Genomic DNA, 133,678 nt, shown 5'->3' on the forward strand with positions numbered 1-133,678 from the left:
AAATAAAAAACAACTTCTCAAAGTGAGTTAAAAGCCTGAGAAATAATGAGCAGATTTAAAAACATTTGTTTGATTTGTTATAGCAGCTTATTCTACACAGTTTTGGGGGCAAGCAGCTGAAACTTTGCTTACCTATCAACATTGCTCTTAGACTTTTCTATGGCTGCTGAGATAACCAGCTTTCCCCTTTTACGTTTAAATGATTTACTGCTTTGTTGTAAGGTTTGAGTTAGTAAAAGCCCGGGAGCTTACAGGATCTCTCCCGCTAGCTATTTGGAAATTCTGCTATGTTGATGAGTATGAGTGTTAAAGTTATAACAAACTTTATTCCATAAGGATTTTATAACATTGTTGGGATATTAATGTTGGTGTTGTCTGGTCTGCTCATTATGACCAAATAGAGCTTTAGGCCTTTTTAAATTAGCTTCAAATGTCTGCTAGCATAATGCTATTAGCTTCCTGGATATCATTTGTGTTACCAAGCAACTACTGTTCTATACTGTATTTTTCTTTACTGTAAACATAAGGTTTGCTTTTGCTTCACTCCACCATCATTTGATAATGCTATGAGCGTTATTAACACATTAATATGGAACATTAATGTCGATTTAATGGTGTTTTGTATAACTAGGATTAACCCATTTAGTGACCAATCACTACAGCGACCTCTAGCTTCCCAGAGGAATAATCGCAGTAATAAAATCAAGTGTCCTAAAGCTTCTATACATACTGTATTATTTAACCACAGATTTGCATTTTGAATGGGTTGAAACACTACCAAAATGTTCTAAATTAATTTATTTAATCTCATTCCACATTAAGTAAGATGAACTTTGGTTCACTTAGATCTGCAGTGACCAAGTTCACTGAATCATTCTTATGATGGTGATCAACTATTTTATTTTTTATTTTTGTTTCTTTGTGAGTACAAAGTCACTTAGCTCTTTTTATCTTAATTTTGCTTAGTAGTTTTATTTAAGTTTCACTAGGCTCGTGGAGAGAATTTGATGATTGAAATATAGTGTTAATCCAGATAACCAGCATTATATAGTGATGTTCTCTGGATGTTTATTTATTTCTGTTGATAAATTCTTAAACTTGAAGAGAAGTTGTCACTCCTTTATTCTATCGTGTGCAGAGTTTGCTGTTAAAAGAACATCAGTGCTTGAATCATTCCTTTCAACTATTGTCCTGATATCAGCTGTTTGGGCTGATATTCAACCTACGGACTTGGACCTTAAGAGCCACGCATAGAGCTAGCCACATACGCCATCTAGAGGTGGCTGAGTTAACCAACTTTCCCTTGGAGTGACACACTGGCAACGGGACTCCATCGCCACAACCAGAAAACGGGAGAGGTTCGGCACTGAAATAAACAGAGAAAGTTTTTAACATGGTTTTACTTTATTATTTTTTTTGATAGTGTCTTTGTCTGGCAATGGTCCAATAAGAATTATTGTCTTAATGCCACAAAGAGCCCAACAAATTTTACACTCACAAGTGCAGCATGGACCTTACCAAGCTCCGCCCCCAACTGACCTAAAAAATCTGAAGTCTCACAAACAAAGCCTCGCGGCGCTTTAATTCTATGGAAGTTTTTTATGTAAACACACGGCGTCTTCCACTTGGACTGATTCTTGCGGAGTATTTCCGACTCGATTAGTGCGTCATTTCTGCCTGATTTTGAACAAATATCATCTACAACAATGGACAGAGGAACTAACAAGTTCATGTCATCATTTTTGGATGAGTTAAAGGTATTTGAGCCACGCGATGCCTCCAAAGTTGTGCACGTCACAGCAAAATGCTTTCGGGTCGATGAGGAAAACGGCAGACCCTCACACCCTCAGCATTAATATAGATGTGGACAAGATAACTGATGCCTATTGTTCTTGCAAGGCTGGGTAAGTGTGCATTCATCGTTTTGTCTGTTACTTTTGAAATCAGTGGATGCTCTTTTTCGTGCGCGCCTAGCTGTATGCACTCGCGCTCCGTCTGCTGGTGTCGGATAAGGATGGGACGCTGTTGGCCCCTCCCCGCCGACAAAATGCTAATAAATAAATAAATAAAAAGCAATAAGTATTATGGCTTTGCTTTAAGTATTAAAGCAAAGCCATAATACTTACACCAGCACACACTCCCTTGTTCTTGTTGATCCTACGAAGGTTGAGCTGCTCATGTGGTCGTGCACAAGCTTTGATCCAACCCCGGCATTCTGCTCCTGATTTTGGAAATCTGTGAATTTTCCGACCACAAACACGATCAGGATATTTGACATCACCAGTACAGATACCCCTCTGGTAATGGAGAACCATTATTTTTCGATTGTTGATTCGAAAACTTATGCCGGTATGCTAGTACAGTAGTAGTCTAGCACTACATTAGCTTGTGTTTGTGAGACTTCTTCGCACGTTGTAGCCACTCTATGACGTAGAATGGGCATCAGCCAATGAAAAGCGGCCCCTCTGGTAAGGTCCATTACCGCTTTTTGCCATAGTGCTCTGCTTGTGTCGGTGTGCTTCCTGGGACGTCACTTTCCTGTTTGCGGTAAGGCATATTGTGTCACTTCCCTGTTTTCACTGCGTGAGAAACGGTTTGTTGCTCCAGATTCTCTTGCTTTTATCTTTAAATCTCTTTGCTGTAACATCTGTTTCCTAACACATAAGCACTTTTAAAACATTTTCTGTTGCTGCACATCACGCTTGGGAACTCCTCGTGTTTCACAACTTTTTTCTCACGCTCAATAGTCAGAAACGTGGCACTAGAGACACCAGGGACCATAGTTAAATGCCTGCCAGGGGCCAGAACGGGCGACATAGAATCTTACCTAAAACTGCTGGCTAAGGATAAGCATAAATACAGTAAGATTATTATTCACGCTGGCGGTAATGACACCCGGTCACGCCGATCGGAGGTCACTAAAGTTGGTGTTGCTTCGGGTGTGTGAGTTTTGCTAACAACAATGTCGGACTCCAGTAATTTTCTCTGGTCCCCTGCCTGATCTGACCAGTGATGACATGTTTAGCCGCATGTCATCATTCAACCGCTGGTTGTCTAGGTGGTGTCCTGAAAACGACGTGGGCTACATTGATAACTGGAGAACTTTCTGGGGAAAACCTGGTCTGATCCGGAGAGACGGCATCCATCCCACTTTGGATGGTGCTGCTCTTCTTTCAAGAAATCTGGACGGATTTATTAGTTCTCCTAAATGCTGACAAACCCAGGGTCCAGACCAGGAAGCAGAGCCGTAGTTTAACACACCTCTCTGCAGCTTCTGTACTGTTACCCACCCATTATTCTATTGAGACGGTGTCTTCCCACGGCCAAACTTAACAGATCAAAAACTGATCTAAAAGGAACAAATCATAAAAAACCTAATAAAAATCAATACGGTTCACCTTGAACCTAAAAATAAAACAATTAAACGTGGTCTATTAAATATAAGGTCTCTCCCTCCAAAGACTTTGTTAGTTAATGAATTGATTTCTGATAATCAGATTGATTTATTTTGTCTCAAAGAAACCTGGCTACAAGAGGACTACGTTAGTATAAATGAGTCAACTCCCTCCAGTTATTCAAATTTCCACATTCCCAGATCTGTGGGAAGAGGAGGAGGAGTAGCAACCATCTTTCAGTTTGATTTATTAATTAATCCCAGGCCAATTAATAACTACAGTTCTTTTGCACATTTAACCCTCAATTTCCCTCATCCAAACTGCAAAGTAATAAAACCTCTTGTGTTTGTTGTTTTGTATCGTCCACCAGGCCCTTACACTCAGTTTTTGGATGAGTTGTCTGATTTCTTATCTGATTTGGTGTTAAATACTGATAAAGTTATTATAGTGAGTGATTTTAACATCCATGTTGACACAGAATGTGATAACCTTAGTGTAGCCTTTAAAACTATCCTAGATTCAATTGGTTTTGCTCAAAATGTGCATAAACCGACGCACTCTTGGCTCCATACTTTAGACCTTGTGCTGACATATGGCATTGATTGTGAATAATTAACAGTATTTCCTCACATCCCTGTCCTATTTGATCATTTTTTAATAACATTTGAGTTTAATCTAACTGAGTTCTTCACCCCCAAAAGAGGGTTCCATTATAGTAGATCTTTATCGGATAATGCTGTATCAAAACTTAAAGAGTCTGTCCCCTTTTTAATATCCTCCGTATTGCAGAAATGCCCTGTAGATGGCAGCAATGTTGTTTCTTCCAATTCACAAATAGATGTTCCTTGAAGCACAATGTTAGGAAATTGGAGAGAAAATGGCGCTCCACACACCAAGAGGAATCCTACTTAATCTGGAGGGACAGTCTATTGTTGTATAACAAGACCCTTCGCAGAGTTAGAGAAGCATATTTTTCATCATTAATTGAGGAGAATAAGAATAATCCTAGATTTCTCTTCAGTACAGTTGCCAAACTTACCCAGAGCCACAGCTCTGTCGATCCATCCATTCCCTTAGCTCTTAGCAGTAATGATTTTATGGGATTCTTCATAAATAAAATTGATTCCATTAAAAATAAAATAATTGGCATCCTCCCAAACATGATTACCTCGTCCTCAGTAAGTGAGGCAGCATTGGAGGAATCTTTAGAACCTGCGCAGTGTCTGAACTGTTTAAAAGCAGTAGAGCTTTCTGAGCTATCTAAAATTTTAGCTTTATCTAAACCTTCTACCTGTATGTTAGACCCAATCCCAACCAAGTTGTTTAAGGACATATTCCCTTTGATCAGTGGTCCTATTTTAGACATGATTAATCTATCCTTGGTAAATGGATATGTACCACAGGCTTTTAAAGTAGCTGTTATTAAACCTTTACTTAAGAAACCATCTCTTGATCAAGATGAGTTAGTAAATTACAGACCTATATCTAATCTTCTTTTCTTATCTAAAATTCTTGAGAAAGTAGTTGCTAATCAACTATGTGAACATTTACAAAGTAATGACCTACTTGAGGAGTTTCAGTCAGGCTTTAGAGCTCATCATAGCACTGAAACAGCTCTGGTGAAGGTCACTAATGACATTCTCATTGCCTCAGATAATGGACTTGTGTCTATACTTGTCCTGTTAGATCTCAGTGCTGCATTTGATACAGTTGATCACAATATTCTCCTACAAAGACTTGAGCATACTGTAGGGATTAAGGGAAAAGCATTAGGCTGGTTTAAATCTTATCTGTCGGACAGATTCCAGTTTGTTCATGTTAATAATAAATCTTCCTCGAACTCTAGGGTCACTTGTGGAGTACCACAGGGTTCAGTCCTTGGACCAATTCTCTTTACTATATATATGCTTCCGATTGGCAAAATTATCAGACAGCATGGGATTAATTTCCACTGTTATGCTGATGACACTCAGCTATATTTATCCATAAATCCTGATGAATACAATCAGTTACTTCGACTGCAGTCATGTCTTGATGACATCAAAAGCTGGATGACTTTAAATTTCCTGCATTTAAATTCTGACAAGACAGAAGTTGTAATCTTTGGGCCAGAGTCTTCAAAAAATAAAGTTCTTAATCAATCACTTAATCTGGGTGGCATTAACTTGGCCTCTGGTAATAAAGTTAAAAATCTTGGTGTTGTTTTCGACCAAGACATGTCATTTAAATCCCATATTAAACAGGTTTCCAGAGTTTCCTTTTTTCACCTCAGGAATATCGCCAAAATTAGAAACATTCTGTCCAGGAGTGATGCTGAAAAACTAGTCCATGCATTTGTTACTTCAAGGCTGGACTATTGTAATTCTTTACTATCAGAATGTCCACAAAATGCAATTCGAAGTCTTCAGCTGATCCAAAATGCTGCAGCAAGAGTTCAGATGAAAAACAACAAGAGTGATCATATTTCTCCAATTTTAGCTTCTTTTCATTGGCTTCCTGTTAAATCAAGAATAGAATTTAAAATTCTCCTTCTAACGTATAAAGCCCTTAATAATCAAGCTCCATCATATATCAGAGCTCTGATTACCCCGTATATTCATAACAGAGCACTTCGCTCTCAGACTGCAGGTCTGCTGGTGGTTCCTAGAGTCTCTAAAAGTAGAATGGGAGGCAGATCCTTTAGCTATCAGGCTCCTCTCCTGTGGAACCAACTCCCAGTTTTGGTCCGTGAGGCAGACACCCTATCAATTTTTAAGACTAATCCTAAAACTTTCCTTTTTGACAAAGCTTATAGTTAGAGTGGCTCATGTTACCCTGAGCTATCTCTATAGTTGTGCTGTGATAGGCTTAGGCTACTGGAGGACATCAGGGTCTAATTTTCTCACTCTACTGATTTCTACTGTTCTCCAGTTTTGCATTGTATTACATTGAAATGACTGTCGTCATTTCAGCTTTTAACTTTTTGCTCTCTCTCTTTTTCATCATAGTAGGTACACCTGGTCTGGTGTTCTGTTAACTGTGACATCATCCAGAGAAGACGGCTCACCCGCTACTACCATCTAATGTAGAACAGATTACTAGATCAATGTGTGCTTCTGTGCTTTTTTGTCTCTTGTTGTGTCTCTGCTCTGTCTTCTGTAACCCCCAGTCGGTCGAGGCAGATGACCGTTCATACTGAGCCCGGTTCTGCCGGAGGTTTTCCTTCCCGTTAATGGGTGGTTTTTCTTCCCACTGTCGCTTCATGCTTGCTCAGTATGAGGGATTGCAGCAAAGCCATGTACAATGCAGACGACTCTCCCTGTGGCTCTACGGTTCCCCAGGAGTGAATGCTGCTTGTCGGGACTTTGATGCAATCAACTGGTTTCCTTATATAGGACATTTTGACCAATCTGTATAATCTGACCCAATCTGTATAATATGATTGAACTTGATTTTGTAAAGTGCCTTGAGATGACATGTTTCATGATTTGGCGCTATATAAATAAAATTGAATTGAATATATGTAAATAGTTTTATCATGATTGATGTAGGGAATAATTCATGCTATGTGGATACTACATTGAAAAAGTAGGTGTTTGTGAGAGTGTGCTTGTGTGTGTTATGTTTATCCCTTGGGGAAAATGCTCAATAGTTTTGAAGAGCCTAAGACCACCGCCCCCCCCCCCCCGAAGGGACCCCCAAAGTAAAGGTGCCCAAGAGAAGCCAATGCAGGAAATCCTCCCCCCACCTCACAGAGGGAAGAGGGGAGATGGCCCCCAAGGAAACCCCCCGGCTGCTGCAACGCCAAGACACCAGGAGCCGTGGGGAAGAGCCCGTGGGCTCCGCCAGCAGCCAACTACGCTGAGGCCCCGCGAAACAGCGGCAAGGAGTGATCCGCCCGGGCACCCATCCCCAGACACCGAGTACCACCAATGCACCAGCAGCCAAGGCGCCAGCCAGCGGAGAGGGGCAGGGCAGGGCAGATGGGCTCTGCACTAACCGGAGACTTGAGGTGTCCTTGGGAGAGGGGGCAGCTCAAACCCAACCTGACGTAAGAAAAGTGGGGCAGGACTCCCCCACAACCCAACGTTCCCGAATCTTGCTGCGGTCCCAGCCCCCCATCCCGCACCCGGGCCAGATGGGCCACGGGACAAGACCCCCGAGGATGGCACCAACATGACCCGGACAGGCAAGTCAACCAGAGCCCCCCGCCCCCCCAAATAAATCCTGAATATTCACCACTCCTTCCCCCTCCATGCCCGAACGACACAACCCTCACCCATTCTGATTCTGATTCCCCAAGGGCCTACATGTGTGGCAGCGTGATGGAGCAGGCAGAGGGAGGAGTCGGGGATGGGGAGGGAAACTCTGCTATGCTGATGTAGTATGAGTATTTTATGGTTAAAACAAACTTTATTTCCATAAAGGTTTTATACATTAATGGGATATTGATGTTTGTTTTGTCTGGTCTACTCATTATGACCAAAATAGAGCTTTAGGCCTTTTAAAATTAACTCTGAATGTCCACTAGCATTAGCTTCCTGGATATCATTCATGCATCAGACATGAACAGCTGCAGTTTAAGCTGCAGCACAGGCTGCACTGTTCTCCAAGTAAAACGGTGAGAATACACCCTGGTGCAGATCCATTCTGTACCAGCTGTAGGCCTGGCCTCGTTAGCCTGAGTCATAGGTTTAGGCTTTGCCCCAAACTTCAAACGTTTTGGGAGGCAGTTTTTAGAACAATATAATTTATTTTTAAAAGAAATGTTAAACCGAGTTCTTTAAATGCTATTGATGCTATATGTTGTTGCCCCTCAGCCTGAGGGGCAACAACATTTAGCTGGCATTGATATACCTGAGGGCCTCAGGTATATCAATGCCAGTGAACCACACCAATGCAGCAGCGTTCATATTGCTGAACTGGAAAAAAGCTGCCCCTCCAACAACTCCGCTCAGTCTAATGTGTTAACCAGGTGCAGAATCAATTTTAATCAACTATAACTCGTTTAATGTTGAACTAAATTTCACATTTGTTTTGCTTAAAACTTTAAAACTATAGCTATTATAACATATGGTCCAGTGCGTTTAAATAATCTTAGTGGGGTTAAAAGTAATAGAATATTCTGACAGGATGTATGCATGTTTCAAAACACAGCTACTCATAAGTTTTTTATTACTATATAAACAAACACATTTGTACATGTACACATATATATGTACATATATATATACACGTTCCAAATAAGAACCCGTGATAGGCGAAATCCCTGAAGTAGTAACCTTTATTTTTTATTTTTTTACAATTATTATACAATGAAATACTCCATAGTACATTGAAACCAAAGAACAAAATCTTTTTACAGGCCTAAGCATTTGTTTAACAAATAAAAGTACTGTATAAACGTTCTTTTATTATTATTGACAAATAACTACTGTGCTGTAAAATAATAATTTTAATCATCAATACAAACTGAAGGCTTCACATTGCTGAGATCAGCACCGCCCCACCGCGACCCAAGTCATTGGATTAGAACGGGAGAAAAAGAAAAATGATTATGAAAAAAAATACGAAGTACAGTAGGACAAATAGTGACTCACGTGTATTTCACTGCTCTTCTGACTGAGCCGCTGCATCCTGACTGCGCTCTGTAACGTTTTTTTTTTCTTCTAAAGCCCGCGGTGCTGGTGTGCTTTTTTTCGGGAGAAGAACATAGTTATCGGTAGTTGTTGTCGCTCTTCTTACTTCTGGACAAAAAGATTCTTATAAACCGACATGCCAACACCGATTATTTTTGAGAACTGTAATGAATGAATATATATATATATATATAATTCCCCAATGTCTAAAGCTCTGATGCCCTCACGGAGTAGATGCAATTTTGGAGAGACTAGGTCACAAAAACTTGGACATGTAGAACTGTATCTCTCTGTCTAATATAAGAAAAATCACATTATAAAATAAACAGTATATTTTAATCTTACTTGTGAAAAGTTATCCCTCGAGCCCAGACGTCAATAGTCCATCGATTTAAACAAAAATAAGCCGCACAGTGCTGAGATATCATTAGTGTGTTCAGCTTGAATCAGCAGGTCGACCGCCCCAAGATGGCGGCCGTAATTCCTGCGCCGCGGCAGTCAATGCGGGGTCTACTCTTATATTATGTCTATGCTTCAAACTGCCAACCCACCAGTTCCAGGAAAAACTCCTAGCTCCTCCCCCACTGTCCATCAATCATCTGGGAGATCCAGTTTGTTTTGTGGTTCCTGGTGAAAACATCTGTGGACCAACCTGATCAGAAACTGGGATCTGTTCAGGTTGGGATCTGAAGATTTATTTAGTATTTCCCCCAAAGCGGATGAATTTTACTTTGCCTCCATATCTGACGGTCAAACTGGGATCCTGGCTGAGTTTGTTCCAGCAGCAAGAGCAGCTTTGTGTTTCCTCACAGACCAGCAGACTCTAGCATGAACACTTGACCTAGAGAGTCAGGAGATCTGAACTGGAGCCTCTAGTCAGAGGTTGAAGAAATAGGATGGGAGCACGTAGAGTCAGACTGAGCTGACATTTTGTCTGATAGGAAGCTGATGAATCCAGAGAGTTTTGGCCTTTAGCTGCAACACAGGACACAGAAACAAAGTAAAGCAATCCTTACTGTTGATAGGAGCAGCAGTTAATGGAAACCTGCTATCAGTCTCCTCCTTCACAAGGAGCTGCTCTCCTTCCTGACGGGCCCCGGGTTCCTCCTGTTCCTCCTTTATGTGGAGGGGCTCTGACTCCTGCTGCTCCCCCTCAGGACTCTGTTCTTCAGGAGCCTCTTCTTTAACATCTGCAGCCAACACTGAAACACATTACATGCTTTATCAACAACTAGATCTTTACAATGTTACAACCATGGGAAAGATTCAGTTTAGAGAAAAAGATTTGATCAGCAGTGTAGAGAAAACTGAACCTCAGGAACTGACAGTTTCACCCTAGAAATGATCACCAGTAACTTTAGGGTCATTCTGTTGTGGAAATTTAATTTAATTATTCTGTTAAGACATTTAATAACGGCTAAATTGGATACAATATGACAGTTAAATAAATACAAGATAAAACATGACAGTTAAACATTGATATATATATATATATATATATATATATATATATATATATATATATGTAGCTGATTAATTGAACAGTTGTTGAATAAATGTCTTTTTATTGTTTTGTTGCATTTAACGACACAGTTTTATATTATTAGCAACTTTTTGGCCTGGTATTTATTCAAGTCAGTCATTGATTATTATCCGGTATGTATTCTGAATTATGACAGGATTGGTCCTCCATAGGAAAACGGCCAGAAGAAAACGTTTTTCGGAGGAATTTTTCCAAGCACAAAGAAAAACTTGATACTGAACGGTGCTTCATGCTAAGCTAGCATTAGCACCTCTTATGCTACATGCTAAGCTAGCATTAGCACCTCCTATGCTACATGCTAAGATAGCATTAGCACCTCCTATGCTACATGCTAAGCTAGCATTAGCACCTCCTATGCTACATTCTAAGCTAGCATTAGCACCTCCTAAGCAGAGCTGCAGGCTTAGCCAGTTTTCTGGGGGAAACCCTGCAACGAGTTCTGATGAAGAGGAGGAATCCATCAGCTGCTGAAAACGGCTCCTAAACTTTAGCTCCATCCACACAGTTAGCATGAAGAAGGAAATCTCCAAACCTGATGGGTGCAGCAGAACTCTGGGCTGGAAAACATCCCCCATCATTGGTGTCTCCTCTGCTGCGTCCTGCCGCTCTTTGAGCTCCTGCTTCCCTCCAGTTTCTCCGCTGTGCCTCCAGCTGCTGGACTTCTTTCCAGACTTCATCACCTGCAGCAGCTGCTGCTCTCTTTCAGCCTCACCAACACTCCCGCTTCTGGCCTCACAGCAACACAAGGACAAAGAACCCGGAAGTGATCAACGTGGCTGCGCTTTGAGGAAGAGGCACATAAAAAACGGCCGCCATCTTGGTGCGGTCATTCTGCAAACAGCACCAGGATGCCAGAGGCAGATTCTCAGGATTTCTAATTCAATTCAATTCAATTCAATTCAATTTTATTTATATAGCGCCAAATCATGAAACATGTCATCTCAAGGCACTTTACAAAATCAAGTTCAATCATATTATACAGATTGGGTCAGATTATACAGATTGGTCAAAATGTCCTATATAAGGAAACCAGTTGATTGCATCAAAGTCCCGACAATCAACTTGTTTGTAAAACGAAAGATAATTATGTCAAGGTTGCCTCCTTGCTTTAATTTAAATATTTTTCTTCTTAATATCTGATAAAATAAATAATTTTGCTTATTTTTGTAGTGTTTTTGAGTCATTATATTAGAATCGGTAAAATTGGACACTGGTATTTTCACGTTTTGCACCCAAAAGTATTGTTTCTATGTATATCTTATTACATTAGGGAGATGTTTAACTTTCAGGAAAAAAAAAACTTTCTTTCATCTCAGGCATTAGTTTCCTCTTAGTTTTGATCATCATTTCCAGATGTCGCACTCAAATTCCTCAACTCTGTTATGGAAACTTGGAAGGCTCTCTGAATATTATCATAAAATAAATTGGGATAGAAATTAACATTTTCACATAGATCAAATGTCCCCCATACTAATTCAATCATTTTAAACTGAAAGATGACATAAAATCACACATTTGTGTCCTCTTATTTCCTGAAATGTGACTAATCAGGGAAAGCACTCTTGTTATTTTTCATCAAAAATGTTTTTTAACCTAAGAATTGTAATCAAAATAAATTTTATATCATAGCTTTTAATATCTTGGATAAAAGTCAACAGACATTAAATAATTTTTTCAACATTTAAATTTATTTTTTTTAATGAAATTGTAGGTGTGACGGGGTTGAGACCAGCATAACAGGGTTGAAGATGGTAACGGGGTTAAAGGGACAAATACAATTTTACATATTTACTTCAATGTACAGCACTTTCCGTTGGCATTATACTGTATTTAATTTGGAACCATAGCAAGGACACCAGATATAAATTGCTGTTAAATTGAGCTTTATTAATCTAAAGTAAAAACCAGCATATTACCAACAGTAAAACAATAAGTGAAATGATTAAATGCAACATAATGTGAACTGTGTGTGTAGGTATAACAAAGCCTCATGGGAGATGTGCTAAAAGTAACATCCTCCTAATTCCTAACATACAGTTACACTTGTAATTTGATATATTAATAACAACAATGATCAGACAGTGAAGGATTTTAATGTGTCTGTATCAGTGTTTGTGTCCATGTTAAAGTGATTTTGCATGTGTTCCTGTATCAGTGTGTGTGTCTGTATATATGCATGAATGTGCCTTTTGTTTCAATAAGTTCATATTGTGAGTCGGTTCCACACCTCTTTAAAGACTTCCACATGGCGCTTTGTAACATTTGTGGGGGTGGAATAAGTTCAAGGACTTCATCAAACAGGTACCAGTGAAGATCATCCTGATATGGCCAGAAGAACCGCTTTGACCCAATACCATGCATACATTTGACCTGGACACGTGTCTCTTGTATGTTTAGAATGATACCTGGATACAAATCATCATCATATCTGAGAATACAGCATTTACCAATCAGCTGTGAACTTTCCCACTGCTTTGTTTTCCTGTAATTCCCTCAGCAGCTGGCTGTGATGCAGCCATTTCCATCTTCTGTCTGAAACTGAAACACTGGCTGTTGAAGCACTTGCAGATAAACTGCTGACGTGTTGAACTCATGCAACTTGCATCCAGAAGCATCAGTTCTCCTGGAGCCAGAGTAATGAGCTGCTGGATTCTCATGGTTCCAGGAACAGCCGCTATCTTTGGCATTTCTCCATTGCTTCTTCAACATCTTTTCACAAAGAAGAGTTTAACTCTTGTGTTTGCTTCAGACAAGGTCCTGAATAACTCTTCTGCATCTGGGATGTCACGGCCTTTTGCCACCATCTTGTCAGCTGCTCTTTTTAAGGCTCCCCCAGCACCATCTGCTCCTTTTCCATTGACATTGTTAGGAAGATGTTCTGTTGTTAATACAAACAGGATTCAAACTTGGCATCAGTAAAAGGTCAGGCTGTCTTTTTCATAGCCTTACTAAATCTGGAACTGTCCAATCTACCATAGCAGGTCTGAGATGGTACCATGTAGGGAGTGTTTGCTACCCTGTAGTCCTGCAGCTTGGTCCATTAGTGGCCTGGCTGGCCAGAACCACGCTGACCTCCACTTAAGGTAAAAAATTAACTGGTTTATTTTGTGCACAGGCTGCAGACACCATCATCCCAGCTCTGCTTCAGGAGAAGCTCTCCCAGCTGAATGTGCCTGACTCCACCTGCAGGTGGATCACAGACTTCCTGTCTGACAGGAAGCAGCACGTGAAGCTGGGAGAGACACTCATTTGCACTTTTGGCTCTAAAGTCAGAGAGAAGAGAAAAAAGGAGTCAGTTCCAGTTGCACTGAGCAGCTGAGCAGATTAGTAGATTGTTGTTTTTTGTAAAAACTAGACATCCATGGAGAAATCAGCAGACAGATCCACATGAATAAAGCTAGAAAGTCAGATCAAGGAGAAAGGCAATAGTTTAATCCAGAACACCAGACACTAGCCTTAACCAGCATAGCAGTCATTTTAACACCAAACATTAAAAGAGGCCAAAAGCTTCAATTTTAGCACATTTGGAAAGGTTTGCCACATGAAAGTGAAGCATAAATGCCAATTGTCCATGTGGTCAGCCGTCTTTAGTCTGAAATGTAGAATCCTAAAATGCTGTAAACTGAATAGTGGAATGAAGTGAAAAAAGCCGAGGTACAAAAGGAGGCGGTGGAACGAAGCACATCTAGCATAAAAATCTGAGTCACATCTAAATGACTGAGAGATTTAACAAGGACTCATCCAGGAGGTCCCAGAGGAAGCAGAACAACATGTGAAGCTCTGCAGGACTCACTGCCTCAGTTAAGGTCAGAGGTCAGCATTCAACAATTAGAGAGAAAGTGGAAAAATAGCCTCCATGCGAGAGGTCCAAGACCAGAACCACTGTTGAGCCACAAGCAGCCAAAGAGCCAAAAACATCTGGATGATCATCAAGACTTTTGGGGAAATATTCTGGGACTGATGAGACAAACTGGACCTTTCTGGAAGGTGTGGCTCCGTTCCTGTTGGATTTATTATAGTTATTCTACTTTTAATCTATATTCTAGTTATATTATGTTTCACTTATAACAACTAAATCACTATGCAATCTTATATTTTACTAATAACATTCTTGATCATTTACAATATTATATTATACTTATTACTGAAGTGTTATTTCTCCTTATATCAGAACACAAGCATGCGAGCAGTTGCAGGTTGCACCCAATTGTATCTTGCAGCTGCCTGTGGAAGATAAAGAAGTTACTCCCATAACAATGAATGCTGTTGTTGTGTATTGGTTCCCTGCCTAATAGATTTCAACTGGTTTGTTCCCCTTCCCTCAGCAGTTGAAATCCTGTGTAACTAGGGCGTTCCAATTTTCAATAAAAAGCCTGGCGAGCGGAGACTGCTTCAGAGTGGTTTGGAGGATTGTAAACTGAGCAATCTCCGAGCCCTCTCCTTGCAAGATAAACATAACTGATTCTCTGTGTCTTCTTTGTGCAGGTTGCTGAATAAGATGTTTGGTGTTTAAACCCAACATTAAATGGTCCTTCGAGCCGGAGTTCAACATACCTAACGATCCCAGCAGGTAAAGTGAGGTTCCAGCAAGTCTGTGGCCACAGCACTAAGACCCTTTCCGGGACTGGTCCCTCCTTTACGGGCTGGGATCCGAAGGTTGAAGAATTCCAGGGACACAGAGAATTGTGAGTAGAATTTCGTTAAAGAGGAATGAGTGAACATTTCAGATAAAAAACAGTTAAAGTCCGCAGGAGGACAGACTCCTCTAGTTTAAACTAACTAGTTAAATTCTGTGAAGGACGGCGGAGTCCTCTGTTTTCTGAGAAACAAGATAAAACCCTGACAATCCTAGGCACTATCAGGTAGCAGATAAAAAACAGTTAAAGTCCGCAGGAGGACAGACTCCTCTAGTTTAAACAAACTAGTTAAATTCTGTGAAGGACGGCGGAGTCCTCTGTTTTAAAAAAAAATAGGAAATCTAAACAGTTAAAGTCCGCAGGAGGACAGACTCCTCTAGTTTAAACAAACTAGTTAAATTCTGTGAAGGACGGCGGAGTCCTCTGTTTTAAAAAAAAATAGGAAATCTAAACAGTTAAAGTCCGCAGGAGGACAGACTCCTCTAGTTTAAACTAACTAGTTAAATTCTGTGAAGGACGGCGGCGTCCTCTGTGTTAGATTAAAAGTAAGAGCTCAAAAGTGTGACTGTGTGTGTGTGAGGAAATACAAATACCACTAGGTATTTTATTTCATACCAAAACAGGCAAGAACAAATATGACGAGCTTTTGTGGATGCATGTAGGCAAGAAAACTCCACCTTGAAGGTTGAAGTGAGTTTTACCACAAACAGTTATTGATCGTCATCTTGTCTAAATAAACCCAGTGTTAGAACACAGCAGGTGTTGCAACCCACTGGGTCCAAACATTCACCAAAATGGGAAAGGGACAAAGTGAACAAAAATGCGAGCTACTCAAGAACTTACATGTAAAGATTGGAAAGTTGTTGAGAAAGAGGATAAAGCAGCAATTGTGCCCTTATGTTATTAGATAAAAAAAAGGTACAACTTCAATGGCAAACTATCCACTTCTGGCATAAACGAACTACAGGAAAAAATTAAATTAAAATGCAAAAACAAGGAGAAGCAAATGGCAAAAGAAGGTCTTGCCCAGACCCAAGTCTGGATAAAAACAGCAGGACCCACTCTGATCAAATTTAACATTTAGCTACATGGGTAAAATAATACAATTCAGGTTTAAGAGGTGACTTAACAAACAGAAAATAGCTAAAATTCCAGAAGGCTATCATTAATAAATCGGGAAATTTAAAGGGGAAATACAGAGCAACACTCTGGGAGTTTTTTAGAACAAGGAGGTTTCGTATAAAAAAAAAAAAAAGAGGGAGACGTCTCGCAGAACACTACGCGCAAGCTGTCTGTCTGTCTTGTATAACATATTGTGTCTGTGGAAATGAGATCATTTTGTTTGAGTGAGTGGGGGAGAGACTGCTTGGATCCGCGGAGATTGATGTCTGTGCGCAAATGGGTTTTTGTGTGTAAGTCTGTGTGTGTAGATTTGTGCGTATGACAGAGCTGAGAATAGCAACTGAAGCGTAAGAGAATTACGATGCATTTGATTGAAACTGGGGATAAAGGTTTTGTTTTTGTGTTATTTGGGTGCCTAATTATGGAGTACAGTTAACCAGAGCCGTGGGGAAAGTATTCAGTTACACTATTAATGCACGAAGCTTGTATTTGACAATGGATTCATGACAGCTGTAAAAATAATAGAGTAGGGTCTTTTTATATTATAATGTTATAACTTTATTAACTTGGCATGTGGGGAGATTATATGGGAGAAGTGGAGCTGGATGGAATATGTGTAGGGGAGACTTTTTACACTGATCTGAGGCGAACCTCGGGGGGACAGTTTGACCTAAAGCAGGACAATAGATATGATAAACAAACCTGACCATGATTTAAACATCTGAATGTGTTGGACGAAGAATTAACGGTTCCTGGTGACACCCCCAGGAACAACACGTTATTAGAAACACCCATCAACCATGCGCGTCATCTGTTACTACACCTACAGCTCCAACATCGCTGAAAACAGCCGAGGATTGGTCACTGATAGTTGATATGTCCCGCCTGCTGCTCAGGGCGCAGCCCTCCCCTCTAGAGACAGACTTGCTGTCTCTGCATTTGACAAACTTAGGGACCGCTCAGGAATATGTGTTTGAGAAAGAGAGTAAATAATAAATGAATAATAAAACTTATATCTGTGTTTAGGAGTTAAAAAATATTTCAGCATGAAATATTTATTTATTCACTCATTTGTTTATAAATTGTGTAAACATCAAGGCGTTATGATTTGTGATTTAGCTCATTATTGGCTATAATTCATCATTTTATGGCACCAGAATGTTGTCATTCCAATTCTGAAAAGTACCTAAAAAGAAAAATAGTTTTTGTTTAAGCATAATTTTAACTAGTGTGGTTTATTGCAAAAGTGCATATTAAAATTCCCAAATGAGCTTTTATACTTTCAGAAATAAAAAGATAGAATACGAGATTAATTGAAATTAAAATTTTAATAGTTTGAAAGCCCTAGTTTAAATATAATACACTAGACTTAAATCTGGTTGATCTAAGGAAAGCAGGAATTAGCTCACTAACAACTTCTGCTAATTGTAGGTCTAGGAATCACCAGTTAGCAGAAACAAAAGTTAAAAGTTAAAAAGGAACTTAAAGCTGTTTGGTAAAAGTACAACCCGGTTGATTAGACAGATTTTATCAGCCCTACGTCTAGTCATGTATCAGTTTTACAGTTATCCTCAGATGGAGTTGCTGATGTTTAAGAATTTATGAAGAATGTTACTGGTTTAAATTGTTTTACCACAGAAGTTAAACTTTGCAGAGCGACAGAAATCAACAGGAACAAAAAAGGATTTGGAAAAAATTAAAGGGCAGATCCCAAAGTATTTCTTTAATGTAAACACATTCTCTAAATTAGATAATTTGATGGCGAGCATCATGACTGTCAAGCTTTAGCCGAACAGACAGCCAAAAGCAGGGCTGATCTGAAGGACGTTCCCCTGACTGAGGGAGAAACATTGTTTGTAGATGGCTCATCCAAAAAGGATGACAAAGGCAAAACAAGAACTGGCTACTCTGTAGTCACCGCTGACACAGTAATAAAAGCTTTTTTCTTTGCCACAGCACTACTCTGCCCAAGCTGCAGAATTAGTGGCCTTGACTGAGGCCTGTAAACTCATAAAAAAATAAAAATAAAAAAAAAGAAACTACAAATGTCTGACAGCCTAAAATGGACCCCTGAAGCAGAAGAAGCCTTCTGCAGCATTAAGCAGGCCCTAGTAAGCAGCTGCACGCTTGCTCTGCCTGATTACAACAAACAGTTCATCCTGGTTAACGGACGGTGAAGGTTACCTGCTTCAACAGTGCTTGAACGGCAACCTTTAACTGTCTCAAAGGCCCCAACATTTAAAGCAGCTGTTTCTACTCCGCTTTCCGTCCCGAAGCTGAAACTTTAGGCACCGCCAGCTACGTTTGATCCTCCGCTTCGCCTGAGAGCTAACCTGCTTGTTTTGCTAACAACGCAACCAAGAGCGACGACCTCCTCAAAAGACGAACCATGACTTCCCAGGTGAGACACAACTTCCATCAGGACTGCGAGGCTGCCATCAACAGGCAGATCAACCTGGAGCTGTACGCCTCCTACGTCTACCTGTCCATGGGTTACTACTTTGACCGGGATGATCAGGCATTGCACAACTTTGCCAAGTTCTTCCGTCATCAGTCCCATGAGGAGCGTGAGCATGCTGAAAAGCTGATGAAGCTGCAGAACCAGAGGGGAGGAAGGATTTTCCTGCAGGACGTCAAGAAGCCAGACAGGGATGAGTGGGGCAGTGGTGTCGAGGCTCTTGAATGTGCCCTGCAGCTTGAGAAGAGTGTGAACCAGTCGCTGCTGGACTTGCACAAGCTTTGCTCCACTCACAATGACCCACATTTGTGCGACTTCATTGAGACTCACTACCTTGATGAGCAGGTGAAGTCTATCAAAGAGCTGGGAGACTGGGTGAGCAACCTGCGGCGCATGGGAGCTCCTCAGAACGGCATGGCGGAGTACCTGTTTGACAAACACACTCTCGGCAAAGAGAGCAGCTAAATCCGTCCAGAACTCCATTAGAAAGTCTTCTGTCTGGGGACATTAGTATCTTGCTTTCAGAAACTTAGAAATAAGCCTTTTGCATGAAATTGCTCATTCATTGTTCAACAGTTACTATAGAAACCTTTTGGCTTTGTTGTAGTTCCTGCATGTTTTGCTGTCTTGTTGAAGACAAAGTGTTAACCAAACCAAATAAATCCAACCCTCTGGATTCTCAAAAAAAAAAAGCCAGAGAACCAAGAAGAGTGGGCTACTACAATCCTAAACCTTCCCAAATTATGAAACTATTACAAAATCCATGTAAAGCGTCGAAAGATGACAAAAGAACTGAAGAGCTATATTTTTGTTATCAGAATAATAAGATCCGGACTGTGATTAGTTTTAATAAAGACCAATTCAAGATAGGAGGATCTTTAAATTTTCTGAAACTGGCTGGTTTTCCAAAAGGTTTATGGGTGGTATTTATCGTCAGGAAAATAGTATTACTGGCATCAGTTAGTTTCACCTTTCCTTTCCACTGTCTGGCAATGTTACTCGTACCATATGTGTTTTGTCTCCACGTATGATCTGTTGTCTCAAACACATTTTCCCAATTGTGCCCTGTCTGTTTCATTCCTGTGCCATCTAAATACCATTTGTAACCTTTCCAATCAGAAGCTTTGTAACCTCCTATCTTGAATTGGTCTTTATTAAAACTAATCACAGTCCGGATCTTATTATTCTGATAACAAAAATATAGCTCTTCAGTTCTTTTGTCATCTTTCGACGCTTTACATGGATTTTGTAATAGTTTCATAATTTGGGAAGGTTTAGGATTGTAGTAGCCCACTCTTCTTGGTTCTCAGTTTCTTTTTTTTTTTTTTTTTTTTTTTTTTTTTTTTTTTTTTTTACATCCATTATAACGTTCAGAGATTAGGTAATAAAACAGAACAAGGTTTTGCAGCCATCCATGAACAACTGTCAGCTACCTCTATAATGGCTTTCCAGAACAGAATTGCTGTTTATATGCTCCTAGCAGAAAAAGGAGGCGTCTGTGCCATCTTTGGAGAACAGTGTTGTACCTTTATTCCAAATAACACTGCGGCAGATGGCAGCTTGACAAAGGCCCTAGAAGGCCTCCGTTCCTTAAACAGCAAAATGAAAGACCATTCTGGAGTTGATACATCTATGTGGGATGGCTTTGGAGAAGTGTTTGGAAAATACAAACAGCTAGTGGTATCAATTTTAATGTCTATTGCTGTGTTTGCAGCTATTCTGACCTTATGTGGATGTTGTTGTATTCCGTGTTTAAGAGCATTATGCACTAGAGTGATAACAACAGCCATACAGCCCGTAAAAGAGGAAATGTATGCGCTGCTTGCAACTGAAAAATCATCAGCTGATTCTGAAAATGAAGACGAAGAGACATCTCTTAATTTTCCAGACCTGTATCCTGATCCCGACGACTGTGACGACCTCTGGGTGTAACCTTTAAGTTGTGAATGAATTTATGGTTGAAAATCTGACAAGAAGAGACCAATAGAGGATGAAACATAGCTTAAAGTGAATAAACAGGAGGGTAATGTTGGATTTATTATAGTTATTCTACTTTTAATCTATATTCTAGTTATATTATGTTTCACTTATAACAACTAAATCACTATGCAATCTTATATTTTACTAATAACATTCTTGATCATTTACAATATTATATTATACTTATTACTGAAGTGTTATTTCTCCTTATATCAGAACACAAGCATGCGAGCAGTTGCAGGTTGCACCCAATTGTATCTTGCAGCTGCCTGTGGAAGATAAAGAAGTTACTCCCATAACAATGAATGCTGTTGTTGTGTATTGGTTCCCTGCCTAATAGATTTCAACTGGTTTGTTCCCCTTCCCTCAGCAGTTGAAATCCTGTGTAACTAGGGCGTTCCAATTTTCAATAAAAAGCCTGGCGAGCGGAGACTGCTTCAGAGTGGTTTGGAGGATTGTAAACTGAGCAATCTCCGAGCCCTCTCCTTGCAAGATAAACATAACTGATTCTCTGTGTCTTCTTTGTGCAGGTTGCTGAATAAGATGTTTGGTGTTTAAACCCAACAGTTCCATCTGCTGAAGAACTAGGACAGCGTTTCAGAAGCACACCATCAGGCCTACAGTCAAACACGGTGGTGGCAGTGTGATGGTCTGGGTGCTTCTGCTTCTTCTGGACCTGGAGGACTTGCTAGAACTGAAGGAAGCATGAATTCTGCTCTTTGACAGAAAATCCTGGAGAAGAAAGTCCTGAAGCAGTTCTGGACCTTAGACTCAAGCTGACTGAGGTTCTGCAGCAGAGCAATGATCCAAAGCTCAGCAGCAAAGCCAGGGATGAAGGTTGTGGAGTGGCCTAGTCAAAGTCTGGAGCTAAAGCTGACTGAGATGCTGTGGCCTGACCTTAAACAGGCTGTTCATGCTGGAAAAGCCTCCAATGTGTCTGAATGAAAAAGTTCTGCAAAGCAGAGCGGGTCCAAACTGGTCCAGCTGATGGAAAAGACTGATTAGCAGTTGTCAGAACCACTTGATGGCAGCTGCTGCCGCCATGGCTTGAAGCAGAAATAACACAAGAATGACTTTCAAACGACTTTCTGGATCTACTCAGGTTCTGTTTGTCTGACATTAAAATTCATTTGATGATCTGAAAAGTTTCCATGTGACAAAAACTAGAAGAAATCCAACAAATTCTTTAGATTTCTGTGGAAAACGTCTGAAGACTGAGAGCAAAGTGGAAGCAAAGTCAGATTGCTGGTTTGTTGCTCAAAGGTTGGCAGTAAAGCAGATTATTCTGATTAGTGCGGATGAAGCCTCCAGCTGTCTGCCCTTCATCCTGCTCCATGCTGCCATCACACAGGAACAAGACACCAAAGATCATGTGAACTCCTTGGCTGGAGGCAGAGACTCATCCCTAACCTGGAGGCAACAAAATACAGCAAGTCCTTTCTGTCAACTTTGAATTGACAGCTTGATGGATTCAAAATCTGGCCCAGATCAAATCCATCATTTCTGAGCCTAATTTATGACCTTCTGAGCCTTTTCTCCCTGATGCTCTCCCACATATAACTGCAGCCCTAACCGTGGCCTTAGTGGCTTTTCTGGGCATTTTAGGAGACACATGGAGACAAAGTAGCTCATCATGGTGAAGTGGAGCAAAAGGAAACTAGTTGTTTGTTTCTTCGTGGGAAAGTTTTGGAGAATCTCTTTCTGCTGCCGTTCTAAAGGCTTTACAGGAGGAATCTGATCTGCTGGCTTTCAGTCCACAAACACATCAACTAACTTCTTGGTGATCTCTTTAGTTTTCAGCTTTAAAGTTGATTCAAAGCTGTTAAAGCTGAAGAACATTTGCTCAGATGCAGCAATGGAGAAAATCAAAGCTTTTCTTCTTGGACTGTTTCAAACTAATGAGTCTTCAAAGAAATCTGCAGCACATTTAATCTTCACTTTTATTAGATGGAGTTATTCAGGGGGAAAAGTTTCCACTAATGGATGTGCTGCTTTGTGTTGATCTGCCAAATCAAATGGCAGTAAAATCAGCAGAGTTTGTGGTGGTCAGCTGGTCAGCTGCTAAAAAGACTTTAATGGGGTGTGAATACTTTAGCCTGTAGGGGCCTGTAGTGGAAGTCAGTTTGCTAGCAGGACTCTGCAGCAGCTGATGGATGTTGAGCAGCTGATGTGTGGATGAAAAGCCAGAGAAAATGAAGGTGCTCAGCTTTGAGAAAGCTGTGAAAACTTTGCTAGCAGCAGAATTTGCTGCTGCTGCTGCTGTATTTTAGGAAGAGAAGAGCTGCAGCTCTAGCAGCCCTAATGTCAGAGAAAAGTCCATCTTTAATGCAGCAACTAGAAATCTCTGCTGGTGGGAGTCAGAGGAAGCTGCAAGCTGGCAGCTTGTAGAATGGCAAGCAAAGTAACATGGAGGGAGGCTCTGAGAAATGTTTCCATCCTTCAGCTTTTCTAGCCCACTTCCAGCAGCTCAACATGAAGCCAGATGGAGATTTGGCCAAAGAGCCGAGCGCTTGTCATTGTTGATCATTTAGAGATCAGACTGTGAGGACATGACAGAGCTGCAGTCATCAGAGCCCAGCAGAAAGCAGCAGAAGCCAGAGAAGAAGCAGCAGCCATGCTTGTGTTGTGGATCAAGGTAGCGTGCTCCATGTTTGGCTCATTAAAGCAGAAGCTTCAGAAGCAGACAATGGGCCACTACTGCACTTTACAAGTTTACAGTCCTAGCAGAGTTTCCTTTAAAGACCTTTGGCTTCCAGGCGCTTCTTTCTGGAGGAGTGGCACCCTGGAGCGGGTGGGCTCAGGAAGCCCACTGCAGCTTGGTGACTAGAAGCCACTTTCTAGCAGTGACTTCTGTGCTGCTGCTCGCTTGGCCTTTAACTTTTTCATCTGCAAAGCTGAACAAGGATCAGATGTGCGCTGAGTCTGGACTCACATCTTGACTGAGAACGCTGCAAATGCTGCGCTGAAAGCACAACTTTGGCTCTTTTCTGGACCCAGGGACAAGATTTGCTCCTCAGCGCTGAACCTGACCTACATGGTGGGGGGGGGGGGGGGGGGGTCCCTGTGGGCTGCCGTACTCCTCCCCTTCTACCTGTCCTTGGTCCAAGCCGTCCTGATGATTGTCCTTCCAGCGCTTCAGGCAGCTCTGCAGGGCCAAGGGACAGAAGTGATCTCTGCAAGAAGTAGAAAGTCACCTTCTGCATGTGGAAAAGTTGGAGCCTTTAGCATGCAGAAGTTTGAAGAATCAGTCTTTGTTCCCAGAAAGCCGTAGTGGAGCAAAAACACACAAAGACAATGAGTGCAGAAGAGCAGCTGCAAAAAGGCCTCAAAGAAAGTGAAAAGAAGAAAAGAGCAGCAGCAGCAGGAGTCCGGGTGGCCAGCAGAGCAGCACAGCCACAATTTTCCATCTCAAGCCATGAACTTTAAAGCCAGATAGGATCATGTTTAGCTTTGAAGGGCTCCACAAGCCATCAGAATCAAAGCAGAAGCAGAAGCAGGAGCTCAGCTACTTTTAGCTACTTTGTAGACGGCATTCTGGGAGAAAGAAGAGTTTTCATCCACTTTTTTCCACTCTTGCTGCTCATGTGCATTAATGTGCCACCATGAGAGACGAGGGGAAGCTTCTGCTTCTGCTGCTCACACGCTGCACTCTGGACTCCCCAGCAGAAGAGAAAACAGACTCTGCAATAGTTAGAAAAGCACTTCTCACTAACTTTGCAGCTGCACACCTTGCAGAGGGAAAAAGGCCTGAAAAAAGAGGCAAAGCAGCCACTTGTTCCATCCTCTGATGATTAGAAATGAAAGCAGGAAAATCTGCAAAGTGCTTCTTTAGGATCCTGTTCTACGGCTGCAGCTTCTAGCTGCTAAATATCTGAAGACACTTTGGCTTCAGCAGCTTGTGGAGAGCAGCTCTAAAGGAAACTTTCTCACTATGGGGGCTTTATTTTCTGCTGGAACTTTGCTGCTTTTAGCAGCTTTCTGTCCTCCAACACTTGATGCTCAGACCAGAAGCTTAGCTCTGCTTGCTCCCAGCTCAGAGGATGAAGGACGTTTGAAGGTGAAGACGTGACTTTATGGACATGTTGATGGAAATCAAGGACTATTGTGAATGAAGGAGGAGGAGATGGCTGGTCTTGATGACTCAGCATTTCTTGGATCCTTGCAGGGAGAAGAGCAGCAGTCTGTGGAAGATGTTCAATGTGTTCTAAGCAGACAGAGAAATGTTCTCTTCTAGATGTGGCTGACTAGAGGCAGCCTTCAAGAGCCACTCCCCGACTGAAGCCTGCAGCTTTCCTTTCTGCCTAGCGCTCTCTGTGCTCCTCAGCCTTGGCTCTCTCTCTCAGACTAAACACAATCAGGAGGGATTGAAGACTTTTGTCAGGCTGGCAGCACACAAACTTTTGGAACTTTTCTATCTGAGCAACACATGATTGATTTGCTCCTTTAAATAGTCACAGTCATGCTGGGCTCTGGGAGGTCAAAGGTCAGCTAGGTGCCAGCAGGGAAATCCTGATGGCCAAGTTGCTGAATCTTTGCAGCTTTTCCATCTTTTTCTGCCTGCGTTCAGTTCAGATGATCTTTTAGTTGCTTCCTGCAGAGATGTGAACGTTCCACCATGATTCCTGTCTGATTCCAGCAGAGCAGCAACACACATGATGCTTTAAAGCCAAACTGAAGAGGCAGATGCAGACAGGAAGGATTGCTGGCTGCAGTTAGTTGCTGTGGACAGCAGGTGGCGCTGCTGCATGGCCCACAGAGGGAGAGCAGCAGCGCCACCTGCAGGGACACATGAAGAGCAGCCTGAAGCTGAGCTGGGAGACATGAAGCTTTAACATCTGCTGAACTCTTCAGCTCCTCTTTCCCTCACATCTGCCCTGAAGCAGCTTTAAGGTGGAAAACTGCTGCAGCTGGAGGAGATTCAGCAAAACCAACATGTTGCTTTGCTTTCTGGGCCACAAGCTCCACAGGAGGCTTGGCAGCATCAAGGTGGATGCAAGAAGAAGAAGAAGAAGAAGAAGAAGAAGTGAGAGCAGCAGCAGCAGCAGTCACCTCCACACAGGCTCTGCTTCCTTGCTGAACATCTCCAAGCAACACGTTTCCTCAGCTGTGCTGTTAGGATGCTGCTCTGAAACATCTCAGGAGGACAGGACACTTGGAGACACTTTGGAGAGGAGATCTCCTGGAATCAGACTCACCTAAAGCTGCTGAGAGCCTCAACATCTCCAGATCCTCAGCAGACTGAGCTGAGCTGCTGACCAGTCTGCTGAGCAGAACTTTACTGGACCTGCAGCTCTGACTGGGATCTTCTTCCACTTTGGCTTTCAGCACAAACATCAGCAGAAGATTCCCAGAAATCACACATGAAATCAATCTTTTCTGGGACTCCAAGCTGGGAGAAAGTGAAGCTGACTGTGGCAACATTTGCTGAACACTTGCAGATGATTTCAGGGAGAAAATGAACCCCGTAGAACCAGGACTGAATGTTTTAGCTCAGCGTAGAAAGAAAGAAAGATTAGAGTCCAGCTAAACATGGATGGAGCCTTTTCATGAGCAATCTTTCACCTAGCATAAGAGCAGCTAAACAACTGCTAACACACTTCTATCACTGTTTAACAACCTTTAAATGCTCCACAGCAGATTAGTTTACAACAACAATCATCAAACTGTCACTTATTATGCTTCAAATCCACTTATTGAAGACAGAAAACCAAACTTCATACCTTCTCCCACGGAATGGGAACAGAAAGAGCGATGGAGAGCGTGGGAAACCCTTCACAGACTATAATGGTATGATCCGTTAATTTGTCTTTTTAAACTCCGAACTAACACTCAGAACAACTATCCATCAACTCAATAGGTTCACCGAGAAAGATAATTATTCACATTTTCATTCGCAACACCTTAAATTTGAAAAGAAATAATAATTTAGAAACAGGAAGTTACCCGCTGTTTTTCAATGGATCTGTCGTCTTTTCAAAATAAAAGCTGCCAGTGCTTATATAGTTTCCTACCGGAATAGCTTCTCACTGGACAATCTAGTGTAATAACATCACACTGCTACATTATGGATGTGGAGAATTGTTCAATAAGGTTTAAATAGTATAATAATATAATTATTTCCTGGTGGTTTGTGTAAAAGGATTTTGGAGCTAGTAGAGTCACGTGTGACATAAACACAGAGACTCAAGGTCTTGTTATAGAAATATATAATGAATAAATAATAATAATCTATCTATCTATATGTAGCAGCACAAATAGTACGCTGCCACTTTAAGGCCAATTATGGCTGCTGTATATCAGCAGGTCTCCACAAGGCTGCTGGTGTTGAACTCAGCTGCTTCTCTTTGTTTGTCAAACTGTGCTGGGCTTCTTTGTTGCTCCTCAGACCTCTGGAGCCATCTGTCCTGTTGTTTGCTGGCAGGAAGCTACACTGTGAGGAGGAATTGTGGACTTGTTTACCTGGCATGCTGGGAATTTACCAGTTACAGCCACCTGACCAGCCTCTGATCAGCATTCAACGTGGATTGACACTCGCTGCTGTTTTGCCTATAAAGACATGTTTTAAAGACTTAGCTGAACTTTCATTGGTGGCACCATTTATGGGATGCAGTGCAATATTGTAGTGGCATTGTATCACTGTTTTACTCATATTGATTTAGTTTTGTCTGTCATTTAGGGACTGAGGCTACTGTGGAAGCAGTGGTGAGCCTTGGTGGCGGTGTTTTCGGTTGTGTTGTGTTGGAGCACCCTTTGCTTGTGTTTGCTGTGTTTCTGTAGTGTCCAGGGTGCTCCCTTTTCTCCTCACCACTTTCCCCCCATTGCTAAGCCTCGGTTTCATTTAAAATAAAAATTATACTCAGTTTTCACTGTTTAAACATTCAAGTCCAGGTTATTGTTGAATTAAACCTACTGAAGTTTAATAAAGTTTTGTAGACTTTTCTATATCGTGTCTCATTTCCAGCAGAACTTACCTGGGCCCTTATTACCATTTTCCTGGAGTTATCCCAGGTGGTGCTGTTGGTTTCCCGTATTGTAAACTTTAACATGCGTGTTTCAAAGTAAAAGAAAATCCCCCCTCAGGTTGCCACATATCTAAGGATGGATATATTATTATTGAGGTTTTTAACGCACTAGTGGCTTGTTTCTCAGACAGTGGGCTGACAGCAAAGGGGCTACCAGAGAGGGCAGAGACATGCAGCAAAGGACCACAGGTCAGAGTCCAGCCTGCATCAAACGCCTAGAGGACTAAGGCCTCTGTACATGGGTTGTGTGTGCTAACCACTGTGGCACCCAATCACGCCCATTATTATTATTTTTATTACAGCCATATGCTTTGATCTATTATAGAGCTGCTTGCAGAAAATCAAAGCAGTCAATTATGTCCCTGTAATCAGACACTCTGATCCCGTCTCCTCCTCACACACCTAAGGGTAACTTAGAGTCACCATTTAACCTAACAATCATGTTTCTGGACTGTGGGCAGGAAGCCAGAGTACCCAGAGAGAACACCTGGGTTTACCTGGGTTCTTCCAGGTAAACCCAGATGTTGAACCCAGGATATTCTTGCTGCAAGCTAACAGAGCTACTGACTGCAGCACTGGGCAGCCATTTAGGGCCAGTTTGCTGTCAATGCAGAGATGAGCAGAAAGGAATCTAAACCTTGTTCCACACAGGTAGACTCACCTGTCCTGTGAGAAGGGGCGGAGCCTCAGAGGAGTCAGGTGTGATGAGATCAGGAGAAGCAGGTCTAGTCAGGTTCAGACTGCAGTCAGTTTAGATCAGAGCAAAGAGAAGAACCTGGATCAGGGTGGGCTTAACTTCTCCTGGTTTTCTCTCTGTAAACAGAACCAGAACCAGAACCCAGTCTGCTTCTGCTTCAGCTTTAATTCTTCACATCTTCTCAGGAAACAGAAGATGTTTTTATTCTCTGACAGTTGAACTAGGAAGTTAAACCTTTGTTCTCTCAGTGGGAATCTTGGACCGACCCGTTTGTTCAGATTCTTTAGCTGTGAGCTCACAGTCACTCCCTGTTTCCTCTCAGACTGAATAAAGCCCCAAGATGGAGGAACGTGATCAGAACCAGGAGGACAAAGCTGAGCAGCTATAATATTAAAGTTAATAATAAATCTAATAATAAAGAGGAAGTCATGGTTCTGATCCAAAGCTCCAGATATGAGGATTAAAGATGGAGGCTCAGACACAAAGTCTGGTTCTTTCTAATTAATCGTCACGCAGCATCAAAATGTTTGAACGCACCTTATTTCATCCTCATCATTATTTAGATCTGCTTCTGTTTCCTCTCCAGTCATTTTACTACTTTATCTATCTGATATTAATGCACTCTCACCTGTCAGCATCTTACTGGCTTTGCCTTCTGGGAGGAAAGCTGTTGGATTTTGTAAAAGGACCAACAGAAAATGGAGGAAAAAGAAGGTGAGAACAAAAAGGAGATGGACAGCAGCTCTGCCCAGGGCACAGCTCTGGAAGGTGAATAGAGGAGTTTTGAAAAGTCAATTGGTCCCTGGATCACAGAGCAAATACAAGCACTTTAAAGCTTATTGCTGCAGATTAATTTCTCTTTTTCTCTATTTTTACCCACCAGCCTGGTGAGAAGTGCTCCGTGTAGCAATCAAAAACAAGGAGATGTACATGTATATATATTCTTTGTAAATGTTTCCACTTGTTATTCAGGATTATTCAATATTTTTCCTATTTATTGATCCTCAGTAAATGACATTACTAGAGCTGCACCTTTAACCCATCAGGCTGCTGAAACTAATTAACCAGCCTCCAGTGGAGGAGCTAGGCTTTTTGGTTTGGGGGGCAACAGAATATCTTGGATGGGGGGGGGGGATCTTTTTTCTTGTCTCTCAAAAAGTCCCTTACCACCACTCTATAAGGGTGAGGACCCTATAAAATGTTTCCAGAGAACAAAACTACTGAATGCAATAAAATGTTGACTGGAAATGAGCTGAAGACTGAGAAGAAACCTGAAAAACAGACAAGTTACAACCTGACCTCAGAGTTTTACAGCTCAGCTCACTCCTGATAAAAAGAGAAGAAGAACTGAAAGGAAAGGTGTTTAAACTCAGGTAAACTCACCTTGACAGGGGGCGGAGCCTCAGGTGAGTCAGTTACAGTCAGGTATCAGATCAGGAGAAACAGGTTCTGACTCCATTTAGCAGCAGAACAGAACAGAGAGAAGACTCTGGATCAGGGTGAGTGTGAACTTGTTCTGGTTTTCTCTTTGTGGACTGTGAACAGAACCAGGAACAGAACTCAGTCTGGTTCTCCTTCAGAACCAAGCTGCTGCTTCATGTAACCGTGGTGCTGGTCAGGCTCTGATTTCCTGCTTATCAGCACCAACAAACGCTCAGTTTCCTTCCTTTGTCTCTTTTCTAAAGACAAAAACTGAATGTGAGGAAATGGGAGATGATGTAAAAGCGCCTTTAGCATCGTTTGCTTTCTGAGTGGAAAGTCTAGTCAGACTCATATTTGTGGGAAGACCATCCCACAGGTTGGTTCCTTTGACAGAAAAAAACATTTTTACCAAAAGATGTTTTACTAAATGGAACTTTCCATTCTCCACATGTAGCAGCTCCAGTTGTTCAGTAGAACCGGTACCGGTTCTCTGCTGCTTCTTCCTCATGATCTTAGCTAATGCTGACGTCAGTGACTCACATCCTGTTCTAGATGAATAATTGAGCTGAATCAGGAAAACTGCTTTGAAAACTCTGAAGTCTGCAGATTGTGATTTAGCTGCTGAATAAAAGCTGAAAATCAAACTTTGTTCTCAGTTGATCTCTGATTCTTTGCAGCAGCAGCCGCACCTTTCTGTAAAATCTCTCTAGAGACAGTTTGTCTCCTGCAGAACAACATGTCATGGTTGCTATTTAGTTCTTTTACAACCAGCCTCTGATGACATCACAGCAGGCCACTAATCAGAGTCCTTTAGAATACGGCCATTTGTAGTTTTTCTCTCCTTTTTCTCCTGGTTGTGGATCCAGTTGCTCCTTCAGAGGCGTTTCCTTGTATTTCCTGGTTTCCTGGTTTTCTCTACGGCTGCACCATGTTTGATCCAGATGTGTTCAGTTGTCTAGCATCTGGTTTATTATCGCCTGTTGTCTTTGTTCACATAAATTCTATTTTAATTCAATCTGAAAAACTCACACGGAGAGAAAAAGACAATTAGAAGAATTTTATTGCTACAATTATTTCAAGACTTTGGCGCTCAGACCTCAGCAGGAAACAGTAGCGCTGAATTTTCCTTTAATAAGCATAAGCAGGTGTATGAGAACAGAGATGTTTCCCCCCAGGCCTGAAACTGGTGGTGGAGTGGAGATAGACCAAGTTGGTTCAGTCCATAGACGCTGGTTGGTGAGACCATCTGCTTGAGCTGTATTGGTGAGATCCAGTAGACTGGGAGAGCTGATACTAGTGCTTCACTCAGGGACCCAGAAAGATAGATGTCCAGCTTGGATAAACACAGGTTTGCATGAACCTGTCCATGATGAGCAAGCATAAAGCGACAGTGGAGAGGAAAAACTCCCCTTTGGGAAGAAACCTCTGGCAGAACCAGGCTCAACATGGCGGTCTTCTGCCGGACCCATTGAGATGTGACAGGGAATGCAGTCAGAGTCCAGGAGGAATTACACTCTGATAGGGACGAGGTTGAAGGAGCACCATGGGAAAGCCAGATGGAGCTTGGCTACCATGGTGGAGAAGGGATGGAGGTGGGTTGAATCAGGGTCATCTGAGTCCTAATCAGACATTGTGCAACCACTGCTTGAGCTTTGGCTGGGTAGCAGGCTGAGACGTGATTTGAAGACCTTTGAGATGAACTCTGGATGCTGATTGGGCTTCGTGGAGGTCTGGTTCAAAGCTGATTGGCTTACGTCGGAGGAGATGAGCCTCTGATTGGATGAATGTAAGTAATTCAGTTTCTTCAGTTGAATTTCCACCTAGGCTTCATATAGTTTATTAATACTTTTAAATGCCTGCCCTAATTGACAAATATCAAAGTTTCTATGGATTGAAAAGGAGCCAGAAATGTTGTTCAGCAGTTCATGCAGACTAGTTTGTAACAGCGTCACTTTTAACCCTCTCATTGCCGTTTATTCAGCAGACAGGACTTGCCTGAAGTTTGTTGCTTTGCCCTTTAAACAGTTATTGCTCAGTCAGAAACACAATTAATACTGAATAACTGTCAGATAGTGAAAGTTGAAGAAGTCTTGGACAAAACGGCAGAAGGACACTCCCTGCACAGTTTGGATTCTACAGCCAAAGAAATAAATAGAGAAAAACTTCAGGTCTCCTGAATATAACTTTGGTCATAAAGGAGCTGAAACACCAAGATGTTCCTCCTAAATAAAATATTTTTCAGAGGAACATCTTGGTTCTGATTGAGCTCATCATGGTAAAATCTTCAATCAGATAAATCCATCTCTGCTGTTCTTCTGGAGAATGACCTGCAGGATGGTCCAAGAGAAGAGTTACAAGCTGCAGAAGAGAACTAAAAGGATGTAAAACTTTCTGGAAATGAGTATATTTGTCCTTGATTTGAGCAGCTAAATCAGATTATCTGCCAATGGAATGAGTATTTTAATCCCTAAAATAAGATAATTAGATATACTGACCTTGAAATAAGATGGTGGAGATGAGTTGATCCCATATTAAGTGCTAAATCGTATTCAGTTGGCAGATAGTCCTACTTAGCTGCTTAGATCAAGGGCAAAAACACTCATTTCAATCCAACTTTACTTCCTTTTAGTTCCTTTTAGCAGTGAAGCTGCAGCATCTTTGTTCATCTTTGCGGGCCGCTGTGTTCAGAAACAACACATCAGAACCTCAGAGGAAATGTTCCCTCCTCCATTCACTCTGGATGTTTCTACAGACTGTTATGGGAATTGTAGGTGGAATTCTAAACAATAGTAACTTAGTTCCCATCTTTACTGAATGAGGAGACGGCAGTGATAAAGTTCCAGCACTTTTATTGAGAAACAGAGCAGAGATCACATAGATGGAAAGTAATCGCACCCCACGGTTCCGCTGCGGTCTGTGTCTGCCCAGTCTCTCCCTGTCTCGCTTTTCCGGCTTCCCCTAATACTGCACAGTGGCCTTGGCTTGAGACATAACAAAGACAGTCTATCATAGACAATAATCATTCTATGCAGCATTCAGCCTTGCACACAGCAAACAGTGGATCTTATACACAGCCATCATGTCTCCAGGCCTCCTATGTCCGAGTGGTGTGAGGCCATAGTGACTTCAGAATAATAATAAAAAAATAATAATATTTCTTATACCAAGACCTGGAACAGGATTCCAGTTCAGACCTGAAAAGTTTCACCCTCAGTTTTAGCTTAATTTCTGAAGAAACCAGAACTTCTCCAGATGGTTCTGAGGAGATCACCCAGCAGACATCAGGAGGTGCATGAAGTAGTGAAGGAGAGGACAATCCAGACCCAGATGGTACCTGCTGAACTCAGGTTCCTCTGGTCCTCTACACACATGATGGGAACCAGCTTTCTGCTCTACAGAACACTGACTGGACCTGAACCACTGGGAACTGACTGGTTCTGGTTCCTCTCTCAGGCTGACTGAAGTCCAGGAGATGGAGAACAGAGCAGAACCTCCAGGATCCAGCAGTCCGTCTATCAGGAGTGACCGATCCAAAGAAGACAATCCAGGCTTCAGTGAAGAACCTGGACCCTCAGAGTAAGAAAGCTTCTGCAGCAGTTTGTGTTCAGAGCTTCTTCTCTGGTTTTTATCAGAGTTTCTCACTGATTGATGGTGATCTGAATAACAACATGTTGGTGTTTCAGAGGTCAGAACCACAGACAGAGAGCAGAACCTCCAGGATCCAGCTGTCCGTCCATGAGGAGTGACCGGTCCAGAGGAGAACCTCCAGACTTCAGTGAAGAACCTGGACCCTCAGACTCAGAGTAAGAACCCAGTCTCTAACTGATCCTTGTGATTCCACAGAGATATAAAACATAATATTTACTCAGTCTTCAGTTCATAAAATGAAAGTAAATTAGTTTAGAACTTTAACTTAACTCAAAGCTCCATAATCATCAGCTGTTAGTCAATAAACCAGTAGTATTCACAGAAGAAACATTGGGCCTGGATTATACACACATGTACAATGGTCTTAGTCACATTGGCTGTAGGGAGAATTGTTGGCATGTAAATGTGTAAATATATGTTTAGAAGCATATTCATTCATTTGTTAAAAAATGGACCTTAGAGTTTTATAAACTCGTAAGTAAAGCATGAATTTATGTTAAGATCTAAAGGAAGGAGAAGGGGTGTTATTACTTTTGTTTTACTTCTTCAGACCAGGACCTGGACTGCTGGCAGCCAATCAGAGCAGCTGTGCTCCAGGTGAGACTGAACATCTCCAATCAGAACTTCCTTCTATCGTCTCTGTTGGACTAATTCCTCGTCTTTAGTTGGCATTTGGGAATCTAAGTGTTTAAAGTCTTTCTGGAATCGATTATTTGCCCTGAATCTCTGGATTTCCAGCTGCTGTAATTGTGTCTGTGTTCAACCCAACAACCTATTGGGTTTGCTTTGAAGTGGTTCTGTTTTCAGCCCTTTGTGCTAAATGCATTATAACTGAACATCTCCTTAAAGCTGCAGCTCATTTTGATGGAAACAAAAAGGTGGAGAAAACAACCTGCTGCACTGTTGCTTTACAGAAAGAGGGAAGGAAAGTCTGAGAGACAGAAACCTTTATTTCCTCTGACAATAGATCCCAGATTACAGCAGATATATTTGTAGAAACATGGAATATTTCTATCTGCTGTTTACTTCTAAAGGACCAAATCAGTCCCATGTCATTTCTAATCTGTAATTATTCTCTAAAAACATCCAATCCAGTCTCTGAGGGAGAAAAGCATCTGAAATGTGAACACTACCTGATCCAAGGAGCTGTTTCTCTGGCAGATTAGAGCATTTCCTCCAGATTTCCTTCATTAAGGCTGAAAATGCTGCCAGGAACCACTTTCTTTCTCTCTGCCTCTTCTGTAGCTGCTGTGTTTGTGGGAGAAGGTCAGATAGAACCAGAGAAATGAGGACAATGGTGACCTGATGCTAAAGAGTTCATGTTGCTGAAAGCTGCTGCATGTTTCTGTCAGCATTTCTTTATCTGATCTGCTTTGTGAATCAGATCCTGACAGTGAACAGATACTGGCCACAAAGCAGAGGCACAACTCTGCTGTCTGACCATCTAACAAGGTTCTGCTTCTAAGGATGGATCCCATTGGTTAGCATCACATCATGTGAACTAAGAGACCTTCTAATGATGACACCTCCTGATGTTCCAGATGTTTCTGCTCCAACTTCATCACTAAACCAGGTTTTTCCTTCAGTTGTCTCTTCTTCTCTGTTCCAGCAGATGTTGGTCTGCAGGAGGTTCTAGAGGAACATAAGATCAGTCTGAGGAGGAGATGTGAACGTGTGACTGAAGGAAGTGATGAACCAGGAAGTAGAACCCTCCTCAACAGCATCTACACTGATCTCTACATCACAGAGGGACAGAGTGAAGAGGTTAATACCCAACATGAGGTGAAGCAGCTGGAGAGAGCTTCCAGGATCCAGAACCTCCATGACTCTCCAATCAGGTGCCATGACATCTTTAAAGCCTCACCTGACCAACATGGAGCCATCAGAGTGGTTCTGACCAACGGCATCGCTGGTGTTGGAAAAACCTTCTCAGTGCAGAAGTTCACTCTGGACTGGGCCGAGGGCTTGGAGAACCAAGATGTCCGTGTGGTGGTTCTGCTGTCGTTCAGGGAGCTGAACCTGATCAGAGGTGAGCAGCACAGTCTTCTCACGCTGCTCCATGTTTTCCATCCAACCCTCCAGAAACTCCTAGCAGAGCAGCTGGCTGCCCACAAACTTCTCTTCATCTTTGACGGCCTGGATGAAAGCAGACTTTCTCTGGACTTCAACCACAGTCGGCTGGTTTCTGACGTCACACAGAAGTCATCAGTCGACGTTCTGCTGACAAACCTCATCAAGGGGAACCTGCTTCCCTCGGCTCTGGTCTGGATCACCTCCAGACCTGCAGCGGCCAATCAGATCCCTCCTTCATGTGTTGCCAGGGTAACAGAGGTACGAGGCTTCACCGACGCCCAGAAGGAGGAGTACTTCAGGAGGAGGTTCAGTGATGAAGAGCTGTCCAGCAGAATCATCTCCCACATCAAGACCTCCAGGAGCCTCCACATCATGTGTGGAATCCCAGTCTTCTGCTGGATCACTGCTACGGTTCTGGAGAACATGTTGACCACAGAGCAGAGAGATGAGCTGCCCAAGACCATGACTGACATGTACTCTCATTTCCTGCTGGTCCAGACCAGGAGGAGGATGAACAAGTACCATGGAGGACATGGGAGGAGTCCACAGGAGCTGATGGAGGCTGACAGGGAAGTTCTCCTGAAGCTGGGGAGGCTGGCGTTGGAACATCTGGAGAAAGGAAACATCATGTTCTACCAAGAAGACCTGCAGCAGTGTGGTCTGGATGTCACAGAGGCCTCGGTGTACTCAGGAGTTTGTACAGAGATCTTCAAGAGAGAGAGCGTGATCTTCCAGAAAGCAGTCTACTGCTTTGTTCATCTGAGCATTCAGGAGTTTCTGGCTGCAGTCTACATGTTCCACTGCTTCACCAGCAGGAACACAGAGGTGGTGGAGAACTTCCTGGGAGAAAAATACAGTGAAACATCTCTGGATGACTTCCTGAGGAGAATCATGGATAAATCCCTCAAAAGTGAAAATGGCCACCTGGACCTGTTTGCTCGCTTCCTTCATGGCCTCTCTGTGGAGTCCAACCAAAGACTCTTAGGAGGGCTGCTGGGTCAGACAGAGAACAGTCCAGGAACCATCCAGAGAGTCATCACCAACCTGAAGGAGATGAACACTGATGATAAAATCTCTCCTGACAGAAGCATCAATATCTTCCACTGTCTGATGGAGATGAAGGACCTCTCAGTTTATCAGGAGATCCAACAGTTCCTGAAATCAGAGAACAGATCAGAGGAGCTTTCTTTGTTCCAGTGCTCAGCTCTGGCCTACATGCTGCAGATGTCAGAGGAGGTTCTGGATGAGTTGGACCTGGAGAAGTACAACACATCAGAATCAGGACGACGGAGACTGGTTCCAGCTGTGAGGAACTGCAGAAAGGCTCGGTGAGTCCAGATGTCTTCACTGACTGATGCTGATTCAGCATTATTGCCGTCCGGTTTATTCTTCATTATTCAGTCGGTTCTGGACGTTTTTGGACCTTTAACTACTTCCTTCATACTTTGGACAATTTCAACCATTCAGATTTCTACATCTTCAGCTGATTCAGGTCAGCTCTGCTGCAGCTTTCGGTATTTAGAGATTTTGATCTTTTAGAAAGATTCAATCATCCAGAGACACATTTTAAACTTTAAACAGCTCTTCACTCATTGGGCTGTTACCCATAATTCACCTCTTTAGAAAATCACTCTTTAGGTCAGGGCTATTGAACTGATGGTCTGTGGGCCACTTCTGGTCCCCTGGTGATGGTAATCTGGGCCGTAAATTACTTCTTTGTAAAAACTAAATCAATCAGAGAAGATCAGAAACATTGTGTGAAAAACAGCCCAGATGAACGGCATGGTGTACCAGCCTTGGTTTGTCTGCTGTTCAGTTCCTAACCTCTAAGTAATAGGTTAGCTTTCATTGTTCTCTGAAACAGTCCACAACTATGTTTGTCTCCCAGTGTCTACGACTGTCACTGACATCTTCAACCCTTGGAGTAAGCCCCCCCCCCCCCCACACACACACTTTGTAAAGCCACATAGGTGAGCCCACAAGAAGAGACATTTGGCTTTTTTTGCACTTCAACCATTGGTTAACAAACAGTTGTCTGAAGGCAGGCAGGTTTCTAAAGCTGACTGCAGAACAGAGGATGTCAATAAACAGAACAGACAGGAACTCATGGTGCAGAACTGTCTCTGTCTAAATCCGCCTCTCCAGCACCCCTACACTAAGAAACAGGAAAGGAACAACAGCTTCATTTTTAATTTAGTTTACTATATCCTTAGATTGATCAGACAGAATCAGACATACTTTAATAATCCCAGAGGGATAAATCAATAGTGTTATTAGTAGAAAACTAGAACTGTGTCTCTGGGTTGGGGCAAAGTGGTGGGGGTGGAGGGATGGAGGGGGGTTAGCAGGGCTTTCCAGTCTTGTGGGGCCCAAAGAGCTCTGCTGCCCCTTAAGGGAAGAGTGACATGAGGGGAAAAAACAGAAAAGTAAAAACAAACATTTAGCCTATGCCTGTAAATTCCCCCACCTTTTCAAAAATGTGCAAAAAATACCTATTCTGTTCAAATCTACATTCCTATGAGAAACAGGTTTTTCTTCGTTAACAATAAAAATGAGTAGGGGTCAAGCCTGCAGGTACAGGATGATATAAGTTTCTTACTGTCAACTGAGCGCATCAGGAGCCTGTGCATCTCAGAGAAGAGGATTAATTATGCAGATCATTTGGGGATAAATAATATAGCATGCTGTAAAACTGGAATTAAATCTAAAATGAACAGAAATAAATAAAACTGGCTCATTTTTGGCTTAAATGACATGAACTTCAGTCATTTTCCTTTAATCTGTGAATTTATTTTCAACACGTAAGATGTAGAAAAAAGCTGATACATATTTTCTCACATTACTTTTTCAGTTTCACATAAAGATGAAAGCATTTTCAAACCTCAGTCTTTCTTTGAATTAAACCTTTGAGTTCTGCTAATTACATTTATGATTTGATGCAGTAAAATGAATTCAAGCAGTATAAGGTCATTGTAATACTTTCTCATTTTTATACATGACTAACTGGATGTCCGGCCCCTGAGCTTTAGTCCTTCAGTAACTGTGGCCCCCTAAGCAGTTTAGCTGAATAGTCCTGCTCTACGGGGACGTTAACATTTATATTATCTGCATATTATAATTGTATGATTGATAAAGACGTTTATCTGCTCATTTCCTCCACAGTTTAGGGAAATTAATTAGTTTCAGATCCCTGGCGGTTTAAAAGTTAACCTCCTTTTGTAATGAACCAAAAGCTGGACTCAAGATTTACCACAACAGGTCAGTGACATTCTAACAAAGTTTATCAAAAAACAGGAGAAGCAGGCGTCGGCTCTCGGGGTTCGCGGCTCACGCTCACTGGCAGGAGCCTCCTGGAGGTAGAGGCAAAGGTTAGGACTCAGCACAACAGGTGAATGATGACAACCTTGCTCTGTAACTGATCTTCTAATAAGGAGAGCCGGGCAGTTCGGACACGCTTCTCTGAAAGCTGGATCCGTCCGCAGCCGAGCGAGGCTGGAGCCGTTGAGCGGCTGGATGCAGTCACTCAGAACGGGGTTTTCCGAGAGATGTTTGTCCAAGGGCAGTCCAGGTCCGGTAATGGGGAGTCCAGCAATCCAAATGAAGCACAGGGGGGAAGAATCCGAGTGGGGGATCCAGGTCCAAATCCAAATCCAAATCCGGTACACAAGAAGGCAGTCCAAATGTAGGGGTTCAGGAGACAGGAGACCAGGCAGACAGACACAGGCTGGGAACAGGCGGGCTCAAAAAACAGGCAACAGGTCGGAGTTGGATATCAAACAGGCTTAGTCAATAACGCTGGAAGGTTCTACCGTGAGGAAAGAGACGATCTGGCACTGGAGACTGAAACTGACGGGGCCCTTATGCAGTTGGAGACAGGTGGAGCCAGTAAAGGTTAATGGCAGAGGGGTGGAGAATGAATGGCTGAATTTGAATATTAGAATAATAACTAAAGAGGTGAGAAAGTGTTTGATGCTGTGTGACAATTAATTTCATCATGATACAGATTTCTTCATCCAATCTAATTGGTTAATTTCTCTCCTTTGATCACTAGAAGCACATTTATGTTTCTTTTTACTATCAACCAAACAGAGCTCTTAAAGACAGCGTCACACCTAGCAACGGGGTCAACCACACCTAGCAATGGGGTCAACCACACCTCCTCACTCAGATAAATCTCTCTGTCATTTCCTTCCTCAGAGCGGCTCTCAGCAGCATCTGAATCCCTCTGAAGCTCAGACTCCTAGGCAGGAACCTTTAGGCTAAGAAAGGAGCTCTGAGAGACTCTAAGGATCTTTGTGAATACAGACACTGGTTCTTAGAAATTGATGCATTTCGCTCCGTCATCCGTCACCAACAGACTACATCCATATTTCTGACGGACAAGGAGGAGGGTTCTCTGTCACGGCGTAGCTCCACGGAGCCTGTGGGAAATGCCCTTTAGACCAGAATGGCTTTTATTTGTGACGTAATGGAGAACACGGATGGAGGAGTTTGTCTGAATGAAGGTCAGGCAGAATCAGAACAAACACCCACAAAACAATAATGGTAGGAACACAGTACAGCTTCCTCCAAATATTAAAAACAAGGTTAATAAAACATTTCATTTATTGTCCACTAAAATTTATTCATTAGTAGCTGGACAGGAGGAAACGCAGACAGAGAAGGGGAAGATGTGCAGTAAATGTCTAGGGAATTGCACCCACAATCTCTGCTCCACCTCTGAGGCACTCGGCACCCTTTCTTGAATGTTCTTCAGTACTTTGCTCTGGATTATTCCTCCAGAATCGTCCTCTGATTGTTGATTTCCTATTGATTTAGTTCATTTAACCATTTTCACCATTAGACTGTTTGACTGAAGGTTGATTGATGGAAGAACTTTACACGTTATACATGTTCTGCATATGGACATGTTGTGAGTTCTGAAATAAAGTATTTCATCCTAAAATGTTCTGATTTATTAAATGTAAATGTGGCAGTACATAAAAAGCAGTGGTGTTAACGGAGCTGAGAAAGTGTTCATTAAGAGCGTATTTGATCCTGTCTACAGACACCAGGCTACAGACTTCAGCTGAGATGCTTTAGCAGCTGTCTAAGAGTTACTTGATTATTTTGTGGAGTTGGATTTCATCATCAACCATGACGATTCCTCCAGAATCGTCCTCTGATTGTTGTTTTCCTCTTGATTTAGTTCATTTAACCATTTTCACCATCAGACTGATTGACTGAAGGTTGTAACTCAGGAAATAATAACTGATTACTGAGTTCTTAAATAAAAGGAAACAGTGATTTTATCAGGTTGCAGCAAACAGAAACAGAGCAAAAGTAAAGCCACACTCAACAGCAGCAGCAGAAGCCTGTTGCTCTCCCAGCTCTGCTCTGACCTCAGCAGCACCTTTCACATTGCTATAGGGTAGTTCACGCGTGATGTCCGCGCTACTTCCGGGTCCCGCTTGTAGGCAAACACAGGACTGTTCTCGCATTCTATCATTACAAAACGGGTGAATTAGAGCGTGCTTTTAGTTAGTTTATTTTCGAAATGTAAACAGTGCCTACGACTTGTTGTGCTCCCGGTTGCACACAGAGACATTCCAAATCGTTGGATGTACGTTTCTTTCATTTACCGAAGAAAGAAGAAAGAAATTTATATTTTCAATGAAGAAGGACCCAGGCAGACAATCCCAATCGACTGTGGGAGCCATCATACCCCGACAGAATTTTCAGTCTATTCAATTCAATTCAATTCAATTTTATTTATACAGCGCCAAATCATGAAACATGTCATCTCAAGGCACTTTACAAAGTCAAGTTCAATCATATTATTCAGATTGGGTCAGATTATACAGATTGGTCAAAAATGTCCTATATAAGGAAACCAGTTGATTGCATCAAAGTCCCGACAAGCAGCATTCACTCCTGGGGAAGCGTAGAGCCACAGGAAGAGTCATCTGCATTGTACATGGCTTTGCTGCAATCCGGCAGAAAAACCTCCGGCAGAACCGGGCTCAGTATGAACGGTCATCTGCCTCGACCGACTGGGGGTTACAGAAGACAGAACAGAGACACAACAAGAGAGACAAAAAAGCACAGAAGCACACATTGATCTAGTAATCTGTTCTACATTAGATGGTAGTAGCGGGTGAGCCGTCTTCTCTGGATGATGTCACAGTTAACAGAACGCCAGACCAGGTGTACCTACTATGAAGAGAAAAGAGAGAGAACAGAAAATTAAAGCAGAAATGACAACATAATGCATAATTGAAGAACAGTAGAACTCAATAGAGTGAGAAAATTAGATCCTGATATACTCCAGTAGCCTAAGCCTATAGCAGTAAAACTATAAAGGTAGCTGAGAGTAACATGAGCCACTAGTTATAATTTTTGTCAAAAAGAAAAGTTTTAAGCCTAGTCTTAAAAGTAGACAGGGTGTCTGCCTCACGGACCAAAACTGGGAGTTGGTTCCACAGGAGAGGAGCCTGATAGCTAAAGGATCTGCCTCCCATTCTACTTTTAGAGACTCTAGGAACCACCAGCAGACCTGCAGTCTGAGAGCGAAGTGCTCTGTTAGGAACATACGGGGTAATCAGAGCTCTGATATATGATGGAGTTTGATTATTAAGGGCTTTATACGTTAGAAGAAGAATTTTAAATTCTATTCTTGATTTAACAGGAAGCCAATGAAGGGAAGCTAAAATTGGAGAAATATGATCCCTCTTGTTGATTTTCATCAGAACTCTTGCTGCAGCATTTTGGATCAGCTGAAGGCTTTGAACTGCATTTTGTGGACTTCCTGATAGTAAAGAATTACAATAGTCCAGCCTTGAAGTAACAAATGCATTGACCAGTTTTTCAGCATCACTCCTGGACAGAATGTTTCTAATTTTGGCGATATTCCGGAGGTGAAAAAAGGAAACTCTGGAAACCTGTTTAATATGGGATTTAAATGACATGTCTTGGTCAAAAATAACACCAAGATTTTTTACTTTATTACCAGAGGCCAGGTTAATGCCACCCAGATTAAGTGATTGGTTAAGAAGTTTATTTTTTGAGGACTCTGGCCCAAAGATTACAACTTCGGTCTTGTCAGAATTTAGATGCAGGAAATTTAAAGTCATCCAGCTTTTGATGTCATCAAGACATGACTGCAGTCGAAGTAATTGATTGGATTCATCAGGATTTATGGATAAATATAGCTGAGTATCATCAGCATAACAGTGGAAATTAATCCCATGCTGTCTGATAATTTTGCCTATCGGAAGCATATATATAGTAAAGAGAATTGGTCCAAGGACTGAACCCTGTGGTACTCCACAGGTGACCCTAGAGTTTGAGGAAGATTTATTGTTAACATGAACAAATTGGAATCTGTCTGACAGATAAGATTTAAACCAGCCTAATGCTTTCCCCTTAATCCCTACAGTATGTTCAAGTCTTTGTAGGAGAATATTGTGATCAACTGTATCAAACGCAGCACTGAGATCTAACAGGACAAGTATAGACACAAGTCCATTATCTGAGGCCATGAGAATATCATTAGTGACCTTCACCAGAGCTGTTTCAGTGCTATGATGAGCTCTGAAGCCTGACTGAAACTCCTCAAGTAGGTCATTACTTTGTAAATGTTCACAAAGTTGATTAGCAACTACTTTCTCAAGAATTTTAGATAAGAAAAGAAGATTAGATATAGGTCTGTAGTTTACTAACTCATCCTGATCAAGAGAAGGTTTCTTAAGTAAAGGTTTAATAACAGCTACTTTCAAAACCTGTGGTACATATCCATTTACTAAGGATAGATTAATCATGTCTAAAATAGTGCCACTGATCAAAGGGAATATGTCCTTAAACAACTTGGTTGGGACTGGGTCTAACATACAAGTAGAAGGTTTAGATGAAGCTAAAATTTTAGATAGCTCAGAAAGCTCTACTGCTTCTAAACAGTTCAAACACTGCACAGATTCTAAAGATTCCTCCAATACTGCCTCACTTACTGAGGACGAGGTAATCATGTTTGGGAGGATGCCAATAATTTTATTTTTAATGGCATCAATTTTATTTATGAAGAATCCCATAAAATCATTACTACTAAGAGCTAAGGGAATGGATGGATCAACAGTGCTGTGGCTCTGGGTAAGTTTGGCAACTGTACTAAAGAGAAATCTAGGATTATTTTTATTCTCTTCAATTAATGATGAAAAATATGCTGCTCTAACTCTGCGGAGGTTCTTGTTATACAACAATAGTCTGTCCCTCCAGATTAAGTAGGGTTCCTCTTGGTGTGTAGAGCGCCATTTTCTCTCCAATTTGCTAACATTGTGCTTCAAGGAACGCAGCTCTGAATTAAACCAAGGAGCCAGCTTCCTGTGAATAATCACCTTCTTTTTCAAGGGAGCTACATTGTCTAATGCAGAAAGCAATGAGGAAGTCACATTATTAGCAAAGGTATCGATTTGTGAATGGGAAGAAACAGCAATGCTGCCATCTACAGGGCATTTCTGCAATAGACCCCTTGCAACCACGTGACTCCGTTACCCAGAACCCCTTGCGTGGCGGCCATATTGGTTGGCACGCCATTTGACGAAATGACGAGTTCTCCAGGTATTTTTCTTCTTTAGATAACGTATCACAAGATCGTTTTAAGAGTAAGTTGATGGTTGATGGTATCAGATTGCCAGATCCACACAGCAAAAGCCTGAAGGGACAGAGCGAGTCTGTGAAATGCTGGCCAAGGATTTCATACCGCGACACATACAGCTGTTTTATAAACACGGCAGGCCAGTACGGACAAGAGAGCACGAAAGCCCCTGAAACCACTGGACGGCTGCAATTATTTTATATCTGGAAAAAGGCTCCAGCAATGCCCGCGACGCCATGAGGGATTAAGCGGTCAGAAAATGGATGGATGGATGTTCACACATGTTTGTGCAACAGCACAAAGCAGAGAGGAAGACCCGCCCGGTAGGTTAAAAAAAACATCACTCACTACGGATTATTTAGGTGTTTTTGTCTTGTTAAAATGGGTGGGGGTGTCGGCGACATTGCAGCGTAAACACAGAAGTACTAGCGCCCGTGAACGGGCGGAGGGGAGGTGGCGATCGCTACACGGGCCGGAGAGCCGCTGCTGTCTGCTGCTTCATACAGCGGCGGCTGCTGTAGCGATCGCTACACGGGCCGCTGCTCCGGCTCGTGTAGCAATCGCTACCTCCCCTCCGCCGCTATTTAAGTAGAACAATGACTAGAGCAGAATTAAGTTGTATTTACCGGAGATGAAGTGTAGACTGCAAATTCTGTCGTGTTATGATGGCTCCCCCAGTCCATTGGGAGTGTCTGCCTGTGCTCTTTTCATTGAAAATATCCATTTCTTTCTTCTTTCCTCATCCTTTGGTAAACGACAGAAACGTACATCCAACGATTTGGAATGCCTCTCTGTGTAACCGGGAGCACAACAAGTCGTAGGCATTGCTTAGATTCCAAAAATAAACTAACTAAAAGTACGCTCTAAATCACCCGTTTTGTAATGTAGTAGACGGGCTGTCAGGCTAGCGTGCCCACCAAGATGGAGGCGCGCACCCCCGATCACGTGACTGTGACGTCAGATGCAAGGGGTCTATACTGAGGATATTAAAAAGGGGACAGACTCTTTAAGTTTTGATACAGCATTATCCGATAAAAATCTACTATAATGGAACCCTCTTTTGGGGGTGGAGAACTCAGTTAGATTAAACTCAAATGTTATTAAAAAATGATCAGACAGGACAGGGTTGTGAGAGAATACTGTTAATTCTTCACAATCAATGCCATATGTCAGAACAAGGTCTAAAGTATGGAGCCGAGAGTGCGTCGGTTCATGCACATTTTGAGCAAAACCAATTGAATCTAGGATAGTTTTAAAGGCTACACTAAGGTTATCACATTCAGTGTCAACATGGATGTTAAAATCACCCACTATAATAACCTTATCAGTATTTAACACCAAATCAGATAAGAAATCTGACAACTCATCCAAAAACTGAGTGTAAGGGCCTGGTGGACGATACAAAACAACAAACAGAAGAGGTTTTATTGCTTTGCAGTTTGGATGAGGGAAACTGAGGGTTAAATATTCAAAAGAACTGTAATTATTAGTTGGCCTGGGACTAATTAATAAATCAGACTGAAAGATAGTTGCCACTCCTCCTCCTCTTCCCACAGATCTGGGAATGTGGAAATTTGAATAACTGGAGGGGGTTGACTCATTTATACTAACGTAGTCCTCTTGTAGCCAGGTTTCTGTGAGACAAAACAAATCAATCTGATTATCAGAAATCAATTCATTAACTAACAAAGTCTTCGGAGGGAGAGACCTTATATTTAATAGACCACATTTAATACTTTTATTTTTTGGTTCAAAGTGATCTGTATGGATTTGTATTAGATTTTTAGGATTTGTTCCTTTTAGATCAGTTTTTGATCTCTTAAGTTTTGGCCGTGGGAAAGACACCGTCTCAATAGGATAATGGGTGGGTAACAGTACAGAAGCTGCAGAGAGGTGTGTTAAACTACGGCTCTGCTTCCTGGTCTGGACCCTGGGTTGTCAGCATTTAGGAGAACTAATAAATCCGGCCAGATTCCTAGAAAGAAGAGCTGCACCCTCCAAAGTGGGATGAATGCCATCTCTCCGGATCAGACCAGGTTTTCCCCAGTCTACACTTCATCTTCGGTAAATACAACTTAATTTTGCGCTCGTCATTGTTCTACTTAAATAGCGGAGGAGGGGAGGTGGCGATCGCTAGACAGGGCCGGGATAAGCAGAGTCTATGCAGCAGCAGCAGCAGCAGGCAGCTGCAGACAGTGGAGCCTGGTAGCAGGTGGAGCTTACCTGAAGCTGAGCCAGCCTTCTCCTTTGCGTCCATTTGCAGGTGTGAGTGGCTTTAATGCTCATCTGATGACATCACTGTTTAGTCATCATCTTTTAGTCTGTTTATCAGTGTTTATTAGTCTGATTTAACTACAACTGATCTGATTATTTCTCTCATCACAGACTAGTGGGCTGTAGTCTCTTACCGACTGAATGTGAAGTTTTGGCCTCAGCTCTGAAGTCCAACCCCTCCCTGACTGACCTGGAAATAGATCTGATCTATAATGGAGGAACCTTTGGAGACTCTGAGATGAAGCGTCTCTGTGAGATCCTGGAGACTCCATTCTGTAAAGTAAAGAAGCTGACGTAGGTTTTATCTTCACTGCAACTTTAAAACTTATTTTAATTAATAATTTTGTTGACATTTTTTCTTTACAGACAACCTGCTGTCAAAATGTTTTGCCTTGTCAATTATTTATTTTCTTCTTTGATATTTTCAGTATTGACCATTTAACACTTAAAATGTTTTGGACTGAAGAATTAAACTTAGGAAAATAGGTCAAATGATGTGAATTATTGATGGAGATGTTTTAGTTTGATTTGGGAAAGATTTAGATAACAAGATCAGATCATTTAGCTTTATTTTTAATTTCTTTGTCACATCTTTACATGAAACATTATTTTTTGTTCTTCCAGAGTAGTGCCAGAATCACATTCATACACATAAACAGTAAAATAAACATAAAAAAATAGCATTATCTAAAAAAAATGAATGTTTGAGAAGAACAAAGAGAGAAAATGTAAACTAAATCAAAGCGACGGCACCAGCAGGTTGCATGTTCTCCCTGTGCATGCCTGGGTTCTCTCTGGGTACTCCGGCTTCCTCCCACAGTCCTAAAACATGACTGTTAGCTTAACTGGCCTCTCTAAATCCTCCTTAGGTGTGAGTGTGTGTGTGAATGGTTGGTTGTCCTGTCTGTCTCTGTGTTGTCCTGTGATAGGCTGCTTACCTGTCCAGGTGAAGCCCGCCTCTCAGCCACTGACAGCTGCAGATAGACACCAGCAGCCCTCAGGACCCCAGCAGGGATAAGCCTGTTGGAAAATGGTTGGATGGACGGCACCAGCAGGTTCCAGCAGCTCAGCTTTGTCCTGAAGCTGCTGTTCTGTAGGTGCGGTTCAGAGAGGAACCGTCCTCTTCAGTCTGACAGCTCAATCAGACAGAACCAGAACCAGGACCCAGCAGTGTGGCTATTAAAAAGATATTTATCTATCATTTTAAAGATATAAACAAATGTTTTTAGAGGTCAGAGGTCAACCAGCCCCCCACCTTCTTCAAATCAGACGAAATTGATGTCAATCAACTCGACTCCGTTTGTGCTGGTTTGTGCAGCAAAAATTTTCGTTTGTGCTGCTTTCGTTTTGAAGATATTAATGAAAAGGTAAAGGTCCAAAGGTCAACCAGCCCCCCCACCTTCTTCAAATTAGACAAAATTGGTGTCAAATGTTTGTGCTACATTTGTGCTGGTTTGTGCAGCAAAAATTTTCGTTTGTGCCGCTATCATTTTTTTCCAGGTTAAAATTAAATTATTGTTATTCATAGGTTAGCAACTTATAATTTGTATGAAATTCACATTTTCAGCATGAACAGATGTTTACTGACCTTTGATGACCTCTACAACCTATTAATATCATTAAAATGATAGCTGTACCTAGTACTTGACATGAGGCAGTTTATGACCTCCCTGTCTCCCCATAAACTTTTTAGAAATTTCACCTCTCATGCAGTCCAGCTCACACTCCACCTCCTCGTTAGTTCCACCTGTCGTTTCTAATTATCCAGGACTCAGTACACCTGCCAACACCTCTACTTAAACCCCCCTTAGTCTGCTCTTCCCCACCGGTCAAAATCAGAATTTAAACTGCTGAAAGTACTGTAAATATAAGAATATTACATACTGTTCAATAAATGATAAGCTTTTTAATTAAGAGTCATTTTCATTTTACGGTCCTTTTATGGGGGCAGCCACCTTGGTGAAGAACAGTACTGCCTCCTCCCAGTTTGTGACGTCAGGTCGCGGTATCAGCTGTAGAGCAAGTCCCAATGCCCTATCTGTCCCCTTGTAAGTAAATATCCATTTTCATGCCATTTTTTAACCCCTTATACAAAGATAGACATGATATTAAGTATTTAAATTTAAATTAATACTAATTTTACATTTTAGAGACATAAAAAGACAACGAATAAGCATTAAATACGGTTTATGGGTTGGGTTCTGCAATGTTATCAGGGAGTAAAATCTCATCTTTAGAACCAATCTCTGCTCAAAATGGTGATCTGCACCGCCTAATCTACTTTCAGCAGTTATCATCAGTTATTGCAACCGTAAACTGCAGAAAATACGGCCAGATCGACTCCTTCTGAGTTCACTCTGCTCCTGTCAGGATGAGCTGTAGCGTGTTACGAGGCGGAGGGATATTTCAACGTCACTTAGTTTAGAGCCAAAACAAACAACTTCATTTTCAGAAACAGGCCCAAAAAAACCTGTAACCCGCAACTCATGAAATTTACAAGCGACTGTAAAAAAATTAGACCGAAGTCACATAAAATAAGAGGGCTTCACAACAGTGAGCATCCTTTCAGAGTGCGTCGTATCACTCCGCCATTATTGCCCATATACAATGATTGAGACGACAATTTATGCTTTTATTTTCTTATTGATTAACCCTAAATTCATTAAATCACCACAAACGTTTAATTTTAGGTATAGCTAATGATCCCCTGATTTTTCCTCGTTGACCGGACTTCTCCTTTAAAATGAAAGCGGCACAAACAAAAATTTTTGCTGTACAAACCAGCACAAATGGAATCGAGTTAATTGACACCCATTTCGTCTGATTTGAAGAAGGTGGGGGGCTGGTTGACCTTTGATGACCTCTAAAAACATTTGTTTATATCTTTAAAATGATAGCAGCACAAACGAACATTTTTGCTGCACAAACCAGCACAAATGTAGCACAAACATTTGACACCAATTTTCTCTAATTTGAAGAAGGTGGGGGGGCTGGTTGACCTTTGGACCTTTACCTTTTCATTAATATCTTCAAAACAAAAGCAGCACAAACGAAAATGTTTGCTGCACAAACCAGCACAAACGGAGTTGAGTTGATTGACATCAATTTCGTCTAATTTGAAGAAGGTGGGGGGGCTGGTTGACCTTTGATGACCTCTAAAAACATTTGTTTATATCTTTAAAACGATAGCGGCACAAACGAAAATTTTTGCTGCACAAACCAGCACAAACGTAGCACAAACGTTTGACACCAATTTCGTCTGATTTGAAGAGGGTGGGGGGGCCAACTTCACTCAGGTCCTTCCCTCTGCTCCTCCATCACCCTCCTCCATCAGCCTCCTCCTCCTTCTCCCCTCCTCCTCTCCTCCTCCTCCTCTCCTCCTCCTCTCCTTATCTTCTTTTCTCTCCTCCTTCTCTCTCCTCCTCTCTCCTCTTTCTCTCTCCTCCTCTCCTGCTCCTCTCCTTTTTCCTCTTCTCCTTCTCTCCTCCTCACCGACTGATCAGCAGCTCCTCACACTGCACCTCCTCTCCTCCGTCTTTCCTCCCTCTCTCCTCCCTCTCTCCTCCTCCTCCTCTCTCTCCTTCTCCTCTCCTCCTTCTTTCCTCCTCCTCTCCTCCTCACAGACTGATCAGCAGAGGCTCCACACTGCACCTCCTCTCTCCTCCACGGTTCAGAGGAGTCATGGAGATGGTTCAAGCGTCTCCAGAGCAGAGCGCTGCTCTCCTGTCAGAACTGCTGGAACTCCTGGATAAAGTCGTCATTTCCAGGGTTCTCCAACTGCGGTCAAGTGAGCCCTCACTTGTTTTTGTTGGTCACGCAAACACTAAGGATTACGGCAGAGACGGCTGAGACTACTTTTCAAAATAAAAGCAGCATGTTTGCGGTGTATCGACTACGTGTTTTTACACATATTTACAACAGTTATATGAAATATTTTTCTATGCTTTATGTGACATTTTATGTGACACTCTTTAGCCTCAAACAACTTATTTATTTTACAGCTGACTACGTTAACTTACAGATGACAGATGATGATCTCCAGAAGTTATTCATCAAAGTCCATCTACATGATTTGGGATTTAAAATAACGGCATTTAAAAATCTCTACATTGACTCAATTTGACCTGTTTTGTTGTAAATGTTGCTTCAGAATTGGACGTTTTCTGTAAATACTATTACATCAGCATGACAATAGAAAACCTCCCGATGTCACTCAACAAGTTTCAGACAATTCTGATGTGGAATTTCAAAATAAGAGCCAATTAAAATCTGTATATATTAAGTAATTTTGACCAAACTTCCTGTCACTCTAGCAACTAAACCGTAGATAATCAATCGATGAGTCCACTTCAGCAGGACAGTAGAACACCTCCAGATGTGGCTCAACAAGTTTCAGACAATTCTGATGTGGAATTCCAAAATAAGATCCACATGAAATCTGTATATAATAAGTAATTTTGAACAAAGTTGCTGTCCTTGCAGCAACTAAACCGTATGTAGCCCTTTTATACCGCAATGAAGTAGGTAAGAGCCCCTGAGTTCATTAAACCCATTAACTTATAAATAATAACACTTCCGTGTTTAAACCTTTGTTTAAGTTTCACTTTAGAATAATAATGCTCCAGTACTTTCCTATTCTCGTCACTCAATAATATAGCTTTGACCAAAAATAATATACTCCAAATACTATTCTACAATAAATCAAACACACACCTGTATGAGATTTTGAACATATATTGAACACAATAATAAGTTCACAAAAAAAAAAACACTAGATGTTTCAATCTTTTGGTTTCAAAACCTGTTTTCAATGTGGGCCCACACTTAAATGTTCTCCTAAGCCGGCAATAATTAACTGAGATATAGTCCAAAAAAAATAAACCCGTTGCAGGCCTGATGTGATGATGAAGCGTGGAATTTGGTACCTTACTCCAGAGAAACCCCAAACCTTCTTGAAATTTAACTTGACCTTAGTCCAGTTGGCAAGATGTCTTCAGCTCCTTCACAGGATTCAGGAAACAGCAAGAAAAATCCAGCGCAGACACAGTCCTCCAGCACAGCCACAGACTCAGTGCAAGCTCATCACTAGACTCAATTCTGTAACGCTCCCACAACGAAAACATTAGCTAAATCTTCTGTTAACTGAGTTAGCTCACAGTACTCAATGTCCATTCACTGTGCTAATGAATGCTAAATGCTAATGCGCTAGCGAGCATTGCATATTACTTTCACCTACTGTACAGCGAATTCTGGTTTGGAATGATCACAGTAGCTACAAACAAAAGTGCAGAGTCGATATCAATAAACAGACTGTCAAGTTGAAAACCTGAATATCTACAAAGCACTTATTTCTCATCAACTCCGCCACGTTTTCCAGCGCTTTCTCTCTATCTCTCCCTAGACCCTCCGCCAACCATGGACCAATCAAGTTGCCTTGTTCTACGCCACTTGCTCTTACAAACATAAGCCCTTCAAAATAAAATACGGTGAAGATTACTTTCCTATAAACGGTTTTAAATACATTTCTTTTTGCTAACACGTATTTATAACAATTTTAACATATTTAAGCAAACATGCTTAACACATTCTAAATTATTATTCCTTCCATGAACTTAACTCAATACAAAATACTCTTATTTTGGACTGGGTTACACGTAGATCATAGATGGGCAACTGGCGGCCCGAGGGCTGCACACGGCCCTCGTCATCACTCAGTGCGGCCCGCAAATAGATCAATAATAATTTAATAATAAAAAAAATGTGAATTCTACTTTTGACCGATAGAGGCTCACCGTACCCAAACAATAGCGGGCACGGGCCACTTTGCAACAGCGAGAAAGAGTCAGGAGCCATGGCCATCACAGCGTCTTATGACGTGGCACTCAAACTTGCCATGGCAAAGAAGCCACTGTCGGATGGAGAAGTTGTTAAGAGGTGCGCAGTGAAAATGGCCAAAGCAGTTGGTGACGACAACATAGCTAAAAACTTTGAAGCTGTGTCCTTATCCCGACGTACAGTAACACGCAGGATTTTTGACATCCACGATCACGTCAATGTAAAAATGAAACAAGTCATGCAGGACTGCAAATACTTCTCATTAGCTTTGGATGAAAGTACAGATGTGACGTCTGTCAGCCAACTGCTGGTTTTTGCAAGAACGATTGATAATGCATTTGATGTGCACGAGGAGTTACTGAAATTTGCATCTCTGCACGACACTACTAAAGGCAGCGATATATTCAACGGCGTTACCAGTGCTGTGGGTGAATACGGTGGCTTTGAAAAGCTGTCAGCTGTTGTTACGGATGGCGCACCTGCGATGCAGGGAAGACACAGGTTTCGCGGGGCTGCTCAGGCAGAGCGAAGTAAACTACCCTACACTGCACTGCATCATCCATCAGGTGAGTAGCATCATATTAATTGTGAGATGTAGGCTGCTGTAGAACTGTTGTGCCATGGTTACCTAAAATATACAAACAATATATTTTCTAACCACAACTATTTTTGTCTAATCTTTCCAGGAAGCCCTCTGCACAAAGACATTAATCTTTGGCCACATCATGGATTTGGTGATAAAAGTCAGTAATATCATCCGAGGAGGGAACAGATCGCTACGTCACCAGAGGTTCATCATCTTTCTGGATGAAGTGGAAACCGAGTATGGGGACTTACAACTGCATACGGATATCAGGTGGATGAGTCGTTTTTTTGCACTGTGCTCGGAAATACCAGTGTTCTTGGAGAACAGCATTAGTGGCGATACAAGTGCATACTGCGGGAAGCTCAAAGATACACAGTTTCTTTGTGACATGGCCTTTCTGACAGACATCAGCGCGCACCTCAACACACTTACACCGGAGAGATCAAACAGTGTGTGATCTCTATTCTCACATGACCGCGTTTCAGCGCAAGCTCGGGCTCTTCATTGATGGCTTTTCTTCCCCTCCTGCAAATCTGGCACATTTTCACGCATGTGCTGAGATTCGCAAAGAGAGCCCCCAGTGCGAAATACAAATCCAGAAATACAGAGCAGACCTCGAAAAATTACAGGAGCAATTCAACAATCGTTTCCAAGATTTTCACGAGATGCAACCACGAATTGCACTATTCACAGACCCCCTTTCTGCTGCGGTCAGCGCACAAACATCGGAGCTGCAGCTCGAACTCTGCGAGCTGCAGGCAGACCCGTTTTTTCAAGCAAAGTGCAATGAGAGGGGAATTTCATTTTGGAGACTTCTTCCTGAGGCCCGTTTTCCACGTCTCCGAGATTTTGCCCTCTCAATGGCCACTGCTGAAACCCAAAATGGACACTGCACCACACTTGCATAACTGCACATTTACACATTTGCACATATGCTTCATGCTGCTGAACTGATGAAAGCCACAAAATGGACTCTGGAAGGCTGAAGCCACAAATGGACTCTGTACCACACGTGAATAGCACACCGTCTATTTCCTCTGCATTGTCTGCATTGTCTGCATTGTTACATTGGTTTTCATTTCAATTGTTTACATAAATTGCTGCTGCATCTGGATACGTGAATAGCACACTGTCTATTTCCCATGCATTGTTTACATTGTTACATTATTTTTATTCATTTCAACTGTTTACATAAATCGCTGCTTCATCTTTGTGCTGAAAAATACTGCAATCTACTGTGATTTTTAGAGTGATTTCTAGAGTGACTTTTTTCAAGCTGTATGCAAACGAAATTTCGTTCTGTATGCACTTTGTGCATACAAAATGACAATAAAGATATTTATCTCTATCTCTATCAGTATGTTTGGGAGCACTTACATTTGCAAGAGCAGTTTTTCCACCATGAAGCACATAAAATCCAAAGAGAGAAACAGACTCACCGATGAAACACTGTTTCATTTGATGCGCATTGGGACCACAAAAATTTACATTGACATCCAATCCATTGTGAGCCAGCAGGCCAAACTACAGGTCTCTCATTAGCTTTTATTAATGTTGGGCCTCTGTGGTCTAGTTTTCTGCTATTATTGAATGTGAGCCATTTGCAATCAGTTTTTTAAAACTTTTTTGTTCTTTGTCATTAATGAGTTCAGTTTTGCACTTTTTAAAGCAAATGTTTTGTCTTTGTTGCTTATGAAGGATATGTTAAAATGCATTTATTTTATACACAAACTATTTGCAATCAGTTTTTTAAAACTTTTGTTCTTTGTTATAAATGAGTTCAGTTTTGCACCTTTTTAAGCAAATGTTTTGTCTTTGTTGCTTTTGAAGGACATGTTAAAATGCATTTATTTTATACTCAAACATCAGTTTTTTGATCAAACTTTTTGTTCTTTGATGTTAAAGAGTTTAAATTCCTTTTTGCACTTTTTTAAAGCAAACGGTTTGTCTTTTTCTTAAGGACATATTAAAATACATTCATATGCAGAATATAGTTGTATGTTGGTGCAGTAAAAATACAGATATAAATTTGTATAAAATTTGTTCTTATTGAGAATCATTTGTAGCTTCTTTCATATCAAATTATTTGAAGTGTGTCATGTGGCCCTCCAATGGTCATGCTGAAAAAAATGTGGCCCTCTTTATCATGGAAGTTGCCCATACCTGCCGTAGATCATCAATCGATGCTTTCACTTCAGCATGACATTAGAGCCCCTCCAGATGTGGCTCAACAAGTTTCAGCCAATTCTGATGTGGAATTTCAAAATAAGAGCCAATTAAAATCTGTAAATATTAACTAATTTTGACCAAAGTTGCTGTCACTCTAGCAACTAAACGAAAGATAATCAATCGATGCTGCCACTTGAGCAGGGCAGTAGAACACCTCAAGATGTGGCTCAACAAAGCTCATTAAGATTTGATGTGTAATTTCAAAATAAAAAACTGTTAAACATTAAGTGCATTGGCCATACACTGTATTGCCAAAAATATTTGCTCACCCATCCAGATTATTGGAATTAGGTGTTCCAATCACAGTTGTATAAAATCAAGCATCTATGCACACAGACTGTTTTCACAATCATTTGTGAAAGACTGGGTCGCTCTCAGGAGCTCAGTGAATTCCATCGTGGAATTGTGATACCTAAAGTGTTTGGGAATGACAGCAACTCCGCCACAAAGTGTTAGGCCATGTAAACTTTCAGAGTGGGGTCAGTGACAGAAGGAACAATCTGCAATCACTGTAACATTATGTAGTATACAAACGTTTACTGTTATTTTTCCTTATGAACATAAAATACGTTATTTTTCCGGGTAAGTTATCTTTTATGGCAACCACTATTGTTGTGATTTGTCTTGATGAACCCAGACAGAGCACACACACACTCACGGAGCTTATTTCTGAGAGTTTATTGAAAGAAAGATGAGTAGTGGATGAGCAAACCAGAGAGGCTGTACTGGACTGGAACTAGGGTGTAGATGGGAGCAGGAGCTGGAGGACCAGAGAGAGTTCTTGAGATGTAGGGCTGCTGAAGCACAGGGGTAGTAGACAGTCCAGCAAAAGAGCAGAGAGCAAACCTGGGGCTCAGGGGTAGCAGACAGTCCAGCAAAAGAGCAGAGAGCAAACCTGGGGCACAGGGGTAACAGGCAGTCCAACAGTTAGCAGAGGCCTTATTTGAAGCAGAGAGGTAGCCTGAAATCCAGCAGCGAGCAGATGCTTCACTTGAGACACAGAGGTGGCAGGAACTCCAGCAACTAAACAGGACGCAAAGGAAGCTGACAGACGTTGAGTGAGTGGAGAATGATGACGAACCGCCGGGAAAGAGAATACTGAGGGAGGCTTATGCAGGGAGGCTGGCAGGTGGAGTGAATTCTGACTAATTAATGCCTAACAGGTGTGACTGATTGCTGAGGGAGAGGAAGGTGAGCTAAGTGAGAGGAGGAGGAACTGGAAAATAACAGGGAACAAAACCAGACCAAAACTAAACCATGACAGCTATTAATTCTGTTATCAAGAGTAACTGTATTGCACTACCCCTCCCCTGGACTGCCACCTTATCATGTTGGAGGGGTTTGAGTGCCTCAATGACCCTAGGAGCTATGCTGTCAAGGGCTTCATGACCCTAGTAGGATCACCCAAGACATACAGGTCCTAGATAAGGGACCAGACAAAGAGCAGCCCAAAGACCCCTTATGATGAATGGAACAAATCAACGCAATGTAACGCTTGCGCAGTCGCAGGTCACCGGGGCCCCACTCTGTGGGCCACTCTGGTGGACACCGGTGATGAGGAAAGCTGTCAAGCTGAAGGAGTCCTGTCTGGCCTTCTGGCCTGTGGGACTCTGGAAGCAGGTGATAGGTACCAGCAGCCCAAGCGGCAGGCGCCCGGCTGGTTGCTGAGGCAAAAACTCTGTACCAAAACGGTTTATAGTGGGGGTGATGTGCTGCTGACCTACCCAGGGCGAATCTTAATGATTGCTTTTATTTTAAAATTTTCTCTGAAAACTTACACAATAGTGGCAACATTGACAACTTGGTTCAGAGTGACTAAATGTAGAGATTTTGATTGGCTCTGATTTTTAAACTCCACATCAAAATTGGCTGAAACTTGTTGAGCGACATCTGTGGGTGTTCTACTATCATGCTGAAGTGGAAGCATCGATTGATTATGTACGATTTAGTTGCTAGAGTGACAGCAACATTGGTCATAATGAGTTAATATATACAGATTTAAAATGGCTCTTATTTTGAGATTCCACATCAAAATTGGCTGAAACTTGTTGAGCGACATCTGTGGGTGTTCTACTATCATGCTGAAGTGGACTCATCAATTGATTATCTACGGTTTAGTTGCTAGAGTCACAGCAACTTTGGTCAAACTTACTTAATATGTACAGATTTCAAGTGGCTCTTATTTTGAAATTCCACATCAGAATTGTCTAAAACTTGTTGAGCAACATCTGGGGGTGTTCTACTATCCTGCTGAAGTAGCAGCATCGATTGATTATCTACGGTTTTGTTGCTAGAGTGACAGCAACTTTGTTCAAAATGAGTTAACATGTAGAGATTTCAAGTGGCTCTTATTTTGAAATTCCACATCACATTTAGATGACAGTTGTTGAGCGACATCGGGAGGTGTTCTATTGTCATGCTGAGGTTTTAGTATTCACAGAAAACGTCCAATTCTATAGCAACATTTACAACAACACAGGTCAAATTGAGTCAATGTTAAGATTTTTAAAGGCCTTTATTTTAAAATCCCAAATCATGTAGATTGACTTCTGGAGATCATCAACTGTCATCTGTAAGTGAAAGTAGTCACCTGTAAAAACAAAATAAGTTATTTGAGTAGTTTTTGAGGCTAAAGAGTGTGACCAAAGTATATACTGTATTTCCATTTTCACCAGCAGACCAGAATAATTGAAAAAATGACACTTAAAGCATAAAGAAATATGTCATATAACTGATGTAAATGTGTAAAAACACTTGGTCGATACACTGCGAAAATGTTGCTTTTATTTTGAAAAGTAGTCTCAGCCGTCACTGCCGTAATCCATAGTGTTTACGTGACCAACAAAAACAAGTGAGGGCTCACTTGACCGCAGTGTTCTCCACGGGGTTCTATTTGTTATGGTTAGTTTTGTACAGACTCAAATGCAGACTCAGACTCAGGATGTAAAAATAAATAATAATTTATTTTAACATAAGGCGCTTCCAAAAAGGGAAGGAAAACAAAGGGATGCAAGACTCTCCAGTTAACTTGCACATGGAAACTCACAGGACTAGACTCTTCAAGAACTTGCAAACTTGGACTTGGAAAAAAGGCAAAACTCTCCAGTTTACTTGCATGTATCTTCGGCTGTGGGTTTGGCTGTTTGGCTTTTTGGCTTTTTGGCAGGCAGGCAGGCAGGGTGATCTGAGCAGAATCCAACTTCTCCAAACGAAATCAAGAAGAACAAACTGGCGCCTGCTGTCTGGTTTCAGGGGGTTAAATACTGTCTGGTTGATTTCAGGATTGCCAGCAGCTGCACCACAAAACCAGGAAGGAACCACCACTATGCCACGCCAACTTGCACTGCATAAGATCACAACAGAACCCCCCCCCCCTCAACTGGCGCCTCCTGGCGTCCAGCCAGGGCGATCAGGATGGAGCCGGTAGAAGTCCTCCAGGACGGACTGGTCCAGAATGAAGGAGCGGGGTATCCACGACCGCTCCTCAGGACCATAACCCTCCCAGTCAACGAGATACTGGAACCCACGTCCACGCCGGCGTACCTCCATAATCCTCTTCACAGTGAAAACCGGGCCGCCATCAATGATACGGGGGGGTGGAGGGGGGTCGGCCGGAGGGCTTGTTACTGTTTCACCGTGCCGTGTCTACGGTGAAGCACCCTCGGTGGACCCAGTTCGTTTTACCCAGTCAGGCGACCCCCACTTACTTATCACCCTGAATGTAGGACGCATAAAACAGACAAGTATGCTTTTAGTTATATTTTATCTAGGTAAAGACAGAGAAATAGTTACAGTCACACCAGCGCTGATGGGCCCCTGATCGGCAGGAGGCCTCGAGTGCTCATCACACAAACATTATAAAGGGATCTCGGGACACACCCATACAAGGGCGGTACACATCCAAACTGTGACATCAGCAGGGAAGCTGTGTCACCTCCGGGGTGGTATCTGATAGATATGTGCCAATCTTTTGGGTCAGTGCCATCTAAGTGTGCCATGCAGTTCTGGGATAAACAGCTCGTTCCACTTGACCTTGTTGATATCCTAACAGGCTTAAGGGAGAATTTGAGACAGGCTTTAGCAGAGACACGTGAAACACAGGATGCACTTTCAAAGCTGCAGGCAACTTTAGACGAACAGCTGATGAATTGATGACCTTCTCCACTACGTATGGTCCAACGTAACGAGACGACAGTTTACGGGATTCGACTTGAAGGGTAAGTCCCGTGACGATAACCAAACCTTCATACCAGGTGTGTAAAGAGGAGCAGGAATCCTTCGCCTGTTTGCACCCACTCTCATGCAATCACCTGCCTTCATTAGCGATGAACGAGTCTCCTTCCATATCTCCCGACATCGGGAGATGTTGGCCTGGACCGAGGGGACCGCCACTTCCATCTCCTGTTCCGGAAATAGTGGCGGCTGATAGCCAAACATCACGAGAAATGGGGACCTTCCCGTTGCAGAGCTGGGAAGAGAGTTGCAGGCATATTCAACCCATGGGGACTCAGAGGGTTCTTTGCCGACACACAGCGTAACGCCGCTTCCAAGCTTTGGTTAGCTCTTTCCGTCTGGCCGTTACTCTGGGGATGGTAACCAGACGTCAGACTAACAGTAGCCCCCACTGAGTGACAAAAAGCTTTCCAAACCATGGATGAGAACTGGGGTCTGCGATCTGACACGATGTCCACCGGTAATCCATGAATACGGAAGACATGCTGCACCATTAGATCAGCGGTCTCCGTAGCCGAAGGCAGCTTCTCGAGGGCGACAAAGTGAACTGCTTTAGAAAAACGATCGACAATTGTTAAAACGACAGTTTTACCTGCCGAGCATGGAAGTCCAGTCACAAAGTCCAACGCGATGTGGGACCAAGGCCTGCTGGGGACCAGGAGGGGGCGCAGAAGACCTGTGGTCGGGCGATGTGATGCCTTGCCCCTGGCGCACACTGAACAGGCCGAAACGTAGGTCTTGGTGTCAGATGATATGGACGGCCACCAGAAGCGTTGACGAATGAATGACATAGTTCTCGAAAATCCAGGATGGCAGGTAAGTTTAGAGTCATGACCCCACTGCAGGACTCGGGAACGTAACTCCACAGGAACGAACAGACAGCCCTCCGGAACTCCATCAGGAACAGTCTGGTCGGCAAGAGCAGCCTTAACGGCAGTTTCCACATCCCATGTGGCAGCACCAATCATACGTGATGTAGGAAGAACAGTGCCAACTTCAGTAGCAACCTCCTCCGACTGGAACTGGCGGGACAGCGAGTCAGGTTTTGTATTCTTTGATCCAGGTCTGTAAGTAAGCGTAAAGTTAAATCTTCAAAAAAACAGAGACCACCTAGCCTGACGAGAGTTAAGTCTCTTAGCGGTTCTCAGGTAAGACAGATTCTTATGGTCGGTGAACACAACAAAAGGCTCCACAGTACCTTCCAGCCAGTGCCTCCATTCTTGAAGTGCCATTACCACAGCCAAAAGTTCTCGGTCCCCTACATCATAATTTCTTTCTGTGGTAGTGAGCCGCCTGGAAAAAAAGGCACATGGACGTAATTTACCTTCTCCAGATGTCCGTTGAGAGAGTACAGCACCCACACCGGAATCTGACGCATCAACCTCCATCACAAATGGAGTCTCAGGATCTGGATGCGCCAAAACGGGTGTTGAGGAGAACAGAGTCTTCAGTCTAGCGAATGCCTCATCCGCCTGTGGACTCCAAGTGAAAGACTTGACAGGTGAAGTGAGAGTAGTCAGAGGTGCAGCCACCTTACTGTAGTCTCGAATGAATCGACGATAGAAATTTGCAAACCCTAGAAAACGTTGGAGCTGTTTTCTGGATTTAGGAACAGGCCACTCAGTCACCGCTTGGATTTTGCTTTCATCAGGTTTTAGCTTTCCCTTCTGGATAACATAACCCAGGAATTTAATGGATGACGTGTGAAACTCACATTTCTCAGCTTTCACATATAGTTTGTTCTCCAAAAGTCTCTGAAGAACCATCCGAACGTGTCTCACATGTTCCTCCATGTTGCGTGAGAAAATCAGGATGTCGTCCAAGTAGACAAAGATAAACTGGTTAAGCATATCTCTCAAAACGTCGTTCACTAGTGCCTGAAAAACAGCAGGAGCATTAGTCAATCCAAACGGCATCACTAAATATTCAAAGTGCCCTAGGGGAGTGTTAAATGCAGTTTTCCATTCGTCACCAGCCTTGATACGCACAAGGTGATATGCATTACGCAAGTCGAGCTTACTGAACATTGTGGCCTTGCATATAGGTTCCACAACTGAATCCATCAGGGGCAGAGAATATTTGTTCTTCACAGTGATATTGTTGAGACCCCGGTAATCAATACAGGGTCTTAGACTAGAGTCTTTCTTCTTAACAAAAAAGAATCCTGCTCCAACAGGGGCTGATGAACGGCGTATAAGACCAGCCGCTAGGGACTCGGATAAATATTTCTCCATAGCCTAACGTTCAGGACGAGAAAGGTTAAACAACCTACTTGATGGTAAGGGGGCTCCAGACAGTAATTCAATGGAGCAATCATAAGGCCGATGAGGAGGAAGAGAGAGGGCCTTGGCCTTACTGAATGCCTCACTCAGGTCATGGTACTCTGGAGGAATTGTGAAGAGATCAGGTGGTTTATGTGGTGTTCTTGGGACAGAATTGGTGGGTGAAATAGCTGAGCGTAGACAATGGAAGAGACAGAACGGGCTCCAGCTAGCAACAGTACACAAAGACCAGTCAATGTGTGGATTATGAATCTTCAACCAGGTGTGACCGAGAACTATGGGAACATTGGGTGAGGAAATAACCAGCAATTGAATTTCCTCTCTATGGTTGCCAGACAGTAGCAGGGTAAGAGGTGTAGTAATCCGTGTGATGCGAGCCAAGTGCCGTCCATCCAGGGCATTGACCTCACGAGGATCCTTTATTTCCTCCGTCTGTAGATTGGCAGTCTCAACCAGTCTCTCATCAATAAAATTATCATCTGCTCCAGAGTCCACTAAGGCACGCAGATTGATGGGGCCTTCAGACCTGATGAGTGTGGCATCCAATTCCATCCGGTCAAAATTGGAGGATTTATTGATAGCATGACTCACCCATAATCCTCCCTTTATTAATGAGTCTGCTCGTTTAACGCTGGGCAATTGTTGCGTAGATGTCCCGCTTCGCCACAGTAGAGACATAGTTTATCTCGAAAGCGTTGACTTCTTTCCGCCATGGTCAACTTGGTTCTTCCCAGCTGCATGGGTTCACTGGTATCCTGGGGAGACCAATGGTTAAGGGATGCCACCTGGTGGTTATATGCATCTGATGACTCAATGGATGTCCTGTAAGGTGGATTCTCAAGTTTACTGGTCCTTCTCTGGCTGGGATTCTCTCTTATCTGTTCCCGCTGAGTGTTGTCAATGTGGATGGCTAATGCGATAATCTCATCCAGGGTCTTTAAATCAGAGCGTAGCACAATTTGGTTTCTGATCTTTGAAACAAGACCTCGAATAAAGGCGGCCTGCAGAGCTAATTCTCCCCATCCGCTCTCAGTTGCTAATATTCGAAAGTCTATGGAATATTCAGCTGCAGATTGATTGCCTTGAGTAAAGGTGAATAGTCTATTTCCTGCCTCGAGGCCACGAACAGGATGGTCGAAGGTCTTGCGCATGTTTAAGATTAATTCTGTGTAGCTGGAACAAACACTTGAATTACGTTCCTTTAATGCCATGGCCCATCTAGCCGCTCTACCGGCTAGATGGGCCATCTATATTGGCTCTACTACCCAATATCAGATTAACCTTGGCTTTATCTGAAGCATAGGTGGAAGGCTGTTGTTGGAACACTAGGTCACACTGGAATAGGAAACGGTCACAATTTCCTACATCACCTGAGTATCGTTCTGGCAGCGGAAAAGATGGCTCTCGGGATGGTACCTGATCCACAGGAGCAGCAGCGGAAGTGGTGGTGGAGGGTGACGCTCCAGTGGCAGGAGAAGTGGTTGTAGCCGCGTTGCTGGTGTTGAGGTGATTAACCACCTGATCCAATTTCTGGGTTAACTCCTCCATTTGTTGGTTGAGTAACTGCAATAAACGTCTAGATTCCTTAATCTCTTGTTCATGGCTACCAATTAACACCTCCTGGGAGTTTAGTGCATGACGAAAAAAAGCTGAGTCTGCTGAATCCATGATGGCCAGTTTGTTCTGTTATGGTTAGTTTTGTACAGACTCAAATGCAGACTCAGACTCAGGATGTAAAAATAAATAATAATTTATTTTAACATAAGGCGCTTCCAAAAAGGGAAGGAAAACAAAGGGATGCAAGACTCTCCAGTTAACTTGCACATGGAAACTCACAGGACTAGACTCTTCAAGAACTTGCAAACTTGGACTTGGAAAAAAGGCAAAACTCTCCAGTTTACTTGCATGTATCTTCGGCTGTGGGTTTGGCTGTTTGGCTTTTTGGCTTTTTGGCAGGCAGGCAGGCAGGGTGATCTGAGCAGAATCCAACTTCTCCAAACGAAATCAAGAAGAACAAACTGGCGCCTGCTGTCTGGTTTCAGGGGGTTAAATACTGTCTGGTTGATTTCAGGATTGCCAGCAGCTGCACCACAAAACCAGGAAGGAACCACCACTATGCCACGCCCACTTGCACTGCATAAGATCACAACACTATTCCCTTTATTTACTGGTTCTGATCACAGAGAGACGGTTCCACATGCTGACAGTCAGACAGCTGCTGGAGAACGTTTACCAGAACCACTGGTTCTCCTCCATAGATCTGAAGGACTACTTCCATGTTCCATCATACCCAAACACAGGAAGTATCTGCGCTTATCCTTCCAGGGGATTCCCTGTCACTACAACCGCCTGCCATTGGGTTCCTCTCTGGTTCCACGCACATTCTCCAGATGCCGCTGCGCTCTGCAGGGATGAGAATCCTCTTTTATGTGGACCACCTGCTCTTGCTGGCTCGGTCCAGAGAGGAAGCAGCGGTGTGGACCAGAGCTCTGGCTCCACAGCTGACAGAGCTGGGTTCTCCATAAAGTGGAGTTCTGTTCTCCATCCCAGCTGCTAGTTTCTCTGGGCTGGAGCTAAACTGGGCCACCATGAGAGCCCAGAGCAGACACTGTCAGCGCTGCTCCGCCGGGTCACACCTCCAAACAGTGACAGCTCTGTCCGTCATGTGGCTGCTAGGGATGACGTCAGCGGCCCACCTGCTGCTTCCGCTGGCTCTGCCTCATATGAGGCGCCTGCCTGCAGAGATGCTTCACCCGCCACAGAACACACGTCTCTCCACATAAAGGTGGTGCAGCTGACTCAGCATTTTGCTCCTCTGCTGCGGGACCAGCAGCTTCTGATCCACACAACAACAGGGTCACAGCAGCGGCATAAAGGGGGCGTGGCTCAGCTCAGCTGCTGAAGGTGGCCAGACAGCTGCTGTGCTGGAAACGCACCAATCTGCTCTCCATCAGAGCAGTTTACATCCCCGCTGTCCTGAACAGAGAAGCGCACATCATGTCCAGAGGGAGACTGGACCCTCCATCACCACCTGATCTCTCAGGTCTGGAGCAGGTTCTGCAGGCCAGCAGTGGACCTGTTCTCCACACCAGAGAACGCTCAGTGTCCGCTATGGTTCTCCCTGAGCCTGAAGTAGGATCCTCTTCTAGGAGTGGATGCCTCTGCTCATCCAGGGCAAAGACACACAAGCTCTAGTTAGGAAGAAACCAGGAAAAGATGCAGTCTGTTATATAATGCTTAAACATTTAAATGATATATTTCTGACTGTTATTTTTAAACTGTTTAATCTGATTATGCAGACAGGGATTATTCCTGCAGCATGGAAACAGTCAGTTATAATTCCTGTGTTGAAGCAGGTAAAAATGCAGCAGAGCCTTCAAACTATAGGCCTATAGCTCTTACATCTCAATTAGGGAAAACAATGGAGAGAATTGTAATAGAATATCATATTTTCTTGAAAGTAAACATTTATTCTGTCCTTTTCAAAGTGGTTTTCATAAAGGGAGAAATATGATGGATGCGGTTCTGTGCCTGGAGTCAGAAGTAAGGAAAGCTCAAATAAATAAATAAATAGTGATAGCTGTGTTCTTTGACATAGAAAAGGTGTATGAGATGTTATGGAAGGAGGGAATATTGATTAAATTAGAAAAACTTGGCATAAGTGGTCAGATTTCTAACTGGGTTTTAGATTTTCTGTTTGGTAGTGTAATAGAAGTTAGAGTTGGGGCTGCTTTCTCTACTAGATATATTGTTGAGAATGGTAGCCCACAAGGCAGTGTGTGTAGCCCAATTCTTTTTAATATTATAATAAATGACATTTCTGATGAGATAGATGGTAGTATAGGGAAATCTTTATTTGCAGATGATGGGGCTCTGTGGGTGAGGGGTCATAATCTGATATATTTGCAGAAAAAGATGCAGGATGACATTTTGAAAGTGGAAGGTTGGGCAAATAAATGGGGATTTAGAATGTCAGCTGCAAAGTCCCAAGTTATTAGTTTTTATAGAAGACATAAGAAAGTTAATGTGCTGTTTGAATATGATTATTATTATTATTATTAATTGTAATTTGGTATTATAATTTAAGTAATAAATCATTCAACTTAAAATTCCACCTTAACAAAATATAGTTCAAATGGTGGTGATGTTAGCTAGAAGCTTGTAATGATTCATACTACTAATGCATTAATTAATTAGCTGTTATGAACTCATTTATGCTGGAATAAATGATCTGGTCGGATTTTAACCAACGAGGTTTATCCGGCAGACTGTGAGAACCCCAATATAACTGCAATTAGAGTTTAAATCCTTATTCCTTATCACCAATCCAATGATAATGTCTCTGTGTTAATATCAGATGTTAACTCCGATAGGAGGTAGCTCTGAATTCTGAACAAACCGCAAAATGAGCTCTAACAAAAAGATTGAAATTCCTGATAAGGACAGGAAAGATAGAACAAAGAGACGGAAAAAGATGGAAGAAGTTGGAAAAAGAGTTACAGAAGGACCCGCAGCGGGGTCTTTACGAACCACAAAATCAAACACAGCAAAAATCAATTGTAAAAGGCATGCACACACAAAGAAAGATATTCAACGGTTAAAACACTCCGCCTTGGAGTAAAAAGCATTTACTAAGTCCCTAAAACCTTCCCAGGCACTTCTGAAACACCCGGTGGGTGAAAAAGAAATAAAAGGGGAGAACCCCGTTACTTGTGGATCAGGGCTGTCCGGGCTGGGTCCGTGAGCGCTCCGAATAACGCGGCGTCCTGAATGCGTCTCGACTGCGTGGATGTAGGCAGAAGCGGGCAGCAGCTGGGACGGGATGAGGAGGCTCCTTCGTCTCTTCCTCCGGGCTTACAGTCGCTTTGTTGGCCAGACAAAGCGGTGTCCTCTTTAGATCACTGGGAGATAAGGCGGCTCTCAGTCTTTTGATCAGAGGGAATTAAAAGTACTTTTTAAAGTCGACTTCCTGCGTAAACAAAGCAGGGAATAAAGTTTGCTTCGAAAAGTCTCGGCCCAGCGAGAAACTTAAGCACGTGGCGTGGGGGTGGTGGGGGGGGGGGGGGGGGGGGGGGGGGGGGGGGGGGTTGGAGTAGCAGCTGCGTGACTTCTCAGGTTGGCGGTGTGCCAGGGAAGAAGAGAGATTGTCGTGCGTGACCACAATAAATACATTTTCCCCACAGACATGAATACGTAGACGCCGCGTCCTCGGGTGAGAGGCGTGCCGACAGAGCGGCCATCTTAGGTCAGACCTAGCTGCGCTCAGAGAGAATACAAGTCAATTCAGAAAAATGTACTTTATGTTTTCAGACACTCTGAATGCGGTGAATTCTCACCCGATTTCCAGATAAATCAACTGACTGAAACGTCACCCCTTTAGGGGCTACATGGGACCAATTGAATGAAATTAAATTATTGTCTAACTTAATATATAATTTCGATTTTGTATTGAAAGTAAGCAAACTTCCAGAGCTACGTCCCAGGAAGCCTGACTTTTACTCCGCTTATGGGTGCGCAAATAAAAGGATAGGCCTACTAGAAACCAGATCCTGGGGAATTACTTTCCATAAGTAAGATTTTATAATAGATATTCCTCATGCTTTACAGTTACAGTTTTTCTGGCATAAACACAATATGTGCTAATGGGTAGCAGGGATGGAAGCAGAGAAAAGTACATTAAACACCAAAAACAAACAAAATGGTCCTAAATTACTGGATAGACATGATTTGTGGTGGGGGGGATATTATACAGTTTTTGCTATGATTTTGTAATGTATTTGATTCTTAGATGCGTAAGGTTTTTTGTTGATTTATTTCCCCCCAGATTGCGGTTTGTAATATATAATTTTTAAATGCTGTTATGAGCACCTCTGCTCTCACTTGTCTGTATATAGTTTTGCTCCTATGTAGATCAGTGCTGTTGTCTGTAGATCGGTGTCTGTGTACATAGCCTATACATACAGTATATATATATATATATATATATATATATATATATATATATATATATATACATACAGTATATATATATATATATATATATATATATATATATATATATATATATATATATATAGGAAGAAAGAGAGAGAAATTTATGTGTGTATAAATTGTGTGTGTATATTAGATTAATATATAACTGCAAAATATGTAAGTGCATGTACATTTTTCATCCAGTTTGACTTCAATTTAAATAGTTTTGGTTCTGAATAAATATATGTAATCTGTCTGAAATGTCACGAGCGTTGTGAACATATGATTAAAATGAGATCTGAGCTGCCTCCTATTCATTTTGACAGCAGATGTCTGATCTGTGGTCTGACCCAAGATGGCCGCCATGTAGGCACGTCGGCCCAGCGGCCGGCAGCGTACAATGGGGCGTCTACGTATATGATGTCTATGCATTTTCCCTAGCAACATTATCTTTCCGCTCCGTTGTTAGGGCAGCGGCCATTTTCGGGCCGTGTTGCATGATGGGAGTTGGTGGCCATTTTGACCACATTGCATCATAGGGAAATGCAGTCCGTCACGTCCCGAATTAATGCAGATCTGTCACGTCTGAACTGGCATTACATTAATTTAAATCTTTATAATCTGAAGCTAGAACAAGTGAATAAAGTGAGGTTTTTAGTGGTCATCTTTGATGAAAAGTTAACTTGGAAACAGCAGATAGAATTAGTTCAAAACAAATGTAAAAAGTTAATAATTTGTTGAGATGTCTTTCTGGACAGGAATGGGGAGCTTCAAGAAGTGCTGTTGGCAGTTTATCAGGCTCTCATGAGATCTTCCTTGGATTATGGGTGTATAGCATATATGGCAGCTGCTGACAGTCATTGGAGAAAACATGATAGTGAACAAACACAAGGGTTACCAATATGTTGTGGAGCTTTCAGATCATCTTCTTTAGCTGCTTTGCAGGTTAAACTGGTGAGCTTCCTTTTAGCTTAAGAAGATTGAAGCTAATGTATGTGTACTGGGTAAATCTACAGGGACATAATTATGGTCATCCAACTAAGGCTGTGCTGCAAGACTGTTAGAAACATCATAAATTGGATTGTAATGACTATGGATGGATTGGGGACATAAAAGCTCCAGATTTGGGTTTGGAGCTTTTATGTCCCCAATACACCTTAAGTTGGTTGCCATCTGCCAATAAAAAACTAAAACAAAAAAAAAAGACTTTTGACTTTTAAGAAAAAGTTCAAACAATTAAACAATTTATTTAAAAACAAGTATCATTTACATAAAATACTTAAATAAGGAGCTGGTTAAATTGAAGTTCTCCTCTTTCAGACACTTCACATAAAATCTTGTTAAAACCCCACAACTGCATAAAATCCTCCATGTTCTGCGTGGCTCTGTGGAAGTGAAACTCCAGCCTAATCCTGGCTTTAACGTTGCACTTCCACAGAGCCACAGCATCAAGGTGAGGTCCCCCCTGCAGTCTGTCTCTACGGGACAAATAAATGGCCATCTTTGCCTCACTGATTAAAAAGTTTAAAAGTCTGGCCTTTGGCTTATTACTTTTATTTTGGCACACTCCTCCAATAAATAAAGAAGTTGTAAAAACTGTGCCAAAAAGACTAAAAACATTTGTTAAAAGGCTAAAAACGGTCTTTAGTCTGTTACAGTCCATAAAAACATGAAAAACATTTTCAGACAGACTGCAGTAAGGACACTCAATTAAAACAGCCCGATTAATAACGGATAAAAACGAGTTTGTGGCGATGGCACCATGTAAAATCCTCCATTGGAGATCACCAGTTCTCTTTTTAATTGGAGGCTTATATAAAGTCCTCCACTGGGGTGCTCTGCCAGCAAGTTTATCAGTCCATAGACAGACTGCGCGGTTCTCAAGCTGCCTTTGAGTCATTACTTTAGAGCAGACTCTATAAACAGTCTTTTTTTTCCAGAGTCCTGTCTAGCAATGTGGCAATAGTAATTCATGTCTCAGTGCCAAATAGAGCTTGACAGATTTTGCTTTCTCGAGTGGAGCAAACAGCTTTCGCCATAATGCTCCGCTTAATTTATGCATGTAAATAGCTTTATTGTGATTCCTGCAGGGAGAATTTCAAATTATATGGACACTACATTGGGTAAGTAGGAGAGTGAAGGAAGAACAAGAAGAGAAAAAAAGAAGGAGAAGAGGTGAAAGAAAGAAGAGATAAAAGGGAGAGTATGATAAAACGTCCTCCGTCTGCTCCATCACCTGGAAAGAGAGACGCAAAAACAACAGCACAACCAACAGACATAAAGCAACAGATACAATCGAGTAACACCTTGATGCCTTTGCTAAATCATATGTATTATTATTTAAGCTGACATGTGTAAAGTGATACCTGAAAAAAGAAAGTGAACGAAAATAAATAAATAAATAAATAAATTACAGGCTTTCTTTATATAAGTGAACACTTAATACCTGGAACCTGCACCTGTGGGAGTTTGTGAGAGTGCACTAGTTTAGGTGAAAATTATCCAGAAGGAAATAGCTCGATAGTGGTTGTGGAGAACCAAAGGCCCGCCTTCCCCGAGCACAGAAGCAGGAGTCAGGGGACCCATAACCACGGACTCCCAAAGGGGCCCCCAAAGCAGGGCGCCCAAGAGGGGCCAACACAGGAAATCTGCAACCCCACCCCCCAAGGAAATAGGAGAGATGACCCCGAGGAAATCCCCCAGCCACCGCAATGCCGATACCCCAAAGAGCCGCAGGGACGAGCCCGTGGGCTCCGCCGGCAGCCAGCCGCGCTGAAGTGGTCCCGGCCATGGGCCCTGAGGGCCAGAGGCCCCTGGGTGGCCAGGCCCCACGAAGTAGCCACCGGGAATATAAACAGTTTTCTGGTCCATAGTGAATAAAACCATCTTCTGTGGGTCCGGGCTGGAGAGCAGAGGTTCACTTTGCTCCAGGAAACCAGGATCCAGGATCAGGCCAGGAAAGGAGTCCATCAGGTCTGGTTGGCTCTGTCCCTCACAGTAGTCATAGAGTAGAGCGTTTCTGTTAGCATTATTATTCATCTGGACCAAGGTTCCTTTTTAGTTTATTATTTGCTCTTTGAGAGAAGCCACCACTGAGTTTGGTCTCCATGTTCACAAGCATAGAAAAAGGCCTGCAATGTAGGGTTAGCTTGGGTTATACCGGCTTTAGCTTTAATTAATAAACATTTCAGCAAATATTATTGAACTGGGATCTCAGATTGACACCCTGAGGGTTTTTATTTTGCTGTTGTATGCAGAGAAGTGCTTGTTACTTGTCTTTATTTAAAGGTCCTAAAGTACATTTATTTTATTCACCTTTTTATTTTCCTAAATAAAGGGGGGGGGGGGGGTATTGTTAACACTTTATAACTTGTGTCAAATGGTGATTTAGTCTGTGCCTCATTATTCCAGTGTTCAGTGTTTAGTGCTAAAACATAATACCATGCATAGATATGTAGTCCACGTTTGCACTGCAAGTTTGCTGGTTCAAATCCCACAGGCTCCTGCCCTGGGTCCCTGAGCAAGAGCCTTAGAGCCAGAATGCTCTGGGGCACCACCCAGTGGCAGCCCACTGCTCCCTGAGGGACGGGTTAAATGCAGAGGACACATTTCATTGGTTTCCAAAGATGTGCTGAAAAATGCAGATGAGATGTTCACTGCTGAGAACCACACCTTGATCTGGACCTTAACACGTCATAATAACATTTTCTGGTTCTGCTGGCTTTAACTCTTTAAATCAGTTCTACTGGATCACATATCAGACATCAGTTCATCATGTTTCTGGGACCTTTGCATTCAGGAACATTCATTTTCTACATTTTATCATTTATTTGTTCATGTTTCAATTTTAACCTGCATCCTGGTGGCCTCAGCTCACATCTTTGATTCTTTACTCAGATTGATGACCTGCAGTTTGTCAGAGATCAACTGTAAACATCTGGTATCTGCGCTGAAGTCCAACCCGTCCCATCTGACAGAACTGGACCTGAGCAGAAACAAAGACCTGAAAGATGGTGGAGTGAAGGAGCTCTGTGGTTTCCTCCAGACTCCCCTCTGCAAACTACAGACACTGAGGTCAGATTCCATGTTTTAGTTCTGATATTTGTGATGTGAAAGTTGTGTTGACACTAAACTGCAGACATCTGGCTGATATTCTACTGATCCACACTGAGAATATCCATGGTAAAGTCTGCTTTCTTCTTCACTGCTTTGCTCCAGTTAAAGTTTATTTCTTTTTCTAACTTCCTGTCAGGATTTATTCAATAATCAGCAGAAACATGTAACAATGAACTGAATTTCAGTTTAGAGTTGCAGCTTTTATCCAGAACTGAGGAAGAGATAAGTAATAAAATACTGATGTTTCATTTATTTCAAGGTTTTTACTCTCTTTAAACCTTCATCAGGTCAGTTTTTCTACATTTTCTACAGGATGATTTTAAAATAATTGAATAAGTGGATGTAATTCAGCTGAAACCAAAGTTCAGATCTTCTATTGTAATAAATCTTTGCTGAGTTTGTTCCTGGACTTGGAGCCAGTTTTTAATGTTGTCTCTCTGTGTAACTGAGTCTGAGCCCTGATCTCAGGTCAGAAGCGGACAGCATTGGGACCCCCAGTGTGTAGAAATGCCCCTCATGTGAAGCGGCTCAGAGGAGATTCAAGCCAGTTTAGAAAAGTCAATTTCAGCTCCTGGAATCTGTCTGACAGCAACAAATCTATAATCCCTGATTGGTGCTTCAGCACTTTTAGAAGCTCTGCAAGGATTTTACTGACTAAAACACTCAGACACAACATGTCACAGTTGCAGGTTCTGCTTCTGGGAGCTTCAGCTCCTAAAGTCAGTTTACATGAAATATTCTCCATGACATCATGTTTTTATGGCTGTGGAATCATTAAAATAGTTCATTTATCTGCATTAATCTCCATTTGTTCATATTTGCTCCACAATTGCTGCTGACTTGTTTGTTTTCTGTGAAACTTGAATAATTTGGCTGCAGAACCTGAGTTTGTATTGATGGAGCTGCTGGTGGAGCTGACAGAGGTGAAGAGCTGAAGTCAGCAGGGCTGTCATTTAGAAAGCTTGCTGACACTAATTGGAGCTGAAATGTGCATACGCCACTTTCCACCAGAAGTTAGGATCTGTAAAAATGAACTTGAGGGAAAAATGTGTGGTCCTCATGCCAGCTCTGACACAACATGTCTGAGTGCATTTACACTCGTGCGTAATGCTGTTGGCTGGATGCATTGGCACTGCTGGAAGAACATGAAGATGGAGAATTGAGGAAACGCGCTTTCAGGGATCAAAGATTTCCTGGCCAATAATGAGGACTGGCCAATATCCTGCTTCTGACTCCCAGCATGCATTGTGCTGTTCCCCACAGGGGAAAGTGGCTCCACCTCCCTGTGAGGAGCTGAAAGGCAGCTCTCCACCCCCAGAGAGCAGAGAAGGAGGCTTTCTTCTGACACCCAGGAGGTGCTCACCTTTTTAGGGGAGGGGGGGGGGGTAATAATGGTGGGGAACCTCTCTCCTCTGAATGTGGATGTGAATCCAAAGCCACAGGGGAATTTCAACACAGAGCACAGCGTGGGTTACTTTTTAACTACTTGTTTTAACAGTTTTTTAACAACTTGTTTTAATGTGGGCAACATCTGAGCTTTTACCTCTGATTTCCATATTTAACAAACGCCTCTCTGGGAAATTTTCCAAACGTTTCTTTGCTTTTTCTCCGTGGCTCCCACGTCACCATGATGAAAAAATGATCAGCTGACACATTTTCTACACATTAACATTTATGAGGTGCTTTGCATAGACCGTTTCTGCCTGAATCTGGGTGTGTAGAGGGAAGAACATGAGCCAGAACCTGGCACTAAATGTATCGCTACAGTTGGGATCTAGAAAGAAAAATGGCTGATGCTGTGCCTGAACATGGTTATATTAATCTGAATACTTTTGCCATACTCCATTTTCTTGGCTTTCACTTTTAGTACGGATTCCACAAAAAATTATAAATGAGAGCCAGGACTGTACAAACTGCTAAACAAGTTTTAACTATTGAAAGTTCTGATATTGTTGAAGAGCTGAAGTCAGCAGGTCTTTATTGAAGGAGCAGCTTGTTGTCATTGATATTTGTCAGGGTTTTGTTTACCGATGAACTCAGGACGCACACACGGGACTAAAAGTTTGAGTCTTTATTGAAGGAAGTATACTGGGTGGTGAGTGATGAAGACCGGAGGTTCAGGACTGCAGAAGGTCAGGGATGAATGTGATGGCAGGAGCTGACGGCCCGGAGACAGAGAGTCCACACTTGCTAGGTGCTGCTCGGCTAGCAGGCCTCATAGCACTCAGGTTAGCAGTTCATTGTAGACACCAGGGCACAGAGCTGAGCTTCTCCAGTGCGGCTAGTAAGTTAGCAGAACTTGAGAGACACCAGGGCACAGAGCAGAGCCTTTCCAGAATGGCTAGTCCAGTTAGCAGTTCTCTGGAGACGCCAGGACACAGAGCAGAACCTTTCCAGAATGGCTAGTCCAGTTAGCAGTTCTCTGGAGACACCAGGACACAGAGCAGAACCTCTCCAGGAACAAACAGTGAACAAACAGTCTTTAGAGTGACTGACAGGACTAACCTTAACAACAGGAGCAAAACAAAGCTTCCCAGGCAAAACGGGGACTGGCATGGAGAGGTGTGGAATGATGACGGCCCAATGCTGAACTGAAGGCAGAGGGAGGTTTAAATAGAGCACTTCACAGGTGGAACAAGGGTCTGGCTAATTGACTGGTAAATGATATCAGGTGTGACTGACTGCTGAGGAGGTGAAGTGGAAATGACAGAAAATAACTGGTGACTGAAAACAATAAATAAAGTCAAACCTAACCCAAAAGAGATGAAAAAATGAAAATAACAGAAAAACAAAGCCAAACCAAAACTCAACCATGACAATATTAATGAGAGTTCTTTAACGGTTCTGTTGGACTGTTAGAACCTGCATCCTGGTGGCTTCAGCTCACATCTTTGATTCTTTACTCAGATTGGTGACCTGCAGTTTGTCAGAGATCAGCTGTGATTATCTGGTATCAGCGCTGAAATCCAACCCGTCCCATCTGACAGAACTGGACCTGAGCTACAACAACCTGGAAGATTCTGGAGTGAAGGAGCTCTGTGGTTTCCTCCAGACTCCCCTCTGCAAACTACAGACACTGAGGTCAGAATCCATGTTTTAGTTCTGATATTTGTAATGTGAAAGTTGTGTTGACACTAAACTGCAGACATCTGGCTGATATTCTACTGATCCACACTGAGGATCTATGTGGTAAAGTCTGCTTTCTTCTTCACTGCTTTGCTCCAGTTAAAGTTTCTTTTTATAACTTCCTGTCAGGATTTATTCAATAATCAGCAGAAAACATGAAACAATGAGCTGAATTTCAGTTTAGAGTTTCAGCTTTTATCCAGAACTGAGGAAGAGGAAGACAGAAGAAATAAAATACTGATGTTTAATTTATTTGAAGGTTTTTAATGTCTTTAAACTTTCATCAGGTCAGTTTTTCTCCATTTTCTACAGGATGATTTTAAAACATTTGAATAAGTGGATCTAATTCAGCTGAAAACCAAAGTTCAGATCTTCTATTGTAATAAATTTTTGCTGAGTTTGTTCCTGGACTTGGAGCCAGTTTTTAATGTTGTCTCTCTGTGTAACTGAGTCTGAGCCCTGATCTCAGGTCGGAAGTGGACAGCATTAGGACCCCCAGTGTGTATAAATGCCCCTCGTGTGAAGCGGCTCAGAGGGGATTCAAGCAAGTTTAGAAAAGTAAATTTCAGCTCCTGGAATCTGTCTGACAGCAACAAATCTATAATCCCCGATTGATGCTTCAGCACTTTTAGAAGCTCTGCAAGGATTTTACTGACTAAAACACTCAGACGCAACATGTCACAGTAGCAGGTTCTGCTTCTGGGAGCTTCAGCTCCTAATGTCAGTTTACATGAAATATTCTCCATGACATCATGTTTTTATGGCTGTGGAATCATTAAAATAGTTCATTTATCTGCATTAATCTCCATTTGTTCATATTTGCTCCACAATTGCTGCTGACTTGTTTGTTTTCTGTGAAACTTGAATAATTTGGCTGCAGAACCTGAGTTTGTATTGATGGAGCTGCTGGTGGAGCTGACAGAGGTTAAGAGCTGAAGTCAGCAGGGCTGTCATTTAGAAAGCTTGCTGACACTAAATGGAGCTGAAATGTGCATACGCCACTTTCCACCAGAAGTTAGGATCTGTAAAAATGAACTTGAGGGAAAAATGTGTGGTCCTCATGCCAGCTCTGACCCAGGCGTAGGCTCATTTTGGAGACAGGGAAACTGGAGACACAGATGGTGAAGTGGTGAATTACAGCCAACCTGCACGAGGATTCCTCTCAGACGTTCACTTTCACTCCATATCAGACTTTAATCTGAGATCATCTTGATCAGAAGCATTAAAACCTCAGTATTATTCATTCTGCTGGTGGTAACTCTTAAATCTATCTGGGACATTTCAGATAAATCTAAATGCCCATAAGCCATCTTAAATCTTAAATCAAAGTCTGCTAACATCTTCTCTGGGTTTTTTACCTTCACATTCCTCTCTCCAATGACCACCAGCGTGATGTGTTCCACAGATTATTGTGACCAGGTGAGCAGCAATCACTTTAATTGCTACAAACAGTCAAACACACATGCATAATGCTGTTGGCTGGATGCATTGGCACTGCTGGAAGACCGTGCAGATGGAGAATTGAGGAAACGCGCTTTCAGGGATAAAAGATTTCCTGGCCAATAATGAGGACTGGCCAATATCCTGCTTCTGACTCCCAGCATGCATTGTGCTGTTCACCACAAGGGAAAGTGGCTCCACCTCCCTGTGAGGAGCTGAAAGGCAGCTCTCCAACCCCCAGAGAGCAGAGAAGGAGGCTTTCTGCTCACACCCAGGCAGTGCTCACCTTTTTAGAGGGGGGGAATTAATGGTGGTGAAACCTCTCTCCTCTGAATGTGGATCTGAACCCAAAGCCACAGGGGAATTTCAACATGGAGACAACGTGGTTTACTTTTTAACAACTTATTTTAACAGATTCTAAACAACTTGTTTTATTGTGGACAACATCTGAGCTTTTACCTCTGATTTCCACATTTAATAAACGCCTCTCTGGGAGATTTTCCCAACATTTCTTTGCTTTTTCTCCGTGGCTCCCACGTCACCAGGAGGAAAAAAATGATCAGCTGACACATTTTCTACACATTAACATTCATGAGGTGCTTTGCATCGACCGTTTCTGCTTGAATCTGGGCGTGTAGAGGGCAGAACCTGAGCCAGAACCTGGTACCAAATGTATCGCTACAGCTGGGATCTAGAAAGAAAAATGGCTGCTGCTGTGCCTGAGCATGGTTTGATTCATCTGAATATTTTTAACATCCTCCATTTTCTTTTTCTTGGCGTTCACTTTTAGTACGGATTCCACCAAAAGTTTATAAATGAGAACCAGGACTGTAAAAACTGTTAAACAAGTTTTAACTATTGAAAGTTCTGATATTGTTGATTGTTGAAGAGCTGATGTCAGCAGGTCTTTATTGAAGCAGCAGCTTGTTGTCATTAATATTAATGAGAGTTCTTTAACTTGTTCTGTTGGACTGTTAGAACCTGCATCCTGGTGGCTTCAGCTCACATCTGTGATTCTTTACTCAGATTGTGGAGCTGCAGTTTGTCAGAGATCAGCTGTGATTATCTGGTATCTGCTCTGAAGTCCAACCCTTCTCATCTGACACAACTGGACCTGAGCAGAAATGACCTGAAAGATTCTGTAGTGAAGGAGCTCTGTGGTTTCCTCCAGACTCCCCTCTGCAAACTACAGACACTGAGGTCAGACTCCATGTTTTAGTTCTGATATTGGTGATGTGAAAGTTGTATTGACACTAAACTGCAGAAATCTGGCTGATATTCTATTGATCCACACTGAGGATCTTCATGGTAAAGTCTGCTTTCTTCTTCACTGCTTTGCTCCAGTTAAAGTTTCTTTTTTCCAACTTCCTGTCAGGATTTATTCAATAATCAGCAGAAAACATGAAACAATGAGCTGAATTTTTGTTTAGAGTTGCAGCGTTCATCCAGAACTGAGGAAGAGGAAGAGAGAAGAAATAAATTCCTAATGTTTCATTTATTTGAAGGTTTTTGATCTCTTTAAACCTTCATCTGTAACAAGGAGCTGAGCAGGCTGGACTCAAATGACAACTCAGATTCAGACAGTTTCCAAGATTCGGGTGTTTAATGATGGTCTAAGGTAAGTACACAGTGAATCAGTCAAAAAAGGCAGAGGTATCCAAAAACACTGGGCAGAGGCAGAGTTGTGGCACAAAAAGGTTAAAAAATCACTAGAAGCTCAGAGAGAAAGGGCTGGAACGCTTGCTGGAATATGCTAGACGAACTGGCAAGGAAAGAAGGGCACCAACTGCTTAAATACACTGGAGGAGAAGATAGGTAACAGGTGTGATCAATCAGGCTGGTGAAGGGCAGGCAGCAGAGGTGGGGCAAAACAAGTTGCCATGTCACAGTACCCCCCTCCTAATGGCCGGCACCGGACGGCCCAGGAAGATCAGGATGTCGTCGGTGAAAATCCCTCACCAGGTCAGGATCCAGAATATCCCTGGAATAGACCCATGATCGCTCCTCAGGTCCAAAGCCCTCCCAGTCAACAAGGTACTGCCTTCCACGACCCCTGCGACGTACAGCCAACAACTTCCTCACTGTGTAGGCCAAACCACCATCAATGAGCCGGGGGGGTGGAGGGGGTCTGGAGGCTGGGACTAAGGGGCTCTCCTTGGCTGGCTTGATGTTGCTCACTTGGAAACTTGGATGAATTCTCATTGATCTGGGAAGGGTTAGTTTTACATCCACAGGATTAAAGATTTTGGAAATTGGGAATGGGCCGATAAAACGAGGAGCCAACTTACGACATTCTGTCCTTAGTGGGAGGGTATGAGTCGCTAGCCAGACTCTTTGTCCAGGGTGGTACACAGGGCTTGCCACTCTGTGACGGTCAGCCAACCGTTTCTGCCGAACCGTGCTCTGGAGGAGGGCTCTACGAGCTCGAGCCCATGCAGCACTACAGCGGCGGACGAGGGATAGGGCTGAAGGAACATTAGCCTCTTGTTCCAGGGCAGGAAACATGGGAGGCTGGAAACCAAACACACACTGAAAAGGAGACATGCCAGTAGAAGAGCAAGGCAATGTGTTATGTGCATATTCTACCCATATGAGATGCTTGCTCCAGGTTGAAGGGTTCTGGCATGCCAGACACTGGAGGCCCTTTTCCAGCTCCTGATTGAGTCTCTCAGTCTGCCCATTCGATTGAGGGTGATATCCCAAAGAGAGGCTGACGGTGGCCCCCAGTAGAGAACAAAAGGCTTTCCAAAAACGTGAAATGAATTGGGGACCCCTGTCTGAAACAATATCCTTAGGAAATCAATGGAGACGAAATACATGCATTAACAAAACATCTGCAGTTTCTTTAGCTGAAGGTAACTTGGGCAGAGGAATAAAGTGTGCCATTTTAGAAAATCTGTCCACCACTGTGAGAATAGTAGTATTACCCTCAGATGGAGGAAGACCTGTAACGAAGTCCAGAGAGATGTTAGCCCATGGTCGGGATGGAACAGGTAATGGCTGCAGAAGCCCCGAGACAGGTCCACGACCAGACTTATTACGGGCACAAATAGGACATGCAGAGACATATTCTCTTACATCTTTTCCTATACTTGGCCACCAAAAACGCTGCCGGACCACAAAAATCGTGCGACTGATGCCAGGATGGATTGTGAGGCGGGATGTGTGGGCCCAGTGTATGACCTGTGACCTCAAGGCTTCGGGGACAAAGAGACGATTAGGGGGACAAGCTTCAGGAACCTGGAGACCTCTAAGTGCGTCCTTCACTCTCTCCTCAATCTTCCAGGTCACTGCTGCAACTATACATGAAGGAGGCAAAACAGAGGATGCAACCTCCGGACTTCCATCTGGCTCAAATAGACGGGATAGGGCATCATGTTTGAGGTTCTTGGAGCCGGGTCTAAATGAAACTGTAAAGTTGAAACGGTTAAAGAAAAGGGCCCACCTGGCTTGTCTGGGGTTGAGTCTCTTAGCTTTCTTAATGTACTCAAGATTTTTGTGATCTGTCCAGACCAAAAAGGGGTGTTCAGCCCCTTCTAACCAGTGTCTCCAATCTTCCATTGCTATCTTCATGGCCAAAAGTTCTCTGTCTCCAACATCATAGTTTCTTTCTGAGGGGGACAATTTCCTAGAAAGAAATGCACAAGGGTGGAGTCTATCATCCTTCACCGCACGCTGAGAGAGGACTGCACCTACCCCTAAGTTAGAAGCATCCACCTCCAAAATAAACTGGCGGTGAGGATCTGGAAGAGTGAGGACTGGGACAGATGTAAACAGTTCTTTTAATCTTAGGAAAGATTCTTGTGCTGCTGAGGACCACTCAAACCGTATCTTGTCTGATGTTAAGGCATGCAAGGGAGCAGCAATGGAGCTGAAGTTGCGGATGAACTTTCTATAAAAATTGGCGAAGCCGAGGAATCTTTGCAGCTGCTTACGGCTAGATGGTGTGGGCCACTCAGTCACAGCAGTAACTTTAACTGGATCCATCTCAATCTCACCTTCTGAAATGATAAAACCCAGGAAGGACACAGTGCGTCCATGGAAATCACACTTCTCAGCCTTGACATATAGTTTTGCATCGAGGAGTCGCTTGAGCACTTCCCGGACATGCTGAATATGGGTCTGTTCATCAGGAGAGAAAATCAGAATGTCATCAAGATAAACAAAGACGCAGACATTGAGTAGATCACGAAGGACATCATTTACTAGGGCCTGAAATACAGCAGGTGCATTGGTCAAACCAAAAGGCATAACTAAATACTCATAATGCCCACTGGGAGTATTAAAAGCAGTCTTCCACTCGTCCCCTGCTCGTATTCTCACTAAATGATAGGCATTGCGCAAGTCTAGCTTTGTGAAAATAGTAGTGTCCTTTAACAGTTCGAAGGCTGTAGAGATAAGGGGAAGTGGGTATCTGTTCTTTATTGTGATCTCATTTAGACCACGGTAGTCAATGCATGGCCGAAGTGTCTTATCCTTCTTTTCCACAAAGAAAAAACCAGCTCCTGCTGGGAATGAGGACGGCCTTGTAATGCCTGCCTTAAGAGAGGAGTCCACATAATCATTCATTGCCTTCATCTCGGGACCTGACAAAGAATATAATCTTCCTCTAGGTGGTGAAGTGCCAGGCAGAAGGTCGATTGTGCAATCAGAAGGGCGATGTGGGGGCAGAGCAGTGGCCTTAGCTTTGTTGAAAACTTCACGGAGATCACGGTAACATTCTGGTACCTTGGAAATGTCAGGATAATCCACTGGGTCATCAACAGGTTTTCTAGAGGGAGGAGTTGGAGCCAAGGAGGAAGGTCTTGAAGCAGCGAAACAAGTTGTTCTGCAGTCCTCGTGCCAAGAGAGCACTCGTCCAGACACCCATTCAATCTGGGGGTTGTGTTTGACCAACCAGGGAAGCCCCAGAACTACTGGCTGTTGAGGCAAACTAAACAGGTGAAAACTCAGGTACTCTGAATGGCCATCTGGGAAAGAGAGGAGAACAGGTTCAGACTTTTGAGTAACTTGGCATAACAAACTCCCATCTAGAGCATGAGCCTCAAGGGGTCTTTCCAATGGGAACAGTCCTAACCCAAGGTTCTTTGCCAAGGGGGAGTCTAAAAAAATTGGCATCAGAGCCTGAATCTATCAGAGCAGAATGGGTGACTGAACTCAGGGATGATGTTAACTTTACTTGTGGTAAAACACGAGAGGGATCAGAATTAAATGCTGTGGGGGAGTCTAAAAAAATTGGCATCAGAGCCTGAATCTATCAGAGCAGAATGGGTGACTGAACTCAGGGATGATGTTAACTTTACTTGTGGTAAAACACGAGAGGGATCAGAATTAAATGCTGTATGACTCACCCGTGCCTTCTGCTTCACTGGTGAGTCAGACCCTATTACTGGGCAGGAGATCAAGAAATGTCCTTTCTGTCCACAATAGATGCATCTCCCCTCCCTCATGCGGCGCTGTCGCTCCTCCGGAGACAATCGAGTCCTTCCAAGCTGCATAGGTTCCTCCTCAGCTGCAGAGGTGACACCAGGGAATGCAGAAGACCTATTGTTGCTGGGTGAAAAATTAAAGGATGAGCTCAGATGATCCCCCTGGACAGCTGGAGAAAATCTGAGTCTGGGCCTCTCAACAGCTTGGTCCCTCAGCCTCTTGTCCGTCCGTATTGCCAAGGAAATGAGGGAGTGCAGATCCTTAGGAAGATCTAGTGGGATCAACATACGTTTAACAGAGTCAGCCAACCCCGTAAGGAAGGAATCGAATAGAGCTGCATCATTCCAGTCGCTCTCTGCAGCTAATGTGCGGAACTCAATAACATAGTCAGAGGTGGACCTTCTGCCTTGGTGAAGACCCATGAGGGACCTGGATGCTTCTCTGCCAGCAGCAGTACGTTGAAAAATCTTAGAAAAGGTTTCTGAAAAAACTTTTCAAGACTCACATATAAGTGATCCTCTGCTCCACTCTGCCGTGGCCCAGGCTTGTGCTCTGTCAGTCAGGTGAGAAATCACAAATGCCACTTTGGACCTTTCAGTGGGGTAAGCTGACTTCTGTAACTCAAAGTGGAGACTACACTGGGTTAAAAAGGCTTTACAATCTCCTGAGTCTCCAGAAAATCGTTCTGGTTTGGCAAGGTGAGGCGTGGCAGAACTAAGTGTGTCATCACTAGGAGGAGAAGGATCCACAGAGGGGGTGGTTGACACAGGGCCGGTAACTGTAGCATCATTAACTTGAAGACATTTAACTTGGTCAGATAAAAGACGCAGTTGCTCACCCAGAGAAGCCATTACTGTCTGCTGCCTGTCTGCCATGGCCAAAAGGTCCAGACGGTATTGCGCAAGTTGCTCCTGCTGAGCTTGTAGCCGCTCACCCTGAAGTCGGAGAGCAGTGCGAACAGGGTCTGAGTTGTCTGAGTCCATGTTATGGCCAGTTCGTACTGTAACAAGGAGCTGAGCAGGCTGGACTCAAATGACAACTCAGATTCAGACAGTTTCCAAGATTCGGGTGTTTAATGATGGTCCAAGGGTCGGTACACAGAGAATCAGTCAAAAAAGGCAGAGGTATCCAAAAACACTGGGCAGAGGCAGAGTCGTGGCACAAAAAGGTTAAAAAATCACTAGAAGCTCAGGGAGAAATGGCTGGAACGCTTGCCGGAATAGGCTAGACGAACTGGCAAGGAAAGAAGGGCACCAACTGCTTAAATACACTGGAGGAGAAGATAGGTAACAGGTGTGATCAATCAGGCTGGTGAAGGGCAGGCAGCAGAGGTGGGGCAAAACAAGTTGCCATGTCACATCATCAGGTCAGTTTTTCTCAATTTTCTACAGGATGATTTTAAAATAATTGAATAAGTGGATATAATTCAACTGAAAACCAAAGTTCAGATCTTCTATTGTAATAAGTCTTTGCTGAGTTTGTTCCTGGACTTGGAGCCAGTTTTTAATGTTGTCTCTCTGTGTAACTGAGTCTGAGCCCTGATCTCAGGTCAGAAGCGGACAGCATTGGGACCCCCAGTGTGTATAAATGCCCCTCATGTGAAGCGGCTCAGAGTTCCACCCATCCCATCAGAAATTAATTTCTGTTAAAAGTCAATTAATTAGACTTTTTAAAAACCCTGGGTTATTTAATCGCATTTAAAGTGTGATATTTAAAGATCCAGTCTGGTAGGTGGCAGTAAATGCACCTTAAGTTGGTTGCAATCTGCCAATAAAAAAAAACAAAAGAAGAAAAAGTGTGTTTTCCTAATAGCATCCCCCAAGGAAGCATAGTTAGACCATTGTTTTTTCTATTATGATTAATGATGTGTTTGAAGATGTGGAAAATAAAATGGATCCTTCTTTATTTGCTGATGATAGAGCTATTTGGAAGAGGGGTAAAAATGTAAGTTTCATCATGAAAAAAGTTCAAGAAGCCATTAATAAAACAGAAGATTGATCCTTTAGATGGGGATTTAGGATTTCTGTAGATAAAAAAAGGTTTTGTTTTTTACAAGGAAAAAAGTTTCTGAAGAAATAAAGTTACAAATTTATAAATATGATTTGGAAAGGGTAAAACAATTAAAATTTTTGGGTATATGGTTGGATGAAAGGCTTACTTGGAAAGTTCATATTGAGAAGATGATCGATAAATGCAAAAGAGTTATAAATGTTATGAGGTGTTTGGTTTGGAATGAATGGAGAGCTGAGAGGAAGACATTGAAATCAATTTATACAGGTTTGATTAGGTCTGTTTTTGAATATGGATGTATTGCTTTTGGTTCAGCATCAGTTTCATTACTTAAAAAATTGGATATTGTTCAGTATCAAGCACTGAGATTATGCACAGGGGCCATAAGAACAACACCAACATCAGCATTACAAGTAGAAATGGGAGAAATGCCATTACAATTGAGGAGATTACAATTACTTTCCAGGGGCGGATCCAGGATTTTTTAAAGGGGGGTGCGCACCTAAGGGTCATGGGGTCAAGGGTCATGGGGTCGAGACAATGTGAGGCTAAACGACCAAAGAATGCCATCTTTACTCTTTCACACTACCCTAATTATTCATCTAAGGATTTTTTAATTGATAATAATTTTAATGGATGAACATAAGTAGAATTAGCATGATTACCTTATTGTAATTGAAAATGGGTTTTTAAGTCAAAATCTCGTGCTTTTTACAGCATGCACAAGGTTAAAAAGTAGTTTGAAGAAAAAATTATCCTTATCAACAATTAATCAAACAAAGATTTTCTTTATTTCCAGAAATGATATGTATACAGAAAATGAAATAAAAAGACCCAAGGACTTAAGAACAGTTTGGTATAGTTCAAGTGACAAAGGATTTTTTAACACATTTTAACAAGATAAACCATGTTGAGAATTTTTTTAAAAGTAAGTTAAACCAATGAACATGTACGGTGAAGTTAAGCCATAAGCCTATAATAGAACAGTAAGACTTGACAAAGAATAATGTTCTCTTCTACAACACCTTCAACTTTATGATGATGGTGATGATGATAATGGGTTTATGAATGTCAACCTTCTGGGATGCTTCTGGGCAAATATGTCTATAATTTTGTTGATGTCTAAATGAATGTCCTTGTGGACATACATAAGTAGCAAAGCCACAAACCTTTCCTGTCCCATTGTTGACCTCAGCAAAGTTTTCACTGCTTTAAGGCCAGAGTTAGCACGTTCCACAGAAGCACTTGTAAAAGGTATAACTGACAGAAGGTGACGAATCATAGAAATGTTTGGGTAGCACTTCATATTTGTTATCCTTAGAATTTCAGGGAGAAAGCTGGGTTTTTCCACTGATGATGACCACTTTGTGTGCCACAACTTCACTTCCTGCCTGAATGTTGATCCTGATGGTAGATCATCTTTATATGATGTAAAGATCTCTTTCTCACTTTCATCGTTCATCATATGCAAGTTGCTTGGCAATAGTTTTAAGCCTAGTATGTTTTCATAAAGGAGACCATTCTTAGTTTTAACAATAAAACGCATGTGGCACTAAAAGGTTTAGATCAGACAATACACACTACACAATAACTATTGTATGGGTGTCAATGTCCACTATTTTTTTTTTACTTTACACTCTTTTTTCATTACTTCTCAAAAACTGCAACAAAAATTAAATTTTCATAACTTTGCCGTTACTTGAAAAAGTTTTCCTGAAATTGCATTACTTTACAACTTTACACAACTTGTGAGAACACCATGTTTTCTCATTATCAACATTTTCTAACGATCATCATACTTTTTTTCTGTGGGGAGAATATAAGATTAAGGTTGATCAATACTCCAATCTGGAAGGTGGTGGTAATGCACCTAAAAGTTGTTTGCCAACCACTATTAAAAAAGAGAAGAAGAAGAAGTAGTAGTTAGTTATAGGCCCATAGCTCTTACTTCTAATTTATGTAAATTGATGGAGAGAATGATAACTAGGAGATTAATGTAAGAAATAGAAAAAATAGGTATTTTATCTCCTTATCAGAGTGGTTTTAGAAGTGGACGAACAACGGTAGATCCAATTGTTTGTTTAGAAAATGAAATAAGAAAGGCTCAGGTAAATAAATAAATGCTCTTAGCTACATTTTGATATTGAAAACATGTATGATATGCTTTGGAAGGAGGGTTTATTAATTAAGATGGATAAAATGGGAATTAAAGGAAAAATGTTTAATTGGATTAAGGATTTTTTAAAGAATAGAACAATCGAAGTAAGAGTTGGGGTAAATTATTCAAATATTTATGCTATACAAAATGGAACTCCTCAAGGTAGTGTATGTAGTCCATTGCTTTTTAATATAATGATTAATGATATTTTTGATAATATAGATTTTAGAATTAGTAAAGCATTATATGCAGATGATGGGGCATTATGGGTGAGAGGAGGAAATATTAGTGATTTAAAAAATAGAATGCAATCAGCAATTAAAACGGTTGAAATATGGTCACATAAATGGGGGTTTCATTTGTCTGTTGAGAAGACACAAGTAATATGTTTTTCAAGGAAAAGGGTTAATCCAACAGTAGATCTTATATTATATGGGCATAAATTGAAACAGGTAAATATCGTAAGGTACCTCAGCGTATGGTTTGATGAAAAACTTTCATTTAAGATACATATGCAGAAGATCATTGATAAATGTAAAAAAGGTATTAATATTTTGAGATGTTTGTCAGGGAATGACTGGGGGGCAACTAGTACATCTTTGATAAGAATATATGATGTTTTAATTCGATCTGTGTTGGACTATGGATGTATCGTTTATAAGTCAGCTGCAAATTCTTTGTTATTAGATTTAGATAGAATCCAAGCCAAAGCGCTTAGAATATGTTGTGGTGCTTTTAGAACATCTCCAATTCCTGCTCTTCAGGTGATTACTGGAGAAATGCCACTGGACTTAAGGAGGATGACACTGTCAATACATTACTGGTTAAATTTATAAGGACATGAGGAAAATCACCCTACTAAACAGATATTCAGAGAATGTTGGGAATATGGCCATCACATAAGGAGTTTTGGATGGGAAGGAAATATTTATGCATGGTATTCTGGGATAAGTAATATAGCATACTGTAAAACTGTAATTACATCTAAAATTGCTCCATGGTTATTTGAAATGTCAACAGTAAATTTAGAAGCCAAAAAAAATAGAACAGTCCTGTGGAGGTTTGTATCAAATTATGCAGCAGTATTTAGTTATAAGGTATAAAAATATGACACAAATATATACAGATGCATCAAAACAGGAAAATGGTAAAACACGAGTAGCAGTATATATTCTGAAAGAAAAAATTTCTATAAAAAGAAGAACAACAGATAATTTATCAATTTTTTCAGCAGAGATGTTGGCAACTATTTTGGCATTACAATGGGTGCTGGAGGTGAAGCCTAGAAATGTAGTTATCTGTTCAGATTCATTGTCTTGCCTGACTAGTTTTAAAAGTGGAAAATCTGAAAGCTGTCAAGATCTTCTAGATGAAGTCAGTTATTTAATATATGGTATAAAGCAACAAAAAAATAAGTATTCAATTTACATTTGTTCCAGCACATAAAAAGATATTATCATAAGATATAATAGTATAATGAATAGAAGAGAGGAAATATGGATAAGGTTGAGGATAGGGCATACTAGTTTAAATAGTGATTTAAAAATAATAGGGAAACATCCAACAGGTAATTGTTCTTATTGTGGAGAAATCGAAGAAGTAGAACATGTTTTGATTTATTGTAGAAAATATATAAAAGAGAGGAAAGAACTGGAAAGGGTATTGGGGAGTTCAGTAAAGATGGCTGATTTATTAGGGAAGCATCAATCAGATAAAATATTTAAAGCACTTATTAAATATTTAAAAGATACAGAATTAGCTGGGAAGATTTAGTGTGTATGTGTGTGTGAGAGAGTGTAAGTATAGATATAATTTAGTTTCATTAAGATATAAAGATATATAGGAAAATATATTTCTAAATTACATCTCCGTCCAGCTGATGGCGGTAATGCACACAGGATGTAAACTGCCAGAAAACACAACAGAAGAAGAAGAAGAAGTAGTAGAAGAAGAACAGGCTCGTCACTGCGCGCTATTATCCAAGATGGCGACGACCGGTGCGGCAGAGAGTGATTATTTAGCGATAGTGATGGAGTTTCATGGATTTATCATCATCATCTGAGAGCGATTTGGAATATATAGAAGACTTTCTTGACTGCAACCTGATTTTTGACGAAATCCAGCCCAGTTTGTGACAAGGAGACCAAAAAGGAACGATGCGAGTTGAATCTGTCTGCTGCGGCAGCGGTCTCCTTATTTTTGTGATGCTTTTCCACTTTTACCCGATGTATTGCAAGATCAAACTGCCATGCAGTGGGCATTGTTGCTTCAACAATAGCTCTAAAAAATTTCAATGGTGAAGTCCTCTGGGAATCCGAAATAATTGTTGTTTATCACAGCTGTGTGAGCGCAGTGCCTCTGCTAAGAAACAAAACAGGATGTGACGTCAGGCCGCCATTACTGCCCATATTTGGGCACTAAATGCCGCCCCCATATCGGTGATTGCGACGACAATTTATGCCGCGCCGGCGTCACGGTGCGTTCTAAATGACAGGTACTGGCTTTTAATCGTAATTCTATGAAGGATGTTTAAAATTTCGGGCTCTTTAAAAAATACTTTTGGTCTCCAAAAGGGGGGTGCGCGCGCGCCCTGCGCCCCCGCCTGAATCCGCGCCAGCTTTCAACTTACTGGTTTCTGTCAGGGTTCTCTGTGCTGCTCTGCTCTAACTCTACTCCTCAGGTGTGTCTAGTTGGCTGAGGAGGCGTGGCCCACACCTGCAGCTCGTTGCAGGCGGCTTCCTCTGGCTTCTTAAGCAGAGCGCTGACAGATGGAAGACGCCAGAGCCTTAACCAGTCGTGGTACGACGTGGCCTCTGTCCCAACTCTCGGAAACCAGCTCGTGAGTTTTTTTGCTCTTTTGACTTTGACTAATTTTGGTTCTCCCTGTTTTTGTCTCAGATTATTGGTGCTTGGAAGCACTCACCTGTCTTGACGTCTAGTCCGAAGAAACAGACCGGCAGAATCCGTCTGCTCAGATTTTGCTCTGGCGCTCCCCTCATACTTCCTGGATGTTACCCAGCGAGGCCTGAGATCCCCTCTCCCGGATTCTGCTGGTTCTGCGTTCACTCTGGTCAATCCATCTGTCACCATTGCCGACGAAGCTCGCTCAGGATCCCTCGCCAGTTACATCTGCCGTCCTCAGCCACTAGCCGCCTATCATCAGCAGAGTAGAATCATAGAGTTCCCTCGACGCTACTTCTTCCCGGTTAGGTCCGCCCAGCCCAATGGTAAGCAGCGCAACTTCTAGCAGTTCTCCTGGTTCTCCTTTCAGAGTCACTTACTCCCTCTCTCTTGCAGACTCTCCAGCCGTGACGTTCTGACCCTGCCGAATCGTCTGTAGTTCCGTCCGTAGATCTGCCTGTTTCCAAAATAAACATCTTAAAACTGTGCTTTGCCTCCCAATCGTATCTGCATGTGGGCTCGTCACCTGAAAACCATGACAGAAGAAGGCTCTGGCCTCCAAAGTCCAGCGGATACGTTCGGACGGCAGATAGCCGCACAGCAGGAACAGATGCAGTCGCTAGGGCTAGCCGTAAATTCAACACAGGAACAGCTTCAGAGATTAGCCGCTCAGTTTAGCCAGCTTATGGACACAGTCACTTCCGCGATGACGTCGCCTGTCACTCAAGACCTCAGCACCCCGCCTCCCGCCGCTCAGAGTACTGAGAATCAGAATCGGACTCCACCACTTGAGGGCGCGTCACCTTGTCCGGAGAAGTTCTCTGGTGACAGTGGGAGTTGCGGCGGGTTTCTATTCCAGTGTAAACTCGTGTTTAACCGTTCCCCTCAGACATTCGCCTCAGATCAGGTTAAGATATCTTATGTCTTACGACTATTAACGGGTAAGGCTCTTAGATGGGCTGAGGCTCGATTCCCTGATTGCCAGACATTCGGGTGTACTTTTCAGGACTTCGTTACCGAATTTAAGACAATTTTTTCACCTGAGTTAGATTCGGCTCAACAGTCTCGTCATCTCCTTTCTTTGAAGCAGCGTGGTCGATGCGTATCAGACTTCTCTGTGGAGTTTCGCACGTTTGCCGCTGCTGTGGGTTGGCAGCCGAGGCCGTTAAAGGCAGTATTTTTTCAGGCTCTTGATGAGACTCTAAAGGATTTTGAGGATTTTGTAGCGTTAGCTATCCGTTTGGATTCCCGGTTACGCAGTCGAAGCCGGGTTAGACCGGACCAAGCCTTGCGATCATGCACTTTTTCTGCGTTTACCCATAGGGGACCCCGGTCCAGTACACCACCTCCAGAACCCATAAAGTTGGGGCAGGTCGGTTTAACTAATAAGGAGCGTCAGCAGCGCATCTCAGGAAATTTATGCCTTTATTGTGGAGGTGAAGGTCATTTCCTAAGAGACTGTCCTGTTCGGCCAAAAGACCGAGTCCGCCGTTCGTAACGGGGAGAACGGTGGACGGTGACGGAACAATTCCCCGGGTAGCCACTAAGGCGCCTTCTCTCTCTCGCTTATGTTTGCCAGTCACTTTAATGTTTGACCAGGATAGTTTTGATGTTTCGGCTCTAGTAGACTCTGGTTCAGATTTTAATCTTATTGACCAAGCCATAGTGGACCAGCTCCGTGTGTCTGTCGAGCCATTACCCGAACCTCTTCAGGTCTCGTCTTTAGATGGGCAGAGGTTAACTTTGATCACCCATCGCACCCGACCACTAGTGGTGATAGTCTCTGGTAACCACCGGGAACAACTTTCATTTTTTGTTTTCCCAGTCAAGCGTTCACCCGTGGTTTTGGGTTTAGCCTGGTTAACTGTCCACAGCCCACAGTTTAACTGGGCTGAGTCCCGACTGGAATCATGGTCCCCAGCTTGTCATTCCCGTTGTTTACAGTCCGCTCGCCCCGTATCTGTTTCCCCTACCACCATGACAGAATCCGGAGACGTTATTGACCTCTCTCGCGTTCCGGAGGAATACCACGATTTACGGAAGGTATTCAGTAAGACTCAGGCTTGTTCACTTCCTCCACATCGCCCTTACGATTGCGCCATTGACTTATTGCCTGGGGCTCCAGTACCGGTGAGTCGGCTTTACAACATTTCTAGGTCAGAACGTCAAGCGCTCGAGAAGTATATAGGGGAGTCTCTAGCTACCCGGTTAATTCGTCCTTCATCCTCCCCATTAGGCGCCAGCTTCTTTTTTGTCGGCAAGAAGGACGGGACCCTTCGACCCTGTATCGATTATCGAGAGCTCAACCAAATAACCGTTAAGAATAAGTACCCGCTTCCTCTATTATCTTCAGCTCTCGAGCCAGTCCAGAATGGCAAGATTTTTACTAAGCTTGATCTGCGCAACGCTTATCATTTGGTTCGGGTGAGACAGGGGGATGAGTGGAAGACGGCCTTTAAGACCCCGTTAGGTCACTTCGAGTACTTAGTCATGCCTTTTGGTTTGTGCAATGCTCCGGCAGTTTTTCAGGCACTGGTGAATGATGTCCTTCGGGACTTTTTGAATGTTTTTGTTTTCGTCTATCTGGACGACATCCTGATTTACTCTCGTGATCTAGAACAACACAAACAACATGTTTGTCTTGTTCTCCAGCGACTATTAGAGAATCGCTTATTCGTTAAAGCCGAAAAGTGTGATTTTCACCAGACTTCTATTTCTTTTCTTGGTCTTGTTTTAGAAGGCGGACAAGTGAAGTCAGACCCGGAGAAAATAAAGGCAGTAGTGGAATGGCCCGTTCCTGAGTCGCGCAAACAGCTCCAACGCTTTCTAGGTTTCGCAAACTTCTATAGGCGCTTTATCAGGAACTATAGTCAGGTAGCCTCTCCATTACATGCTCTCACCTCCTCCAAGGTCCCATACATGTGGAGTCCTGAGGCTGAGGAGGCCTTTAATAGACTCAAATCTCGTTTTTCCCAGGCTCCCATACTTGTTCACCCCGATCCAGCCAAACAGTTTATTCTAGAGATCGATGCCTCTAATACTGGGGTGGGAGCGGTTTTGTCCCAACAGTCTGAGGTTGACAGTAAATTACATCCTTGTGCGTTTTTCTCCCGTCGTTTGTCCCCGGCTGAGCAGAACTATGACGTAGGTGATCGCGAGCTACTAGCCATTAAACTAGCTTTGGAAGAGTGGCGGCACTGGCTAGAGGGATCTGAGCAGCCCATCATAATATGGACAGATCACAAGAACCTCTCCTACCTGCAGTCAGCCCGTCGACTCAACTCCAGACAAGCCCGCTGGTCTTTGTTTTTCTCTCGATTTAACCTCACCATCACCTACAGACCTGGCTCCAGAAATGTCAAACCCGATGCACTTTCTCGTCACTTTGCCACTTTTGAACAGGAAAGGGAGCCGGAACCGATTCTTCCCCTTACTTGTACTGTTGGAGCCCTGCATTGGGATCTGGAGGACAGGATCAGACAGGCCCAACTATTAGATCCGGACCCAGGTACAGGTCCACCTGGACTTAAGTACGTTCCCCAGTCTGTTCGTCCTGAGGTTCTACGCTGGAGTCATGATGCTAAGTTTTCCGCCCATCCGGGTATTTTTAGAACCCAGTCTCAGGTGTCCCGGCGCTTCTGGTGGCCATCATGGACCAAGGATGTTAGAGAGTATGTTCTAGCCTGTCCTGTCTGCGCCCAGAATAAGTCCTTTACCCAGCCACCTTCCGGTTTGTTAAATCCTCTCCCCATCCCCAAACGTCCATGGTCCCACATTGCTATTGACTTCGTTACAGGTCTCCCTTTGTCCCAAGGTATGTCAACTATTTTGACAGTAGTTGATCGGTTTTCAAAATCATGTCATCTTATTCCCATCCGTAAATTACCCAATGCCCTCCAGACAGCCCAGCTCCTCATCAAACATGTTTTCAGACTTCACGGAATCCCAGTTGACATCCTCTCTGACCGGGGTCCTCAGTTTATCTCCCAGGTCTGGCGGCACTTTTGCTCTGCTCTGGGTGCCCGTTACACACTCACCTCCGGCGGATACCATCCTTAGACCAATGGCCAAACTGAACGCATGAATCAACAAATAGAGACGACCCTCCGCTGCCTCACGTCATCTTCACCTTCTGACTGGAACAAGTTTTTGCCCTGGGTGGAGTATGCCCTTAACTCACACATCACCTCAGCCACTGGACGTTCACCATTTGAAGTTGCTTTAGGATATCAACCTCCACTCCTACCCACAGATGAACTCAGGATTCCCTTGACCCCCGTCAACGACTACATTGCTCGCTGCCAGGACATCTGGAGAACTACTATTACAGCACTCACTCGCACCGCAGAGCGGAGCAAGAGGTTCGCCGACCAGCACCGCAGATCAGCTCCCCATTATCGCCCCGGTCAGAAGGTTTGGTTATCTTCCAGAGACGTTTTGTCCAACCCGTCCGCTAAGAAGCTTGCTCCCCGGTTCACTGGTCCCTATGAGATAGAGACAATTATTAACCCGACCACCGTCCGTCTACGTTTGCCCCCTCACTCTCGAGTACACCCTACCTTCCATGTTTCCCAGATCAAGCCCGTTTTGGACAGCAACTTGTGCCCTCGTTCCAGACCCCCTACACCCTCCCAGGACAGTCAGAACCCCCGCATTCTCAGGGTTGTGGATGCCCGTCGGCGAGGTAGGGGCCACCAATACCTCGTCGACTGGGAGGGTTGCAGCTCTGAGGAGCGCTCGTGGGTTTCTGTAGCAACCATCCCGAATAAGGATTTGATTTTAGATTTTTGGGCTACTCAACCCAGCACCTCTTCGTCTGGGCCGCCAGGAGGCGGCCGTTGAGGGGGGGGGGGGGGGGGGGGGGGGGGGGGGGTTAGTGTCAGGGTTCTCTGTGCTGCTCTGCTCTAACTCTACTCCTCAGGTGTGTCTAGTTGGCTGAGGAGGCGTGGCCCACACCTGCAGCTCGTTGCAGGCGGCTTCCTCTGGCTTCTTAAGCAGAGCGCTGACAGATGGAAGACGCCAGAGCCTTAACCAGTCGTGGTACGACGTGGCCTCTGTCCCAACTCTCGGAAACCAGCTTGTGAGTTTTTTTGCTCTTTTGACTTTGACTAATTTTGGTTCTCCCTGTTTTTGTCTCAGATTATTGGTGCTTGGAAGCACTCACCTGTCTTGACGTCTAGTCCGAAGAAACAGACCGGCAGAATCCGTCTGCTCAAATTTTGCTCTGGCGCTCCCCTCATACTTCCTGGATGTTACCCAGCGAGGCCTGAGATCCCCACTCCCGGATTCTGCTGGTTCTGCGTTCACTCTGGTCAATCCATCTGTCACCATTGCCGACGAAGCTCGCTCAGGATCCCTCGCCAGTTACATCTGCCGTCCTCAGCCACTAGCCACCTATCATCAGCAGAGTAGAATCATAGAGTTTCCTCGACGCTACTTCTTCCCGGTTAGGTCCGCCCAGCCCAGTGGTAAGCAGCGCAACTTCTAGCAGTTCTCCTGGTTCTCCTTTCAGAGTCACTTACTCCCTCTCTCTTGCAGACTCTCCAGCCGTGACGTTCTGACCCTGCCGAATCGTCTGTAGTTCCGTCCGTAGATCTGCCTGTTTCCAAAATAAACATCTTAAAACTGTGCTTTGCCTCCCGATCGTATCTGCATGTGGGCTCGTCACCTGAAAACCATGACAGTTTCAGTTAAAGAATCATTGTGAAACTCATCCATGTCAGGAAATTTTAAAACCAAGTTGGGAAAAGGGAAGAAGAAATAATTTTTTTTGGATGCATAGCAGATTCTATTCAATTCAATTCAATTCAATTTTATTTATATAGCGCCAAATCATGAAACATGTCATCTCAAGGCACTTTACAAAGTCAAGTTCAATCATATTATACAGATTGGGTCAGATTATACAGATTGGTCAAAAATGTCCTATATAAGGAAACCAGTTGATTGCATCAAAGTCCCGACAAGCAGCATTCACTCCTGGGGAACCGTAGAGCCACATGGAGAGTCGTCTGCATTGTACATGGCTTTGCTGCAATCCCTCATACTGAGCAAGCATGAAGCGACAGTGGGAAGAAAAACCACCCATTAACGGGGAAAAAAACCTCCGGCAGAACCGGGCTCAGTATGAACGGTCATCTGCCTCGACCGACTGGGGTTACAGAAGACAGAACAGAGACACAACAAGAGAAACAAAAAAGCACAGAAGCACACATTGATCTAGTAATCTGTTCTACATTAGATGGTAGTAGCGGGTGAGCCGTCTTCTCTGGATGATGTCACAGTTAACAGAACGCCAGACCAGGTGTACCTACTATGAAGAGAAAAGAGAGAGAACAGAAAGTTAAAGCAGAAATGACAACACATAATGCATAAATGAAGAACAGTAGAACTCAATATAGTGAGAAAATTAGATCCTGATATACTCCAGTAACCTAAGCCTATAGCAGTAAAACTATAAAGGTAGCTGAGAGTAACATGAGTCACTAGTTATAATTTTTGTCAAAAAGAAAAGTTTTAAGCCTAGTCTTAAAAGTAGACAGGGTGTCTGCCTCACGGACTCCTGGTTCCACAGGAGAGGAGCCTGATAGCTAAAGGATCTGCCTCCCATTCTACTGTTAGAGACTCTAGGAACCACCAGCAGACCTGCGGTCTGAGAGCGAAGTGCTCTGTTAGGAACATACGGGGTAATCAGAGCTCTGATATATGATGGAGTTTGATTATGAAGGGCTTTATACGTTAGAAGAAGAATTTTAAATTCTATTCTTGATTTAACAGGAAGCCAATGAAGGGAAGCTAAAATTGGAGAAATATGATCCCTCTTGTTGATTTTCATCAGAACTCTTGCTGCAGCATTTTGGATCAGCTGAAGGCTTTGAACTGCATTTTGTGGAATTCCTGATAGTAAAGAATTACAATAGTCCAGCCTTGAAGTAACAAATGCATGGACCAGTTTTTCAGCATCACTCCTGGACAGAATGTTTCTAATTTTGGCGATATTCCGGAGGTGAAAAAAGGAAACTCTGGAAACCTGTTTAATATGGGATTTAAATGACATGTCTTGGTCAAAAATAACACCAAGATTTTTTACTTTATTACCAGAGGCCAGGTTAATGCCACTTTATAGCAGATTCTACTATAAAAGACAATTATTGAATTATCTCACATAAATGGCAGTAAAACAGTTATTAGATTACTTCATCCATCTATGTTGCCTGAAATTGATACAGATTTAACTTTTTTGTATGAGCGGAAAAAAACAGGATATTTCAGATTCAAATATGGTTGAGCAATATGTAGATAAAGAATATTATGCATATGTAAAAATTTATACAGATGCTTCCAAAGATTCAAATAGGAATGGTGTTTCATTTGTAGTCCCAGAATTTGAGTTTAAGTCAGGTAAAAGAATCAGCAATGACATTTCAGTTTAAACAGGATTAATGTTTGGTATCATGTTGGCATTATAATGGATTGAAGAATTTAGACCATTAAGAAGTTTAGTTTGCTCAGATTCTAAGTCAACATTATATTCATTTAAACACAATCATTCAGACAGCAGACCGGATTTATTGGTAGAAATTCAGCAATCATTATTCAAAATTCAAGCAATGGGATTAATAGTTTCTTTTATATGGATTCCTTCTCATATAGGAATAAAAGGGAATGAGATGGCAGATAAATATGCAAAAAGAACAAGTAAACACAGTTTAATTGATATAATAATGCCATTTAGTAAAGGTGAAATAAAATCAGTACTTAAGAAAAGTATTAGAGCAAGGTGGCAGAAACAATGGGAAGAAGAAAGAACCGGAAGATGGTTTTATAATATTCAAAGAAAAGTAGGATTAATGAGGAAAACATCAAGGAATAGAAAGGAGGAAACAGTAATGTCAAGACTACGCTTTGGTCATACAGGGTTAAATAGCAGGTTATTTAAAATGAGGAACCATGCAACAGGAAAGTGTGATTTTTGTTTTGAAGAAGAAACAGTGGAGCATGTTATATTATTTTGCAGTAAATATGTTACTGAGAGGAATGAATTGATAAATAAATTACAAAACAGTAAATTATAGTTAAACATAAAATATCTTTTAGAAAAGGACACCAACTCAGAGGGTTATTCTTTATTATTGAGATTTCTCAAAAAGGCTAATTAAATCCAAGTTTTAAAAAAAGCTGGACGACGTATCCATTACTTAGATTTGAGAGCTTCAAAATGCTCCCTGTTTCCAGTGGAGTCACACAATCGCTCTAATTTCACAATGTTCATCTCCAGATCCTTTATAGATCCGATGAGGTCACGAGTAACATTAAAAGTGTGCTGCTGACACAGCAGTTTTATCTGAACTTTGCCATAGTCCCACCACTGTTGCAGACAGATAAAATCACTTTTCCGTTGTCTAAAACCAGTCCAAAAATAACTCAGAATCTCCTTAAAACCTTGGTCATAAGTTAAAACTGAGTTAAAATGCCAGTAAGCACTCTTAGGTAAAATGTTTCTAATAAAAACACTACCTAAAACCAGGGAATGATCCATAAAACCTACTGGTAAAATCTGGCAAGTTTTAAACATGTTAAAATGGTGTTTAAAACAGTAAAACTGGGCAAGACGAGCTAGTGAAATGTGGTTTTCTTTCATGTGGGACCACGTGTACTGCCTGGAGCCTGTGTGCATCCTCCTCCATACGTCCACCAGGCCATGTGATGAGACCAGCTGCTGCAGAGTGCGCTGAGCTGCGTCAGCTGATCATGTGGCTCTGCATGATTACAAATGTGTCTTCTCTGCACTGGCACATGGAGCATAAATATTAATAAAAAACAAATTAAATCGTTCAAATCCAGCTCGGACTAAAAGACATCGACCCTTAACAATGTGTTGTATTTCAATTGAATGAGGATTAAAAGCTCTGGAAAAGAGGAAGCCCACTCCTGCACTCTGGGAGGTGCCATGGCTTAAAATGACTTCCCCCTTCCATTCCTTTTTCCATTCCGCCTCATTTGAATTATCACTGTGAGCTTCCTGTACATACAACACACACATTTTTGTATGGTTAAGTGTCTGGTAGCCCATTTGACGTTTTAAAGCCTCTCTAGCCCCATTGAGATTGAGGGATGCTATTTTAAAAGTGTCCATTGTGGGTAAAAAAATGAAGGCAACACACTCAAAGGCTATACAATATAATAATAATAATAATATAATGTTAGTGCATGCCATTAAGTTAAAGTTGCTTTCTCACTTTAACCATTATCTTTTTCAGTCTGAAAATCTCTTGATCAGTGAAGCCTGATTCTTCCTTTTTCCCGACGTAATATCTGGCCGAGGAATAAAAGAGTTTCAAGTTTGGAAAATATGCCTCCACCTTGAGTCCCCTCAGCCCTTTAGTTTGCTCAATGAAAGACAAAAAAGACTCAACAGGATATCGCGATTCATTACTGCTAACCTGTGAAAGTGATATCTCACTGGAGTCGGAAAAACCGCCCTCGCTGTCACTGCTTTCCAACTGTTCTTTTCTTTCAACAGCCATCTTGCCGGTCTGTTTACTAGGCTGCTCAACAGCCACAACGTTTTTCCTTTTGCTCCTCCTCTTCATTATGGCTGAAGCTTCCTTCTCCATCACCTCCTCCTTCTCCTCCACCCTTACCTCTGCCTGAGCTCCCAATGAAGCTTCTCCAGTCTCAGCCTTCGCCCCTCTATCCTCCTCTCGTGCCTCCTGTTCCTTGTCCAGATCTCCATACGCCAACTGCTCTTGATCGCTCACCTTTCCTCCCTGCTCACCTTCCTCCTCCTCCACCCCCACCACTAACCGTGGACAGATCCTTCCCAATACCACACACCATATAACCCTCATTGGTCTTCACACACACACCCCTCAATCAACATCTTCCCTCCAACAACACCCAACACTTTTCCAGCAATGGGGGGACAGCCCTCTGTGACACTTTCAGCAGTGGCAGAATCCGGCAGGTTCTTCTCCATCAGCAGCTGGGGCTCCTGCCACCTCGCTCCCAGTTTCCGGCTGACCATCAGCAGCGCCTTGCTCCGCTGGCAGAGGCGGGGCTGGTCCAGCCTTGTTTGGGCACATTCTAATAATATGCCCCTCTTGTCCACATCCAAAACATTTTAAATTTGATGAGGTGGCAAACAAGGCATATTCAAAATCATCAATTTTTACATTGAACCTTACATTAAATTCCTCATTTCTCTATTGAGGATCATGTAAAGTTGCCTCCTATGGGAGACAAAATGCTTAACAGTGGTGACTTACATCCAGAAAGCATTCTTTTACCCGGGGACACAACCTTCCCATGTCTGGACAACTCCCTGACCAAAAACTCATTCGTGATAAAAGGTGGCACATTGGACAGCATGATTTTGGTTGCTGGCAATGTGAGTGGTGACACTTGAAAAAATAACCCACCAACAGAAATCCTGGCCTCGACCAACTGTTGAACCTGCTCCACCTTTTCCACAAACAATACCACAGCCCCATTCATGCGGGCCGCACACTTGATGGACGTATGTCCAATCACCTCCCTACTGCCAAACAAATTTCCTCCACGCTGCACAGAGAGCCGGAGCAGAGAGTTTCTGTTAGCATTATTATTCATCTGGACCAAGGTTCCTTTTTAGTTTATTATTTGCTCTTTGAGTGAAGCGACCTCTGAGTTTGGTCTCCATGTTAACAAGCATAGAAACAGGCCTGCAACGTAGGCTTAGCTTGGGTTTTACCAGCTTTAGCTTTAATTAATAAGCATTTAAGCAAATATTATTGAACTGGGATCTCAGATTGACACCCTGAGGGTTTTTATTTTGGTGTTGTATGCAGATAAGTGCTTGTTACTTGTCTTTATTTAATGGTCCTAAAGTACATTTATTTTATTCACCTTTTTATTTTCCTAAATAAAGGGGGGTATTGTTAACACTTTATAACTTGTGTCAAATGGTGATTTAGTCTGTGCCTCATTATTCCAGTGTTCAGTGTTTAGTGCTAAAACCTAATACCATGCATAGATCTGTAGTCTACATTTACACTGCAAGTTTGCTGGTTCAAATCCCACAGTCTTCTGCCCTGGGTCCCTGAGCAAGACCCTTAGAGCCAGAATGCTCTGGGGCGCCACACAGTGGCAGCCCACTGCTCCCTGAGGGACGGGTTAAATGCAGAGGACACATTTCATTGGTTTCCAAAGATTTGCTGAAAAATGCAGATGATTCTTATTTAGTCCAAAGCTCTGAGCTGCCCTCAGGTCTTCAGGAAGGCTGATCCACAGCTGAGGGCCGCAGGTGGAGAAAGTCTCCTCATGGTAGGTTTTAGTTCTTACAATGAGCCACCAGACACACAGAGACCCACTGAGAACAACTGAGTCAGTATGATGGAGAACATGTGAGCACAGCAGCAGAACATGGGACCAATGTTCAGTGATCAGGGACTGAAGGAGCAGAACTTTAAACAGACGCCATGTTTCCTTAGAGAAAAGCCTCCATGCAGGCTGCTGCTTTAGCTTGAAGATGAATCCAGAACAATGTGAGCTGAAACTCTGTTAAATGATCCATGTTTAGAACATTCTGGCTCTGAGAACCACTGTTCTAGCAGAACCCTGAGCCAGACTAGAAGACAGCAGCATTTTAAACAGACGCCAGAGCCATCAGACTTAAATATCCAGCAGCAGCAAGTGATCATGGATGGATTTATGTTCAAGTAGAGTTTATTGTAATCTCCAAGCTCTAGTGCCCCCCCAACCCTAACTCCAGAACATCTTCATCACCAGCCACCACTGCTGAGAACCACACCTTGATCTGGACCTTCACACGTCGTAATATCATGTTGTGGTTCTGCTCGGTTTAACTCTTTAAATTAGTTCTACTGGATCACATATCAGACATCAGTTCATCATGTGTTTGGGACTTTTACGTTCAGGGACATTAATTTTCTACATTTTATCATTTATTTGTTCATGTTTCAGTTTTAACCTGCATCCTGGTGGCTTCAGCTCACATCTTTGATTCTTTATTCAGATTGAGGAACTGCAGTTTGTCAGAGATCAGCTGTGATCATCTGGTAGCGGCGCTGAAGTCCAACCCGTCCCATCTGACAGAACTGGACCTGAGTCAGAACAACGTGAAAGATTGTGGAGTGAAGGAGCTCTGTGGTTTCCTCCAGACTCCCCTCTGCAAACTACAGACACTGAGGTCAGACTCCATGTTTTAGTTCTGATATCTGTGATGTGAAAGTTGTGTTGACACTAAACTGCAGACATCTGGCTGATATTCTACTGATCCACACTGAGGATCTTCATGGTAAAGTCTGCTTTCTTCTTCTCTGCTTTGCTCCAGTTAAAGTTTCTTTCTTTTTCTAACTTCCTGCCAGGATTTATTCAATAATCAGCAGAAAACATGAAGCAATTAGCTGAATTTCAGTTTACAGTTGCAGCTTTTATCCAGAACTGAGGAAGAGGAAGAGAGAAGAAATAAAATACTGGTGTTTAATTTATTTGAAGGTTTTTAATCTCTTTAAACCTTCATCAGGTCAGTTTTTCTCCATTTTCTACAGAATGATGTTAAAATAATTGAATAAGTGGATATAATTCAGCTGAAAACCAAAGTTCAGATCTTCTATTCTAATAAATATCTCCTGAGTTTGTTCCTGGAGTTGGAGCCAGTTTTTAGTTTTTAATGTTGTCTCTCTGTGTAACTGAGTCTGAGCCCTGATCTCAGGTCAGAAGCGGACAGCATTGGGACCCCCAGTATGTATCAATGCCCCTCGTGTGAAGCGGCTCAGAGGGGATTCAAGCCAGTTTAGAAAAGTCAATTTCAGCTCCTGGAATCTGTGTGACAGGAACAAATCTATAATCCCTGATTGATGCTTCAGCACTTTTAGAATCTCTGCAAGGATTTTACTGACTAAAACACTCAGACACAACATGTCACAGTACCAGGTTCTGCTTCTGGGAGCTTCAGCTCCTAAAGTCAGTTTATATGAAATATTCTCCATGACATCATGTTTGTATGGCTGCGGAATAATTAAAATAGTTCATTTATCTGCATTAATCTCCATTTGTTCATATTTCCTCCACAATTGCTGCTGACTTGTTTGTTTTCTGTGAAACTTGAATAATTTGGCTGCAGAAGCTGAGTTTGTATTGATGGAGCTGCTGGTGGAGCTGACAGAGCTGAAGACCTGAAGTCAGCAGGGCTGTCATTTAGAAAGCTTGCTGACACTAAATGGAGCTGAAATGTGCGTACGCCACTTTCCACCGGACGTTAGGATCTCTAAAAATGAACTTGAGGGGAAATGTGTGGTCCTCATGCCAGCTCTGACCCAGGCGTAGGCTCATTTTGGAGACGGGGAAACTGGAGACGCAACCTGCATGAGGATTCCTCTCAGACGTTCACTTTTACTCCATATCAGACTTTAATCATAGATCATCTTGATCAGAAGCATTAAAACCTCAGTATTATTCATTCTGCTGCTGGTGACTCTTAAATCTATCTGGGACATTTCAGATAAATCTAAATGCTCATAAGCCATCTTAAATCTTAAATCAAAGTCTGCTAACATCTTCTCTGGGTTTTTTACCTTCACATTCTTCTCTCCAATGATCACCAGGGTGACGTGTTCCACAGATTATTGTGACGAGGTGAGCAGCAATCACTTTAACTGCTGCAAACAGTCAAACACACTCGTGCGTAATGCTGCTGGCTGGATGCATTGGCACTGCTGGAAGACCGTGCAGATGGAGAATTGAGGAAACGCGCTTTCAGGGATAAAAGATTTCCTGGCCAATAATGAGGACTGGCCAATATCCTGCTTCTGACTCCCAGCATGCATTGAAGGAGGCTTTCTGCTCACACCCAGGCAGTGCTCACCTTTTTAGGGGGGGAGAGTAATAATGGTGGGGGAACCTCTCTCCTCTGATTGTGGATCTGAACCCACAGCCACAGGGGAATTTCAACAAAGAGCACAGCGTAGTTTACTTTCTAACAACTTATTTTAACAGCTTCTTAACAACTTGTTTTAATGTCGACAACATCTGAGCTTTTACCTCTGATTTCCACATTTAATAAACTTCTCTCTGGGAAATTTTCCCAACATTTCTTTGCTTTTTCTCCGTGGCTTTCATGTCACCATGAGGAAAAAATTATCAGCTGACACATTTTCTACACATTAACATTCATGAGGTGCTTTGCATCGACCGTTTCTGCTTGAATCTGGGCGTGGAGAGGGCAGAACCTGAGCCAGAACCTGGTACCAAATGTATCGCTACAGCTGGGATCTAGAAAGGAAAATGGCTGCTGCTGTGCCTGAGCATGTTTTTTTTTATCTGAATATTTTTGCCATACTCCATTTTCTTTTTCTTGGGTTCACTTTTAGTACAGATTCCACACAAAGTTTTCTAAATGAGAGCCAGAACTGTAAAAATTACTAAACAAGTTTTAACTATTGAAAGTTCTGATATTGTTGATTGTTGAAGAGCTGAAGTCAGCAGGTCTTTATTGAAGCAGCTTGTTGTCATTGATATTAATGAGAGTTCTTTAACTGGTTCTGTTGGAATGTTAGAACCTTCATCCTGGTGGCTTCAGCTCACATCTTTTATTCTTTATTCAGCTTCATAGGCTGCAGTTTGTCAGAGATCAGCTGTGATTATCTGGTATCGGCGCTAAAGTCCAACCCGTCCCATCTGACAGAACTGGACCTGAGAAGGAACGACCTGAAAGATTCTGGAGTGAAGAAGCTCTGTGGTTTCCTCCAGACTCCCCTCTGCAAACTACAGACACTGAGGTCAGACTCCATGTTTTAGTTCTGATATTTATTATGTGAAAGTTGTGTTGACACTAAACTGCAGACATCTGGCTGATATTCTACTGATCCACACTGAGGATCTTCAAGGTAAAGTCTAATTTCTTCTTCACTGCTTTGCTCCAGTTAAAGTTTCTTTCTTTTTCTAACTTCCTGTCAGGATTTATTCAATAATCAACAAAAAACATGAAACAATGAGCTGAAATTCAGTTTAGAGTTTCAGCTTTTATCCAGAACTGAGGAAGAGGAAGAGAGAATAAATAAAATAATGATGTTTCATTTATTTTAAGGTTTTTAACGTAACGTTTCTTGCACTGGAGCTGATCTAATCTCTACTCAGCACACCTGTTTAGTCTCCACCCCGCCTGCATTTAGCCTTCAGTGTTTTCACCTGTTCTCACCTCCATTTATACTCCGTTCTGATCAGTCTCCAGTGCCAGAACGTCTCTTCTGAACTCTACTTGCAAGCTCATGCTAAGAGCCTTCCAGCCTCAGTTTTTTCTGTTAATTTACCTGTCTGTTGCCCGTTATGATCTGACCTGTTTTTTGAGTCTGCCTTAGCTTTGTTTTTTACCTGGATGTCTGCTCTGTACCTTTGTGGATTGTTTTTCCCTTATGACCCATCATCCCCTTAATAAATCCTTTAAGCATCACCTCCGTGTCCGGCTTATAAAGGGTTTTATCTAAGCAATTCATCACATTTAATCTCTTTAAACCTTCATCAGGTCAGTTTTTCTACATTTTCTACAGGATAATTATGCAGCTTAAGCGAAAATTCAGACTGAAGAAACTCTATTGCCTACCTCTATCAATCAGAGACTCATCCGCCTCCGACGCAAGCCAATCAGTTTTGAACTGCTCCTCCTCGAAGCCAATCAGCATCCTGGGTTCATCTTAAAAGAACTCCACATCCTTGTCTCGGCCTTCTGCTCAGCGAGCAAGCGGTGGCGTGCCGCGTCTGGTTTGGACTCTGATGACTGGATTCAAGAGATAATAACTTATCCTGAAATGCTCCTGCCATGAGAATACTGTCTAGCTGCACATTTTCCTTTCCGACCTCTGTTTTCGTCAGCTCCGATTCCTGGCGCAATGAACTCGCAAGCGACGCAGACGCGTCCCAACTCTGCCTAAGTTCCGGTCAGCTTCGCTTCATAGCGCGCCGGGGTCTTTCTCAAATTGACCTGGTAGGGCTGGCTCTTGGTTTGCGGATCCGCCGACTCATCCGGGACCTTCTCTGGTATTCATCGGCTTTGCTGCACCACCTTGCCGCTCGTCCCGGCCGCAACTTTTCAGCCGGATCTACTCTCTCATTCACTCGCTAATGTGTTTGGAGCCAGCTCAGGTAATATGTATTCACCCATGTTCGTCCTCTATTCAGGCGAACGTATTTCATTTTACTGTTTGTTTTCGTTTGCTTCTTCTTCTGGTGTTGCCGGTAGCCACCAGGCTTGTGGTGGCATTGCTGCCACCTACTGGTTGGAGTATGAAGTGCACTTTAAATTCAGCAATTGATAACAATTGTTATTAAACCGCTGCAACTCTGGTGCAATTTGGCATCCGCTTGGACTGGTCTGCATGCGGCCTGCCCTGCCATGTTCCCTGTGTGTTCCCTGCGTTCTCTGCCATATTCCCTGTGTGTTCCCTGCGTTCTCTGCCATATTCCCTGCGTTCTCTGCCATGTTCCCTGTGTGTTCCCTGCGTTCTCTGCCATATTCCCTGCGTTCTTTGCCATATTGCCTGCGTTCTCTGCCATGCTCCCTGCGTTCTCTGCCATGCTCCCTGTGTGTTCCCTGTGTTCTCTGCCATGTTCCCTTCTATGCTCCCTGTGTTCCCTCCCATGTCCCCTGGATGCTTCCCACCATACTCCCTGCTATGATTGTTCATTCATCACGTGCATCAGCCCGAAACTGACCATTCACCTCACCCTTCACCTCTCCATCCACCTCACCTCATCTTTCCATTCATCTTGGTTAAATTTTGGAAAGCCTTTGCGGCAATGGCCCTCTTTGCTAAGCTTTCACATATTTTCTCCTTCATTGCTCATCCTTCTCTCTGCCTTCTGAACTTGCTGACGCTCTGGCCTGGACCTCAGCATTTTTGGGGGGGAACATCCCTATTCTCATACATCTGTTTATCTACGTTAAAGTATAAATCATGTTTCCTGATTTATGTTTCCTGCCGAGGTCCAAGTATTTCGATTTAGACATTCCCCTTTGCAAGCCTTTCAGTTCCAAGTATCATCCTGAGACTGACCATCTCTATTCATTCACCTCAACATACACCTCACCTCATCTCCCCATACATCTCACTCAACTTTGGTAGGCCTTCGCGGCAACCGGCCTGTTTGATGCACTGGCCTCGACCTCGGCAATTTTTGGGGCGAAATATCCCTATTCTCAAACGCCTGCTTATGCATATTGAAGTATAATTCAGCGTGAATTTTTCCTGCCGAGGTCTGAGCGCCAAACTGTTAAAATAGTGTATCAATAAAATTATTCTAATTGCCTTTTCTTTCTGTGTGAGTTTTTCAGATTGAAATGCAGCTTAAGCGAAAATTCAGACTGAAGAAACTCTATTGCCTACCTCCATCAATCAGAGACTCATCCGCCTCCGACGCAAGCCAATCAGCTTTGAACTGCTCCTCCTCGAAGCCAATCAGCATCCTGGGTTCATCTTAAAAGAACTCCACATCCTTGTCTCGGCCTTCTGCTCAGCGAGCAAGCGGTGGCGTGCCGCGTCTGGTTTGGACTCTGATGACTGGATTCAACCCACCTCCATCCGCTTCTCCACCATCGTACCAAGCTCCGCCTGGCTTTCCTATGGTGCTGCTTCAACCTCGTCCCTACAGAGTGTAATTCATCCCAGACTCTTACGGATTTCCCAGTCACTCCTTAAAACGGTCCGGCAGAAGACCGCCATGTTGAGCCTGGTTCTGCCAGAGGTTTCTTCCTCAAAGGGGAGTTTTTCCTCTCCACAGTCGTTCATGCAAACCTGTGTTTATCAAGTTGGACATCAAGCTCAAACAGATCATCATATGGACTGAACAAACTTTGTTTATCTCCACTCCACCACCAGTTTCAGACCCGGGGGGAAATATCCCTATTCTCATACGCCTGCTTATGCATATTGAAGTATAATTCAGCGTGAATTTTTCCTGCCGAGGTCTGAGCGCCAAACTCTTAAAATATTGTATCAATAAAATTCTTATAATTGCCTTTTCTTTCTGTGTGAGTTTTTCAGATTGAATTAAAAATAATTGAATAAGTGGATCTAATTTAGCTGAAAAACAAAGTTCAGATCTTCTATTGTAATAAATCTTTGCTGAGTTTGTTCCTGGACTTGGAGCCAGTTTTTAATGTTGTCTCTCTGTGTAACTGAGTCTGAGCGCTGATCTCAGGTCAGAAGCGGACAGCATTGGGACCCCCAGTGTGTAGAAATGCCCCTCATGTGAAGCGGCTCAGAGGGGATTCAAGCCAGTTTAGAAAAGTGAATTTCAGCTCCTGGAATCTGTCTGACAGGAACAAATCTATAATCCCTGATTGATGTTTCAGCACTTTTAGAAGCTCTGCAAGGATTTTACTGACTAAAACACTCAGACACAACATGTCACAGTAGCAGGTTCTGCTTCTGGGAGCTTCAGGTCCTAAAGTCAGTTTACATAAAATATTCTCCATGACATCATGTTTGTATGGCTGTGGAATAATTAAAATAGTTCATTTATCTGCATTAATATCAATTTGTTCATATTTCCTCCACAATTTCTACTGACTTGTTTGTTTTCTGTGAAACTTGAATAATTTGGCTGCAGAAGCTGAGTTTGTATTGATGGAGCTGCTGGTGGAGCTGACAGAGCTGAAGAGCTGAAGTCAGTAGGGCTGTCATTTAGAAAGCTTGCTGACACTAAATAGACCTGAAATGTGTGTACGCCACTTTCCGACAGAAGTTAGGATCTCTAAAAATGAACTTGAGGGGAAAATGTGTGGTCCTCATGCCAGCTCTGACCCAGGCGTATGCTCATTTTGGAGACGGTGAAACTGGAGACACAGATTGTGAAGTGGTGAATTACAGCCAACCTGCATGAGGATTCCTCTCAGACGTTCACTTTCACTCCATATCAGACTTTAATCAGAGATCATCTTGATCAGAAGCATTAAAACCTCAGTATTATTCATTCTGCTGCTGGTGACTCTTAAATCCATCTGGGACATTTCAGATAAATCTAAATGCCGATAATCCATCTTAAATCAAAGTCTGCTAAGGTAAGGCAAAGGCAAATTTATTTATATAGCACAATTCAGTACAAGACAATACAAAGTGCTTTACATGATTAAGATATAGCAAAATATTAAAATGTAGATCGAAAATAGAATAAAAGCAAGTAGGGACAGAATGTAGTAACAAAAAAGAACATTAAAAACAGGAAAACTGTTTAACTAGAACAGTCAAAGGCAATTTTAAACAGATGTGTTTTTAATCTTGTTTTAAAAGAACTCATGCTTTCCGCACTTTTACAGTTTTCTGGAAGTTTGTTCCAGATAAGCGGAGCATAGGAACTTAATGCTGCTTCTCCATGTTTGGTTCTGGTTCTAGGTATGCAGAGTAGGCTGGAGCCAGAAGACCTTAATGGTCTGGAGGGTTGATACACTGATAACAAGTCTGTGATGTATTTAGGTGCTAAGCCATTCAGGGATTTATAGACTAACAGAAGTATTTTAAAGTCTATTCTCTGAGATACAGGGAGCCAGTGTAAGGACTTTAGAACTGGGGATATGTGCTCTACTTTCTTAGTCTTAGTGAGGACGCGGGCAGCAGCGTTCTGGATCAGCTGCAGCTGTCTGATCCACTTTTTAGGAAGACCTGTGAAAACACCGTTGCAGTAATCAATTCGAATAAAAATAAACGCATGGATTAGTTTTTCCAGATCCTGCTGATACATCAGTCCTTTAATCCTGGAAATGTTCCTCAGGTGATAGAAAGCCGACCTCGTAACTGTCTTTAGATGCTTTTGGAGGTTCAGGTCTGAGTCCATCACTACTCCCAGATTTCGGGCCTGATTAGTGGTTTTTAGCTGAAGCGACTGAAGCTGTGTGCTAACTTTTGATCTTTCCTCTATTGGTCCAAATATTATTACTTCAGTTTTGTTTTTATTCAGCTGAAGAAAATTTCGGCACATCCACGTATTGATTTCTTCTAGGCATTTACTCAGTGCTTGAATGGGTTCATAGTCACCTGGTGACATGGTGATGTAGAGCTGTGTGTCATCTGCATAGTTATGGTAGCTGATGTTGTTGTTTTTTATGATCTGGGCTAAAGGGAGCATGTAGATATTGAATAGGAGGGGACCCAGGATGGACCCTTGAGGAACCCCACATGTGATTTTTGTCATCTCTGATGTAAAGTTACCTACTGATACAAAAAATTCCCTGTCCTTTAAGTAGGATTTAAACCAGTTGAGAGCAGTACCAGAGAGGCCGACCCAGTTCTCCAGGCATTCTAACAGAATGGAGTGATCGACAGTATCAAATGCTGCACTGAGATCCAATAGAACCAGCACGGCGGTTCTTCCACAGTCTGTATTTATATGGATGTCATTAAACACCTTGATAAGGGCGGTCTTTGTACTGTGGTGAGCACGGAAACCTGACTGGAAAACATCAAAGCGGCTGGTCGTAGTTAAGAAGGTGTTTAATTGCTGAAATACAGCTTTTTCAATGATCTTACTGATAAAGGGGAGGTTTGAGATGGGCCTGTAGTTCTGGAGTAGAAGTTTGTCTAAATTCTTTTTCTTTATTCTTTTTCAGCAGTGGTTTGATAATTGCTGGGGACTGGGGGAAAACAGCTGACAGAAGGGATGCGTTTATTATCTGAGTCAAATCAGATGCTATGACAGGTAAAACTTTTTTAAAGAAAGCAGTGGGGAGAACATCAAGGCAGCTTGTGGAGGAACTTAACTGCTGAATGATCTGCTCTAAGCTTTTGGAGTCTATTTGGCTGAATTGGGACATTTGGTCAAAATCAATTCTGGTAGGAGACAACTTTGGTACTGAACTTAGTATGGATGTACAAACAGATCCTCTAATCTTTTGGATTTTTTCAGTAAAGAAGTTAGCAAATTCGTGGCAGGCCCTGGTGGAGTGGAGTTCAGAAGCCACTGACACAGGCGGATTTGTTAACCTGTCGACTGTGGCAAATAAGACACAAGATTATTAATGTTTTTCTTGATGATCTCTGAGAAGAAAGATTCTCTTGCATTTTTCAGTTGTAAGTTATATCTGTAAAGTCTCTCTTTATAGATGTCATAGTGAACCTGGAGTCTGTTCTTTCTCCACCTGCGTTCAGCTTTCCGACATTCCCTTTTTTCACTTCTAACTGCTGGAGCATTTCTCCAAGGAGATTTTTTCTTCCCGAAAAAAACCTTCACTTTGACTGGAGTAATGCAGTTAATGATGTCTGAGACTTTAGACTGAAAGTTATCTACTAGCTCATCTACTGAGTTGCAGCCCAAGGTTGAGGTAGCAGAGTAAGCTTGAATAAAAGTTTCTGTGGCATTGTCCTTAAAGGTACGTTTTCTTACGATGTCCCTTTGGCTAAATGAGTCACTGGAAATGATACATTCAAAGGTAACTGTCATGGTTGAGTTTTGGTTTGGCTTTGTTTTTCTGTTATATTCATTTTTTCATCTCTTTTGGGTTAGGTTTGACTTTATTTATTGTTAGTTTTCAGTCATCAGTTATTTTCTGTCATTTTTCACTTCACCTCCTCAGCAGTCAGTCACACCTGTTATCATTTACCAGTCAATTAGCCAGACCCTGTTTCCACCTGTGAAGTGTTCTATTTAAACCTGCCTCTGCCTTCAGTTCAGCACTGGGCCGTCATCATTCCACACCTCTCCATGCCAGTCCCCGTTTTGCCTTGGAAGCTTTGTTTTGCTCCTGTTAAGGTTAGTCCTGTCAGTCACTCTAAAGACTGTTTGTTCCTGGAGAGGTTCTGCTCTGTGTCCTGGTGTCTCCAGGGAACTGCTAACTGGACTAGCCATCCTGGAAAGGCTCTGCTCTGTGCCCTGGTGTCTCTCAAGTTCTGCTAACCTGACTAGCCGCCCTGGTGAAGCTCAGCTCTGTGCCCTGGTGTCTCTCAAGTTCTGCTAACCTGACTAGCCGCCCTGGTGAAGCTCAGCTCTGTGCCCTGATGTCTCCAATGAACTGCTAACCTGAGTGCTTTGAGGCCTGCTAGCCGAGCAGCACCTAGCAAGTGTGGACTCTCTGTCTCCGGGCCGTCAGCTCCTGCCATCATCTACATCCCTGACTTTCTGCAGTCCTGAACCTCCGGTCTTCATCACTCATCACCCAGCATACTTCTTTCAATAAAGACTGAAACTTTTAGTTCCGTGTGTGCGTCCTGAGTTCATCGGTAAACAAAACCCTGACAGTAACAGAGAAGTGATCGGATAAGGCAACATCAGTTACATTGACCTGTGAAATGTTTAGACCTTTAGTGATGATCAAGTCTAAAATATGTCCCTGCTTGTGTGTTGGCTGTTTAACATTCTGAGTTAAACCAGAATGTTAAACAGCCAAACAGTGTGTTGGCTGTTTAACATTCTGAGTTAAACCAAAGTTTCTAAGTGTGTCACACAGCTCTTTTGCACTTCTGTCTTCAGGGTTGTCGATGTGAAAGTTGAAGTCTCCCACAATAATTAAACAGTCATAATCAACACATATCACAGACAAGAGGTCACTAAAATCCTTAAAAAAATTTGATGTGGACTTAGGAGGCCTGTACACATTTAGAAACATAGTTCGTACCGGGCTCTTTACCTTGAGAGTCAAATGTTCAAAAGAGTCAAATTTTCCCAAAAACACCTTTTTACACTTTAGTGAATCATTAAACAATGTTGCTACTCCTCCACCTTTCCTTTGCTGTCTGCTCTCACAAAGGAAATTGTAGTTTGGATGTGTACTCCATCAGTATAACTTCTTCATTAGATTCATGTAACCATGTTTCTGTTAAAAACATAACATCAAGATTGTTGTCAATAATAAAGTCATTAATTAATAGGGATTTTCCTGACAGAGATCTAATGTTTAATAAACCTAGTTTATATGATTTGGTGGTTGATGATGTCTCTGTGGCAGGTTGCATCTGACATTTTATGATTTTAAAGTATTTGTTCCTGTCTATCCTTTTGTTTTTCTTTTTTCTGCCACGTATCATCACAGATATTCCATAATCCCCGGCAAAAGACCCAAGCTGATTCTGGAAACTGTCATGTCTGATAAACATGCAGCTAGGGCCCGCTATGTATCACAGCGAAGTAATCTGAAGGTCTTGAGGACTTGCATGTTCCGTGATACATAGAGGAGGATCTGGGGCTCTGCGGCCTTTGGAAGATGCTGGTTTAGTCACAGAGCTGTGGCTATTTGGAGAGGATGTCATCTGTAGGCCAATCTTAAATACTTTGTTCATGTTGGGAGAAAATTCCAGAAAAGGAACCTCTGAGCTTTGTGGAGAGGAAGGCGAGGCGGGTGTAGTCTGGACTGGTGTTCGTGACGATGGAGGTTCTTGGTCCTCTCTTTGTCCTGGAATGGATCCTCCTGTAGCTCTGACGAAGCCTCTTTCTGTGTCATCTTTCTGGCCATCTTTATTTTGGCTTGTTCGGGCTGCACTGGGCTTATCATTTGTTTTGGCACTGGATGTACTTTGTTTTGGGACAAACCTGATGGCGTATGGTTCACAGAATAGAAGATGTTTGAAATCAGCCGTTTTGCACCTGACCTATTTAGAGAGAAGCCATTGCTGCTAAACAGATGTCTTCTTTCCCAGCAGATGTTAAAGTTGTCTATGAAGGTTACAGTTGTTTGTTTGCATGTTTTTTCCAGCCATTTGTTTAGCATCAGAATTCTGGAAAAATTTTATCTCCACAGTTAACGGGCGTGTGAGGCCCGCTAAGAAAAACCTTGACATTAAGGCCATGAACTAGGTTCAACAAACGAATGTAATCCTCTTTCAATACTTCTGATTTTCTTATCCGGGTGACGTCGCCCAGGGCTTCAGCTTGTATTATGAGTTTTTCCAAGGTCGGGCGTTCTTTCAAGATCCTCAGAAGGTTGTCTGATATTTCAGACACCAGGCCAAAGTTCGAAGGGTTATAAATCAACACCTCTGTGTTTTTCTTGTTAAAGAAATGTTTAATCCCCTTTACAGAGCATAATATCAGGGTCCTTGGCCCTGTGGCATGTCTTTTCTGTGATGTCTTAGAACGAAAATCGTTGACATACCTCTGATTGTTGTCGTGATCCTCCTTGATCACATTTTGGAGCAGAGCGAATCTGTTTCGTAATGGAATTCCAGCATTTCGAGCAGGTGTACTCCTATCATTTGTTTTGAGAACAGCCCGTTGTTGTTTCATTTGTCTTGGGACATCTCTCTGTAGTCTCGGCCAGTTTTCTTTGTCTGGGTGCGGGGTTCGTTGATCCTTTGGTCTTGCACCCAGAGTGATCCAGGGATTCTCATTTTACTCCGAGGACTGTTTGTTCGCTGAGTCGCTGGGCTGGTGGTCACCATTCAGAATCACAGGCAGGGTTGTTTCATTTCCATGCGTGGCGTGGCGTTTACATCATAATTCACTTTGAGTCGACAGATTTTCAGTTCCAAAACAGCTATCTTCTGTAAAAGCTTGTCAAAGTCCATTGTGGTGAAGGTAGGCATCCTTTGAATTGGGTGGTTCTTCTTCATATCCACTTCATGTTGAATTCTTTCAACAGCATTTTTCCTGAGAACTGCCTCCTCTGGGCTGTTGTAAAAAGGTATCTTGTGTGGATTAGCTGAAAACTAAAATAGTCCACACGGGAAAAAAATCTAAATCAAAAATAAATCACAGAAAATAAATAAAATAAAATAACTAAATCCAACTTTCTGTAATTTTGGTTAAGAGATAAAAAGGAGATAAAAAGGGAGGAAAATGCAAGCAAGCAGGGAGCAGAGAAAAGAGCGTCCGAGTAGGCAGAGAGGCGGAGAGTGCTAACATCTTCTCTGGGTTTTCTATCTTCACATTCCTCTCTCCAATGATCACCAGGGTGACCTGTTCCACAGATTATTGTGACCAGGTGATCAGAAATAATTGCTGCAAACAGTCAAACACACTCGTGCATAATGCTTCTGGCTGGATGCATTGGCACTGCTTGAAAACCATGCAGATGGAGAATTGAGGAAACACACTTTCAGGGATCAAAAATTTCCTGGCAAATAATGAGGACTGGCCAATATCCTACTTCTGACTCCCAGCATACATTGTGCTGTTCCCCACAAGGGAAAGTGGCTCCACCTGCCTGTGAGGAGCTGAAAGGAAGCTCTCCAACCCCCAGAGAGCAGAGAAGGAGGCTTTCTGCTCACACCCAGGCTGTGCTCACCTTTTTAGGGGGGGGGGGGTAATAATGGTGGGGAAACCTCTTTCCTCTGAATGTGGATCTTAACCCACAGCCACAGGGGAATTTCAACATGGAGCAAAGCGTGGTTTACTTTTTAACAACTTATTTAACAGCTTCTTAACAACTTGTTTTAATGTGGGCAACATCTGAGCTTTTACCTCTGATTTCCACATTTAATAAATGCCTCTCTGGGAAATTTTCCCAACGTTTCTTTGCTTTTTCTCCGTGGCTCCCACGTCACCATGATGAAAAAATGATCAGCTGACACATTTTCTACACATTAACATCATGAGGTGCTTTGCATCGGCCGTTTCTGCTTGAATCTGGGCGTGTAGAGGGCAGAACCTGAGCCAGAACCTGGTACCAAATGTATCGCTACAGCTGGGATCTAGAAAGGAAAATGGCTGCTGCTGTGCCTGAGCATGGTTTGATTCGTCTGAATTTTTTTGCCATACTCCATTTTCTTTTTCTTGGCATTCACTTTTAGTACGGATTCCACACAAAGTTTTCTAAATGAGAGCCAGGACTGTAAAAATTACTAAACAAGTTTTAACTGTTGAAAGTTCTGATATTGTTAATTGTTGAAGAGCTGAAGTCAGCAGGTCTTTATTGAAGCAGCAGCTTGTTGTCATTGATATTAATGAGAGTTCTTTAACTGGTTCTGTTGGACTGTTAGAACCTGCATCCTGGTGGCTTCAGCTCACATCTTTGATTCTTTACACAGATTGATAAACTGCAGTTTGTCAGAGATCAGCTGTGATTATCTGGTATCGGCGCTGAGGTCCAACCCGTCCCATCTGACACAACTGGACCTGAGTCACAACAACCTCAATGATTCTGGAGTGAAGAAGCTCTGTGGTTTCCTCCAGACTCCCCTCTGCAAACTACAGACACTGAGGTCAGACTCCATGTTTAAGTTCTGATATGTGTGATGTGAAAGTTGTGTTGACACTAAACTGCAGACATCTGGCTGATATTCTACTGATCCACACTGTGGATCTTCATGTTAAAGTCTGCTTTCTTCTTCACTGCTTTGCTCCATTTAAACTTTCTTTCTTTTTCTAACTTCCTGTCAGGATTTATTCAATAATCAGCAGAAAACATGAAACAATGAGCCAAATTTCATTTTAGACTTGCAGCTTTTATCCAGAACTGAGAAAAAGGAAGAGAAAATAAATAAAATACTGATGTTTCATTTAGTTGAAGGTTTTTAAACTCTTTAAACCTTTATCAGGTCAGTATCTCTACATTTTCTACATGATGATTTTAAAATAATTGAATAAGTGGATCTAATTTAGCTGAAAAACAAAGTTCAGATCTTCTATTGTAATAAATCTTTGCTGAGTTTGTTCCTGGACCTGGAGCCAGTTTTTAATGTTGTCTCTCTGTGTAACTGAGTCTGAGCCCTGATCTCAGGTCAGAAGCGGACAGCATTGGGACCCCCAGTGTGTAGAAATGCCCCTCATGAGAAGCAGCTCAGAGGGGATTCAAGCCAGTTTAGAAAAGTCAATTTCAGCTCCTGGAATCTGTCTGACAGGAACAAATCTATAATCCCTGATTGATGCGTCAGCACTTTTAGAAGCTCTGCAAGGATTTTACGGACTAAAACACTCAGACACAACATGTCACAGTAGCAGGTTCTGGTTCTGGGAGCTTCAGCTCCTAAAGTCAGTTTACATGAAATATTCTCCATGACATCATGTTTTTATGGCTGTGGATTAATTAAAATAGTTCATTTATCTGCATTAATATCCATTTGTTCATATTTCCGCCACAATTGCTGCTGACTTGTTTGTTTTCTGTGAAACTTGAATAATTTGGCTGCAGAAGCTGAGTTTGTATTGATGGAGCTGCTGGTGGAGCTGACAGAGGTGAAGAGCTGAAGTCAGCAGGGCAGTCATTTAGAAAGCTTGCTGACACTAAATGGAGCTGAAATGTGCATACGCCACTTTCCACCAGAAGTTAGGATCTCTAAAAATGAACTTGAGGGGAAAATGTGTGGTCCTCATGCCAGCTCTGACCCAGGTGTACGCTCATTTTGGAGACGGGGAAACTGGAGACGCAGATGGTGAAGTGGTGAATTACAGCTAAACTGCATGAGGATTCCTCTCAGATTTTCACTTTCACTCCATATCAGACTTTAATCAGAGATCATCTTGATCAGAAGCATTAAAACCTCATTATTATTCATTCTGATGCTGGTGACTCTTAAATCCATCTGGGACCTTTCAGATAAATCTAAATGCTCATAAGCCATCTTAAATCTTAAATCAAAGTCTGCTAGCATCTTCTCTGGGTTTTCTACCTTCACATTCCTCTCTCCAATGATCACCAGGGTGACCTGTTCCACAGATTATTGTGACCAGGTGAGCAGCAATCACTTTAATTGCTGCAAACAGTCAAACATACTCGTGCGTAATGCTGCTGGCTGGATGCATTGGCACTGCTGGAAGACCGTGCAGATGGAGAATTTAGGAAACGCGCTTTCAGGGATCAAAGATTTCCTCGCCAATAATGAGGACTGGCCAATGTCCTGCTTCTGACTCCCAGTATGGATTGTGCTGTTCCCCACAGGGGAAAGTGGCTCCACCTCCCTCTGAGGAGGTGAAAGGCACTTCTCCAACCCCCAAAGAGCCGAAAAGGAGGCTTTCTGCTCACACCCAGGCAGTGCTCACCTTTTGGGGGGGGGGTAATAATGGTCTCTCCTTTGAATGTGCATCTGAACCCACAGCCACAGGGGAATTTCAACACGGAGCACAACGTGGTTTACTTTTAAAAAACTTATTTTAACAGCTTTTTAACAAATTGTTTTAATGTGGACAACATCTGAGCTTTTACGTCTGATTTCCACATTTAATAAACGCCTCTCTGGAAAATTTTCCCAACGTTTCTTTGCTTGTTCTCCATGGCTGCCACGTCACCATGATGTAAAAATGATCAGCTGACACATTTTCTACACATTAACATTCATGAGGTGCTTTGCATCAACCGTTTTAGCTTGAATCTGCGCGTGTAGAGGGCAGAACCTGAGCCAGAATCTGGTACCAAATGTATCGCTACAGCCGGGATCTAGAAAGGAAAATGGCTGCTGCTGTGCCTGAACATGGTTTTATTAATCTGAATATTTTTGCCAACAAGTTTTAACTATTGAAAGTTCTTATATTCTTGACTGTTGAAGAGCTGAAGTCAGCAGGTGTTTATTGAAGCAGCAGCTTGTTGTCATTAATATTAATGAGAGTTCTTTAACTGGTTCTGTTGGACTGTTAGAACCTGCATCATGGTGGCTTCTGCTCACATCTTTGATTCTTTATTCAGCTTGAGTTACTGCAGTTTGTCGAAGATCAGCTGTGATCATCTGGTATTGGCGCTGAAGTCCAACCCATCCCTTCTGACACAACTGGACCTGAGCTTCAACTACCTGAAGGAGTCAGAGGTTCAGCAGCTGGAGAATCTTGTACAGAGTCCAGACTACAAACTGAAAACTCTGTAAGTAGATGGTTGGAGTGAGTCCAGCTGCTGTCAGCAGAACTGTTCTGAACCCAGTTGGTACCAAAGCAAAGATCCAGCGTTTCCAGTAAAGCTGCAGCTTCTCAGTGGGAGGAGAATGGTGACAGGCTTCCTGATTGGACACAAAGACAACAATCAGCCAATCAGAGGAGCCAGCAGCTTGTTGTGTTCCTGTGTTTGTGTCCATGTGAAGATGACTGTTGTTGTTGTGTTCAAGTCTCCAGGAAATGCAGCTGGATTCCAGCTGACAGCCTTCCACCATGTCTAGAGACAGTGGTCCTCATTCATCAAGCTGTGGAGCATCAGATCTGATCTCAGACTCTTTGTTCTCTAATTTCAGCAGCAAACAGCTGATCAGTTTCATCTTAGTCACAGCTCTGAGATCAGTCTGACTGCAGCCTGCAAATCACTGATTTCACAGCCCATCATTACATTTAGTCACCATGTGGTCTGTCTACAGAGCAGAAGCTCTGCTGAAGTCCACTCAGCACATCTGGACATGTGTCCTTCTCTCACTAGTTTCATCCAGATGTGTTCAGGGACAGCCTCCATGTTTCTTAGTCAGCTGATGTTTCAGGAACAGATGAGATGTTCATGTTCAGCTTCCAGAGGCTGAAACACTCACTGATCTCCTCTGTTGCTCCTTCTTCTCTCTGCAGGACGTGGAGGTGATGATCTTAGTGGAGGAGAGAAGCTGAGCTGTCCTGATGATCCAGAGGTTGAAGCTGCAGCAGTTTGAGTTTAAAGAGACTCTGACTGGATCCTGATGATGAACTCTGACCTTAGAGATGTTGATCCTGTTTATCTGATTATATCTGTCATTTAGTGTCTGATATTGTTTGTCTCTGTGGACCAGTGAGGATCAAATGAAAACTAAGTTGCATTTAGTGGCTCCATGGAGTTTTGACCTGAATCTGATGAAACTGCAAAGTTGATATTTTTTCTCTCTGCTTCATTTTCAGCCTGTAACCCAGAAATCTGAAATAAAGCTCAACTCTAAAGTTTTCAGGCTGCATGTTTGCTTCATTGTGATGCAGTTTCTGTGGGTTTTTCAGCATATTTTAGAAGTTTTCTGCAAATGTTTGGACAGCTCTGGTCCTTTTATCTGTTGCTGCAAACAACTCAGTGAGTAAATGATGGTTTCTTCAATCAGAGGATGAAGCTTTTCTTCATGATTTAACATCAAATCTTTTTATTTCCTTGATTTTGGAGGTAAAATCTAAAAGTGAGTAAAGATAAAGTTTGCTCCAGCTTCTCCTTTGGTGAGCATGGAAACACTTTCTGCAGCAGCTCAGAGACTTTCAGATCTTCTTTGGAGGATTTTCTTCCTGCAGAACGGTTCTGGTTCTGTTGGATCTGAGGCTCATCATGCAGCTCTGCTGTGCTGAGGTCAGAACATAGATTTTAATCCTGTTTAGGGACTGTGGGGGTAAAACCTTCACCTGTAGCTCCTCATGAAGCCCACAGTGGATGTTGGAGAAGGAAAAGAGATTTTCTCTTTTCATCAGAAATTCAAACATAAATCATTTCCTTTTTTTCTCGTTTCCTGGACATTTCAGACGGACCAGAACCAGAAGCTGCTCTACAGAACCTGGATCCTCAGATCGTCTCCCTGTTACATAAATAACTTTAGAACCTGAGAAAGACAACATCTGGCATCCAAGCAGACAGGCAGAAAGATAGAAACTCATTTTCAGATGTGATGAATTTTAAAGTTAAAGTTGGGTTAAAATGAGGTATTATTAAAATAATTCATGCATCAAACAGGGATTACTAGATTTAGTCAGAACTGAGTTATAAGCAGAAGTTTAACAAGTTATCTGGATCCTTTGGTTCAGTTTCTAGCTTTAGAACATCCATTAGAACCAAAGATCAGCAGGTGGTGTCTCACTTGATTCCCACTAAAAATCCCTGAGTGGAAATGAAAAGCTGGACTGTCAGTGTGGTTCAGTCAGAGCAGCTTTAGAGACCATTCCTCTGATAGAAACGTGGGAACCTTAGAGGAACATTTCTCTGTTCATTTGTTCTGAAACATTTGTTCTCTGGATGTTTCCCCTGGTTTCCAGGCTTCATTCTGTCTCCATCAGGACAGGAGACCAGCAGGTGGCACTGCTGAGCAGCTTCAGCTTTCTATGGAGCCACATTAGCAGAACCTTAAATGGATCCAAACTGTTAGGCCAGATCCAGGCAGCCTTCGTGTTGTCTACATGATCTGGGATGAAGAGAAAAGCTCGGAGCACATTGTTGGAAACTGTGGCACAAAGAATGAAGTGAATCATTTCTTCATGTGCAGCTTTGTACCTAGGATGAAACATCTGCTACAATTTGGCTAAATAGTTTTAGTCCCAGCAAATAAAAAATAAGCTGAGCCAGCAGTTTATGTCTGTAAACATTAAGTGCTGCTACAGCGATGGAGAAACCTTTAGGAAGAGCTTCTCTGGTTTTCTAATCAACACAATACAGTGAGTTATTAAGAGTCACCAGCAGCAGAATGAATAATACTGAGGTTTTAATGCTTCTGATCAAGATGAACTATGATTAAAGTCTGATATGGAGTGAAAGTGAACGTCTGAGAGGAATCCTCATGCAGGTTGGCTGTAATTCACCATCTGTGTCTCCAGTTTCCCCGTCTCCAAAATGAGCGTACGCCTGGGTCAGAGCTGGCATGAGGACCACACATTTTCCCCTAAATTCATTTTTAGAGATCCTAACTTCTGGTGGAAAGTGGCGTACGCACATTTCAGCTCCATTTAGTGTCAGCAAGCTTTCTAAATGACAGCCCTGCTGTCATTTAGAACAGTGGTTCTCAGTTTTAGTAGAACAGTGGTTCTCAGAGCCAGAATGTTCTAAACATGGATCATTTAACAGAGTTTCAGCTCACATTGTTCTGGATTCATCTTCAAGCTAAAGCAGCAGCCTGCATGGAGGCTTTTCTCTAAGGAAACATGGCGTCTGTTTAAAGTTCTGCTCCTTCAGTCCCTGATCACTGAACATTGGTCCCATGTTCTGCTGCTGGGCTCACATGTTCTCCATCATACTGGCTCAGTTGTTCTCAGTGGGTCTCTGTGTGTCTGGTGGCTCATTGTGAGAACTAAAACCTACTATGAGGAGACTTTCTCCACCTGCGGCCCTCAGCTGTGCATGAGCCTTCCTGAACACCTGAGGGCAGCTCAGAGCTTTGGACAAAATAAGAATCATCTGCATTTTTCAGCACATCTTTGGAAACCAATGAAATGTGTCCTCTGCATTTAACCCGTCCCTCAGGGAGCAGTGGGCTGCCACTGGGTGGCGCCCCAGAGCATTCTGGCTCTAAGGGTCTTGCTCAGGTACCCAGGGCAGGAGCCTGTGGGATTTGAACCAGCAAACATGCAGTGCAAACGTGGACTGCAGATCTATGCATGGTATTAGGTTTTAGCACTAATCACTGAACACTGGAATAATGAGGCACAGACTAAATCACCATTTGAATCACCATTCAAATTTTTAAGTTATAAAATGTTAACAATACCCCGCCCCCCCTTTATTTAGGAAAATAAAAAGGTAAATAAAATAAATGTATTTTAGGACCTTTAAATAAAGACAAGTAACAAGCACTTCTCTGCATACAACAGCAAAATAAAAATCCTCAGGGTGTCAATTTGAGATCCCAGTTCAATTATATTTGCTTAAATGCTTATTAATTAAAGCTAAAGGTGGTAAAACCCAAGCTAACCCTACGTTGCAGGCCTGTTTCTATGCTTGTGAACACGGAGACCAAACTCAGTGGTGGCTTCTCTCAAAGAGCAAATAATAAACTAAAAAGGAACCTTGGTCCAGATGAATAATATTGCTAACAGAAACGCTCTGCTCTGTGACTACTGTGAGAGACAGAGCCAACCAGACCTCATGGAGTCCTTTCCTGGCCTGATCCTGGATCCTGGGTTCCCGGAGAGAAGTGGACCTCTGCTCTCCAACCTGCACCCACAGAGCATGGTTTTATTCACTATGGACAAGAAAACTGTTTATGGAGTCTGCTCTAAAGTAATGACTCAAAGACACCTCCAGAACCGCGCAGTCTGTCTGTGGACTGATAAACTTGCTGGTAGAGCACCCTAGTGGAGGACTTTATATAAGCCTCCAATTAAAAAGAGAACTGGTGATCTCCAATGGAGGATTTTACATGGTGCCATCGCCACAAACTCGTTTTTATCAGTTATTAATCGGGCTGTTTTAAGCGAGTGTCCTTTCTGCAATCTGTCTGAAAATGTTTTTCATGTTTTTATGGACTGCACAAGACTAAAGACCGTTTTTAGCCTTTTAACAAATGTTTTTAGTCTTTTAACAAATTTTTTAACACAGTTTTTACTACTTCTTTATTTATTGCAGGAGTGTGCCAAAATAAAAGTAATAAGGCAAAGGCCAGACTTTTAAAACTTTTTAATCAGTGAGGCAAAGATGGCCATTTATTTGTCCCGTAGAGACAGACTGCAGGGAGGACCTCACCTTGATGCTGTGGCTCTGTGGAAGTGCAACGTTAAAGCCAGGATTAGGCTGGAGTCTCACTTCCACAGAGCCACGCAGAACATGGAGGATTTTATGCAGTTGTGGGGTTTTAACAAGATTTTATGTGAAGTGTCTGAGGGAGGAGAACTTTAGTCTAACAAGCTCCTGATTTAAATGACATTCGGTTTTAACTAAATTGTTTAACTGTTTTTGTTAATAAAGTTTTGTTAAAAGTCAAAAGTCTTCTTCTTGCATCCACCTTGATGCTGCCAAGCCTCCTGTGGAGCTTGTGGCCCAGAAAGCAAAGCAACATGTTGGTTTTGCTGAATCTCCTCCAGCTGCAGCAGTTTTCCACCTTAAAGCTGCTTCAGGCCAGATGTGAGGGAAAGAGGAGCTGAAGAGTTCAGCAGATGTTAAAGCTTCATGTCTCCCAGCTCAGCTTCAGGCTGCTCTTCATGTGTCCCTGCAGGTGGCGCTGCTGCTCTCCCTCTGTGGGCCATGCAGCAGCAGCGCCACCTGCTGTCCACACCAACTAACTGCAGCCAGCAATCCTTCCTGTCTGCATCTGCCTCTTCAGTTTGGCTTTAAAGCATCATGTGTGTTGCTGCTCTGCTGGAATCAGACAGGAATCATGGTGGAACGTTCACATCTCTGCAGGAAGCAACTAAAAGATCATCTGAACTGAACACAGGCAGAAAAAGAAAAAGATGGAAAAGCTGCAAAGATTCAGCAACTTGGCCATCAGCATTTCCCTGCTGGCACCTAGCTGACCTTTGACCTCCCAGAGCCCAGCATGACTGTGACTGTTTAAAGGAGCAAATCAATCATGTGTTGCTCAGATAGAAAAGTTCCAAAAGTTTCTGTGCTGCCAGCCTGACAAAAGTCTTCAATCCCTCCTGATTGTGTTTAGTCTGAGAGAGAGAGCCAGGGCTGAGGAGCACAGAGAGCGCTAGGCAGAAAGGAAAGCTGCAGGCTTCAGTCGGGGAGTGGCTCTTGAAGGCTGCCTCTAGTCAGCCACATCTAGAAGAGAACATTTCTCTGTCTGCTTAGAGCACATTGAACATCTTCCACAGACTGCTGCTGTTCTCCCTGCAAGGATCCAAGAAATGCTGAGTCATCAAGACCAGCCATCTCCTCCTCCTTCATTCACAATAGTCCTTGATTTCCATCAACATGTCCATAAAGTCACGTCTTCACCTTCAAACGTCCTTCATCCTCTGAGCTGGGAGCAAGCAGAGCTAAGCTTCTGGTCTGAGCATCAAGTGTTGGAGGACAGAAAGCTGATAAAAGCAGCAAAGTTCCAGCAGAAAATAAAGCCCCCATAGTGAGAAAGTTTCCTTTAGAGCTGCTCTCCACAAGCTGCTGAAGCCAAAGTGTCTGCAGATATTTAGCAGCTAGAAGCTGCAGCCGTAGAACAGGATCCTTTGCAGATTTTCCTGCTTTCATTTCTAATCATCAGAGGATGGAACAAGTGGCTGCTTTGCCTCTTTTTTCAGGCCTTTTTCCCTCTGCAAGGTGTGCAGCTGCAAAGTTAGTGAGAAGTGCTTTTCTAACTATTGCAGAGTCTGTTTTCTCTTCTGCTGGGGAGTCCAGAGTGCAGCGTGTGAGCAGCAGAAGCAGAAGCTTCCCCTCGTCTCTCATGGTGGCGCATTAATGCACATGAGCAGCAAGAGTGGAAAAAAGTGGATGAAAACTCTTCTTTCTCCCAGAATGCCGTCTACAAAGTAGCTAAAAGTAGCTGAGCTCCTGCTTCTGCTTCTGCTTTGATTCTGATGGCTTGTGGAGCCCTTCAAAGCTAAACATGATCCTATCTGGCTTTAAAGTTCATGGCTTGAGATGGAAAATTGTGGCTGTGCTGCTCTGCTGGCCACCCGGACTCCTGCTGCTGCTGCTCTTTTCTTCTTTTCACTTTCTTTGAGGCCTTTTTGCAGCTGCTCTTCTGCACTCATTGTCTTTGTGTGTTTTTGCTCCACTACGGCTTTCTGGGAACAAAGACTGATTCTTCAAACTTCTGCATGCGGCTCCAACTTTTCCACATGCAGAAGTGACTTTCTACTTCTTGCAGAGATCACTTCTGTCCCTTGGCCCTGCAGAGCTGCCTGAAGCGCTGGAAGGACAATCATCAGGACGGCTTGGACCAAGGACATGTAGAAGGGGAGGAGTACGGCAGCCCACAGGGACCCCCCCCCCCCCCACCATGTAGGTCAAGTTCAGCGCTGAGGAGCAAATCTTGTCCCTGGGTCCAGAAAAGAGCCAAAGTTGTGCTTTCAGTGCAGCATTTGCAGCGTTCTCAGTCAAGATGTGAGTCCAGACTCAGCGCACATCTGATCCTTGTTCAGCTTTGCAGATGAAAAAGTTAAAGGCCAAGCCAGCAGCAGCACAGAAGTCACTGCTAGAAAGTGGCTTCTAGTCACCAAGCTGCAGTGGGCTTCCTGAGCCCACCCGCTCCAGGGTGCCACTCCTCCAGAAGCGCCTGGAAGCCAAAGGTCTTTAAAGGAAACTCTGCTAGGACTGTAAACTTGTAAAGTGCAGTAGTGGCCCATTGTCTGCTTCTGAAGCTTCTGCTTTAATGAGCCAAACATGGAGCACGCTACCTTGATCCACAACACAAGCATGGCTGTTGCTTCTTCTCTGGCTTCTGCTGCTTTCTGCTGGGCTCTGATGACTGCAGCTCTGTCATGTCCTCACAGTCTGATCTCTAAATGATCAACAATGACAAGCGCTCGGCTCTTTGGCCAAATCTCCATCTGGCTTCATGTTGAGCTGCTGGAAGTGGGCTAGAAAAGCTGAAGGATGGAAACATTTCTCACAGCCTCCCTCCATGTTGCTTTGCTGGCCATTCTACAAGCTGCCAGCTTGCAGCTTCCTCTGACTCCCACCAGCAGAGATTTCTAGTTGCTGCATTAAAGATGGACTTTTCTCTGACATTAGGGCTGCTAGAGCTGCAGCTCTTCTCTTCCTAAAATACAGCAGCTTCTGCTGCTAGCAAAGTTTTCACAGCCTCAAAGCTGAGCACATTCATTTTCTCTGGCTTTTCATCCTCACATCAGCTGCTCAACATCCATCAGCTGCTGCAGAGTCCTGCTAGCAAACTGACTTCCACTACAGGCCCCTACAGGCTAAAGTATTCACACCCCATTAAAGTCCTTTTAGCAGCTGACCACCACAAACTCTGCTGATTTTACTGCCATTTGATTTGGCAGATCAACACAAAGCAGCACATCCAGGCTCATTAGTGGAAACTTTTTCCCCCTGAATAACTCCATCTAATAAAAGTGAAGATGAAATGTGCTGCAGATTTCTTTGAAGACTCATTAGTTTGAAACAGTCCAAGAAGAAAAGCTTTGATTTTCTCCATTGCTGCATCAGAGCAAATGTTCTTCAGCTTTAACAGCTTTGAATCAACTTTAAAGCTGAAAACTAAAGAGATCACCAAGAAGTTAGTTGATGTGTTTGTGGACTGAAAGCCAGCAGATCAGATTCCTCCTGTAAAGCCTTTAGAACGGCAGCAGAAAGAGATTCTCCAAAACTTTCCCACCTAGAAACAAACAACTAGTTTCCTTTTGCTCCACTTCACCATGATGAGCTCCTTTGTCTCCATGTGTCTCCTAAAATGGGCAGAAAAGCCACTAAGGCCACGGTTAGGGCTGCAGTTAGATGTGGGGGAGCATCAGGGAGAAAAGGCTCAGAAGGTCATAAATTAGGCTCAGAAATTATGGATTTGATCTGGGCCAGATTTTGAATCCATCAAGCTGTCAATTAAAAGTTGACAGAAAGGACTTGCTGTATTTTGTTGCCTCCAGGTTAGGGATGAGTCTCTGCCTCCAGCCAAGGAGTTCACATAATCTTTGGTGTCTTGTTCCTGTGTGATGGCAGCATGGAGCAGGATGAAGGGCAGACAGCTGGAGGCTTCATCCGCACTAATCAGAATCAGCTGCTTTACTGCCAACCTTTGAGCAACAAACCAGCAATCTGACTTTGCTTCCACTTTGCTCTCAGTCTTCAGACGTTTTCAACAGAAATCTAAAGAATTTGTTGGATTTCTTCTAGTTTTTGTCACATGGAAACTTTTCAGATCATCAAATGAATTTTAATGTCAGACAAACAGAACCTGAGTAGATCCAGAAAGTAGTTTTAAAGTCATTCTTGTGTTTCTTCTGCTTCAAGCCTTGGTGGCAGCAGCTGCCATCAAGTGGTTCTGATAACTGCTAATCAGTCTTTTCCATCAGCTGGACCAGTTTGGACCCGCTCTGCTTTGCAGAACTTTTTCATTCAGACACATTGGAGGCTTTTCCACCATGAACAGCCTGTTTAAGGTCAGGCCACAGCATCTCAGTCAGCTTTAGCTCCAGACTTTGACTAGGCCACTCCACAACCTTCATCCCTGGCTTTGCTGCTGAGCTTTGGACCATTGTCCTGCTGCAGAACCTCAGTCAGCTTGAGTCTATGGTCCAGAACTGCTTGCAGGACTTTCTTCTCCAGGATTTTCTGTAACAGAGCAGAATTCATGCTTCCTTCAGTTCTAGCAGGTCCTCCAGGTCCAGAAGAAGCAGAAGCACCCAGACCATCACACTGCCACCACCGTGTTTGACTGTAGGCCTGATGTTGTGCTTCTGAAACGCTGTCCTAGTTCTTCAGCAGATGGAACGGACCCACACCTTCCAGAAAGGTCCAGTTTGTCTCATCAGTCCCAGAATATTTCCCCAAAAGTCTTGATGATCATCAAGATGTTTTTGGCTCTTTGGCTTCTTGTGGCTCAGCAGTGCTTCTGGTCTTGGACCTCTCCCATGGAGGCCATTTTTCCACTTTCTCTCTAATTGTTGAATGCTGACCTCTGACCTTAACTGAGGCAGTGAGTCCTGCAGAGCTTCACATGTTGTTCTGCTTCCTCTGGGACCTCCTGGATGAGTCCTTGTTAAATCTCTCAGTCATTTAGATGGGACTCACATTTTGATGCTAGATGTGCTTTGTTCCATCGCCTCCTTTTTTACCTCGGCTTTTTTCACTTCGTTCCACTATTCAGTTTACAGCATTTTAGGATTCTACATTTCAGACTAAAGACAGCTGACCACATGGACAATTGGCATTTTCTGCTTCACTTTAATGTGGCAAACCTTTCCAAATGTGCTAAAATTGAAGCGTTTGGCCTCTTTTAATGTTTGGTGTTAAAATGACTGCTATGCTGGTTAAGGTTAGTGTCTGGTGTTCTGGATTAAACCATTGCCTTTCTCCTTGATCTGACTTTCTAGCTCTATTCATGTGGATCTGTCTGCTGATTTCTCCATGGATGTCTAGTTTTTACAGGAACCAACAATCTACTAATCTGCTCAGCTGCTCAGTGCAACTGGAACTGACTCCTTTTTTCTCTTCTCTCTGACTTTAGAGCCAAAAGTGCAGATCAGTCTCTCTCCCAGCTTCACCTGCTGCTTCCTGTCAGACAGGAAGTCTGTGATCCACCTGCAGGTGGAGTCAGGCACATTCAGCTAGGAGAGCTTCTCCTGAAGCAGAGCTGGGATAATGGTGTCTGCAGCCTGTGCACAAAATTAACCAGTTAATTTTTTACCTTAAGTGGAGGTCAGCGTGGTTCTGGCCAGCCAGGCCACTAATGGACCGAGCTGCAGGACTACAGGGTAGCAAACACTCCCTACATGGTACCATCTCAGACCTGGTATGGTAGATTGGAAAGCTCCAGATTTAGTAAGGCTATGAAAAAGACAGCCTGACCTTTTGCTGATGCCAAGTTTGAATCCTGTTTGTATTAAAAACAGAACATCTTCCTAACAATGTCAATGGAAAAGGAGCAGCAGATGGTGCTGGGGGAGCCTTAAAAAGAGCAGCTGACAAGATGGTGGCAAAAGGCCGTGACATCCCAGATGCAGAAGAGTTATTCAGGACCTTGTCTGAAGCAAACACAAGTGTTAAACTCTTCTTTGTGAAAAGATGTTGAAGAAGCAATGGAGAAATGCCAAAGATACCGGCTGTTCCTGGAACCATGAGAATCCAGCAGGTCATTACTCTGGCTCCAGGAGAATTGATGGTTCTGGATGCAAGTTGCATGAGTTCAACACGTCAGCAGTTTATCTGCAAGTGCTTCAACAGCCAGTGTTTCAGTTTCAGACAGAAGATGGAAATGGCTGCATCACAGCCAGCTGGTGAGGGAAATACAAGAAAACAAAGAAGTGGGAAAGTTCAGAGCTGATTGGTAAATGCTGTATTCTCAGATATGATGATGATTTGTATCCAGGTATCATTCTAAACATACAAGAGACACGTGTCCAGGTCAAATGTATGCATGGTAGTGGGTCAAAGCGGTTCTTCTGGCCATATCAGGATGATCTTCACTGGTACCTGTTTGATGAAGTCCTTGAACTTATTCCACCCCCACAAACGTTACAAAGCGCCATGTGGAAGTCTTTAAAGAGGTGTGGAACCGACTCACAATATGAACTTAATGAAACAAAAGGCACATTCATGCATATATACAGACACACACACTGATACAGGAACACATGCAAAATCACTTTAACATGGACGCAAACACAAACACTGATACAGACACATTAAAATCCTTCACTGTCTGATCATTGTTGTTGTTAATATTAATATATCAAATTACAAGTGTAACTATGTTAGGAATTAGGAAGAGGTTACTTTTAGCACATCTCCCATGAGACTTTGTTATACCCACACACACACACACACACAGTTCACATTATGTTGCATTTAATCATTTCACTTAATGTTTTACTGTTGGTAATATGCTGTTTTTTTTTACTTTAGCGTAATAAAGCTCAAATCAACAGCAATTTATATTTGGTGTCCTTGCTATGGTTCCAAATTAAATACAGTATAATGCAAACGGAAAGTGCTGTACATTGAAGTAAATATGTAAAATTATATTTGTCCCTTTAACCCCGTTACCATCTTCAACCCTGTTATGCTGGTCTCAACCTCGTCACGCCTACAATTTCATTAAAAAAATAAAATTAAATGTTTAAAAAATTATTTAATGTCTGTTGACTTTTATCTAAGATATTAAGAGCTATCATATAAAATTTATTTTGATTACAATTCTTAGGTTAAAAACATTTTTAATGAAAAATGACAAGAGTGCTTCCTCCGATTAGTCACATTTCAGGAAATAAGAGGACACAAATGTGTGATTTTATGTCATCTTTCAGTTTAAAATGATTGAATTAGTATGGGGGACATTTTATCTTTGTGAAAATGTTGATTTCTATCCCACTTTATTTTATAATAATATTCAGAGAGCCTTCAAATTTTCTATAACGGGTTTGAGGAATTAGAGTGCCAACATCTTGAAATAATGATCAAAACCAAAAAGAAACTAATGCCTGAGATGAAAGAAAGTTTTTTTTTTCCTGAAAGTTAAACATCTCCCTAATGTAATAAGATATACATAGAAACAATACTTTTGGGTACAAAACGTGAAAATATCAGTGTCCAATTTTACCCATTCTAATATAATGACTCAAAAACAATACAAAAATAAGCAAAATTATTTATTTTATCAGATATTAAGAAGAAAAATATTTAAATTAAAGCAAAGAGGCAACCTTGATATAGCTATCTTTCGTTTTACAAACAAGTTGAGAAATCCTGAGAATCTGCCTCTGGCATCCTGGTGCTGTTTGCAGGATGACCGCACCAAGATGGCGGCCGTGTTTTTGCGCCTCTTTCCCAACGCGCAGCCACGTTGATCACTTCCGGGTTCTTTGTCCTTGTGTTGCTGTGAGGCCAGAAGCGGGAGTGTTGGTGAGGCTGAAAGAGAGCAGCAGCTGCTGCAAGTGATGAAGTCTGGAAAGAAGTCCAGCAGCTGGAGGCACAGCGGAGAAACTGGAGGGAAGCAGGAGCTCAAAGAGTGGCAGGACGCAGCAGAGGAGACACCAATGATGGGGGATGTTTTCCAGCCCAGAGTTCTGCTGCACCCATCAGGTTTGGAGATTTCCTTCTTCATGCTAACTGTGTGGATGGAGCTAAAGTTTAGGAGCCGTTTTCAGCAGCTGATGGATTCCTCCTCTTCAGCAGAACTCGTTGCAGGGTTTCCCCCAGAAAACTGGTTAAACCTGCAGCACTGCTTAGGAGGTGCTAATGCTAGCTTAGCATGTAGCTTAGGAGGTGCTAATGCTATCTTAGCATGTAGCACATAGACATAATATAAGAGTAGACGCGTCATTGGGCGGGATCTGCCTATGCTGCGCTGCGTCAGAGCGTCCGCCATCTTAAATGTGGCAAATCTGCAGTTACTCAGTCACTTAAACAGTATCAGAGGGACTTTAATCTCTGAATATACTTTGTATTCGTAGTATTTTTTTTGTAATATTACAAGTTTATTTTCCTATCCCTTTAGCTTAATTCTCCTGAATTTATTCTCGTAAAGAATAAAAATATTTAAAATAATCTAACCTGGCCCTATTACTCCAGGAGTGAAATAATTCTGCAAACTGTGACTATTCTGGAAATGTTCCCCCTTAATTCTCATAATATGATGTTTTTATCATAACATTTGTTTGTTTATTTTTACTTTATTCACCTAGGACTTTTTTTCCTCATGTTATTAATTTTACCTCTTTAATACTCACCCAAAAAGTCTAAAGGTTCACATGTGACACGGTTTTATGAAATAATGAAGACCACAATTTTAGATTTAACAAATTGATCCTTATATTCATAACACATACACACAAATATATATATATATATATATATATATATATATATATATATATATATATATGTATATGTGTGTGTGTGTGTATTCATTGCAGCACAGGAATGAGGCATCTTCTCTGATCCACGTTCACAATAACAGAACTCAACTTTTTTCTGCCACATACAATATGGCGGTGACGTTGACGTGCGAACCTGCGCCCTATGACGCGTCTACGTATATATGTCTGTGATGTAGCACGAGGTGCTAATGCTAGCTTAGCATGTAGCATTTGAGGAACTAATGCTATCTTAGCATGTGGCACATGAGGCAAGGCAAATTTATTTGTATAGCACAATTCAGTACAGAGACAATGCAAAGTGCTTTACATAATTTAAAATATAGGAAAATAAAACAATAAAAGCAAGTAGGAATAAAATGTAGCAACAAAATAGAACATTAAGAACAGTTGGACTAAAAAAGTTGAACTAGTAATGTTTCAGTAGAACTATTTAACTAGAGCAGTTGAAGGCAGTCCTAAACAAATGTGTTTTTAATCTTGTTTTAAAGGAACTCAGGCTTTCTGCACAAGCATGGTGCCAACACCATTAAGATAATAGTTAATTATTCAATCTTTGCTTTGTATTTGAACCAAGTTTACAGTTTTCCGAACTGATGCACTTAATCTCTCCATATAAAAGTCCATGCCTCTGTAATGCAAATAAATTTATCTTCACTAGACAAGACATAGCTATCATTAGTGTTTTGTCTGATAAATTATTTCATCTACATTTATGTTCACAACATACACACAGTCTGCCAGGAAGAGCCCAATCCCAGACCAGAAGACTTTTTACTATCTTAGACAATGATAAAAATAATGATAAAAAAAATCGGCCAAATAATGGTCAGCATTCCACTTTGAAGGGAGATGAGATCTATCTATCTATCTATCTATCTATCTATCTATCTATCTATATATATATATATATATATATATATATATATATATATATATATATATATATATATATATATATATATATATATATATATATATATATATATATATACATACAAATAATAGGGCTGGATGATATAGAAAAAAAGCTTATCGATTTAAAAAAAAAAATGCATATTGATCGATATCGATAATTATTGAAAATATTTAAAACCATATTTTATGTGCAGCTCTGCCTGGACATTTTATAATATTGCTAAATGATTTAATTTAAATAAAGAACACAAACACATAATTCCAAATAAATCTTTATTTAACGCGGATCAAGAGTGGCGAGTAGTTGTTTGAAGCCAGGTTTTTCAGCTGCAGAGAACAGCAGACATATCCATCACTATGAAGTATGTTACTGCATGTGTGATGTCCTTATGCCGCTTGGACGCTTTGACATTTTATCACAGATATATATATATATATATATATATATATATATATATATATATATATATTATTGAGCAAACACTTTATTTGCCCCAGGCTGAACAGTGGATCTGTGACTACTCCTACAGTGCTGTAAGAAAAAAAAAAAATCTCCAAATAACAGTTTTCTGCTAACATGGCTTCTTTTTAACATGTTTGGGCTGGAAAAGTAGTTTTGGGTGGGTTAACATTGTCACATCATTTGGTGAGTTTTAAGAAGGAATTAATCAAAAATTATATCAAAACACTGTGTTGTGGCAGAATAGTCAGAACATTTACATTTAAATTAAAGGACATCTCCTTATACTCATCTTATTACAGTATTTTTCGGACAAGGAAGAACACTTTATTCATCATCCTTATAATTCTTAATTGTTTGTATCTGGCCACTGTGTAATACGGGGATGGAGTGGTCAGGGTGATGAACAGTGTTGATGCCAGACAGGAAGCTTTTGGCCGTTTGATCAGTTTCAGTCTCATCTGTTGACATCATTGTAACATTGTAAAGATTTAGTTGTTGATAAAGCATGTAATGTGTTTCAGTGTTGGCTGCAGATGTTAAAGAAGAGGCTCCTGAAGAACAGAGTCCTGAGGGGGAGCAGCAGGAGTCAGAGCCCCTCCACATAAAGGAGGAACAGGAGGAACCCGGGGCCCGTCAGGAAGGAGAGCAGCTCCTTGTGAAAGAGGAGACTGATAGCAGGTTTCCATTAACTGCTGCTCCTATCAACAGTAAGGATTGGTTTACTTTGTTTCTGTGTCCTGTGTTGCAGCCAAAGGCCAAGACTCACTGGATTCATTAGGTTCCTATCAAACAAAATCCCCCTCCCTCCACATGAGGTGTGCAGATTTTTTTGTAAGAAAGTAAAGATGTCACCAGGGCGGGTTGGGGTTGAAGTGTTGTAATTCAGCCCAGTAGCCCGGTTAGGAAAGGGCTTTTATCTGATCGCATAACCGGTGCATGTGGAATTACAAACTTGACATAAACACTTGCAGTATAAAAACAAAATAAAATCAAGAGTTAAAACTGTGTGTATTAAATGGTATAAGATTTATTTTTAGTTTCTAATAGTTTAAACTTTAAATTTACTTATTTCTGACTCTTTAAATTTGGCACTGACTGTAGTTTTGGTTTTTAACACAACAGATTTCGTCACGATTCTGTGGAAAAAGAGTCCGCCAATGTGAAATAATTATTGATCTATAATGCCATTAGATTCGCTAGGATTTTTATTAATTTCTGTGGCGTTTTATCTATTAATTTATTTTTAGGGGGAGAGTGGTTAACATCTAATTTGCATATTTGTTCATACATTTTTTTTAAAGGAGAAGTGCGGTCAAAATCAGAATTCAAACTGCTGAAAGTACTTTAAATATAAAATTATTACACACTGTTCACTAAATGATAAGCTTTTTTAATTAAGAGTAATTTTCATTTGAAGGTCCTTTTATGGGGGCCGCCATCTTGGTGAAGAACAGTACTGCCACCTCCCAGTTTGTGACGTCACTGTGCGGTATCGGCTG

The 133,678-nt window shown here is 42.5% G+C and overlaps 2 protein-coding genes across 2 annotated transcripts; both read left to right on the forward strand.

Annotated features, from left to right (window-relative positions):
• Positions 1–18,464: 18,464 nt before the first annotated feature.
• LOC118559842 (ferritin, heavy subunit) lies at positions 18,465–19,454 on the forward strand. Its single transcript, XM_036130362.1, has one exon. The coding sequence runs from the start codon at positions 18,705–18,707 to the stop codon at positions 19,236–19,238; it is 534 nt and encodes a 177-aa protein (XP_035986255.1). The 5' UTR covers positions 18,465–18,704; the 3' UTR covers positions 19,239–19,454.
• Positions 19,455–34,103: 14,649 nt separating this feature from the next.
• On the forward strand, positions 34,104–118,571 carry LOC118559841 (NACHT, LRR and PYD domains-containing protein 12-like). Its single transcript, XM_036130361.1, has 12 exons — positions 34,104–34,139; positions 34,927–35,022; positions 35,155–36,943; positions 46,630–46,812; positions 71,554–71,730; positions 74,680–74,853; positions 77,365–77,538; positions 100,854–101,027; positions 103,444–103,617; positions 114,784–114,957; positions 117,375–117,545; positions 118,226–118,571. The coding sequence occupies exons 2-12, from the start codon at positions 35,010–35,012 to the stop codon at positions 118,236–118,238; spliced, it is 3,216 nt and encodes a 1,071-aa protein (XP_035986254.1). The 5' UTR covers positions 34,104–34,139; positions 34,927–35,009; the 3' UTR covers positions 118,239–118,571.
• Positions 118,572–133,678: the final 15,107 nt, after the last annotated feature.

This window comes from Fundulus heteroclitus, unplaced genomic scaffold, assembly GCF_011125445.2.
Source record: "Fundulus heteroclitus isolate FHET01 unplaced genomic scaffold, MU-UCD_Fhet_4.1 scaffold_349, whole genome shotgun sequence".
NCBI lineage: Eukaryota > Metazoa > Chordata > Actinopteri > Cyprinodontiformes > Fundulidae > Fundulus > Fundulus heteroclitus.

Coding starts and splice junctions, on each gene's coding strand:
- LOC118559841 (XM_036130361.1), top strand. Junction 77,539..100,853: donor TGCAAACTACAGACACTGAG/GTCAGACTCCAT, acceptor TTCTTTATTCAG/ATTGAGGAACTGCAGTTTGT. Junction 103,618..114,783: donor TGCAAACTACAGACACTGAG/GTCAGACTCCAT, acceptor TTCTTTACACAG/ATTGATAAACTGCAGTTTGT.
- LOC118559842 (XM_036130362.1), top strand. CDS start 18,705: ATGACTTCCCAGGTGAGACACAACTTCCATCAGGACTGCGAGGCTGCC.